The sequence below is a fragment of the Homalodisca vitripennis genome, chromosome 7 (genome assembly GCF_021130785.1).
Source record: "Homalodisca vitripennis isolate AUS2020 chromosome 7, UT_GWSS_2.1, whole genome shotgun sequence".
In the NCBI taxonomy this organism is placed as follows: domain Eukaryota; kingdom Metazoa; phylum Arthropoda; class Insecta; order Hemiptera; family Cicadellidae; genus Homalodisca; species Homalodisca vitripennis.
Window position 1 is genome coordinate 112613868 of NC_060213.1, and position 144179 is coordinate 112758046.

The window sequence follows — 144179 nt, forward strand, 5'->3', positions numbered from 1 at the left end:
GTATGCCATTTCCTTTCAATGTGTATACAAAAATTCACAACTCCATTATTTTTATAGAACCAGAGAAAAACAAAAAGTGTTCTGGAATGCATATAGCATTTACTAAACATTCCGTAACTAACACTTGTTATGCATCTTGGACGGGTTTTGAGATAATAAGTACATGTAAATCTCATAGCAATAAATAAATAATGTTTAAGTTATCACAAAATCTTACTACTTTCCTCCTACTGAACCGGAAGGACTCTTAGCCGTCGTATAATAACAAACATTTTATTGTTTGTTTAGGCTAATTGAAAAGGTAATAAGGCTTACAACTAATGTATTAAGCGTCTGTATAGTAGTCATTAGTATAGTAAAGGATGGTTCCATTAAGGATAGGAATAGGAAATTCGACGCACCTTGTGGAGAGGCGTTAAGCCATTCTTATCCTTGGCGAGAAGGATCTCCCGAGGAACTGGATCTTCAGTCCTCTTCCTCAGCAGGATCGGGATCGGGGAGGATGAGAAATAAGTTTTTTTATGAAAAATGACTTTTATTAATAAAATAATCGTTGGTGACTGCTGCCGTGTGTACGTCCTTGATTGTTCCCTGTAACACAGACGTTTGCAAGAGAATTAATGTTTTCATACTACAAATTGTTTATAAGTGTGCAAAGATTAGTTAACTTCTAGTAAATATCTTTAGGAACTGGAAAACATATGAACTTACTATGATTAATAAGGATAATTGTACCAGGTACTTCTCCCAGAATTCCTCAGATTTTTTTTGTTTCAAGAGGGCGATCTTTTTACTGATTGAAAAGTCCTACACATTCAGTTAGGTTTTAGTAACCCCTTTGGAACACAAATGAATATCAAAGTGACAGGTTCATCACAGAGTCGTTCCAGTTGACCAACATTGGCATAATTAAAAATCTTTTGACTCATCCTGGATTTGTTTTGGGAATTGAGAGGATGAGAAGTAAGTTTTTTTATGAAAAATGACTTTTTTAAATAAAATAATGGTTTATAAAATGAAATAAGAAATAAAACAAATGAAAACTGCTGGTTTCAAAACAGAGAACATTATTTTTTCTAAATTAGCACAAGGTAAAGTTGCGGTTTTCGTAATTTTGTATGATTGGTAAACCATTTAAAAATGTGTAGTTGTATCTATTTAGCTTTTTCAAAAAAGGATACATTTTAAAATTACTTTAACAAGTATATTTAAAAACAAAATAACACTTAGTTTTCATTATTTACGGCGTTAACAGTGACAGTAAAACATGAATGTTTTACGTAATTAAATAAAAGGCACATAGTTTCTTTATTAGTAAGACCTTTGATGTATTAGTAAAAGGAGGCAGAAGGTTCGGGGATAATTTCAAGTAGTTCTGAGATTCGACACTAGGGCTGCGCCACATAACTTTAGTACTTGAGGCTCTCACTCCACAGATGGCAGCTCGATCGCTCACTTTTGCCATACATCAATTTATAGCATTGGATGTTATCTCTTGTGTAACTAATATAATCAACTGTAATATATTGTAATCATTTCATTTGTTTTTTAATTGTGTCATTAAATTATACACAATTGATGAATAAACTAATATATTTATTTGAGTTTTATGTTTGTTTCAGGGGCTCGGATGAACCAATGCCTGAAAGCTTCGAAGTCCTCGGTCATTTGGTGAGCACTGTAGTTTATTTAAATCAGTATGGAATGTTGTGTGTATATTGTTACATATAAAATAATATTTAAATCTTACAACTTACAGTATTTAAATTTCGAAAATTATAATTTATATTCCCATTTGCACTAAATTCCATGTTGTGTACATAAACAGTCAGAAACAATTAGTATAACAGGCTGTTAAACTTTACAGCTCTAAATAAGCACAAATTCCTTATTTTTTGTGTTTTTTAACCATTTTTAATACTAAAGTTAAAAAAAATATTAATATACTTTATACCAAGAAAATTAAAAAACTTTCTTTGCTCAAGTAAAAGCTTTTTACTTGCTTTAACACCGTTTATTACGCTATTGTGTTACTAAGAAATTATTACTGCTCTGTATAACCTCTAGATTAATTAATACTAAAATCTCTACATTTTTTAAATATCCAGTAATGAAAAGGGCTGCTTTTAATTCAACAATACTATTTTTTTACACGTAATACTACAGAATCATGGTCCCGCCAAGTCAACATAACTTATCGGTGACTCTATAATTAAACTTTAAAATAAACAAGATACAAAATTACATTACAGTTTAATAAATTGTGTGTTTTGCTATGTTTATGCGCTCGTGTAAGTACATAGTGTATGGGTTTGTGTGTGTGTTTAGTTAGTTTAGATGTAAGCTGAGTAGTCAGCTCATGTTGTGTTGTGGTAAGCTATTTTTGTACTGCCTCTCTAAAAACCCTGAAGTTTCTCAAGTTTTCAATTTCATCTAGAAGTAAGTTAAAATAATATGGAACATAAAACACGGAGGAACTAAGTAACTGTATGCCCCAGTTATATATTACTAGTGCTCTACAACCATTCACTCTAATTGTTCACTCAATGCATGTTGCTTTTAATATATTTCTTCACATTCGCCTTTTTGTTAGGTCTTACAGCTGCACAATTTACCCTATGTACAAACAATACAAAACGTGTTCTCTCCAAAATAATTATGATTTACCATTGTATATTTTCATTGTTAACGTTTATTATACTGTCATTTAAATTTCACATCTTTTATTTGTATTTTACTTGGTGACGTGGGGTAAAAAGTATCTAAAGGCCGTGCACATGAATATTGGACTTCTAACTGCTATTTTGATTAAATTAGGTCTCTTATACGTGATTTTTATGCATTTGGTGTTTCCTAAATAGGCTTCATCCTGCACCCCCTCTAATTGCACTGCAATGCAATATCAATAGTATTTGCTACTTTGCAATCGCAAAGGTAATATGAGAGCTTAAGAGTAATATTTTTATGTAATGGTGAGTAACATGGAATCGAAACTCTCAGTGTTGTGGTCAAGGCTTAAAGAGGATAGGCTTGTATGTGGTTTTAGACTGCCACACTTGAGATTCAATTTTATTTCACTCTCCCATTTTCTCATCTCATAGGCCTGGCAAAGCTATGGATATAAGGACGGTTATACTGACCTAATTTCGAAGGCCTGAAATGAAAATCGATATCTACACAAACTCTTGATGTTAACAAATATAATACAAGTAAGTGAACCAATAAGAGTAACAATTACCTTGTTTAGACGACTTGATAGTGGACAAGAAGACTGGACATCGATGTACCTACACACTACAGGATGATTTTGTTATGTTTTTTCTCTCTAATGATAAGAAACTGACAAACCTCCCATTTTGCTGTTCTAAAAGGACCAAGCAACTGCATTTAACACTTAGGGAGTCCTAAAAAATCCAACAGTCATCCCCCACAGTAGACTAGAGCTATAGATCTACCTATCCTTGTACCCCAATTTCTCAACATTGTGTTTAGTGATGTGCCGCTCCTTGACATCCATAGGGTTGCCCAGATGTATTTGACACATTGGTTTTGCTGTATCCAGAGTAGTTTCAACTGGGAAGTATAACCCAGAAGAGTCAGAATTGAGAGTTTTTGTTATTACACCTTACACTGTTTGCAGAGATGTTTCCAAGGTTTATGAAAATCGTTCCTTCTAGTGCTGAGATTAATTGGGATGGTGCAATGAGAATGAATGTGGTCGACTATATTGAGCATTGTACGCATTGTACACTCGTATCATAATGAGTGTTAAAAAATGTTTTATGAACAGGCCTCGAATGGTTCTCAAAGGTAACGAGAGAGAAAGCACCTTGGGAAATGATGTTATATTTCTTGAACTCAGGATAGAGCTGCATTTAAGGTGTTAATAAACGGATTAGATGCAAGTTATCCGAGAGAATTCTAGACTGATCTCAAGAAGTTTTGGGACCCAATATTGGGATACAACCATTGGGCTTTAAGTGAAATAAATAAATATTTTGATGAAGCGTCAGTACAATTGAAGCTAACGGCTTAAACATTAATTTTTCCAGAGTTAACAAGGAAGCTGATACGATGGCCAACTTGAAATTATCTGCAATGATTAATGGTTATGTATAATAAAAACTGTATGAAATAAAGTAATAACTATGGGTAGTGGCAAATTTTCTATATAAATGGTTAAAGTAGTAAGTCATAGTGTTACATGTTGTGAATAAATCAGTTACTGACGTGGTGTTTCCTCACAATTCGAGAGTATTATTCATTACCTAAGTCAGCCATCTTTCCTAGAGGTAAACTGTTTAAAACCAACTTCAATTTTTATAAATTAATAATATCTTTCCAGGTGATGGAACACACTAAACATCATAATACTCCACCTGAAACTCAGTCTCGCTTTAGAAACAATCACGAACATTTTATTTCTTTGATGCAAAAAACAGATGAAATTCTAATTTCTGTGTATAGGTATGTCTCATGGACTTTGTCTTGGTCCTGTTTTGTTTCATTCGTGCACTTACGACTTGTCTACGTTTCTACAAGCGGACGATGTGTTATGAACCTGGTACGTTCGAGAGGCCATTGCTGCTATAAACTCAGACCTTAGTAATATCAGAAAATAATCTCTTGACAATGGTTTAAGGCTCAACGTAGACAAATGTTCTCTCCTTCATGTTTGTCCAACATTCTCACAGAGGCCATTGCTGCTATAAACTCAGACCTTAGTAATATCAGAAAATAATCTCTTGACAATGGTTTAAGGCTCAACGTAGACAAATGTTCTCTCCTTCATGTTTGTCCAACATTCTCACAGAGGCCTTGATGGGTAGAGGTGTTGGAATTGCTGACAGTGTATTCTTGGCTAGTGTAACTGAAATAATACGAACTCTCGGCGCTTTGCTTGATAGCAATCTAACATATCCGATTACGCCACTCAAGCTGTCCAATGTGGACTTGACACGCGATATGCTTGGACAGGTACAGAAGTGTGCTGCTCAAATTTTGTATTCTCAACCTCGTGCAGTGGATGGTTTATTTCTTTCTTGGCTATTGCTATCATGCGTAAAGCAGCGCCATATAGCAGAGTGACGTCAACCAATTTTAGTGACTTCGTAGTCCTACTTTTCATATTATTTTCAACCTTTAACAATGGAAGCTGTCCTTAAAATATTAATGTGTTACATATACCACAATCTCTCCTATCACACAAGTAACGTCAGTTCCTGAATGAGAGAATTTTTTTTTAAGAAATCTCAACCCACCATGATTGTTTGCTTAATTTTTAGTGCTTCGGCTCTAAATCAATCAATGACCGTTCACTTGATCCAAAAACTTTTATTTAGCTCATTTTAATTTAAACTTACAATAGAATTGAAATACGGCACTTTTAACGATTTCGCAATGATTTTGCTATTGGATAGTTTGGATAAGATACTTTGCTGTAATACTTAATGTAATATTAGATTAAGTTAGCTACATTTTATAACTTAGTAATTCAACAGAGATTAATAATAATTTTGAGTTCCATAGTTTTTATTGTTCAATTTTATTATATTACATATTTACCTTTTATTCAGTATTTATTTGGACCATGAATTAACTTGAGTTAACTGAAAACAGTAAACGTAATAAGAAATGCTTGTTGATAAAACACACTATTTATTCATAACATTCAGTATAGAATAAGTCAAAGATATCATAAATTAAGAGTATAAGGGCCCTATGAAATTTGTAGTCATTAACGTACCAAAATAGGCTGGGTTTCATTATAAACTCCCACCAGTAGCAATTTGCATAATTGACATTGAGAGTGACGTAATCGCAACTGAATGTTGTGTACAATTATAAAACAGAGTTTTAAAATGATCAATATTGAATTAGTTTTGCTTTCTGTTTATATAAAAGATGTCTTGAACAGAATATTTTCAAAATAAAAATACCGTACTACACAACTTATCCTTTCACAGTTTTTACCCCCAATGTGTAATAGGGTTTGGGATCTTTATGAACTTTTTCTAAACTAGAGCTACAATGTTTCAGTACCGTTTTGCGACGAAGGGGGACGTTTTCTTGCTCAGCATCGGTGTCCTGGCGGCCGTAACACATGGAGCGAGCTTTCCTGTGCTGGCAGTCCTATTCGGCAGAATGGTAGACAGCTTCTTAGTCGCCTTAAAGGTAATGACTTCAAATTCAATTTAACCACGTAAATTTTTTGGGGAGTAAGTATTGTTTCTTACAAAAAAAATTAGAAAAGTTACGATAAAATAATATTTTATATTTGTGAAGCAAAACATCCTTTTATCAATATCCTTATTTTTGTATCAATTTAAATTAAACTACATAATTTATGCCTTATTATTAACCCGACCTAGCTTGATAACCAAGCTCTATGATATACTAATGATTGGGCATTGTTAATTAAATAACGTGCAGCCTGTTAATAGGCTACTAAATAGTTTCTCATATTTGTCAATGCGTTAATAATTGTTTTTAACTTGATGATTCCGCTCGACATAAAATTCTTATTAATTTCCATCAACGAGTACCAAAAAAAATGGCTCAAACCGAATCAAGAGTTGACCGACAATAATAAATGTAAATTAAACATATTTGTATCGATATAATAAACTACACAATTTATGTCCTATTTTTCAACCCGACCTAGTTCGATAACCGAATAGTAGTACTGATAATAATGATCAGACAGTGTTAATTAATATAACAATTTTGCTTCGATACGAAAATTTAATTTCGTGTAGCCTGTTAATAACCTACTAAACAGTTTTTCATATCTGTGGTTACGACAATCATATGTTTTTTTTTCTAATATTTAATAATTCTGCTGAACATAATATTCCTAGCAATTTCCATCAATGGGTACCAGATGAAATGGCTCAAACCGAATAGTCGAGAAACTGTTTACCGACAATAATAAATTTAAAACAAAATTTCAGTTCAGACTTTGTACTAACACGGAATAGAAATCACAACTTATAAATCAATAGAGTGGTTAGTGTTTTGTTAAAAACCTTGCATGCTGTACCATGGTTCATGGGTACGCTGTATTTTAAAACAGTCATACATGGAACCAGAATGTAGGTGGATATAAATATCACCCTGGGGCACTTTAATTTACGGTGGCAACAGGTGGAAGCCCCCTAAATCCCCCACCCACTCTCTCACCCCTCGACACAGAACTGTGTGGTGGAGCCGCGAGAACACTGTTGTGTAATTGGCAGTAGGCGGCTTATCATTAAAGCTCTCTCTTTGATGTTGCGGCTAATTAAATTCATGTGTCTCTCCGGAAAAACCGCATATTAATTACTTCCATCATTGTTAGAGGTTTTCCGTTTATAGTAGTTTTCCACCTGCAGTTTTGTGTATACTCCTGAGCAAATTAACTAATTAAGTAGTCTTTTGGAATAAAATGTTATTTTCTTAATATATTATAAAACAATGTAATTATTACTTGTAGCTCATTTGATTTCCGGAACATACGGAAAAGACATTTTACAACCCCCCCCCCCCTCGGCAAATAAAGGAAAAAACTGGGTCTGTGTCCTGAGCGATAGGCTTCAATAATGCTCAGCCAAATACCATCGTTGGATTTTGTTTCTTGAGGTATGTTGAATGATACATTCACATTTGTTCAATAAGTAAAGTTTCATAACAGTGTTCAAATAATACAAGTTCCTGTGAGCTATGGAGGGTACTACAATGCAATATTGGGCTGAAATCAAACCTTGTCACTGAATTACTTTCCACTCAATTATTTTCTTCATTTAACTCTATAAATAAAAATGTACGCTTGTACTTTACGTATGCTTGAGAGTAAAAATAATAAAGATCTCAAACCACAGGCTGACGTTTTGTACAATTTTTATATCTCAGGACAAGAAGCTGAAACACCTATCATTGTACTGTCCTTAAAGGTCCTTTGCACTTGCTTCCAGAGTGACAGAATATTCAGGATGGTTAAGGCTAGAGGTAGGGACCGCCTGCTGTCGAGATTCCATTAGGAATCCTGACAGGTGTCAGGATTCCTGTTGGGTGTCGGGATTCTTATCGGGCACCTTGGAAGAAGGGGATGCTAGCCCTGTTGCAGCCTCTACAGTCAAAGCTGTTAGTGAACAGCATTCTCTCGTGTCCAGGATATCAAGAGCCTTTAACACTAAGAGAGCTCCACTCACTCCAACGGCCATCCTTCACAGCAGACTAGACTTATCGATCAACTCTTCCACCCCAATACTCTAATTCGACATTTGCTGTTAGTGATGTGCCACCCTTTGGGATCAATAGTGTTGGCAGTGTTCTGACTAACAGAATTTTCCAATTACTGTATCTTGCATCGTTCTTCATATCTTTTCTGGTATTCATATTACACTAAGCAATTTTTATGATACAATATCAATGGTGCTTTAGTTATATGATTGAATATTAAATCACATATTCATTTTCCTGTTGTTAATTGTATGTTAATTTTGATTTGTTGTTTTTTTAATACACAGTATTACACGGTTTAAAACGGTTATAGTACGCCTAAGTTATTAATATGTTATTCTGCAAATTGAGTATGATTAAAGTAGTTTAATGTGGTGAAAACTTTAGTAATTACAAGTATGCATCATGTGCGTGGTGGAAGATGTTTTACTACTTATTTCATCACACCATTTTAAAAGCTTATTACGTTCCTTTATATCGTGAAAAAAATCTAAATGTATTGTACTTATATTTAATAGTTGAGGATTGCTGTACAAAACTTAATTAAAACTGAAATAAACAATGTGTGTTTGATTTTAATTATGAACTTGCCATTTCATCTGGTTGTTTCCGACAGTTAGTAGAGTCAGATGTTCCAAAATTTGAAATGATTTTTTTTAGAAAGAGAGAATACAAGTGCATTTGTGATTCAACTACTGGTTTGTTTTATGAGAAATTAATAGTGAAATAAATATACTGTAATGAATAAATTTTATATGAGAGCTTTCTCTTTCGTCTCCCTACGAGACGAAGTGCCACAAGGCACTATTTGAATGGTATATTTTGTTAAATGACGTGTGTTCTCCTAAAAATTCACCAAAAGCCCAAAGAGTTCAAGGAAGTGATATAAAGAGTGATCTACCCGCAGATTAGTGACAAGTACTTTTGTTTCATGCATGTTACAGGTAAAAGTTTTTCACATAGAACAAGAAACTGAGGAAATCAATCATTGAGCTTATTTATTCCTCTGCTTCCGGAGAAACCGGATATTTAGGATAGATTAGGTTAGATGGAGGGGTTGCTTCCTATCGAAATGCCTTACTTACATTCACCATGAGGGAGGCATTGTATTTCACTCTCGTCGCCTTGGAAGGAGATGGGACTCTGACTGGAACTCTGCTTCAGCCTCTTCCACTCAAAGAAACCAGGAGGCAGTACTTGGGAGATCCACCCACCCCAGTAATCATCCTTCAGAATAAATTAGACCTTTCCCTCTATAAAGTACAGGCAAGAGTAATATTGAATGAATGAATAAATGATTTTATTCCTTCCACAAACAACAAAGTTAATATTGAAAAAAATGAACATTATGGAAATTAACTGGCCACTTTTACAAGTATTGGGGCCAGTATAAACATAAAATAAAATACACTGTTTGTGTCAGAGTCCAGTTTCTTAACGTGCTTCAACAGCCGAGTCGCTCTCTATGGCATCTGTGTCTTAACACACTAGCATTCGGCTTATCAATACACTTCTATACCTTACTCACTAGATAAAAAATGGCTTACAATATAAAACAAAGAAAAATTATGCTTCCACAGTAACAAGTAAAAAATAAAATAAAAAACCCCGGGCAAATATAAAGTACACTGATTGAAAATCATTTTTATTAAGAACATAAACATACTCCTTATTTTATTTAAATTAAAGTTATTGTAAATTAGTGCTAATTTTGAATTTGAAGTTAATCATAAAACCAATTACACTCTTCAAAAGATAGTAAAAAATGTCTTTAGCTTAAAACTGAAAGAATTTTATATTGTTTGCTAACTTTATTTCGTATGGCAATCTATTAAAAAACTTGGGGACCAACATAGGAAAAAGAATGTTTAAATGCAGACTTATTCACTTTAGGAATTCGGAAAATTCTATTTTCTATACTTCTGGTCTCATATGTTAGATCAGTAGTTCCCAAATTGCCACTTCTGAGATAAAAAGCCCTTAATACATTAAAGATAAATAAAATTCTGCAAAGGCGATATTTTTAAGTCGACAAAAAAGTGGAAAAGAACTATCTCTCCTCTGTTTGTACAAAATAATTCTCATAAAATGGTTCTGAACTACTCTTAACTTCTCTATTAAGTACTTATATGTTCCCCCCCCCCCCAGCAAATAATACCGTATTCTATTCTTGAATTAACCAGAGCGAAATATAAAGTTCTTAACAAATCTTGATCGCAAAATCTTTTTTAAATAAAACTTTTTAAAGTTTTTAAAGTTGTAATGTGATTTTCCCTTGTTAATTTCTTGTCAAAAATTACTCCTAAGTATTTAAAATTGGTCTTCTTTTTTAATTATCTTAAAATTACAGTCAATTTCTTCACAATTTAAAGCATGATACTTAAGGTTTTGGTCAAAAATAAAATCATTAAAAGTTAAAATTTACATACTGTGTTTTTTCAACATTTACCTGCATTTTATTTAATGTACACCATTTTTTTAATAATAATAAATCTTCTAAAATTTGATTTTCAGCACTTGCACATTTTTATTTGAATAGAAAAAAAAGCAATATCGTCAGCAAACATTATTGTTCTTATTGTTACTGAATTTTCGAAATAAGTGGTATAATTCTTGAGGCTGACTAGTTCTATAGTATTATCAAACACAACTCATTGTTTGGGCCTTTATCTGATTATTACAGGATTCAGAAAAGCCGAGGACAACAACTGAGGCAGCGGAGCCATTGCTGGAGACAATTCCTAACGAGGCAGACAGTATTTGGACTCAGCTGGGGCTGAGCACTTTCTACCGAGGCAAAGTGAGTCCATAGTTTTAAGCTAAATCTCTTATTTGAAGTCAATTTAAGGCAGGTGTACTGCTTGATTATTTTACAAGGCTCAGACTTATAAAAGAAGATGGAAGTCATAGTGACAAGTCCATTTAGAAAGTCAGTTTACGCTTCAGTTTTTAAGTAACCTTGTAATATATTTTCAAACTCCTCATCCTAAGTCTGAATAATCCATTGGCAATAAAGCATGTAATACACACTCATCTCCATCGAAACAAAATTCCCGGGACCCCTTAATAGGAACATCACAACTTACTTTACTTTAAAAGAGTACCTAGGATTTACTGTCGAAATGAGTATAAAATAGATCAGAGCAGTGAGCGGTAACTGGCCACCAAATAAACCGAACTCTGATGAAATTATTTATAGGTGGCTATCGACACTTTGTGCTCACACTGGGCATAACAATATTGAATATGGTGGGGGGGAATAATTCTTCATTTAAATTGTAAAAAATAATTTAATTTAAAAGTAACTAGCTTGAATGTAAGGGTTGTATCTGTATTTTATTACCATCGATGTAATTTACTTGTGTATTATTATTACCTTGGTCATTATAAAAACTAATAAAAATTAATAACTCTCTTGAAATAAAGTTCTAGGTTCATCTGCATAATGCAATACCTGAAGTTTTAACATGATGCACAATATTTTCTCAACGCAGCTTTACTTTTACTTTTAAGTTATTGGTTATCTTAGGTGATGTAGTTGCTTATTTTCTAAAAAATAAATTTAGTTAGCTTTTGTCCTCCAACTCTTAATTATCCATTTATAATCTACTGATATTTTATTTTTAACTTTACTCAAAGACTCTCTGTGACCCAAATACTACATTTTTAAATACTTTTGTATTATTAAGTACATGGAAAAGAACTGCAGCTGATATTACTATACTTCGGGACGTGAGAACTGTGCAATCGATAGAGGAATTTCCCCCGAGGAGGGAAAATTTATTGTCAGCCGCGCTGGTTTTGGTGTGGGTCGAAACGGGAGGGAGGGTTAGTGAAATTATTTATGTATCCAATGATAAATCATTTCAAAGTTCATATATTTTTAGTTTTACGCACTTATTCAGCGTTAGCCAACAAGATAAACGGATTAAAAGTCGCCATATTTTCGGAAAATCTGTGAAAATATATATTTTATCATTCGGTATTTCATACTTCTTTCCTACTCTTCCATTTTAACCCTCACTAAAAAAATAACGTCACTGACGATTATTTTTACATCAGATAATTCAACCCAAATGGTTTGCATGATGTAGATGCATATCTCATTCAATGATAAGAATTAAAAACATTCACTTTTAGCAATAGATTGTTGAATGGTTTTAGTAAATACTGTAAAAATGAGTTTTCCTCACAGTATAGTTAATGTTTGTTGTACATTTTAGGTTATATACTTTCTACAATTTTGGAGGCGATTTTTATAAACATCTTTTAATGATAGTTATATAAAAACCCCGAGTTGGAACTGTATCTACCAATGATTTCAATTTTTTGTATTTGTATTACACGGAATATAAGCTGTGTCTATAATTAATAAATTCCTTTTTTAATTAATGGTTAAAGAATATTTCAGTGCAATACACAAACTTTTAAAAGGTTAAAAAGAATTATATGACTATTGCAAATATCAAAAGGGGTAATTTAATTACAATAAGTGATGTCTCTAAGAAATTCCCTTTCACTATTATCAGTTAAGATCTTTTCTTTGTCTGTCCACTTTAGCCAACCCTTAGATGAGGCCACAGAGACTGTTGTCGACTGTATGAGCCGGTACTCCATTTACTTCTTCTTCATCGGTTTGGCAGTCTTGGGCGCTGCATTTATACAGGTATGTTACTATTACACTTTTATATGATCAAAATGCACATTTAATTTTGGCTTTAGTAGTAGGCCTAGTAATAATTTACAAATATTCACATAGTAATTATTCACAAAAACTTCTTAGACATTTACTGATTACTATTGCTAGTAGTATGGCCAGTGATATAATTTAATAATAGTATTAAGATACTTAAATCTAGAGTCTAGCAACTTAAATAATTACATAAAATTGAGCCTCCAATTGTGTTTTATTTTAATTTTAATACTATTGACGTGAACCAGAGCTGATAGGTTTTGTATGAATATCCAAATATTGTTGAATATACATGCCGACTAACAGTGATTTTTTTATTTCCATTGTTTGCCCAACCTGTTCAAGAGAACAAAGTTTAGTTTTGTCTTTTGACATCGGTTCGTTCAAACTGAGCCGGACACACCGCTTCTTAATATATGGCTTTCAAATGTGTTATTAATAACCTTGTCAAATATTATTTTTGTCCGTCTCGTGGGCACTATCATCTTGGATAATATGGCATCTAGTAAAGGTGTCCCGCTGGATGAAGGGAGGAAAATATGGAATTAAAAACTGTATTTTTACAGTCTAATAATAATAAAAAAACGGATTCGCTATTATTCACACCCCATTTAACTCTAAAGGACTGCTTTTGTTGCAAACCACTAAGTTATCCATGAAATATACTAATAAATAGTAAATTTTCTACTTAGAAACAAATAAAATACCATCACTCCAGGGGCTGGAAAAATATCTATAATGAACTTGCTTATATTCAGTGTGTCCAGTGTGTCAATCAGTAAGGCTATGGGAGAGGTAGTCTATCAGGTGATTGAGTCTGGTAATACATCAAACCCCTGTGACAACACTGAAGTCAATACACTTACACCCTCTCTGTCGTAGTCACAGAGGGGGAGTGGTTCATATCCATTACAGCATCCACAGTTGGTGATAGTAACAAATACTTAAACAAACGTGAGAGAGAAAACCGTTACCAGAAATTCGCTATTACAACTGGCAATAAATTATATGGTTGCGATCAGTTTTTTGTATTGTGTATATTGTTAGTAAACAATATTAAAACTTGGGACCACGATCTTGATTGACGGAGTACATCATTTAAGATTTAAGATGGCTCATTATCTCGAATATGGAATGGACATCAGCGGTGAATTTAATATCTGAGTCCATCCTGAAAATGATCTTGTAGATCTTCATGAGGGTGTTGGTGTTGAAAATGATTGGCTGAATGTTAGCGAAGGGGCTGGAATATTTCATTTATTTATGAACATCTCTCCGCACGATATTTCAAGAACGAACTAACCTATATACAAGGTTTTCCATAAGGGTTTATTTCTGTATATCTAACACTGAGATCGATAAAGGTCATGCCTTGACGGAGTACATCATTTAAGATTTTTAGATGGCTCAATATCTGGAATATGGAATGGACATCAGCGGCGAATTTAATATCTGAGTCCATCCTGAAAGTGATCTTGTAGATCTTCATGAGGGTGTTGGTGTTGAAAATGATTGGCTGAATGTTAGCGAAGGGGCTGGAATATTTCATTTCTTTATGAACATCTCTTCGCACGATATTTCAAGAACGAACTAACCTATATACAAGGTTTTCCATAAAGGTTTATTTCTGTATATCTAACACTGAGTTCGATAAAGGTCATGCCTTGACGGAGTACATCATTTAAGATTTTTAGATGGCTCAATATCTGGAATATGGAATGGACATCAGCGGCTAATTTAATATATGAGTCCATCCTGAAAGTGATCTTGTAGATCTTCATGAGAGTGTTGGTGTTGAAAATGATTGGCTGAATGTTAGCGAAGGGGCTGGAATATTTCATTTCTTTATGAACATCTCTCCGCACGATATTTCAAGAACGAACTAACCTATATACAAGGTTTTCCATAAAGGTTTGTTTCTGTATATCTAACACTGAGTTCGATAAAGGTCATGCCTTTCCATGAACTGGGCGTTAGCGAACTTGCTTACATTAGACTTATGGGTGGCCATGATGGTAACGAGATAATGAGATAATTGCAGAATAAATAAATTTGTTATCAAATTGAGTACTCTGCATGTGTTACTATATGCTACTCTAACATGTGACATAAGTAGCAAATGTGCCTTTAGAGTTGAAATGTTGTATACAATATTAATAATAATAACAATAATGTTCTTTATAGCGTAAAACAATTACAATACTGCATGGTATGCTGCAACGTAACTTATAAACTACATCATTTTTTCTCAAGGTAATGCAACATACAATGCAATACAATACTTGCACGTATCAAAATCGGGAGTGACGTGAATGTTGTTAATTTCAAAAGTTTTCATCCCAGCGGTGCATCATGTATTCATCAGTCAAGTAAAACGCCTTTGACACAAGAAAGTGCTATAATCGAGTTTTTGAATTCGTTCGTTTCATTGAGTTGTTTGATACCCTCAGGGAGAGTCTATTGATTAGTCCGATTCCAACTTGTGACAGCGTTCGAAAGCTGTCGTTCTGTGCTGTTCGAAAGTTGTCTCTGCCTCTAGTCCCGTATTGGTGAACATCCCTGCTCCATACCAACTCGCATTTAAGTCGACAGATCAAGCTCGAGAATAAAAGAGGCAGGGAAAGGTCAGCAATGCAAGCTCCCTAAAGGCATCTTTGCATGAATCTCTGGGGTTAATTATTGAAAGATTTCTGACGGGTTTCTTTTGAGGTCTGAAAACTCTTTCAAATATAAATTTTTAACAGTTTTCTCCACAATCTCAATCAAGCCTTATGTCAAATTAAGTAAATTTTGAAAGATTTGCGTAGAATATGAATTCCCGATGTAACCTTAGAGTAAACACATTCAATGTGATCGTCCCTGATCAAGATACATTCCAAGAAACTTAATGAATTCTGCTTCTTCTAGAAGGAAACCGTCCACCATCACCGCGAGTCGAAGTTCTTGCTCTTGTTGTTGCCGAAGTTGTTGTTTGATTTTAAACGTTTTATATCAAATTGATTCTGGAGAAATTTCCGATGGATGAATTAAATTCAATGAATGACTCCAACTTCAAGTTCGCTTTTTGATTTTGATATGATGCAGAGTTATTGTTCAGTTATATTATTCAGTTGTATTGAATAATTTGTTCCATTCTGGATCGATGAGTTCAATCTGTTGACGTACATTAAAAAAAGCACTGGTCCTAATATTGATCCCTGTGAGACAACGTAGAGCATTTTGAATTTTCCTGACAAGCCACTCGCAATCTGCATGTACTGCTCTCTGTCTTTCAAATAAGATGAGATCCAATCGTGCGGCACACCCCGAATAACACTTGTCTACAGTGTCCCTTAATTCACACAATCAAAAGCTTTAGAGAGGTCGAAGAATATGCTTAGCATCTGCTCTCGCATCTCTAGGTCCAGGACAACATTGTGAATAAGATTCGTTACGGTATCGATTTTCGATTTGTTTTGTCTGAACTCGAATCAGACAAAACATCAACAAAATATCACAAAAAACATGTTAAAATGTCATATGATTCAAGTCTGTTACACAAAAAATTTAACCAATAATACGTAGCAACGTAAAAGTTTTCGCTAACGCTCTCAACCAAATCTTATGGATTTACATGCACCATGAACGAAATAGATGTGCCTCATATAGAAATGAAGATTCATACACATTTTAAAGCCTATAGGTAAGTTGGATCTAGATATTTTGCGTGGAGAGACAGAAAGATAGGCAAGGAGATACACAGACACACATTTTTCGTCGGCTCAAGAGATAGGTTTCACTATCGCTCAGTCACTTACTATTTTATGGATGAAATCTGTTTGCTACCAGACGATGTGCTGGGAGCTGGCCTGTGAGCGTCAAGTACATCGCCTCAGGGAGAAGTTCTTCTCTCAGATTCTTCGACAGAACATCGCCTGGCACGAGCTCAATGAGGAAGGAAGTCTCACCACCAAACTTTCCGAGTCAGTATTGTACCTGGCATGCTACACAGACGTAGTTACAATGATATATAATAATGCTGATCTGATCACTGCAGCAATGATCAAATCATTATTCAGGTTGAATTTTAAATACCCCGTATATTTTATCCACATTCCTTCAGATATTGACTTCGGACCACCGACCATCATTGTTTAGTACGAAGAAGTTCATTTTTATAAAGGTTACATTTTTTAGGTATTAGTTCTTATTGGTAGACCATTAGTAATTTTTAATATGTCTCAGTTTACACAAGGCGTAAAATAAAAATTAACCAAGAAAGTTTCTTAAATATTACAATAAATGTTAAATTGAAAAATTAGTTTTTTAGGTATACTTCTGATGTTTGTCATTTAAAAATACTCTCAAGATATAAGGCAGTCGTTTTTAGGTAGTATATACCACTATTAAGAGGCCGGAGTCTAGTTTAAACACCAAATTAACTTACTGCATCTTCCTACGTACTACGAGTAACTAAATGACGAGCAGCAGTAAGGGTCTATTTGAAGGAACGTGGAAAAAAATAGTTAGTATTTTAAACTCACCCTGTATGTAGTTTTTGCACTAAATAGGTTTATTACATTGAATTGGATTAAATTGTAGTAGAAGATAGAAACAAGTTCCTAATACACTATCATAAAATCGAATACAACATGATAGTTGATGATAAAAGGTTACTCTATAACCCCATACGGACGGTTAATGTCAGTATACTAACAGCCAATGTTAAGTGTTGAAGATTTTAATTGCATTAAACTAATTCATCACTCCGATTATGTTTTTTCATGTAAAAAGTTGAACAATTTGGATTTTTTCATTATATTCCAGGAGCCAAAGTCAATTTGCATTGTAAAACCACAGAACCTGGTTTTATTGAAATCGATGGAGAAATTTCCCTTGAGAAAGAATCAATTATCGGTTGTTTTGGTGAAGGTCAAAATAGGAAGGTGTCAAAATGGTTAAAAATATGAAATGAGAATTTTTGTCTTGGCTTAATACACTTTCGTACTACGATCCCACCACTCTTAGGTGGTCGGCCGGTAAGTGCAGACCTATTGTTACTTGCATTCTATAGTTCAGTTTTAATAATTATTGTTGTGTAATGTTTTTATTAAGTATATGTTTAATAGTTAGTGAAGTTGACATACAACATGAAATGAAATGAAAAATGACTTTATTAGAGGCGAAGTTTAGGACTATAAAGTCCTCTCTACCACTTAACCTCATAAAAATTAAACTAACATATATATGAATACATTTATAACTAAAACTTAGTCTATTTATTTACACTATATATTAAATGAATCTTAAAATAAAAACAATCATCAATAATTAGTGTAACTATATACAAATTTACAATAATATCGCAAGACACACACTCGCATTCATTCAACTTGCATGCAATTGCCCTAAGTACCGCACACCAAAGCCGCCAACCGCTATACCCCCTGAGCCCCCAGCATCAAGGCCCTGACCTCCGCCCCAAAGCGAGCGCGCTTATCGATGGCTCTGATGTTCACGGGTAAAGCATTCCACAATCGACAGGCAGAAACTGTAAACGATTTGCTAAAGGTAGTTGTTTCGATGAATTGGGATAGATAATAAGGATGTACCCCTCCTTGTACTTCTTTCATTTATTTCAGACATAAATCGAAAGTTGTTTGAAAGATAACTAGGACAATTTGTATTTAAAAGAGCGTGCAACAGAATGAGTGAGTGATAGTCTCGAAGGTCTTTTAATTTTAAGATAGATAATTGATTGAAGTAGGGCGTTACGTGATCATCACGTCTGAGATTGAAAATGAACCTAATGCAAAAGTTCTGAGCACGCTGGAGTCTATTTGAAAGCTCCACAGTCATGTCATTAATGACTATGTCACAGTAGTTGAAGTGAGGCAGTACAAGAGTCTTTATCAGCATTATTTTAACTTGCTGTGGTAGATATGAAGCCAGCCGCTTAAGGCAGTGAACACCGGCAAAGACCCTATTACATGTCAAAGAAGCCTGTTCAGTCCATCTCAAGTGTTTGTCAATAATAAGTCCTAGATTTTATAACATGGTGGTTGTTATTATGGTGGTTGTGACTTATAGGTGTCACAATGCTCTGTTATAATTGATTTATTTTAACCTAGATTATAATTATTTGTTAGGTTTGTTATTTACATGAAGAAGAGATTGTAGATCTCTAAACGTAGTGTTACGGTTTTTGTGTATCACTGAACAATGGCAAAAGTCCGGAAAATCCTTTTTTCCTTCTTTCATATCGGAATGTGATTTAACTATTATTTATAACTCTCACGGTTGAATTTAATTGTATGAAAATTAGATGTATAATCTGAAAAAATATATCGTTTCATATTCTTAACCCTTTTAATACCATCCTATTTCGAGCTCCACCAAAACTAGCTTGAGTTGCAATCGGGTTCTTTCTTTTATAAAACTCCATTATCGATTTCGAGACAAGATGTGTATGCTTATTCTGTTTAAATTCACGAAAAATATTTTTAAATACCACATAGATGGGAAATATTATAATATAGAGTCTGAAGAAACATCAGTGCAAATAGAAAATCAACACACTTCCCTGAAGGATTAATCAAATCATAATTTTACCTGTGATTATAGTAATGGGGAATTCAGCCCTATGAAAGGAGATTGTGATGAATAGAATATAATAAGGTTTATTACTGTGTATTTCAAAAAATTAAACTATTCTATTAAAACGTATTTGACCTTATAAATTATGACATATGCTAACAAAATTATTCGCAATCGACTATATTAAAAAAGTTCTCATAAAAGTTCACGGACTTATCAATAATCTACAAATACTATAACCTAGTATACTACTAGGTTAGTGATAAATCTAACCAAATACTAGGTTAGTGATAAATCTAAAAGATTGTTTCCATGGATGAAGTACTACTGTACGATTATAGTTAGATTATATTGTTGGTGTACTATAAGTCCCAATTCAAAAATGTGATATAATTATCCAGTAAATGACAATTCGTTGGAAAATCGTAATATTTTTTATTGGAAACACCCACATTATGTGATAACTTTGTCGTTGAAACAACACTAGCGTATCACCCACGTTATGCCTCGGCTTTTTTTTTGTTCTGTGTGTCACTGATAAACAACAACAAATATTATCACCACACACACCCGCTTGTTGTGTTTCGTGTTTTGTGTGTCAATGACAAAAAAGCCACTTGTATCACCACTCACTACCTTTCACTATTTGTCGTGTTTCGTACTGTGTGTCACTAATAAAAACACCACTTGTATCACCACTCACGACCTTTCAACGCTTGTTGTGTTTAGTACTAAGAGTCACTGATAACAACACCACTCACGACCTTTCAACGCTTGTTGTGTTTAGTACTAAGAGTCACTGATAACATCACCACTCACGACCTTTCAACGCTTGTTGTGTTTAGTACTAAGAGTCACTGATAACAACACCACTCACGACCTTTCAACGCTTGTTGTGTTTAGTACTAAGAGTCACTGATAACAACACCACTTGTATCACCACTCACGACCCTCCACCGGTTGTTATGTTTCGTACAGTTTGTCCCTGATAAAAACACCACTTGTATCACCACTCACGATCTTCCATCGCTTGTTGTGTTTCGTACTGTGAGTCACTGATAAACAACACCAAGCCTAACACTACTTACGATCTTTCACTATTTGTCGTGTTTTATATTGTGTGTCACTGATAACAACACCAAGCTTGTCACCCACCACTCTCGACCTTTCACCGCTGGTCGTGTTTTGTACTGTGTGTCACAGATAATAAAACCAAGTTTATCAACCACCACTCACGACCTTCCACTGCTTTTTGTGTCTTGTACTGTGTGTCACTGATAACACCACCAAGTTTATCACCCACCACTCACGACCTTCCACTGCTTGTTGTGTCTTATACTGTGTGTCACTTATAAACAACACCAAGCGGGTCACAACTCAAGACCTTTCACTTCATGTTGTGTTTCGTACTGTGTGTCACTGATAACAACACCAAGTTTATCAACCACCACTCACGACCTTCCACGGCTTGTTGTGTCTTGTACTGTGTGTCACTGATAAAAACACCACTTGTATCACCACTCACGATCTTCCATCGCTTGTTGTGTTTCGTACTGTGAGTCACTGATAAACAACACCAAGCCTAACACTACTTACGATCTTTCACTATTTGTCGTGTTTTATATTGTGTGTCACTGATAAACAACACCAACGTTTATCAACCACCACTCACGACCTTCCACGGCTTTGTTGTGTCTTGTACTGTGTGTCACTGATAAAAACACCACTTGTATCACCACTCACGATCTTCCATCGCTTGTTGTGTTTCGTACTGTGAGTCACTGATAACAACACCAAGCCTAACACTACTTACGATCTTTCACTATTTGTCGTGTTTTTATATTGTGTGTCACTGATAACAACACCAAGCTTGTCACCCACCACTCTCGACCTTTCACCGCTGGTCGTGTTTTGTACTGTGTGTCACAGATAATAAAACCAAGTTTATCAACCACCACTCACGACCTTCCACTGCTTTTTGTGTCTTGTACTGTGTGTCACTTATAAACAACACCAAGCGGGTCACAACTCAAGACCTTTCACTTCATGTTGTGTTTCGTAACTGTGTGTCACTGATAACAACACCAAGTTTATCAACCACCACTCACGACCTTCCACGGCTTGTTGTGTCTTGTACTGTGTGTCACTGATAAAAACACCACTTGTATCACCACTCACGATCTTCCATCGCTTGTTGTGTTTCGTACTGTGAGTCACTGATAAACAACACCAAGCCTAACACTACTTACGATCTTTCACTATTTGTCGTGTTTTATATTGTGTGTCACTTATAAACAACACCAAGCGGGTCACAACTCAAGACCTTTCACTTCATGTTGTGTTTCGTACTGTGTGTCACTGATAACAACACCAAGCTTATCACCTACCACTCACGACCTTCCACTGCTTGTTGCGTCTTATACTGTGTGTCACTGATAAACAACACCAAGCCTAACACTACTTACGATCTTTCACTATTTGTCGTGTTTTATATTGTGTGTCACTGATAACAAAACCAAGCTTGTCACCCACCACTCTCGACCTGTCACCTCTGGTCGTGTTTTGTACTGTGTGTCACAGATAATAAAACCAAGTTTATCAACCACCACTCACGACCTTCCACTGCTTTTTGTGTCTTGTACTGTGTGTCACTGATAACACCACCAAGTTTATCACCCACCACTCACGACCTTCCACTGCTTGTTGTGTCTTATACTGTGTGTCACTTATAAACAACACCAAGCGGGTCACAACTCAAGACCTTTCACTTCATGTTGTGTTTCGTACTGTGTGTCACTGATAACAACACCAAGCTTATCACCCACCACTCACGACCTTCCACTGCTTGTTGCGTCTTATACTGTGTGTCACTTATAAACAACACCAAGCGGGTCACAACTCAAGACCTTTCACTTCATGTTGTGTTTCGTACTGTGTGTCACTGATAACAACACCAAGCTTATCACCCACCACTCACGACCTTCCACGGCTTGTTGTGTCTTGTACTGTGTGTCACTGATAAAAACACCACTTGTATCACAAATCACGATCTTCCATCGCTTGCTGTGTTTCGTACTGTGTGTCACTTATGACAACACTATGTGAATCACCACTGAAGACCGTATACCGCTTACTGTGCGTGTATCCAATGCAAATGTTAAGATAGCATTCTCTTAAACAAGTAAACCATACCTTTCAGAAATATTCGTAAATAGAGTGACAACCGAACGTGGTGTCATGTAAGAATAGAGGGATGATCAGATTAGAGAATTTTTCTCGCCATAATTTTCCCCTTCTCTTTTCCTAATTATAATGAGTTCATAACTCTTACAATTCAATTCAAAAAATGTATTATGGCACCATACATATGACAAGGAAAAGATTTGTTCATCTATAATCGCATGATATTCTTTCGTTCTCCATGATAAGACTTATGGAATTATATTTCAACGAGACATTCCTTTATATATGCTTGCCTTTGCAGTTTAAAAACAGTCTCCCGTTGTTTATCTACTTATTGAAATAACCTAATAGTAATATTTACAATAAAATATGTGTTCGCCTTTTGACAGTGATCTGGAGAGAATACGAGAGGGGATTGGCAGCAAGCTCGGCATGGTGACGCAGTACCTGACCACATTTGTGGTGGGAATGGTGGTAGGACTGATCGTCAATTGGCAGCTGACCCTGTGTCTGCTTCCGTTCTCCCCAATTCTAATCGGCTCCACAGCTTTCATGGCGAAGGTCAGTTTTTGTCTGAATTCTAAAGTAATGTTCAAATAGGTTTTATTGGTTGATTACAGTATGGGCTGTAACAATATTACGGGATGGGTTTTAAAATACACATTCTTGTTGAAAAATAGTAAGGCCTTTTCTACGGATTTGTTTGAAAAGTCGACTTCTGATTCCCTTCTCCAAACTTTTCGCATATATTTAAGTTTGCGTAAGGAACACAACAGTACACACAGCTCCAAGGAAGTTCTTGCGTTCTTGAAAATAAATTGGAATACTTCAAATGTTGAACTTTACTAAATAATTGGGTTCTCCTTGCAATGCTTAGCTTCATGAAACCACTAACTCCTTTTTACTTCCTAACAAGTACCGTATTGTGTACAGTGTTAATCCAAATATAAGCCCTGAAAAAACTAATCAAACATATTAGTGTAAGAGGTGCAACAGAACTGCCTTATATGAAATAATGCTATTTCAGTTGTGAATTTATCTGAAAGTCCTAAAGATCGTTAAGAGCAATTATTTCCCTACTTTAAAACTGAGTTGATTTACAAAATAAAAAACAGTGAGCTACGTATTACAGCTGTTAAGTCCAGTAATCAACAAAAGATGTAATAAAATAGTAATAAAAATTTAACTTAATCGAGTTTAGTTAGTAATCGACTCACTTACATTAAAAAATAATAAAACTATGTAGGCCATTCAATTTTTTTATTATTAGGTGGTTTTTTGTTACAATGCATATAAAATTAAAACAAAGTTAAAGTAAAATGTAGATTAATACATGTAATGTACGTCAAAAAATATTCTTTGCAAGTTTTCAAAATGGCAACAATCAGCGATTAATTTGAAATGTAATAATGAAGCGATTATTAATACACAGTTAAATAACATTAACTCGATTAGTGTATTTTAAGTGAGATATAGCGCACAGTTAAACTGTCATTACTCTGTTATTATATGTCGAAGCAAAATGAACTTTTTATTAAATTATTTAAATAAAATTATTCCATATTTTACTATTCAAAAACATTTTACATAAATCATTCCGTTTTAAGTTATTAGTGTTTGAACAGTTAGTATAACCACCGTATTAAACCTGGCATGATATTTTTTTTATTTTTTCACCATTAATTTGTTTCCGCTCTTAATTAAATATAAAATTTTGAAAAATTTGACTCTTATATTTATTTAGTTGAAAGATACGTTTTCGCACAAACAGACATTAAAAAGCAAGATAGGGCTATACTTTATAAGATATGTCCTGACAACTTAAATGGTGAAGTTTGGTACAGTCATTTATGGACACCCTGTATATTATGTAATGCATAGTACTCATTTGTTACCGAATAAACTTAATAAAGTAAATAAGAAAATACTCACATTAAATTCTCATTCCGTCCACTAATACCGTACTGGACTGTAATATTTGAAGAATAAAAAGAAATTGCCTCCCAAAGTAAAAGGTTTTTACTTTGGCAGGAAATCGATCCCTCCCCCACACCCACCCAAACTCACCCCCAATTTGATTACGGTGCCTGACGGTTCTTGTTCCACAAATATGACACTTGATACTCTGGGAAACTGGAAGGAAGCTCCGGTATTTTCCCAAAAGTTTGAACAGATACTTCTAGAAGCTTGTTTCTCATTCTTTATCCGTCCTTTGTTTGTATTGTGACTGGAAGTTAAATTTTCTTCAGTTATTATATTATTTAATATAACACTAGCTATAAAATATAAATTTTCTTACGAATCATATTTTGACCTCCTCATTGGTATAGTCGAATATTCTCTAACCAAGAGGTAGGTAGGTAAAGAAGGTTGCTGCAGTTTATAACAATTTTCAACTTACAGTTTATAGGTAGTTAAAAGATAAAACTAATTTCTTATAGATAATATAAATGACAATTTTATTATTTTTGTTTGATCCTTCTTTTGGTGGCATTTGTTTTCTTATCAGGCGATGTTATTGTTTTGTTTAAATACTTAAAAAATTTTTTTAAATGCGAACACACTAATATGGACTTATTTATAAATGAGTTTAAAAGTATATTAGGGAAGAAAGTACTTTAACAAGTGTCAATTTAAAATTGATTTATAAATTTATAGAAAATAACTTATAAAAGGATGTGTTATATTTTAACATATAATATCTGTTCAAATTGTGTTACTGGCGATGGATGATTTGGATGAAAACCAAGATTTGCCATCGTTATAAGTTACAAAATTATATAACACTTAACAATTCAGATGTTATATATTTTGCAACATATAACTATTTCATATTCTGTAACCATGTAGACATTTGCTGTAAAATAGATTATTTTAGGTATTTTCACTTTTGGAAAATTTAAGTATAAAACAACAATGTAGGTAAAATCAAATGTACTGTAAGACGTCATAATGTGTGTCGCAAATGGTTTAATCACAAAATATGCAACCCATGCATGATAAGTCTGATTTGAAAATGTTATGATGATTTAAACTGAGTAAAATTTAAAATAAATCAAACTAAGATAAGGTTTATGTCAAATATGTTTCCATTGGTGTTTATTTCATGAAGAAATTCAAATACAATCAGGAAAAAATGAAAAATACAACACAACAATTTGAAAATAAAAAAGGAGAAGAACTAGTATAGATAAATCTAAATCTCTAAATCTAGCTCCAGCAACGACTACTTTTAATCAGCAGTCAAAGTCAACATTCAGAGTAAGTATCTTGATCAATCAGTTTAAGTATTACGCCATGAATAAATGAGAAGAAGTCAGATGTCAGATCTTAATATGTCATATTTGATCAAACTGCATTTCAACTCATTTCAGTAATATAGCTAAAGTTACCATTGGTTATGAAAAAAGATACAACTTATATTATATGAGACCTCGTGTTAAATTTCGATAAAACTACGGATTTTTTTAAACTATCAGAAACACTGGCCCATTCTTTTTTTGTTGTGCTTAAAAATCTATATTTTAAAACATGAACATATACAAGCATTGAATACATCCTGAAATTAAAAATAAACATTGTTGAATTTTAAATAATACTGGCCATACAAACATAAACATAAAAAACAGCGTTGAAATTTTATACATTTGCAAGAAAATTCAACTGTCATCAACTTTAGAACATTTTGATACATAGTACAAATAAATATTATAAAAAAGTGTTATAAAGGTAATTTATTCTTCCCACTCGTATTTTTAAGTTTTTTAAGTCGCTGACTCTTTAATTTTAATGTTATCACACAATTACTTTTATTAGCTCAAGATGAATACATATTGGGGATGCTATTAAGTGTGTTTCTTCAGTCATAATATTACCATAATACAAATTTGCAGTTTATCAAAAAGCAATCGAAAATTCACTAGTAGTTTTCAAACGATGCACTGTATGTGATCTCCTTTCAAAGTCCGTAGAAAGTCAAGAGATTTATGTACATTTTAAATAAACATAGAAGGTTATAGTTTAATGAGTTGTTTATGGACAAAATTTAACACAAAATTAATTGTCTACGACTTGTGACAATTTATTTTAAAGCTTGCGAAATGAAATGATATTCTGACCTCCCTTTTTCATGTAACTCTTTTAATGTATATCTTAAGGATTTCTCAAATAATGACTTACGTAGTGTTTTATTATAAAAAATAAGTCACCTTTTTACCCACACGTATAATTTTCCCAAATAAAATTATTTTTCTGGATTCTTCTTAACAAAAAATACGTTTCTCAATACTAAACAGATATTTTTCAAAATTTTAACTTGTTTTATGAAATATTTGACACTTTAAAATAAAATTGCCTTTCAGAACTTAGCAATTAGAGTGTATTATTTCGGTTTAGATTATACGGTTCACTTTCAGAAGTAAAAGATGTGGTTCTAGCACTTTCAAGGAATGTGTAACCAAATTTTCAATACCAAAGACAGAGGAACAAGTCTCCTAAAAGGGGTATCCCTGTTTTTATTTGAAACGTCAAGACGCTTATTTTTGCTGTAATAAACAGTACGTTGTTTAAGCTGGATGAAATCAAATGTTCTAAATAAAGCATTCATTTTTACAATTAACGATCATATTTATTTATGGCTCTTGCTTCACAGTTAGCCACATGGTCTGCGGCCAGAGAGCAGCTCAAGCACGGAGTTGCAGGCAGCATAGCCAAGGAGGTCCTCAACTCTGTTAGGACAATAGCAGCTTTTAATGGAGAACCTCATGCAATTTCCAGGTCATTATAAACAGTTTTATTTATAAGGTAAATTATATAAATAAATTGTAAAACTGATCTAAAACTGCTATTGATTGGCTGTGGCTGGTAAAGGTTGTTAGGGGACTATGATAATGATGGGAGGAGAGGGAAACAAATAAAATGTATCATATGCTAACAGAAAACCTTTAATTATCCCTTAACCCTACAGTGTAATGTCAGCTTAGCGACAAACGTATTCAAACCATTACACTATTGTAAACGCACATTATTATACTCATCCATAGAGAACGATTTTTTACAAATACTAATAAACTGAAAAATGCCTATATTAAAGAGGAGGAGTTAAGGCTGTCAAGCCCTCTCTAACCATAACCTCATATCATATACATGAGATAATTAAATCTAAGGAGAAATTTTAACAGATCATTCTTACAATAAAATGTAAATTTATATAAAAATTGGTTAATTTATACAGAATTAATTGGCAAACATGATAATACAATTCTTAATTAAATTTAAAAAAATAATCTTAACAATGCAAAAGAGAGGATTAAAATTACAAAAAACACATTAAATGGCTTTAATACACTTCCTGATCTCATACACGTCCCAAGCACCCCCACCCACCACTAAATGCGGTCATCGCCACAGGCCCTCCAGTAGCGAGTTCCTGACCCTCGTCCCAAAGCACGCACGACACTCAATACTTAAAATATCATCAGGGAGAACATTGCAAAGGCTACAAATCTGAGTAGTTAACGAACTATTAAAAATTATTTATCTTTGAATTGGAATTGATAGTAAAGTGGCTCCACTTCTTGAAGGTCGTTCACTAATTTCCGAGATAAAATTGAAATGATCGAGCAGATAAATATGAGTTTTAGTTTTAATGATTGACTCTAGAATAGAAGTATTATGGAATTGGCGTAGTTCTTGCTTGAAGTTTCATGAGCGATAACTGATGAAACAACTTGTGTCAAAGAGCTCATGACGTTATTCTGACTAATCAATTAGAGGATGAAATGATGTTGGAGAATTTAAATTATTAACTATTTACTAAGTATGATATTTAACAATTTTTATAGCAATAGCAGAAACAAATTCGCATTAGTTCACAGTGGCTAGAGTTTAGGCGAACTCGGTTAATCTCGGCTGTCTACTACGTAACAGAAGCTAGATTTAGAGGAGAATTTTAATTATCTCTTGGGGTTTTCTCCTTAACTAACTCATCCTGAGTTGACAGTGAGCGACACCAACCCCCTTTTTGAGTGGGAGAATGCATTTATACACAGTATGGGATGTGCCCCTTTCAACGCAGGGAAAACCCCTACGGGCCGTAGGGATCCGCGTGTCTTGCGCCCGTGCTACTTTTACGGGAGCCAGGAGCCAGTCAGGCAACCCTCTTCTCGATTCCCGCGAAGGACAACTTGGACAAACGCAGAAACGGCCTTCCATCTGTCCTCGCTTCGCAGCATTATCTCCACCACGATTTCTACCGAGATATCACCGATGAAGGAGACAAGCGTTCTCTTGTGCTCGGTGAAACGCCTGCACTCGAAGAACGAATGATGAGCTTCATCGTCTTCCTCCAGGCAGTATGCACGCTGAGGGGAACCGATGTACCCCATCCGATGAAGGTACTTCCTAAAGTAGCCGTTCCTCGTCAGGAACTGACAGAGGAGAAGTTAATCTCCCCGTGGCTACGGTTCAACCAAGCATTCAGGTCTATGATGAGACTAAAGGTCCAACGGTTCTTAATACTCCATATACCTTCTAGGAACTTCTCATTCTCTCGTGCGGATTAATTGGGGAAAAGGTACACGATGAACACCGTAACCTTTGTTGACCGCGGACTTGACAACCGCGACTGTTTGGAATCCATACAGCTGCAGTTACCAGTTCGTCAGAGAACCAAGATTGGGTAGTTCTGGTCCGGTAGGGCTTACTGACAATCCCTATTAATTCGGGTCTCAGTTTCGCACATAAGCTGCTTGAGGATGGAGTCGGCAGCTCGGCACCTTTGCAGGTTTCTCTGGAGGAACCTAATCATGATTAGTTTCTGGAGCGGGCTTTCTTGGGATCCTAATGTCCCAGAGCCAGGAGTGTGATCTTTGGATGCCCCAGAAATATCTGTGGACAGAACAGGGACCGGTGTTCCGTGCAGACGGTCCTGTCAGGACCAGAGCAGTATCTGTACCACCGTACTCTACAGCTGGCTCGGCCCTCCTGGAAAAGGTTCAGGTCTTCCTTCTCGTCCATCTGAGCAACAGCTTTCCTCTGTTCGCACTTTTTAGGCACAAACAGGTTAACCTTAATGCCACCATTCTGATCGGGGTAATCCCTTCGAGAACCTCGACCCTTAGCTTAGAGCAATAGTGCGGATAGCACCCCATGTCCCCAACGGACATGTCTGCCATGTTTCAATGTCTTCTGGAGTCTGTCTCAGATCCCGCACAGTCGAGTCAATGACATCCATGGATTCCTCCAAACAGCACAACTCATCGACACATTCCTTTGCTTGACTGCGGCCGCACGCATGTCGAGGATGGCTCCCTTATCTCTTCCACAGTCTCCCTAGCCCGTTCGATGTTTTTCTGGTCAAGAGACACTTGGTACTCACCTCTAGTTGGTGTCGGATGTAGTGTCGTTCTCAACTTATTGCTCTTCGTAAGGAGAGCCACAAGGCAAGAGCTTCGGGAAGTTCCGGTCCTTCCTTCCATTACTTTGTGTTCGAGATCCCAACTGTTCTAGACTAAAGGTGTCCTTGGGTTGGTTTTCCAGTGCATTTTGCGGCAAGGAGTGGCCCCGAATATCCAGGAGCGGGTATACCCTTTTGGACAATACCCCTTACCCCGGCCTCTATTTCCCAGCACTGGATACCTGACATGCCGCGGGTTACTTGTGGAAATGTAGATTCCGATCCCTGCACTAATACCGTACTTCCCGATCAGGTCCCAAAGATACTGGTTCCTAAAGACGCACTAAGAGAACCTATCGGAAGTGCAAGCACACATCAGCCTATGTAACACTATAGGAAGGAACACTCCTGGAGACTCACAGTTCACGCCGATCTCATAGCAGAAAGAAGACATTTAAAACATAAACATAACAGGGTCGAATAAAGAAACTAAAGGAAAGAGAAGAGGTGGAATCGAGCAAAAACATGAAGGAAACTTGACCTCTACAAGCATGAAGGTAAGAGGATTAAGAGAAGGATCTCTCACCCCCTTTTGTGTTGTCATTTACCTCGAGCAGGTGATACTGCGGTTTATTCTAAGCTGGATACCGTACGGCTCGAATTACAGCATAACTTAGTGCTGTCAGTTTGAGTAAGCCTGTGAATAATCATGTGAAGTGAGATTTATAAACCGCACCACCAAGAAAAGTGACATTTATATGTACTGTATTTATATGTGCATTGTAAACATTCCCTTATTTTAAGTATGTATGCATCCATTTGAAGTATTCTGCCCCATTCCCACGGGCCCTTTCGGTGTTACTGCAGCCGAATCTCGATTAATCTGTAACAGCCTAGTGTATATGGACTCAAGATACGTTGAGTCCTCTCACAGACTGTCATTTCTCACTTTATTATCTGGACAGATAAGTTTTAACTCATATTAGATAGCCAAAACTTGGTTATTATTTTCTGGACTGATAAGGTTTAACTCATGTTAGATAGCCAAAACTTGGGTATTATTATCTGGACTGATAAGGTTTAACTAATATAAGATAGCCAAAAGGTGGGTATTATTATCTGGACTGATAAGGTTTAACTCATTTAGATAGCCAAAACTTGGGTATTATTATCTGGACTGATAAGGTTTAACTCATATTAGATAGCCAAAAGGTGGGTATTATTATCTGGACTGATAAGGTTTAACTCATATTAGACAGCCAAAAGTTGGGTATTATTATCTGGACTGATAAGGTTTAACTAATATAAGATAGCCAACATTTGGGTAGATCAGTCCAACTGACCGAGGGTTGTATATACTTATTCAAGAATTACAATTAACAATATTATTTCTCTAAAGATGAAGATTGACGATTGTCTCCATCCTTGCATTGCAGATACGAGGCGGCCCTTGAAGAGAGTAGAAAGGTGGCGATGGCCACCTACTATAAGATTGCCATGTGCCTTACTATCGTCAACTTCTGTAAATACGCCCAGTATGGTGTAGCGCTCTTCGTCAGCTCTCTGTTCATACGAGCAGGCTACTGCACACCCGGCAGCGTGTTCATGGTGAGACTTCTGTTTTTTAGATTTAAATGTCTGTTAGCTCATAAGAAAGTTAGTAGACTCTATACGCCGAGACAAAGGTGAATATCAGGAAGTAAGTGTAATTTGTATATGTAAAATTCTTGCATAAAAATATTTAAACAAGGCCAAGAAATATTAATTATGTCATTAAATTGTATGAGAGATAACACCCCCCCCCCTTATTTTCTCTTGCTATATAGAGAATACCAGTGTAGCCATTTGATTTTATTGTTTTATTAAGTAATTGACAGTTATTACAGCTATGGTAAGGCATTAAAAACAATTAATATTATTCTTCAAGACCGACATCCATAGACATCTATACCAATTGCGTTATAAGACTCCGAACTATTAAAATTGCTGAGTATGTAGTTTCCATTTCGAACCGATCTTCCATCATGAGAATCTTCGTTAGATTTTTATCAATCAACTTATAATGATAATATGCATTAAGATAATTACTTTTACTTGTTTTTATTTGTCTTTTATAACGTGAATATTTTATAAACGTTGTTTTGCACCAGTTTTATCTAAATTTAAACTCTAAATTAAACTGCCCCATTTAGAAATTTAAAGTTGAACATACTATTATTTAAATTTAATCTTTATAATTTTTTAGATTTCATTTACATCTTTGGATTAATGTAAGATTGTTTCATTTTATTTTCTACAATTTTATTGAAGTGTATTTGTCACAAATTGAACCTAACTACACCTTTCACCTTTATGGACTCAGCTCCCACGCATATGTTACGGCCTATGTGAGAACTTGCTCGTGCCATAGTGTAGCAAATGTATAAACTGCATGTGATTGAGATAAACAAATTGGATTTTGACTATGTTAACTTTGCAACAGTGGCGGATTTACCAATAGGCCCACTGGGCCTCTGGGCCCAGTTTTACTGAAACTATGGGCCTCAGGGGACAGGATCTGCATACTGGAAAATTAAAGGAAATTATAATTCCGGACTAGTTCTAATTATTGTTATCTGATATGAAATTTTATGACGTTATTAAGGCGTCAAATAACAATAAAATTTAGTATATGTATTATTTAATTCATTACGTACTGATGATTTTTTCATTGTTTGGTATTGAAATAATGTAATTTATGAATATTCAATTGAACCAAAAGACGATACGATATATTGTTAAAATATTACTTGTGCATGGCCAATCTGAATGAAATCGTATTTCAGGTGTTTCTAAGTGTACTGTCGGGGGCGTTCACGCTGGGGGATGCGTTCCCATATTACACAGCGGTGGGTACGGCACTGGGCGCTGCCTCTACGATATTCAGCGTCATAGAACGAGCCCCTGAGATCGACTCGGCTAGCAGACACGGACTCAAGCCTCACAACGTGGAGGGGAGAATTGTGTTCCATGACGTCAGCTTCAGTTACCCCTCACGAGCCAACAAGCCGGTAAATTGCTTCAGGGGATACAACACTTTATTGGTGTACCATAAATGTTACGTCCGCTCCTAAATGTTCCTCGTTATGTTTTGCTTTCATTTGGTTCGTTCTACTGTTGGATACTAGTGATCGAGTTTTACGTCAAAAACTAATGTATATTTTAACTCTTTACTGCCTTTCAATTAAATATTCAATAGCTATATATGGAGAAATGTTCTGGCCCCCACACTTTTGAAGAATTATACTTTGACCCTATTTTATAAATCCCTAAGATTTGTACACTGTTTCATAACAATCAGTTGTAAGAGTTGACAGTTTTTAAAGACAACCAAGTCAGGTAAAGTTCAATGAAATGAACTCAAAATGCCTTTATTAAAGAGGCGGAGTTAGGGCTATTAAGCCCTCTCTACCACTCAACCTCACATGGTATACAGAAAATTATAATAGTTTAATACAATTATTAAATTATAAACTTGTTCTTTAAATAGAAAAAGAAGTGCTTAACCTATACAAAATTAAATTATCTTAAATTAAAAATCTATATATTTAAATGAATACTTAAAAGACGAATGAAAAACTGTATACTTTTTTTAAGATAAATACAATATAATAATACGATAAGTAAGTTACGATATTTAAGTGCAATATGGTAACTTAAATGTTTAACTCAGTCTCGTTATTTTGAGAGGTATTCCGACAGTATTTCATCATCCAAACGTATTCGTACACTACATTAAAGAATGTTGTCATATACAGAATGAGTCAGAAATATGGTAAAATATTTTAAGACGTGATTGTAGAGCTAAAAATAAGAAAAAAATGTTATATAAAGGTAGGTCCGGAAACGCTCCATTACTGAGTATGGCTGGCGAAAGATTTTGCTTTGTTTTCAGTTCACCTGGTGAAATTAAGTGATTCTGAAAGGTTTTGTTCGTACTTTTTAACTCAAATAAGATGGATTTATAAGGAAAATCACCTGAAAAATCAAATAAAACCACTCTAGAGTTGCTCTGGTGAAAAACAAAATCTTTCGCCAGCCATTACTCAGTAATGAAGCGTTTTTGGACCTACCTTTATATAACATTTTTTTCTTATTTTTAGCTCTACAATCACGTCTTAAAATATTTTACCATATTTCTGACTCACCCTGTATATCAGCTGCTTTGCTTAGTTATAAAAGAACTTACAAAAAATAGAAATACTAATGAAGACTTAGCATATGATACATTCTCTATCAGCTACTTATTGAGTGATAGTCACATGATGGTTGGCCATTCACAACTAAATAATTATTGAGGTTGTTTGTCATCAATATTGGTTTTGAACCTGCATTCCTATTTGCACGTATAGGAATACTAGGCTACATATTTCTCTATGTCCTCAATCAAGCACCGGCATTGCTTGGCTCGATTAAACCTGGGATAGAATAACAGTTCAGTTTTCAGACACACTCGAGGCCGTGGGTCTGATCCACTGGCCAATTCAGTCAGAATGTCGGAGACATAGTTCTTATTATTATACGAAGGATCAACCAAAAGTTCTTTGGAAAATTGAGGGTCCTTCTGTGTGAGACTGGTATCATAGTATTAGACAGTGCCAATCCTCCTCCATTCACAAATGACACTTGGGAAGGGAAAATGTTAATAATATCACAAGGACTAAATATATGCATATTGTATTGTCTTATTATGTCACAAGGCTGCCAAGAGAATATTCAATTAACTTCTAATTATTTTCACGCATCGTTGGGGGTGTGTAAAATAAAACAAAGTAGGAACTTTGGAGGGCCCAATCCCAGCTCAGGACTGATGGGTGCTACAAGGGTTACCAAAGATCCATATAATATAGTGTACCTTCCTGTAAACCCTAGTCCTTTGCCGTATCCTGATAAATGTTCCTCCATAAAAGTGAAGGACGTCACGAAAAATAGAAGATAAATATTATTTACTTGTCACGAAACTGTAACAGTGAAAAAATAAGTAATAATAAGAATTAAATATTTTCAAATAAACAAAACGTTATTTCTTCTTTGGCATCATGGATTCGGAAGTGTAACCTATGGAACCTATTCATATTCATTAAAATTTAGACTTCTTTAACATTTATACAGATGAAAGTATGATAAGAAATTATATTAATGGAAAGCTTAGCATTTGCCACTGTAATTTAAGACTGATCGACCTCATTCTACCCTTGATCTGCTGATTCCCCAGTGACTATCTACAGGCTCGGAGAACTTAACAAACAGAAAAAGACATTCGTGTTGGAAGTGCCGATAAAAATTACAATAATCACAGGAAGGATTTGAACTTGCTCTAGGTCACGTCGGTTCTCTTTGTTGAGGAAAACACTATTGAGTTGTGTTAGTAACTTATATAATATTATTTGTTTTAGAACTTTTATATCGCTCTAATTTATAATTGTAAAATCTAATATATTTATGCCATCACGAAATGTAATATTTATACTCGTATGTTTGTATGCGCTTCTTTGGATTTAATCGGTAATGAACTACAAACAGCTTGCATTGGTATAAATTGTGTCCAGGCGTTGGTTACGTTGTATATAGATTCTTAGAAACTGTATCTTTCTGACATGTCATTCACATAAATATGTAGATATAGTGATTTATAGACGTTGAGGTAATTTGAGTTAGTTTGCAGTTTAGATTAGGAAACGTTAGCTAGATATAGTGATAAAGAGTAGACTTAGGGGCGTAGGCGTTAGTGCTTTCGTTTGTATACAGTAAGACAAAATAAGAGTTTGATAAATTACTGACTATAAATAGTATCGTATCTAGGAATTAATTTTGTGGGGTATTTGAAGGGACAATTATTGGAGTGCCGATATTGAATGAGATTTGGAATTTAAATATACTAGACGTTTCAAAATGTTTAGGAATATTTTTCTATATCACTCTGGGCACCCCAATGAATTACCACTGTGTAATTTACAAACAAATTCATAATAGTAATAAAATGGATAAAAGTTTTAAATATTTGAGAAATTTTTTTCCCTATTGTATGCCAAAGTTGTAAAACCAATTTTTGCAGCCAAAGTATCCAAATTTTAGAATATCATAGTATATTTTCATTAACCAATCCCCATTTTAAACTACCCTACACGTATCTGAAAATAATTCTTTAATGTTCTATTCTAATTCTGGATATTCTACAGTTTGGAACATAACATTTTTACCGTAAGTATTAAGACAAAATTTGCTCCATACAAGTTTTGTTCTTTGTTGCTTATTCTTATAAGATCTCTTGTTACGTAGAGTTACAAGTCATTTTCTTTAAGATGAAAAATAATGAGTTCGGTTTGGAATGGTGTGATTAGCTGAACTTTTTAATTTCCTAAGCTCAAGTTCTTTTAAGACCATCCCGGAAGAAAAAAGAAAAAAGATCTGTGTTTATCCTTTATAAATATTGTAGGAATTTTCCGCATTTCAGAATTTTATCGTTAAAAATATGGTTCTCATAAAAACGGCTGAATGTTTGAAAATATTATATAATTTATAGAAAGTATAACATGTTTTAATGAAAACAATTTTCTTTGCTGATATTGTGGTTGGAAATTACGTTCTATTTGTTTGATTAAAAAATCGTGTAATTTTCTTAAAACACAATTTATACACTCACTTTGGAGAATCATATTCCTTATCTTCAGTCATTTTCCCTTGGCCTGATTATAAAAGTGCCCAAAATGCCTATCATTCCTTGTTGAGTGAAAATTTCTTTGTTTCCTTCTCCGTGGAAGTTATATTAAAAGTCTGATTCAATTAAATTTGAAAACATTAATACAACCTAAAATTTGTATAGATAAAAGGAAGTCTGGCACACACAAAAATCAGCCTTACGGCTCATGCAGCCGTTTCTTTCCGGTAGCCGGGGTTTTGTGCCATAAACTGTCCACAGACTGATTGGATGGTTTATACAATGCTTTATTCAATTGTATAGGAAGTGTAGCCCAAAATTCTGTTGACAACTAGGTGAGCACACTTTAACTAATAAATAGTTCTATTGACTAAAAACATAAGCACGCCGTGGGGATATTTTTATGTACTCTCCCACATTGTACATTCATTTTAGGGTTTCATGTGTAAAATAAACAAAAGCTAATGCTTTGTTTAATGAATACATCGTATAAAAGATTCCAGAACCAGTTGATTACTTATAGCATGAGTCATTAATGTCTGTCAATGTCGTGTATGTTGCTTTTATGAATAAAGACAATAAGTTTATCAAATACAATCGGTATTGACATTATGGTCCTCTTGAGCATGATATGCCAATATCGTTCATTGTGGAATCCATGAATGTTGGATCCAACATTTGTAAACTATTTCTCAATAGAATAGTTTTATGTCTTGGAACGCTATACCAATTAATTATGACTGAATGTTTTACTCTCCTGAATGTAGATACTGAAGCACTTCAATCTAGAGATACCCCCGGGGAAGACTGTGGCACTGGTAGGTTCCAGTGGAACAGGCAAGAGCACCGTGATCGACCTGTTCTTGCGACTGTACGACTGCACTGGGGGAGTGGTGAGTATTGTCATGAAGCCGAATCTCTTAAAATGAAGATACAAATTGTATTTAACTAATTATATCAGTGCATTAATCTAAGGTTCATTTTAAATATAATTATTAGCTTTTAAAATATTAAAGTATTTTCAATTTTTAAAACCTCATCGATAAAATGAGTTGTAAGTTTTATATATATTGAGCCAAACATGTCAATAAATTGTGGAACAGTGGGATAACAGTTTCAGTCCATTTACGGGACAAGTTCTAACTGAATGTTGATTTCTAACTATAATATATCAAATAATTATGTAATTGTCGGAAAACAAATTAATTTATACTTCATAGTATCTCAATTACTACATACACGTTCAATAGATGTAAATGAGCTGTTCTATCTGATAGAAATATTAACACGGATTAAAATTGATCAAATTGATTCCAAGAGTTCGTGTTCTGCAACAAACTGATTTACTGGAGCAGCCCGCACCAAAGTAGACGATGACATTTAATGCGGTGTTGTCACATCGTTGCTGACCACCAGCTGTTCCCGCTATGACGTGGTTATGGTCACTATTGTCTGTTTAATTTACATCTTGTTTGCAAACCAGATAAATTTGCAAATTCAAACGCATTTGTTTATCATCTAAAGATGTTATTTTGTTTATTGCAACAATTAATGTTAAGACAGATCAATAATTTTTAATGTGTGAAAAACTGGTAACAGTGTTGGGCTTGGTTTACAGAGAGGGGTATTGAAACGCAACAGTCGCCAACGGACTATTTTGGTGGGGACTGATCTAGGGGATTTTCATTAAATTATTTATATTTGCACAGTGCATATTTTATTACAAATACGATGCTAGACGATTCTGAACCTGTTTTATCTGAGCAGTCAGATCGGAGTGGCGTTCCAAGAGAGTATTCTTTTCAGCGTTTCTATATGTACAGTACGGATTTTCTTGCAGATAAAGCTTGACGGCAACCCCACCAAGAACCTGAACCTGTCTTGGCTGCGTAGTCAGATTGGAGTGGTCCTCCAGGAGCTTATTCTATTCAGCATTTTTATATGTACAGTACGGATTTTCTTGCAGATAAAGCTTGACGGCAACCCCATCAAGAACATGAACTTATCGTGGCTGCGTAGTCAGATTGGAGTGCTCCTCCAGGAGCTTATTCCATTCAGCATTTCTGTATGTACAGTATGGATTTTCTTGCAGATAAAACTTGACGGCAACCCCATCAAGAACCTGAACCTGTCTTGGCTGCGTACTCAGATCGGAGTGGTCTCCAGAAGCCTATTCTCTTCAGCGTTTCTATATGTACAGTACGGATTTTCTTGTTGATAAAGCTTGACGGCAACCCCATCAAAAACCTGAACCTGTCTTGGCTACGTAGTCAGATCGGAGTGGTCCTCCAGAAGCCTAATCTCTTCAGCGTTTCTATACGTACAATACAGATTTTCTTGCAGATAAAGCTTGACGGCAACCCCATCAAAAACCTGAACCTTTCTTGGCTGCGTACTCAGATCGGAGTAGTCCTCCAGGAGCTTATTCTATTCAGCATTTCTATATGTACAATACACATTTTCTTGCATATAAAGCTTGACGGCAACCCTATAATAATTCCGAACCTGTCTTGGATACGTAGTCAGATTGGAGTGGTCCTCCAAGAGCTTATTCTATTCAGTATTTCTATATGTATTGTACAGTACGGATTTTCTTGCAGATAAAGCTTGAATCCCATCAAGAACCTGAACCTGTCTTGGCTGCATACTCAGATCGGAGTGGTCCTCCAGAAGCCTGTCCTTTTCAGCGTTTCTATATTTGCAGTACATAGCTTACTACAAATAAATCTAGACGGCAACCCAATACCAATTCCGGACCTGTCTTGGCTGCGTAGTCAGATCGGAGTGCTCCTCCAGGAGTTTATTCTCTTCAGCGTGTCTATATGTACAGTACGGATTTTCTTGCAGATAAAGCTTGACGGCAACACCATCAAGAACCTGAACCTGTCTTGGCTGCGTAGTCAGATCGGAGTGCTCCTCCAGGAGTTTATTCTCTTCAGTGTGTCTATATGTACAGTACGGATTTTCTTGCAGATAAAGCTTGACGGCAACCCCATCAAGAACATGAACTTATCGTGGCTGCGTAGTCAGATTGGAGTGCTCCTCCAGGAGCTTATTCCATTCAGCATTTCTGTATGTACAGTATGGATTTTCTTGCAGATAAAACTTGACGGCAACCCCATCAAGAACCTGAACCTGTCTTGGCTGCGTACTCAGATCGGAGTGGTCCTCCAGAAGCCTATTCTCTTCAGCGTTTCTATATGTACAGTACGGATTTTCTTGTTGATAAAGCTTGACGGCAACCCCATCAAAAACCTGAACCTGTCTTGGCTGCGTAGTCAGATCGGAGTGGTCCTCCAGAAGCCTAATCTCTTCAGCGTTTCTATACGTACAATACAGATTTTCTTGCAGATAAAGCTTGACGGCAACCCCATCAAAAACCTGAACCTTTCTTGGCTGCGTACTCAGATCGGAGTAGTCCTCCAGGAGCTTATTCTATTCAGCATTTCTATATGTACAATACACATTTTCTTGCATATAAAGCTTGACGGCAACCCTATAATAAAAAGCTTGACGGCTACCCTATAATAATTCCGAACCTGTCTTGGATACGTAGTCAGATTGGAGTGGTCCTCCAAGAGCTTATTCTATTCAGTATTTCTATATGTATTGTACAGTACGGATTTTCTTGCAGATAAAGCTTGAATCCCATCAAGAACCTGAACCTGTCTTGGCTGCATACTCAGATCGGAGTGGTCCTCCAGGAGCCTGTCCTTTTCAGCGTTTCTATATTTGCAGTACATAGCTTACTACAAATAAATCTAGACGGCAACCCAATACCAATTCCGGACCTGTCTTGGCTGCGTAGTCAGATCGGAGTGCTCCTCCAGGAGTTTATTCTCTTCAGCGTGTCTATATGTACAGTACGGATTTTCTTGCAGATAAAGCTTGACGGCAACACCATCAAGAACCTGAACCTGTCTTGGCTGCGTAGTCAGATCGGAGTGCTCCTCCAGGAGTTTATTCTCTTCAGTGTGTCTATATGTACAGTACGGATTGTCTTGCAGATAAAGCTTGACGGCAACCCCATCAAGAACCTGAACCTGTCTTGGCTGCGTAGTCAGATCGGAGTGCTCCTCCAGGAGTTTATTCTCTTCAGTGTGTCTATATGTACAGTACGGATTGTCTTGCAGATAAAGCTTGACGGCAACCCCATCAAGAACCTGAACCTGTCTTGGCTGCGTACTCAGATCGGAGTGGTTCTCCAGGAGCCTATTCTCTTCAGCGTTTCAATCGCAGAAAACATCCGCTACGGGCGGGAGAACGTATCGCAGCAGGACATCGAGCGTGCCGCTACCATGGCTAGTGCCAGCGGCTTTATCACTAAACTTCCTGAGGTAACGTAATAAGTGTCAAACTTTAATTATTATTCATGAGAAAGAATTCTGACCTTACCAGAAAGTGTCAATGCGAACTAATATGAAGATCATTGATAATTTAGTCACTCTAAGCCTACTCGAAGCTATAACGTGAAATATGCCATGGATAGCACCATAAACATTTTTTTTATTCTTTACTGGACGCTGAAAATGCAATTTATTCTTTTTATTAGTGGCTATTAACAATTAAAATTAGTTAATTGCATCGAAATATGTAAATGCCTTGTGTAAATTCGATTGATGAGTACACAGTACCATTGACCTATCGAAGATAAATCAATATTCTGTTATATTTAAATAATTCTTGAAATATTTCAGTTTTCGTGAATATATATTTTAAATTTAAATTATTTCCAATAAATTCCGCAAATGAATTGTATGATACACAACTGTTGTAGGTTAGTAATTTAATAAGATAACTTAGACATAACGTTTGTCATTACCATGGATTTCTTTGGAGAGCAGTTCAAATATAACAATATAGCTTTAGGTACGTCTCAAGGATATGTTTTACGTCCATTTTTCTTTCTAATTCCAATAAATTGTTTAAATTAATAATGCTATTCATTTCATAATGTTCACTAGGGATACTTCTGTGGATAAGATTTAAAATAATGTCAATCTTGACACGATTCACTATGACCTTGACAAGGTCGATGGTTGTCATAACTGGAAATGACTTGGTGTATAACTCTGCCTAGACACGAAGTTAAGGTTTTAGCCTAACTCATAGTTGAGAAGATTATACAGTAAGATTACTTCAAATACATATTAACAAGACATTAAATAATGGTGTTCATGTTCAAATTATAAGTAATACATGTTTGCATTCTTATTTATCTTTTAAGATTTGAAATAATTTCTTACGAATTATTATTTGATGATATTATTTTAGTCAAATACCCCAATACTACAGTATATGAAACTCGATACATTCCGTTAATAAAAGAAAGGCATTCAAACGATTGAGTAGTTTTAAGTATTTGTAAAGTGTAGTTAATAAGGGGTTGTCTGAAACATTCGCAACTTTTATTTATCAGACAAGAAATTCTAACTTTTACATGTTCTTCTATTGTTCAGCAATTTTTTGCGCCAAAAAACAATAACTCTTTTTAAAGCATATAACACAAAAAATAACATAGGCTTGTTTTTACGGAAAACTTTTCTCAAGTAGGGTAAATATATGTAATAGTACATTGACTTTGATATTTTTATACATTTCATATACAATCAAAATGTCTTAAGTGGACTCTTTTTCTCCTATTATTTTCAAACCAAGTAGAAGGCAGTTTATAACACTGAGCTAAAGATTCAAAATAGAATTTTAATATTTCCTATAAACATAAAAATGTTAATAAATACTCATGTTCTATACATGTTTTAAGTATTTCATACAAACAATACAATGTGTTATTTAAAATTTTTAACATGTCATACTTTAAGTTGTTTTTATAGTATTGGAATGAAATTTTTTGTAGATTACTTGCATTATTAAAAAAAAACAATTTAAAAGAAATATATGCTTTTTATTCTTTAATTGGTTAAAATGTGTTGCGTCCCTCAACCCCATTCAAAATCTTATTTTCCTTTTACCCTTCAGCTATCGTAGTAAATCACCTCCATCCATAACAATCCGTCATTGCTTGAATCAGTGGTTTTAGTCGTCCAGACGTACGAAATATTATATTATTATATAAATATTAAATATATTATATACTATTTACAGAAGTACGACACTCTAGTGGGGGACCGTGGTGCACAGCTCTCGGTCGGTCAAAAGCAGCGGATAGCCATTGCTCGCGCCCTTGTGCGCAACCCCAAGATCTTGCTGCTGGACGAGGCCACCTCCGCGCTCGACTCGCAGACAGAGAGCGTCGTCCAAGAGGCTTTGGAGAAGGCGATGGAAGGAAGAACCACAATCGTCATCGCCCACAGGCTGTCCACCATCAAGAACGCTGACGTCATTTACGTCATGAAGGTTAGATAATGATGCTCCCCAAGATGACCTGTTTTGGAATAATTTTTAAAACAAGTATTTTGAATGGATTGACTACCTAAACTTGTACCGATTATAGGACGGTACAGTTCTCGAGAGCGGAAGCCATGCAGATCTGATGACTCAGCAGGCTTGCTACTTCAAGATGGTCAAGGCCCAGGTGTCGCCCACCAAGGAGGATCTCAATGCTGAAGACAGGTGTGTTATTAATAAGTTGTCTCAGTTTTAAAGCAAAGTCTTCAGATGGTAATATCCATTGTAATTAATTAACTCCATTGGCCGTGTAGTTCTGGTACATGAGTCTGATCTATGTGTAAAAATGCAATCAGGCAGTAAGAATCAGTTTCACTGTGTGCTGTATCTTCAACAGAATTTAATCTTGCAAATGATTTGGCTCTTATTTATGATCATGCAATTTTTTAATGTATTTAAATTACAATTTATAAGAGTATGCATCAGTTAGTTAAATGTGTGCATAATTTTTAACTGTAGAGGTGATATACAATGAATATAGTCAAAAGATGTTCAAATAATCCTGCGTAAATTTGTATTTATTCTGAACTGGTAACATCCATTCTATGCAATTCTTTTGGTGGTTTGGCATATTCTGTATGGTTATTTGTTGTATTGTTTTTGTCAAGTAGATATAACCAGTGGGCTCGAGGTTTCAAATGGCGGATGACTTGCTCCAACTGACAATCCTCCCGATTTGTTTTGACAGTCTGACAAGTGGTTTTGGAAGAACCCTTCTATTAGGAGTTAGCTGTGGAAAGAAATCTGGTGATGGGCGTCATGATATCTGAAAATAACTTCTCGGTTCTTTAATTATAAATGAGTTACAAATCACGTCTTTTATTAAAAAAATCTAAGTTAGTACCGACAGTAAGGTTATAAAATAATTAAACACTGCAATTACTCTTGTTGAACAAAAATGTAGATGCTACCAAAATAGTTGGTTCTGGAAGATTATAGAACTCAACTGCATAGTCCAACCTTCAGCTCCCTTGATCTGGCCGTCTCTGCTCCTTCTACATAAGCGGTGGGTGGGCACTGTGACCCTTTAGCACTTCTCTAGTAAGTTCTCGAACTGAATGTTCTCGAAGCACCAACTATATAAGAAACTGTAGCGACTTAGCGAGTCAGTGGTGTTTTAGACACGAACTTGTGAAGTGACAGAATTAGTGGTAATACTTCTTGATCGTGACAGATAGAATTTAGTTAATTATTACAGTGTTAAAAAGACTAATGTGTAAACAGATAGATACATAGTTAATAGTGGTATTGTGACAGTATAAATTAGTTAGTTTTATTATTATTATTTTATTTAAAGCCAGCCTAGTTTTAAGTTTGTAGATATTATATTTAGATTTATTTATAAGATAAATAAATATTTGGATGTTTCAATATTTGCCGTGTTTCATTTAAGCAAAACGGTAACAATTGGTGTGAGGAGTGGGAATATTATGGCGTATGATGAATATTGCTTATTTTTTAGTTTATAATTTTTGTGAACTTTTAATTATATTTCATGGACTAATGGCAGGCGTAGGCAAAAGACTTTTGGACCTGAAAGTAACAGAGTTTATACGTGAACTGGAGAAACGAGCACTTGAAACGGTGGGAACTAAGTCAGCTATAGAACCAGATCCGGCAGGCGTTGGTTGCATGCAGATGGCATTGATCCAGATGAATTCTTGTTCGAGTATTCCGATGTTGGTAACCTTATGAGTAAATTAGAAGATAAATTCAAAGAAAATAGGAGAATTCTTAATGAAGATAAGATAAATTAGAAGAGGACAAAAACATTTTATAAAGTTAGTTAGAAGCTACAAATAATACGAGAATATTTTGGAAGATAAAATAGATATTTTAGTTAGTAATCTAAATACTAAGGTAACAAATTAGAAGACGGATACACAAATCTAAAAAACAACCTCAGTAACCTAGAAAAGAGGTTCAGACACTTACCTGGACTAAAGGCGTCAGGTATAAAGGCAATAGTGGCAATGTTAACTGAGAGCACGAACAGTTTCTTCATCAATATTTTGGTGAATGGGAAGCCGTAAATAATCCGTATAGACATCGGAGCCACCATGACTATCCTTAACCTTAGCGTTGTACCTGATAAGGGGAAAATTCTACGAAGAAACATCTGCTACCTTTCTAATCGGTGGAGGCTGATTCCTACATTGCGCTTTGGTAACTAATACAGGTTGAGCAGACTTCCTTCAACATGATTAAGGAAAATGCTGTACTCAGAATGGATTCCCTAATCAACTTTGGACACGAACTAAATTCAAAGAAGGTGGTAACTATACGTGAAGAAGGGATTATTCTGCATTCCGGGAAGAACTGTACAGCTCAGTCTCAATTAGTCTCCGATATTAAGATACCAACTAGAAGCCAAACCGTAATAAAAACTGAAGCAGATGAGGAAATCGACGAAGGGCAGAGCGCAATATTAGAGATGAAGAGCGATGATGAAAAACTTGTCCGTGGGTCCTGGTGGCTACAACGTTATTCCTAACTGGCAAAGGGTTTCCTGTACTCGTAATGAAGGTGGATGTCACATTGGAACTAAGATGTCACATTGAGAAAGGAAGTGCATTGGGATGCTGCTCAGCCGTATCATCGGTGGTGCGTCAGGTCCGGTCAACGCAGTCTGAAATAATGCACCTTTCAGAGACGTTGAAAAGAGACTTAATAGCTAAATATCAGGATGCTTTCGAGACATCATATTTTGTTGGTCCTAAAGGGACTACTAACATCTTCCAGCACGTAATAGACACCGGACTCCTGATTTTTAAGTCTCCGGAAGGTCAGGTGGCACGCTGGATAGAACGTCTGCAGGAATATGACTTTGGATCGGTCCATCGTGCGAGAACCAGTCACCGAGCGTCGATGTTCTTTCCCGAAGACGTGATGAAAGACGTCAACACTGCTCGTGCCTAAATGACAAGGAACTCACTCCAAGGAGGACGAATGTTGTAAATGATCAGTGGGGATAACGCTGAAATGTTAAAGGCGCTGGAAGAAAACGCCAAACTAAAATACCTGTGGGCTCTGGTGAGATCATGGAGGGAAGACCAACCTGACAAGAAGTAGCATCAAGGTTACCGAACATCAAGACTTTGTGGGCACAGCGGGACTCGACATTGTAAAAGACAAGGCGGTCTTGAAACGTGCATTAGAGAATGCAGAAGGGAATGAAAGAAACTGAAAATGCAAGTCCTGTTTCCCCGGCAACGAGTTAAAGTGTTGCATTATCAGCATTAAGATAAAACATTCACACTAATTAAGGATACCCCAGTGACATCTCATGATACAAATAAAAATATAATAAGTTAAAATCATTTAGGGTTGTATTACAAGTTACAAAGTAATAAACCCAAAAAGTCTACCGTGTAGAAATCAAATGTCTTTCAAACCTATTCAACTATAATATATTTTAAAGTTTGAAATTTACATTATCTAGATGACTTGACGTTGAAAATGTATTAGTATTACATTTCATCAACAAAATTGTTATAGTTTCAACTTTTTTATTCACAAGTTTTGCAAATCTCTCTTTTGTATCTCTCTTTATTCTTAGTGTCTTGTTTTAATTACTAAATCTTCCACTGATGTAGTAATGAAGCATTAACTCCGAGATTCACTTAAGTATTAGACATTTCTGTTACAGTTTGCTAACTGCCCAGTAAGTACAACAATGCCTAGAGCAGCTTGAGCGTAACCTTATCCGCATGCTTGCTGCTATAGGCCTGTAACTTTCATAACATATTACAGCTTTAGTGACATTCAACTTTTTCATTATACCAGTGGCGTATATAATGTGGCAGGTCAATTAGAATAGCTTGTATAAAAAACCAATATATTTTATAATGTCTTAGAATGGTGTAAGAGATCAGTTTTGATTTGGAATCTGTTTCTTTTTTAAATAATGAAATACAAGCAATGTCATGGGGTAGAGAAATTCCCATTGTAACATAGCATGTTTAACGTTCTGATTAAAGTCATATAGAGTGTTTATTATTGGAACCTTTTCATATAGATTTACATACAAATTTAATGAAAATATTAAATTAAATTTATTGTTGTGAAAGAATTTAAATTTAGAATGTTCTGATATCCATACTACACGGATGAAGGTATACATTGCTTTTATACATTACTTAATTTTTAAGTATAGCTTTAAAACCGCATGCGTTTTTTTTTTTTTAATTACAATCAGAATTTTCATACAAATATATTTAAAATGTATTCAATAAAATTTTCTCAATGGAGCCTGTGTACACTCTAGGATATTCCATATCCCTAGATGAGTCAAGCCCCTCTCCAAAATTAAAACTTTATACGCCACTGGTTTATTTGTAGTCAATTTCTTCCTTTATTAGAACACATTCCATTATATTAAAACTTCACACTGCATTTGAAAGTAACTATTGCATTTGCCTTCGAGGGATAATCTTTATATTATTTTCTAATTGTAGTGGAGCCTTGATAATAAAATAACATGAAATCTCTTTACACTACTTCGTGTTTCTGGAAACAAATTATAAGTGATTACGAAGCTCACGTAAACCTCCATGATTTATTCTAAGGGATCTCTAAATGTTTAAAAGACTTATTTAACGGTCAACACACAGTTAAACCCTTTTACATTAGCTGTTGCGACTAAATGGAACTCTTTTTGTCAAACTATTTTAGTCTCAAACAACTTTTAACACTTGTACAGTATACATAATAAAGCTATACAGCCAAATGCAGGTAGCTCAAAGACAATTCTATTTTAAATAAAATGTTCACTATATAAGTTTCTAATTCACAGTATAAGACGACTATAATAAATATAAAGTAATAGAGTACCCCTTCATAATTTTTTATTTCTGACACACGTTTTGGCATTCCTGCCATGGTTACAGTAACATAACCCCAAAATAAACTATAAAGAAATAAAAATAATAGCACATATGGTGATAAATGTAATAAATATTCGTTGGTAAAGTCTACTTTCAAGATTAATTTCTAAATGTTGTTATTTGTTCAAATTTTGAATCTTTTATATACTGCATTTAACGTATTAACCGTATCCTTTTATAATTTAAATACATGTGTAAATTATTCTTTAAAGTATTTATGCGTTCTCACTTTTTTTAACTCGATAATTTCTATGTTTTTCTCCATAGTTTTATGATTATGACCTGTTTGCAAAATATATTTAGCAAAAGTAGATTTCATACTAGTTGTGTTGTTTGATTTTAAAGCTAATATAAGCTTCCATAAGCTTCTATAATGTTCCTTATACCGTATATTTGAAATTTCTACTTGTCTGGCCTATGTAATGATTTTGAGATTCACCGCAATTAATTTTTTAAACTCCAAAATTGTTGTAGAATCGTTTTATTTTGTATAGCTTTTTATTACTGAGATAAAAACAGTTATTTCTTATTCTATAACTTATGTTGAATGCAGATTTTTGTAAGTTTCCTTGTTTTTTTATTGAGAGTTGTGGTAAAAAGTAGAAAAATGTAATCTGGCTTCCCTGATTTAATTGCAATAAAGACTGAAATATCAAATTAGTTAGTAAACATAATTTCACAGAACTCAATTCTTAAAATGTAAACAATAAATTAATATATCCCACTTTACTACTTGTTTACAAAAAAACATAATTTTGAGACTAAACAGATGTTTTTGTTTATATGGAGGCCAGTCAGCTGTTTATTATTTAGCAGGAGAGCCAACCAATGAAATTTTTATCCCAAAAAGAAACCATTGATGAAATATATTAAAACGTTATGTGAAAGTACCTAGGTAATAATACTTTTTGAGTTAGATATAAATTTTGCACAATCAACATCAGAGAATATTTTGCTGCTTTTGAAAATGAACATTTGTTGTATTTTTTAGAACTAAACTGCAATGCGTAGCAGTTTTGGGAAATAAACTTAAGTTTAAAGTGTATTTAAAAGTGGATTTAGATTTTTTTACATTCCAATACCAGAACTTTATTTATGGAAAAAGGCGACAAAATTAAATATAAGAGTCAAATTTTTTAAATGCCTTTATCAAGTATTTTACTTTAAAAGTAAAATGTTTGTAAAAAGATTATTTACTTTTTAATCATTTAAGGTTGGTTTTTTTATAAAAAGAGGTCAAACATAGATTTAGAAAAAATATGAAATTAAACTTTGTGAACAAATACACTCGAGATATTTGCTTTGTAAATAGTTATCAATGTTCCACTGAAAATATGTACATTCACTATTTTTTTTTTTGGTCCTCTAAATTGTTACTTTGCATCATGAGCCTGAGAAATGAGTTATTCCTTCAACTTCTATTAGAAATCCTATTATCTATCCTCCTGTGTTTTGAACTTCTAACATAAATACATTTTTTCTATCTAATTGTTTGTATAATGATTTAAGGCATACGATGGAAATTTTTAAATGGAGTGTTTTCCTATTTCTTTTTTTTCTTAAGTATATCAATTATTTTTTATAGGCAAGGAAGTTCAGGTTACACGCCTAGAGACAGGGGAGGAGCTGCAGCCGGACCAGTTATACCAACAGCTCCAGTCATAGAGGAGCCCAATAAGGTAATTATTATAATCGTATAACAAATATTAAAATAAACTCAAGTACAGGGTGTGGCAAAAAGGCCTGATGGTTATAAAATGTTAAAAAAACACACAAAAATCAAAAGTTATACGAGATGTATTTATGTAAATTAATAAGAATAACATCAAACCAACTAAATTGATCACTTTAAGATCTAAATATGACGTCCTTTAAATTATGTCCGTCTTTGACCATGCAGTCTTCCGGTCTTGCACTGAAGCTGTCTAATGTTGCAGGAGTAATTTTTGCGACTTTTTGGCTTATGGCCATTTTCAACTCATCCAGTGTGTGGGGCTTGTTTGTGTAAACCCTTCCTTTAAGGACCCCCACAAGAAAAAAATCACAAATTCTAAGGTCTGGAGAGCGAGGTGGCCATGCGATGTTCCCAAAACGCGAAATGAATCGGCCATTAAACTTGCCCCTCAAGAAATTCATCACCTCATTTTGCTGGAACCACATCCTCTTGCGCACTAAATAATTTCTCTGAAGTTCAGAGATCAGGAAGTTATGTAACATCAACAGATAACGTTGCGATGTGCCCCTAATTATTCGACCACGCTTTTTAAAGGAATATAACAAGATGGCACAACTTTATGATACACCACACCACACAGTAACTTTGGGACAGTACAGAGGACGTACATGCAGTTATTGAGGATTTATAGCAGACCAATAACGAAAGTTGTGTTTATTAACATAACAGTAGATGGAAATGTACTTTGTCACTTATCATTAACTTTTTTCATCAGACATCATTGGCTCTGCTAATGCTTTCCACATTGCATAATCATTAGGCTTTAGCTGCTGGACAGTAGCCATTTTATATGGGCGTAAATGCAGATCAAAACGCAATATTCGTCTTAGCGAGCGACCAGACATGCTCAAAGCAGCAGCTTCTTTACAAGCCGGCCGCTGAGGATTGGCTGGCTCTCGCAACTCTTGTTACTTATTCAATATTCTCTGGTGTCCGGACTTAACTTGAACGACAAAGCTTTCTTCAAATTGCCAAACAGAACTGCTATTGTGGCAAAAAGTGTTTGCCACATTATTGTATTTCCCAAGGGCTTGATTTTAATCTTAGTTCTTAAGATTACACGCCTGGTGTCATGACTATCATATAAGTTTTCTGGTTGACATTGTATTGAAACATTGTTGACACAATTAAATTCTTAAAATATTTTTGCCTCGCTCTTGAGAGCCAACTTCAGTCAACACACAAATTGTACCGCCATTCAAATACAACTGCTTATACAAGTGAGTTGAAAGAGACGGAGCTAAAAGCATTGTTGGCTATGGGTTACCAATTATTTACTATTATGACAAATCCGTAATCAATATGACTTCTTTATCGAATGCTGCCAGCTTTTTAATGCTTTCATATAATCTTCTTTGTATCTTTGTTTAAATTTTGTTTCTGACAATGGAAGGATTGTGAAGGAAACATGATTTTTCCGGACATTTGCCATCGTTCAGTGATACAAAAAATCAGTATCTCTTCTTCAGGTAAATTAGTCGTAGGTGGTTAGTCGGCAAATGCAGACATATTGTGACCTGTACTTTGTAGTTTAGTTTGGATAATTAGAGCTGTGTTTAGCTTGTTATTAAGTGCATGTTTTAGAGTTAGTGAAGTTGACACATAACATGGTGGTTGTGATTCCTGACTTACGCGTGTCACAACGCTCTGGTTTGATTTGTTTTATTTTAACCTAGTTTATAATTATGTGTTAGATTAGTTATTTACCTGAAGGATAGATCAGATTGCAGATCTCAAAACGTAGTGTTACTGACTTTTTGTATCACTGAATGATGGCAAATATCCGGAAAAAACCTGTTTCCTTCACTTCTTTGTTAGTTTAATTTTCTTTCTTTATTATTTATATGGTTTCTCTTATATTCTTGGATAGTACTATGGAGATCTTGGTTTAGATATTTATAGCTTGATCCTACGTCACTTCAGATACTTATAGCTTAATTCTACGTCATTGTTTACAATATGATGGATTCGTCAACTGAAAAACTAGCTTGAACAAGAAAAGTTTAAAGTTTTATCCTTAGAAGTTTTGAACACTAGCGGTGTATTTGCAGGAACGAGATGTGGGAGTTTTTACTTTGGTACAACTCAACCGGCCCGAGTGGGGTTGGCTGTTCTTCGGCTTGTTAGCCTGTGTTGTCAACGGAGCAGTGACTCCCATCTACGCCTTCTTTTACGGTGAAGTGTTTGCTGTGAGTATTCAATGAGTTGTAACTTGCCTTTATGAGTAAGCAATATTATTTCAAACAAAACAACTAAATAACTTATTTTTCTTTGTCTGCCTTTTTTACACCAACAGTAGCAAATAAAGTTAAGTGATGTTTTCTGTTGACAGGTTTTCTCACTGCAAGGGGATGAGTTGGTACATACAGCTCTACTGTGGTCTGCAATGTTTGGATTGTTGGCCATAGTTTCCGCCGTCAGTACTTCATCACAGGTACGCAAAATATGATTAAGGGATGTTTCCCTATACTTACAACAGGTTATCATACACAATGTAATACATAATATCCAGTGCCCTCTGGATATAAGCTGATATTTGAATTATACTACTACTACAATTTATCCACCATCCAAAGATTTCAGTATTTCTTTTGGCCATGTAAAATATTATTTGCACAAGGGTAATGCCAGAACAGTATTGCAGAATGCCCAATCACTCCTTTTCACAAATGAGAGTTGTTTGAAAAAAATTGAAGAAAGGTTTACTCATGTGCAGCTATCTACTTTAGGCAAACTAGGTAACCTCGAATTGGTTCTTCACTATAAAAATTTAATTGACTTTACACTGTCTGTTATTGAATGGTGAGCAGTTTATTAAAATAAAATAAATAAAATACATAACTTTAATTAACGTTAATAAGAACTTTAATTTGTTCAAAAATAATTCAAGAAAAACTTGAAAGACTATTCACTCTAACAATATAACAATAGAATAAGACAGCCCAAACCATAGATTTAAGTGCAATAAAATAAATTAGATACACAAGTCCCCTGTGTAGTCTTGGGAATAAAGTTCTTTCTTCTGAAATGGAAAAGACATTTTTTGTATTTATTCATTAATGTTATATTTGAAATTAAATACAAAACAACGAAATATTCCGTTGTACCAGTAAAATTAAAGTCCCATTATGTTTAAAAACATGCCGTGGTAAAATGTTTGTGTTTTTTTAGAATTTTTTTGTGGAGAGGTGGTAACAGGGTATTTTGCCTAGGGCCTCCGACCTTGCTTTAGAGTGTACTTTTTAATTAATTCATAAAACACAAAAGGATTTGTATTTTATCTGCTGCAGACAATTAACATGGAGATGGCTGCAGAGAAGTTGGTGATGCGGATTCGCATGTTGGCCTTCACCAACATTCTGACACAGCCGATGGCTTGGTTCGACTTCAGCAAGAACTCCACCGGCAACCTCCTCACACGTCTGGACCGCGATGCTCCTCTCATCAAAGGGGTCTGAACATTCAATTGCAGTAATTTACATCTCAATTAAGAAGGACATATTAATCTATATTAAAAATGCGCCGTTATTAACTTCAAAATAATTTCTTGATATGTTTTACGTCAAATTTCATCATTAACAGTGAACAATGGAAAAAAGTTAACAACATTGAAAAACAATATTTTTCCAGACAGATGAACTTTCACTACTCTATGAACAATTAAACAAATTGTTGAGTGACAGTTTTATTTTAATGGTATTGTATTTATTTATTAATTTTATATTTGAAATAAAATACAAAACAACGAAATATCATTTATTTGAATTTAGTTAACATAATTATCTAAATTAAGCACTGAATACGTTTCTAAACAGATCAACCATGGATTCATAGCCATTGCTTTAATAATTTTCTCAGAACTCATAAGACAAGCCAATCTAGAGTGAAGTTAAGACTCCAAATGAAATGCAAGTTTTTCACTTGCTGTTCAGAATCAGATCGTTTACTGTTCTAGTACTCCATTTATGTGTTGTTTATCTCCATTCAATTTCTTTAGACTGTGAGGTTTACAGTTTTTCTTTTACAGTCTGTTAGGTCAAAACTTATAATAATTGAATATATAAGATCATTTTAAATTGACTTGAACTGTACTCAAAAAAGTGACTAAAGTTTGAAATAAATTGAGATCAATTTACATGTTTTGCAAGATACTCTCGAAATCATCAGAGCTAAAAATGATGTGAGCTAAAATTATAAACATTTAACCTGCTTCTATGCATACAAAAACAAAAGAACGTAATTGAAAAGAATTATTTTTTACCATTATTATGGTAGTAGCTAGTATAATGGGGAAGGGGTTTACATTATAATAATTTGTTATGTTATTAACTCCACTTATAGGGTTATCTATATATATATATATATATATATATATATATATATATATATATATATATATATATATATATTTGCAAGATACCCTCGAAATCATCAGAGCTAAAAGTGATGTGAGCTAAAATTATAAACATTTAACCTGCTTCTATGCATACAAAAACAAAAGAACGTAATTGAAAAGAATTATTTTTTACCATTATTATGGTAGTAGCTAGTATAATGGGGAAGGGGTTTACATTATGATAATTTGTTATGTTATTAACTCCACTTATAGGGTTATATAGGGTTATCTATATATATATACAGGGTGTCAATTAAGTCTGGAACCTCTTTTTTTAATTTTTGAACCACAATAGAAAGAAATACCAAAGTTCACACATGCTTACTGGTGATAGTAACGCACACATCTGCCCAATTACCGACCGGATAATCCCTTTGGGGGACGGTCCACAAGGAGTCAGACAAAATTCTTAAATAGCAGCATAGGTCAAGTTTGGTATCGAATTAAAGGTCTTACTTAGCAGATTACAATGCCGCAAACCGGACTTCAAAAGGTGGATTCATTCAGTAGTTATAGCTATTTGAATTTTAAAACAATTGAACAATGTAAATTATTAAGTATTACAAGTAAACACCAATTTTTAAGTACCTGTGATCAAAGTAAGTGTTCAAAATGTTCCCCTCCCATCGTATGGCAATGTCCTAGGCGGTTGTAAATATATATATAGCGGTGTATATATATATATATATATATATATATATATATATATATATATATATATAATTTTATTGCAATAAAGAGTTTATGAGATCTCACAAATAAAATACTATATTTAAAAGAAACAAATAATTATTCCAAACAAATCTAGGAAGTTGTCAATAATATTTTATAAGTTAAATATATCCTAAAAAATTCTAAATTTTTCAGCTTGAAATTAAAAATTTATATTTTAAGAAAGCCAAGTGATATTACAAATAAAATTCTTTATGCTTTAAATGTATAACACTCATCATCAGCACAGTTTTTTACCTTTTTTCGCCATTTCAATAGTTTTGTTGTATTAAATTACTTTCACTTTATATTTGCCAATGAACACCTTTCACAGAGTATACAGCCCTCCAGTTCTATGTGATTTAAGGGGTTTAAGGCTTTTTATGATGATGAAGTGAAGGAATGAACTTTTAGTTATATACAAACGAACTGTAATGTTTGGTCCAATTCTAAAGATTGATTTATATTATGGGAGTGATAGATCATTCCAATTTACAACTAAGCTACATGTCTGGCACTTAAATATAAACCGTACTGAATGTTACTTGAGGTGGATGGGAGCGCCAAGAGTGCAGCCAGAACCCCTTCTTAAAGAATGCTCAAGCCCCCTCCTTAAAGAATCCTCAAAACCCTCCCCTGAAGAACAAAAACCTATCAAACAATGAGGCACTGTGATGTGTTCCTGAAAATTACTATTATTATTGAATTATTGGTTGAGCATTAGCGAATTTTATTATTTTTCTGTCTGTTTGCATGATACCTTTAAAACAAGCAAATTCGTTATAGTGCATGACAAATGGCTGAGCACTAGCAAATAGTTTTATATTGGTCCCATGTAAAACCATAATGGCAATGAGAAAATAGCAGAATAAATAAATTTGTAAACAAACAGAGTACAATCAAATAAGATTTTAGCATGTGACATATCAACACAGGTAGCTTATTCATAGAGTAATAATGAAAATAATAGAGTGGAAAGTAAGTGTTAAAAGACGATGACAACATTTTATTTCAGTGCACTCTTGCATTGGGGCGCCCTCCCTAGCTCACAAGAAAAATTTATTATTTAAACACTGCTATGAAACTTAGCTCGAGGGACAAAATGTGAGTGAGAATGAAATGAGGTGTAGACCTAATTTTGCATGTAACCTCAAAAAACCCTGTTATGTAACATGTGGTGTCAGATACTCCTAGCTTGCAAGATAACCCTAGTTCTTAAAATTGTAATTTCCCTGTAGTTGTTTACTATAAGTCTCTTATTCTAGGCAGCAGGCCAGAGGGCGGGTCATGTCATCGGTTCGTTTGTGATGATCAGCCTAGGCACCCTGATAGCCTTCCTGTTCGGCTGGCAGCTGGCGATGCTGCTGGTGTTTACCATGCCGATACTGATAGCCTGCTCCTACCAAGAGGTGGTAGTACTGCGGAGCTCTCAGCTCAGAGACACCAAACTGATGGACAAAGCTGGCAAGGTACTATGGCTCTTCTGAATTTAAAATAATACAAAGTCTAGAGAACTAGACACACCATGAGGTTGGTGAAAGTTTTAAAAGAGCTAGGCAGAGGCGAAGTACTTTTGGAGAAAGAATTGGATTCTTCTGTTATTGCTAACTAGGTTCCATAAAAACCACTTGTAGTTATGTCCTTGATGACTGATTACATATTTTTAACCAACAATTATGACCATTGGATTATCTCATTTATTTCTTACCACATCTACTTGCAATATTATTGTTTGCAACTACTGATGTTTTTTATTCTACTTTCTGAAAACTTGTGGTGTGTTACTTTAATATTTTAATTATAAAATATGTAAATCAATGTTGGAATATATTTCTAATTATGTGTTTAAGTGGATGTAATTTCAGTTTTAGTGCATTTTATACTTTATTTTGTCAATCTATGTAATGATTAGGTGGCATTCCAAAAGTCCAGTTCATCAGTTGGTAAAATATAATTACTTAGAATAACATAGTAAATAACGCATTGAGATAAATGCTATTAAATCCGTATTTAATATGGTCATCAGTTTTTATTATAGCTGCAATGAACAATACGTCTACAAGACAAAATTTCAATGCATTACTAAGATTTTTAATGTGATAGAAGTTTTGAAATTACCAAACCAAACTTTATTGAAAACAAGACACATGAAGAGGTGTCCACAGGAACTCTCCAGCATTGACACTGCTTACCTTTATGCGGCTAACAAAATGTGATCTGACTGGCATAATTTTAATAAAACATGATTGTCCCCACACAGTCCCGTCCTAGCATATGGTCACTTTTACCTGTTGCAAAAACTGAAGAACTTTCAAAGGGAGGACTACACTTTAAAAGTGATGAAGAAATCAGTAACTCCTTGATTTCAACCATTCTTTGCACATGAGCATGGCGTAAACATTAAAATTGTATTTCTTTTCAAGAAGTGTCTCAATGACTATGGCATCATGAGGCAATTTAGGACCACGTTTATTTCTGTGGCCTACTTTATTTTTTTTTATTTCACTGAAATATTCTCTATTTTCTTACGTATACTTGTACTATACTGACTGATTACGTTTTACAAGATAAATTGTAATGTTTTTAGTTGGCATCGGAGTGTGTACAGCATATTCGGACAGTCCAGATTCTGGGCTGTGAAGGAAGATTTGTTAAGCTTTACATGAAATATCTCGCATTGCCATTCCAGTAAGTACAAATAGCATCATCTTTATTCTAAGTATTTTACACTAACATGCTTGGAAATTTCACCACCTAATCTATATACATGTCTGTATTCCACCATCTTCTCATTCCCTTTAATCACTTTCTAACTCCCTTACCCTACTTTTTCTAAAATTCTCACTTTGATCTTCTCCCTCCACTCTCTTTTTATGTAACATTATTGTTGTTATCTACAGTACATTTTCCAGAATATTCTGAGGGTTAGTTTGAAACCACTCGATGAAATCAGCATTGAAAAGGACTGATAGGGAATTGTCCTTCTGGGCGCACAGATCATTACAAAACATTGATCATTGATACAATTTATTAAACTACTTATAAAATATGTAAATAGGTACTGTTGATTAATAACTAATAATTATAATGTAACTAATAATTTAGCACAATTATTAAATAAAAACAAGGTAAACTTAATTAAATTTATAAATCAAAATCCGTTCCTCATAAAAAATAATTCAAAAATGAATTATTAATATCTGCTTATAAAATTTTATAGCTTGCACGTTTCTAATCTATTTAAGTTTCAAAAAAGACTTTTGTTCCAAATCCTTCTCATCCACCACTTTTTTCAAATACAACCTTATCAAATAGCTATTTTAAAAGATAATCAAGAAAAATTTCTCAAATTATAATTTTTTTCATGCTAGGTTATTAAATGTTATTCTTGTACATATGTCTTGTATATATGACAACTTTTCAAATTTTACAAAATGTAAAAGATGAATTTTAAATTTAGATGAAAACTTGTTAGTGCTTTTAAAATCCATGTTTGAGTAATCATTGGCAGATGAAAAGTTGTGCTTTGGACTTGGCTTGTTCAGGGAGGGGAAGAAACAGGCTGTGGTATTTGGTATTATATTCGCTCTCTCCCAAGCCACCATACACTGGATGTTTGCTTGTGCGTTCCGCCTGGGAGCCCATCTTATCAGCGAGGGAGAGACCACTGCTATCGGAGTCTGCAGGTAGGCTATATACGAGTATATTAGAGTCACTGTCAAGATAAATCATCTTCAAGCCTTCTCTTTTGCTATTGGCTGAGCGTTAGCGAAGCCTATCATTTGAGGAGCTGCCAAAATGTATGACTTAAAGTTTGCAAGAGGCTTCATTTCTACATAAGCAATATCTAGTTCATGAAAGTGCACGTCACTCCGTGGGATTTGACTGTGCATTAGCGAAAATCTTTAAATCGTTCTTATGAGCAACCATGACAGCAACGAGAAAATCGTTGAGTAAATCCTTTATAAACAAACTGAGTACAATAATATGACATGTGATATAGTTTAGAATTTCAAGTTATAGTAATTTCAAATAGTAACAATAAAAGACATACAATTTTCAAAATTCTATTCTCTACTTTGGTTCTAAATTATTTATATCACATGAGTCTAATTGGAACACTATTCACAGTATCACCCGAGGCCCAGACCTAGGAATTACCATTGAAGGATATAGCACGTCACTAAGATATCCTCTTGACCCAGTCCTATTTACTAACCTCAGTGTGACTTGTGGGTCTGGATTGCCTTTGCCTCTTGAAATAAACACAGGTTTAAGTGTAGCAGTATTCACGACAAAATTGAGATGTTATCTGGTCGGAAAGGCCTTTACAGTTTGCACAAAGTTCTCAAGACTACTTGAATAAAAGCTTCGCACATACTTGCTAATAATTATTTGTTGATTAATGTTAAATTATTGACATGTTATAAATATAATTGGTGTACACGAAAAATTGCAATGTTCCATTGTGCAAATTAAGAGTTTAATTTTGTGTTACTACTATTTCTTTCAGTGATATATCGTGAAAAAAGCAATAATATTCCAGAATTCTGTAAGCAAGCCACAGAAATTACTATTCAGTTTTTTGTTACTGTTTCCAGGGTGTTCTTCGCCCTAACGTTATGTGCCGCAATGGTTGGCACAGCCTGTGCTTACGTCCAGGACTTCACCCGGGCTAAGCTTGCAGCCTCCAGGATGTTCCAGCTCATTGACAGGAAGTCTGAGATCGACAGCGGTTCTGAAGAGGGAGAGAAGCCAGTAAGATAAAATTGTTTAGTAGCTTCATTTCCTGTTTGTAACTAACCTTCAGGGCATCTTTTGCTCTGAATTTTTTATCCTTACTGTGTACGAATTTACAAGAAGTAATACAAGTATTGTCATAATATTTAAAAGCCACAGAGATATTTTACTACGGCCCTCTGGCCATATACAACACTCAAAAACTACTTTCCTATATACTGACTTTTTAAATGTTCAACATTTAATAAGGTATTTTTAATATTGATAAAGGGCTTTTCAGTGTTCTGATTTTACTATTCTGCCCCTCTGAGCTACAACTTTGTTCAAAATTGTCCATGGTATCTGATGAAAAAGTAGGGTAATTCTGTAATTTTGAACCAATTATTTTCTTTTATTTTAAAATTCCCTTTATTTTGCGATGAATTCATGTTGCGAAAAAATACAGTTTTCGTGTCTTTTTATCATGGACAACTGTATGTGTTTTCCTACAGGTGGGACTGTTTTCTCCCACCATTGTACTACTATAAGTTCAAAGATGTCTGCAGAATTTAAGTTTTTCACCAACAGACTATGGATTACACCATGTTTATTCACGCTGCCGAATTTCAAATTATATTAGCTATCTTGAAAGCTTACCAAGAAGCGAATGACTTGACTTTATATTGCCGACACAATACTTGTACTGGTGGTGGCTATGAACACAAAACAGCACAACCACCACCCTTCCAGAATCAGAACTTGCTTTTTCAATGGGCTACTCCATCCAACCCTATTTTAAACCATTTTTAATTTTGTTCTGTAAGTGCAGATATTCCATTGCCTATAGATTAGCTCTATTTCAAACCGAAAAATTCTTCCAAATTTCTTAAAAGTGTATTAACTGTCATTCACAAACAACTGTAACAAGGTTGTTACTAAATAATTATCAAGACAATTTTCTGAGTACAATATCATAGTATAGTCACAAATAGAAGTTACTTTTATAACATTAAACATCAATGCATTATACTTATATACCAGTTATATACAATACCAAAGACTTTTAATAAGCTAAAACTGTAAGATGGGATATGCCAATATTAAATGTACAATATAAAATAGTAATATACAGTAACTAGCAATAATTACTAAGATGTTATGTTTGCTTCAATAACTGTTCAGGAAATAAAAGGACACGTAGTGTTTGAGCGGGTGAGGTTCAGCTACCCCGCCAGACCCGAGACGATCATACTGAAGAATCTGACATTCTCTGTGAAGCCAGGAGAAACCCTTGCACTAGTCGGAGAGTCAGGCTGCGGCAAGAGCACAGTGGTCGCCCTCATGGAACGTTTCTACGATCCCTTCAGTGGAACGATTGTGAGTAAAAGTAACTGAGGAATTTATGGTATTTTTTTTTAATCCTGAAGGAAAACGATGGTTTGTCCCCGTACTAAGTCCTAAAAAGGACCTTTGCGCCTCCCTTACTTATATTTGTGTCCTCAGAATCTGAAACGCCTACAGAAGCCGATCAGATTTGAGGGCCCCTGTTCTCTGATGTCCTTGGGGCTGAGGAGATATGCTGCCAGGAATCTTTTCCGAATTTTTGATATGGCAGGACAATTTAACCAAATATGCTCCGCTGATTCCTCCTATTCTCCGCATAGTCTACATTCGTCAGTCTGGCTAAGGCCCACCCTCATAAAACGTTTCCTTAGGGGGCCATGTACTGTCAACATCCCTAATATCAGTCTTATATCCTCCTTACACTGATCTAGGAGAAGCTATCCCACAGCCTGGTACAGGCCCCACCATTATGGACTCCACTCTCTTTTTGGCGAGGATGTCTGCTTTTTCATTTCCATGAATGCCCTCATGGGCCGCCATCCAACCGAGTGTTACTCTGTTATTCATAGCCAGCTCTGCCAGAGCATTTTTACATTCCCAGACTTCTTTCAAGTCAAACGAACAGGTATCAAGTGCCTTTAGTGCAGCCTCGCTATTTTTATGAGATATATGGGATATATATAGTCAAATTTTACACTATAATAAAAAAGACAAATAGTGTAACCACTTAATGGTCTAATTTAGTATTGATCGTTCATACCATCAATATGGAACAAGAGTAAGAAACAACCATGTTTTTCCTCAGCAGTCTGATGGTTTGCACATTCTAACAAGCGGTAAATAAACAAAACCTATTCAATTAAATCAGTGTTATAAATTAAACGTTTCAGATAGTAGGTTAATAAATTATGAGTATACACCCAAGATAATGACTTTAAAATGGTATATAATGTTATCAATCCAAGTTTTTTAACCACCTGGTCCAGAATAAAAGTTAAGATAGTAGTTAATTTAATAACAACCTGTTTTCTTATAATTCTGAAATCACACATTCCAAAACAAGTATACTAGTTTCTGAATTATGAATTTTCAAAGTTGCAGTTTGGTTCGAACGCATTGTATTTGTATCCATTGTTATCATCATAGAGACTGGAAATTATTGTTTGTAAATTTCGATTTCTGTGTCAAAAAACATGAATAATCAAGGTAATTTTAATCTAACACCCTTTAGTTTGCTTGCTGGTGTTTGTTTACTGATTAGTTTCAAACTTGGATATGTATACTTTTAATGAGAGGCTAGCTGTCATTGGTCATGTTACAAGTGATTATGAGAGGAAGCCTTTTACTATATCTGTATTTTAATACATAATAGGCTTCCCTATGATCTATGTGTATATGTAAGAGTTTTTTTTTTTTTATTTTATTTTATTTCCAACGGCAATACTAATATAGTATAACAAGTAGTGGATGACTAAATACAATGATCATAACAATTTAGACCAAAATAATAATTTGACATATAACAACAAAAAGTAAATATGTAGTAACAGTAATATACAATCAATAATATATAGACAGCTAACTTTAATGGACAAAGGTAACAAGACAAACAGGAGAGCAACATAGAGACTTTGTATTTGTGACTGTTATATAGGGAGGCAAGCCATTACCTTTATTTTAAATATTTATAATTTATCCTGGAAGAGTCCGCTTCACCTGGAACACAGTTACCAACCCTATGTATTTAAGACCAAGTAGAACAACAAATGAAAGCAATGCAAGAAAAAATGGAAAGTCAAAAAACACCTGGACACATTAACTCCCACTGAGTTTGGAAATATGAATTGCTACAACCTCAGATCGGAAATTACAACAGAGCCCACAGGAGAGTTAGTTAGACAACCTCATACTAAACTGCAGAACGAAGAATTATCTGGGATCATAAAAGCACTAGAAAACACAAGACCTAAAATATCATATCCTGTCAATTCCATTGTAAAGCCTAATGTAGGAAACAAGAAGAGGAAAAACACCTACAGCGTGTCATGCAAAGTAGCAAGAGGTAAAGCTCAACACACAATGAACACAACTGCGGAGCAGAATTGTCTTTCAAACCAAAATGTGGAATTAATACAAACAGGATTAAAGCTTTGTAAACCCCCCCCCATCTACAGCAATACCTAGAGGACACAAACGAATCTGTAGAAGAATTCTTCTCAAAGCATATTGAACACTACAAAATAATAAACACAAAAAATACTTACCCCTTTTGACAAGAACTCTCATGAGAACGATCCCACAAACCAAAACACCAATGAACATGTCGATGGGCAACTCTCCATAGACCATACAAAAAACTCTCCAGAAGAAAATATTTCTTTTTTAGAACAAGGCCAACTAGAAAGAAAATTAAAATAGCAAACAATAACGCCCTCAAGTTACTGCATCAGAACACAAACCTCTTGTCTAACAGAACGAAAAAATCTCCAGAGGCTCTCTCCAAAGAAACCCTTAGTGATCTTCCATCAGAATATAGACCGTCTAAGCAACAAGGTTGACCGTCTAAATCACTGTCTCTCGCCGACTTAAAACCAGATTTCTTGGTTCTTACTGAACACGGTCTTGACAAAACATCCATGGAAAAATGTAAACCTCCTAAATTACACGTTGACAAGCAATTTCAGTAGAAGTCATCATAAAAAAGGGGGTGTTGCCATATTCGCTCAGAAAATCCATGAAAAGCAAAGTGCAAATGGTCAACCTAAAAGGCACCAGCACAGAAACTCACTTGCGAAATGGCAGCAGTGAAAATAAACCTAGGATATGGAATGTGCTTATACCTTTTGGGTGTGTATCGCCCACCAAGTGCCCCCATTAGAAGAAGCTCTAAATCTTCTGTCAGAGGCCATGGAAGAATTTCCTTTGGGTAGTGATGCTGTCCTGCATTTTGGGAGACATCAATGTGGACGGCCTACGTTGTTCAAGAGAATTCCTTGATCTCAACGAGGACACTGGCCATCTTTGACATTAAAAGACCTTAATTTACCAGCGACCAGAATCACTCGAAATACCTCCTCCTCAATCGATATTGTATGTACTAATATTGAACAAGATCTAATAGAGGTTGACATACTGAATACCCATCTTTCTGATCACACAGGCCAACTGTGCACACTCGAAATACCATCAGTCATTGAGCAACAAAATATTGTCTACTGCAGAAAATTCAGTAATGGAAACTTACTGAAGCTCAAACAATTACTTGCAGAGCAAGCATGGGAGGAGGTGTACCAGGCAGTGGGTGTGGAAGAGGCCTACTCAAATTTTCTTAACATTGTGACATCAGCTCTTGACCTCACATGTCCTCATAAGTCTTCAATAGCCAGACCTAAAGACAAACCTGTTGTATATAATGATGAAGCCAACGAGTTAAGAGCAAAATTTATAGAAGCCAACGAACGGTCTCTCTTGTCGGGAGGGACTGAGGACAAAAAAAGAAACAGCAAGAAGAAAAAAGCAGTATGATCTCCATCTTAAAGCAATTAGACGAGAAGCCAATGAAAACCTCATAGCTGAATCTTCAAACAGAAGCAAAGCAATTTGGAGGGTAGTAAACACAGAAAGGGCCTCAAAAAAATAGTTCCAAAAAACTCCTCATGGAAACTTAACACAGCTGAAGACATGGTTGACAATATATCGATCATAGTGGAGCGATTTAACTCTTACTTTATTGATATTGCTGAGGAAACATTGCTGTCTTCAAACCCCTCTCAAAAACCCACGTCTGAGAAGAATACAGTACCATGTGCATACGCCACTTGCTAATCTCCATTAACCACACAAGAAGATGTGGCTAAAATTATAAGATCCACCAGACTCTCATCATCATTTGGAATTGATGAGATTCCCTCTAAAGTGCTGAAGTTCTGTGAACAAGAGCTATGTGGGCCTCTAACACATGTGGTAAATAAGTCAATGACCCAAGGAGTGTTTCCTTCTAAGATGAAAACTACCAAGGTCTACCCCTTACACAAAAAGGGCGATACTGATGACATAAAAAACTTTAGGCCAATATCATTGGTTCCAACCTTTTCTAAGGTGGTGGAAAGAGTGGTAACTGAGTTCACTTATGAACCACCTGCAAATTAAACCAACCTACCTATCAAAGGTCAACATGGGTTCCTTCCAGGAAGATCCACCATTACAGCATTGGTGGAAATGGTGGACTTTATGATAGACGAAATTGACAGCGGAAATACTATCATAAGTACACATCTAGATCTAAGTAAGGCAATTCGACAGTCTTGATCATGATCTTATCATAGCAAAGCTTGAAGACTTCGGAATTACAAGCACTGCACTTGGTTGGTTCACAAGTTACCTCAAAGATCGAACGCAAAACTGTTGAAATAAAAGAAACCACCAAAGGTGTAAATAGAAGTGTGAGATCAACGTTGCAGAAAGTGAAAAGAGGCGTACCCCAGGGCTCAGTACTGGGACCAGTGCTGTTTGCTCTCTTTACGGCGGACCTTCCAGCACAGTTGGACGGCATCAGTCATACTGTAATGTACGCTGATGATACAGTTTTACTCACCAGCAAACAAATCATCTGAGCCCTTAGAAATCTCTGGCTTCATTTCTATCAGTGTAGCCCAAGACTATTGCATAGCGAACGATCTGGTATTCAACGAGGAGAAGACAACTCAACTCATCTTAGGAAAAAAAAAAGCAGAAGTATCCGGCCCACCCAATGTTCAGATTGTGGAATCTACCAAGCACTTGGGAATAATTCTTGACACCTGTCTCTCATGGAATCTGCATATAGACTCTCTGTGCCTTAAACTTGGTTCTGCCATTTTTGCACTTAAAAGAGTGAACTCCGTTCTGTACAGAGAAAGCAGTGAAAATGTCATACCACGCTTTATTCGAATCCCACCTTAGATATGGCATCATACTTTGGGGTGAATCCTCATGCCAAAACATGCAACGTGTTTTTCTAATGCAAAAGCGGGCAATAAGAGCTATGACAGGACTCCCACCTAGAGAAAGCTGCAGGGAAAGATTTCGAGATCTACAGATATTCACTGTTTTCTCCCTGTACATATTTAAGGTTATGCTTTATGCCTCTCAACAGAACCTGACCAGAAATATGGATATCCACAATCACCAAACAAGATTTGCCAGGAACTTCAATATCCCTGCCCACCACGCACTGTACTTACACTAAGAAACCATCCTACGCCGGCGCCAAGCTTCTCAATCTTCTTCCGGCAAGTACCATGGATGTTCCAGCAAGAACCTTTAAGAAATGGCTGCGGAACTGGTTGCTGGAAGATCCAGTCTATAGTATGGAGGAATTCTTTGAACGAGCTCGCGTTCTTAGAGAAGAATGAAATTGACTCTTGTAAAATAACAAAATGTATTTTTTGACGCCATTCTGTTCTCAATGATCACGAATAAAAGCATTCTGTATTCTGTATTCTGTATGTAATCTAGTGATGTGTCTAGCCTTCAGGTAATTTGTCCTTTGGTGGTTGTGAGCAAATAGTTCAGTGGATCTGGTATACCCTGGAATCCTGAAGTCAATTTTGGCTAATAGAGTTGCACAGTCTAAGAATCCATTGACAAGTCGATGGAGAAAGAGTAAATTAGATAGATCAAACCATTATTCCAAAGGACTGTGATCAAGCAACTTCCAACAATCCTCACAAATATTCTCAATATCCCTTCGGACCTTTTGATTTTATTGTGACTATGTAAATAGTATAATATAGCCTTAATTTAATCTGCTGAAAACGGTTGAACTTGTTAATTTTAGTTAACTTAAAAATAATTGCCATTTAACATGTACTACTTACAAAATATACATGAAATAAATAGATTGATTAATTTAAATAGACTTGGTTATTCAGACAAAACTTTTATTGAGGAAATCAACAGTGAATTTAGTGATATTTAGACAGAGTGTTTTATTTAAGGTTTCTCAAATCAATTAATTGTAAAAATTTGACTAGTGTATTCTGAAAGTAAAAATAAAAATACAATTTTTCTGTCTTTACAACTTCACTGCTATTTACAAACAAAATCCATTTTCCAATCACCGTTTTAAAATTTAAAAAGATAATTAAACTGAGTTTACCAAAGTGATTAGTTTATAAAGATTTTTAAAATAATATATAGTAGATTTTTGTATACTTTAAAATATCATCAGCCCCAGTTAACTCCAATCAAGACTCCTCTCTGTGTCTATAGAGAGCTTGAACTTCTAAAATGTTCTTGAATATAAAGTTTTAATGTCTAAGATATAAAGAAAGTTGAAACAGCCTTTAATTTTTTTTCAATTGAGAAAATGAAAATCTTATCCAATCTTAAATGAGAATGAACTAATCTTATCCACTAAAATATATAAAATAAAGATAAGGTGCTTTATCTCACAGTAAAACGTATAGAGGACCAAAAACAATGTAATTTAAGTTGATCAAGTTGGTCCATTTTAGAACGTTTGAGAAAGTTTAGTTTCTCTTGATCATTCCACCGAGTGGTTGATAAACAGTGATGTTCTACATTATACCAACCATCAACTTTAATCTAGCTAGATATGATTACTTACTGGCTTGCTATATTACTTCTAATTTATAATTTAAGTGCAAAATTGTCATTTAAGTGACATGGACAATTCTGAATGTCACTGCTTAGATGATTGATGACATGGATATCAAAAAGATCCACATCCCACATTTGCGCGCATGCCTGGGCTTGGTCACGCAGGAGCCGGCACTATTCAACTGTAGCATCAAGGAGAACATAGCGTTTGGCTTGGAAACAACCAACCTCACCAACGAGACTCTCATGACGAAGGTCATCACGGCAGCTACCATCGCCAAGTGTCATGACTTCATCAGTAAACTTCCCAAGGTCAGTAAATGTCCAGAAGAAAGTTAATATTTCAGTTTATTTACCTGCCACACGTGCAGTTTAAGGTATGTCAAGTGCCATACACCATGTGTCACATAACTGGATTCGCTGAGATTCCATGCAAAATTTAAAATCTAGAGCTCATTTTATTATCGAGATGTCCTCTGGACAAATTGACAGACAGACTAATACAGAAAGAAAATTTTTACATCCCCAATGTAGACAAAAGGGAAGAAATTGTGCTAACCTACAGAGTGATAGGTTTCAATTAAACTCAGCCAGATTCCATGATTGGATACGCACCATCATAGAACTCATTCTTGTTTATGAGGAGATTAAATAGGAGATTAAATGAGGAGATTGCTATGTGTCATCAAAAATTTAACATCTACAACAAACATATCTTGCCATAATTTTTGTTCATTTTTATAGCAGTGTTAAAATAATATAACATCTGAGCTAAGGAAGGCACTCGATCCCAAGAGTGCACCGAAATCAAACTTTGTCACCAACTTTTAATATTGACTTTTCACTCTATTATTTTTTTCATTTTACTCATGAATAATAGTGTCTTATTTTAACTCTCATATGGTTGTACTCAGTTTCTTTATACATTTATTTATTTTGCTATATTCTCGTTGCCATCATCATTACCGTATTTCCTGTATACAAAAGTTTTATGCAAAATTTCAAGTGAATAGATCAGTTCATTTTTGAGATATCGTGCAGACAGACAAACAGAAATGAAATTTTTCAGCCCCTATAGTGGGTTTCACTAATACTCCGCCAATAAGAGATTGATGATTAATACTGTTTACTATCCCTTGAGTTGAGTATCAAGAGCTGATGAGATAGGCCCGCCAGTATTCCTGAAAAGTTCCAAGAGCTGACTATATCAGCTTTTCAAATATTTATTATTACTAAATTTTGACATATGTTACGATGTTACCTCTTTGAGAATACTCAAGTGTAAGAACCTTCACCAATCAGATGATCAGTGAGTGAACTCAATTTGAAAATCACACTAATCTAAAGATTAACTTGACCACCTGTTGTTGATTCAGTTTGGTTTTATATTCAGTACACTTCTCACCATATTACCTGTTACAATTCTATAATTCCATTTGTAACAAACATTTTGTGCGCAAAAGGCCCTTGAAGCTTAAGTGCATAGCAGTAGGCGGCCCCATAGAAGAAGAACAAAAACAAACTTTTTAATTTGTTTCTTTTAACTATTTGTTTAGCTTTAGTCAAAGAAGACATATACATTAAATATGCCAATGCTTGTACATTAACTTTTTTACAAAATCAAATCGTCACATTCAAACTCTTTGTAGAATTGTATGGAGAATTTATTATTGCCTTACACAAATCATCACAATTTGCTACGTTGACTGACCTCGATATTTTTCACTGCACTCAGGACTACGACACAACTGTGGGTGAAGGGGGACAGCAGCTGTCAGGAGGAGAGAAGCAGAGGATTGCAATCGCTCGAGCTATTATTCGAGATCCTAAAATACTCCTGTTGGACGAACCCACGTCTGCCCTGGACTCGGAAAATGAGAAAGTGAGTTACATTATTCATCCCCATATTCTACATAACTGTTCCCCTTTTACAGACCAGCATCAGATCCAATTTTGATTGTAGAAGCACATGCCCGGTTTTCGTTCAAATTGTTAAAGAAATGTTCCTTAGTAAAGAAATTGATCAATAGCCGGACTAGTTTTGGTGGAGATCAAGTGGGAGAGTACAGAATCAAAATGGTTAAAAATATGAAACTATAATTTTTTCTCGGATTATGTTTTTCTAAGCAAAACTAACTGTCAGACTTTGGATAAATGATGAATCAGCGTCAGATAATCATATACAGATCCTTAAAGTGGTGGCTTTCAGATTCTTCATCTTGTTGCCTGATATTGATATAATTATTATTTGAGTCTGACAGTCTGTCTAAAGTGTATCAAGCTAGAAAAATTATAATCTGTAAAAATTAGAGTTTCAAATTTTTAAGATACTTTCCCATTTCAAACTTCTGCTATAACAAGTGTGCCTGTCAATTGATTCTTTCTAAGGAGAGATTCTTCTATTGATTTAAATGATAGTCCAAACTATACTGGTAGTTACTACGGTAAATAGGATTCTAGGAGACTGAGCTAATATAAACGGTAATATGGATTTTATCGAAGTAACAGTGTATTAAAGACTTAACTTTCTGTACATAGATAGTACAAGAAGCACTGGACCGTGCATGTGCTGGCCGAACTTGCATCATCATCGCACACCGCCTGACCACCATCCAGCGTGCCACCACCATCGTAGTGATGCAGCAGGGTAAGGTGGTCGACACTGGCACTCACGCCTACCTTATGCAGCACTGCAAGGTATACCAGGACTTGGTCGCCAAGCAGGCGGATCTCTGCTCGTAACCTCCCGCAATAATTACATTACTGGAACAGTCTAGAGTGCGCCCTCCAGGTAATTGATTATCAATGTGTCTTTTAAAAGAAGTTATATTTTTTCTTACACAACAGGATGATAATAGTTTCTCATTTAAACTATTACTTTTGTACGTGTATTTCGTTTCACTGTTGCTATAGTAAGGAATGACAATTAAATAACATCCCAATGCTCCCAACTTGTACGTAATAACATAAAAGAGTGCTGAAAAATTTACAGTTTGGCAAAAAAAGATTTCTGTGTTCATAAAAATATGAAATTTAATTTTCCTTGCATTGCTGATAGTGTTTTTTTAAATAAAAATGGAAGATAGTTTCAAGTAAATAATACGAGGAATGGTTCTGTAATTATATTTGTAAAAGTGTTTAATTGAAACTGCTTGATGTAATTTTATGTATGAACAACATTTTTTGGAAATAACAGCTAAGAAAATACTGTGGTTTTTTTTAATTTTAGGAATGTTAGCCAAGATTGACCTATTAAGTTTTTTAGGGATAATTAAGGGCAATTAAGGGATAACTTAGGGATTTTTAAGTTGTCATCTAAAAACAAAACCATATTTGTTCAAATTCTGTTTTGATATGTCATATTTTTCATAAAATTATTCCACTATTCTTAGTTTTAGAGCCCCACACTCCCTTGATCACCTGGACTAGTAGATTAAGATACAGATTTTTTATTACTTAATAGATTTTTGTATCAAATATCTTTATTCTATCTCCTGATACTCCTACAAATAGATGTTATAGGAACGGAATTAACGCATTTTAAAGACAATTAATAGATATTAATTGTCTACATGTAGAACCTAACATTGTATTAATATCTAGTGCAGTTTTTATCATGGTTTAATGGTTTTTTTTTTCAGGAATTGTTAGTTAAATGTTAGTTAGTATTTTCCTTTCCTTTTTCCAATTTACTAAATCAAGAGAGACTTGTACATGGTACTGTAAATTACAGCACAACTTCATTTATCCAGATTAATTGAGGCCGGTAGTGATCTGGTTAAATAAAAATCTAGATAGTCTGGAAATACACAAAAAAGCAATAGATTACAGATGGAAAGGAATCTATTTATTACAAAAATATAATCGAAGAGGGACAGCTTATTATTTCCTTTTATGGATATTAATTATAGATACAAAAAATAAAAAACCTCAGTCAGTCACTTGTTTACTTTAGTACTTTGTTTACTAAAGTACACTGCTTCCAAGAAGTATGATCACACAGATGTTTCAAGGCCTTCCTTCATTTTCCTTGACACAAGGTGTCGGACTAACACCAAAAATAACAATCAGTCAGTCATCTAGCTGCGCCTTGCAAAAAGATTAACTCCGGTATATCTTCCGGTTCTTCATTATCAGAATCGTTTTCACTGTCTTCTATTAACATTGAACAACAAGCTGCCGATACAATTTTTATGTCTGTCATCACACAGATGCTATTCTCAGTCTCAAACCAATCATTTACATCCTTAAAATTAACAATTATCAACATCTCATAGGTCTACTACAACTTGTTATAATACTGTATACATTAATCCGAACATCTCAGAATTGTTAATGTAAAAGTTAACACTAGAAATTCAACAAAAAGTAACTCCATTCCGTAAAACCGATCCAGATAAACGAGGTTGTACTGTATTAATACACAACTCGTTTTTCAAATTAAAATATTACTAACACACTTTAAACTATTAGGTTAAACTTAACTTCATTCTGGTAAATTGCACCCATAGATTTTTATTCAAAATGTCCTGACCTAAGGTTTTAAGTGATCAAGGTATGAAGATGGGCATCATGCAAAATGTCCTGACCTAAGGTTTTAAATGATCAAGGTATGAAGATGGCATCAGTTTCCAACTTGATTGGTGCATGCATGGTTTTTATGAATACGCAGTGGAACATTTTTCAATGTCACTATATTTTGAATAGACCTCAATTATTATACAATGTTTTCTGTGCATTTTATGTAAGTTCAAACTATCTTTGAGCAAGGCAAATTAACTGATTCATAATTTTACCTCTTTTGTTTCTACATACAATAAAAATCTTTTAATACCTATTTAAAGCCAATTTGTAGTATCAAAAGATCGAATTAAGAAAATTTTGATTAACAAAAATCAAAATCTATTTAGTAACCAGTGCTCCTCTCTAATTGAAAATTTTTTAAAAAATGATCAGCATATTAAATCAGGCCTATTCACTGAAATATTTTGTCTCTGGCCATTTCATTATTGACAATGCTTAATTATAACAGAACTGTGTATTGTGAAACACAATTTTAAAACTATTTTGTAACATTTGTAAAGATTAACTAATTAAACTCTTCATTTTCAAACACTGTGACCAATTTGAACACCTGTTTAAAACTTCCGAAACAAGATGTTTTGGAAGACCATGCCTTTTTAAGATATATGTCTATCTTTACAGTTAAACGTAGTACAGAATGTGTATGTCAAACTGAGCATAAGTTACACAATATTGTATTCACCAATGTGCTTTCCTTTTAGTCATTAGCATTCCTGTAGTTATAAAATGTTAAGAGGCAGTTTGAAATGAAATTAATATGAGTTTTACCCCAAATGAGCTACATTTTAAATGTGCAGCATTGCTTAATGCTTTTTTATTTTTGCTTGTAGAATTATGGACAATGTCTAATTTTAAAGGTAATAAGCTTCTAAACGTTTTTCTACATATTATAGTCATGTAAAATTTTTTATACACATTGGGTGCGTAGATTTAACATAAGACAACACTCCATTATTCTATGACCACAAATAAGAAAAAAACATGTCATTGAGATTTAGCATTTTTCTTATGGGGCTAATTATCAAGATAGTTATCATTACAGCTGCCTCTTAAGGTACCCTTTGATATGGTTGACAGCTAACTTGTGGGGCTAATTATCAAGATAGTTATCATTACAGCTGCCTCTTAAGGTACCCTTTGATATGGTTGACAGCTAACTTGTGGGGCTAATTATCAAGATAGTTATCATTACAGCTGCCTCTTAAGGTACCCTTTGATATGGTTGACAACTAACTTGTCATAGTCCAATGACTACAAACAAGGTGTTAGAAAAGTTTTAGGATGGCCAAGTCATTTTTTAAAGATTTTACTTGTAAAAAGATGTCCTGAACATTAAAAGACACCCATACTTTTATCCACTACTGACTCTCTCCGAAGTGTCAGATTTGCCAATGGGCAATCTTAAGAGGAAGCATAACTCAAGTTAGCATATAATTTTAAAGCTCTTAAGATTAATTAATATTAAAGAACACTAGGCGAACGCTACTTGACCTATGATTTGATTTAAGATTGTCCAACAACTTCTCATGTACTGTTCATCTAAGGAACTTGCCAGTGTTGCGAGCTAACCTTTAATTCTATAAATTGAACTATTTATTATATTTATTGAACTATTATACAAAAACTACTAAGCCAGCCTGTGAATTTTTAACATTCTTTATATTTAATAAATAGTGTGCAGTCATTTAAAGTGTCGTGCCTGGAATGTTTAAATTGGTCAATTTATGTATATATACAAATTTCAGAGATAAAATTTACATTTATTTTCATACAATAACGAAAAAGTAAGCCACAAATAAACCTTTATATCTAGTTTATGGTCGATTATTGTGAAAATAATCATAAGGGCATTTTCAATGAGGGGATCTGTTAAAGTCCCAGTGGCAAGTGATTAATGCATAAACATTAAATGGAACGAAAATGTAACAGGTACAATAAAATATGGGAGATTTATTATTGTATACATGCTGTTGCCATAAGCAATAACTTATAATAACTGTTATATTATAATTAAATATGAGTAACTCATTACTTAAAACAATGTGTATTATGGTAAGTAAATATCTAATTTATACTGTCTAACCTGTTGTCCCATTTGCCATAGATTATTACAATCAGTATTACTAGACATTTGTATTGAGAATTTCCAGATTTAACATGCTTACGCTTAACTTGCACATACAAAATTGTGAAGCATTTATTCGCTAACTGCACACACATTACAGCATGTCCCACATGTAATTGCACAGCTTTTTTTTACTAATTCCGGCAGTGACTTGTGGGACACACTGTAAATGTTTTGTAAAACATGCTTATTGTACATATTGTATGTATAAGTGTAGAATTTTGTCAATATTTAGCATTTGTAAAGTGTTGTATACTCATGAAAAATAAATTTATATAAATGTACAGGCTTTTATTTTTGAATATTCCCATGCACACCACAGAAAAGACAAAACACAGAAGTCGAGCTAAAACTGGAACTATCATTTAGGCACATCATAAACTAATTCTATTAACCTCAGTAAAACGTCCAAGTTTGTATTTTTTTCGCAAAGAACATTATTAATCTGTATAATAAAAAAAAAAAAAGTTCTGTTCATGTTCTATTTTGTGCACGTTTGATGGGATCCACAGTAGATTAGTATGGTTAAGATATACAATATTATTTCACAAGGGTTTGATTTTAAGCGGTATCGAGATGTTAATGATTTTTAATTTCTCTACTCTAGCAATTTTTAAAGATCATTTTCCGTTTTATTGTTTTTAAGTGGTATACACTGAAAACCAGAGACCTCAACATGTCAAATATACTACCTCAATAGAAAGAAGAATTTTTTTGTGCTTTATAGTGACAGGATATTTTAATTCTCTTAGGACAAAAATATGAGGAAACCCCTCATTGCACTTAATCCTAAATGGACATTTGCGCTGCTTCCAAAGTGACAGAATAATCAAGATGGGTAAGGTTGAGGGGCTACCTCCTATTAAGATCCCATGAGGGGAGATAACGGGAAGTACCTCAGTTATGTCACCTTGGAAGAAGAATAGGCGAGCAATCAGGATGGATAAGGTTGGGGATAGGGGCTACTTTTAACATTAAGAGATCCCCACCCTCTCTAACAGTCATCTTCCACAGTAAACTAGAACTGTCAACCAGCACTCTTGACCTCCCTCCTCCCCCCACCATATCTTGACATTTGCGGTTAATGATGTGCTGCTCCTGATATCCATTGGGTAGCCCAGATTTAAGTGACACAATGGTTTTTGCAGCATACAGTGTAGATTCTACTGGCAGCTGTAAACCAGCCACAAATGAAGCCTCCTTTGGAATAACTGACGGTTACTTAGAATAACTGAAATGTAATGTGTACAGTGAGTACACAATTACTTGTTGCGCAAATAATGTTACAAAATTGCTATAAATATGTTTTTCTTGTCATATGGTTCTTTCTGATTGTTTATTTATAAAAACTGTATAAGTAAAAAAACATTATCGCAATGGAATTTTTACCGCAAATGTCCGTATATACAGACGTTGACATTTCTCAGTAGGTTTTCAAAGATCCACCAAAACGTTGGCACTAAAAGGGTTAAACATTTTGGAGAAAAATTTAAGTTTTGAGTTCATATGGTCATATCTCACAAACTAGGGATTAATATTTCATTATGTAACTATAAGACTGGCTTTAGTGCAAAATCTTTCTTTAGAAAAAAAATGAAATGGAAGTTTGTTTATATTAAATTTGTCTGTATGAGATGCCCGAAGATATTTTTCCACAGAAATATAAAAATGTATTCCCATTTATTCTATTACATAAAATGTATCCACCTTATTGAGAACTAAAAAGAAAAATAAGTTATTCATTAAAATAAAACATGAGATTTTTCTTATAGTAAATATAAGTTCAAATTAGCATCAATACTTACTTGTATTTTTCCTTATTTTCCAAATACACTTCATAGAATTCAACAAGGTTAAATAAAGATTTGTGCCAAACTTGGAATGATCATTTTAATTAAGGTTTGATGTAATTAAACTAAAATAATACAAGTCTACAACGTAAAAGAACACACTGCAAAATACAAAGTAATTAATTACTGTTACTTATTGATAATAGTAGCCCAATCTTGTGGTTCTCTTCTACCACTCTAAATAACTCTGATTAGGTCTGAAACAAAATAACACCTGTTTTATACTACCATCACGATACAATTAGAACTAGAATCAAGTGAGTACACTACTCTACAAACGTACATATAAAACTGTCAATATCAACAACTGGGCGGCCTGTAAACACAAATAATTATGTACTTCTCATAATTATTTGTGTTACGATTCCTGTGGCTTCCAGTAACACTTCACATGAAGTTATGTCAAGCTTTTTCTTGGATACAAAATTCTTTGTGAAAATTGCATCTCTACCACCTTTAATTGAGGTTCTAGAAACAGAATTAGCCAATGTATACACTCCGTTATTAAATGTTATACATTCAAGAATGTTATATCAACCAATGTTTACTTAACAGTATAATATCACCATTTATTTGGTCAATTACAATTTAAAAATTGTTTTACTTTGGCTGTAAATCTTTTGCATTCTAATTTAAAACTTTAAAGTTTGTCACTATACACTAGTCTTTGCCTGTGACACTTGCATGTTTCTACTGTGATATATTCTATTATTATAGGCCATATTAATACTATTTCAATTATTGTCGTTTGAGCAAGATATTGTGTTTTTTTAAGTGTGGAGGCGCAAAGGTTCTTTTAGGACTAAGTGCAGGGCAAACTGTATTTTTCCCTCAGGAGGAAAAAAAACCAAAAAAAAGAATTTGTGTTCCCTAGTAGAATAAAATCAACAAAGACATTTTTTTCCTTATTGAAACTGGCAATAGGCAGCTCCTTAGAAGAAGAAAAAGAAGAAGAAGAAGAAGAGAAGTAGTTCATCCCGAAAAGTTATTGATTCATTGTTGAGGTGTTTGGTGTCCTTAAACTCAGTTGTGTTCAACAATTCACAGCAGTCACTGTCAGTTTACTAAAGGATAAAAGCTTTTAAATGAATTTAGTCAAGATATTACATAACATACCTCCCTAAAAGACGTTCAGTCCGAGATGCGGTGGCAGACGGTCAGTGGTTATGGTGTACTTGGGATGTGCACCACGCATCTTCAGCACCTCCTCCAGAATTTGTTCCTTGGGTTTTGTCTTGTAGACGCACACATAACGATTGACCACGCCTGGGACGTCTCCGAAATGGCGAACATTCAGGTTGAATTTAGGTGCTTCCCTAGAAAAAGTGGATTCCAGAAAATATATTAAACATTCACTATTATTTAGTTATTAAGCTATAATCCATAAAACAATTTCATAAAAAGTAATTACTTCAATACGTTTTAAAATGTAATTTTGAATGCTTTGACATTTAAAAAAATATTTTAGTGGCATATTATGGATGTGGTAGAAAATTTTTTAAGTAATTCTTATGTAACCTTTACTACAAATAAAACAAACAGACACCACCATTGTGATGGAATTTTCAATATTCACAATGTTAATGAGTCATTCTTATCTATGAATACTTCTATTACATCCAAAACCATTTATTGATAACTGGGATAAACAAATGGACATGCAAGAGTTTGATTGAAATTTATCATTTCATACTTGACTATGATCACAAAAAAAATTTAATTAAAATAATTGTACGTATAAACAGTACTGTGTTATAATGTTGGCGTATATTAAAGAGCAATGATATTTATTAATTATACCCAGTTTTATATGTGTCAAAAACAAGTTGTAAATGTAACTTAACCCTGAACAAAGTCCTTTTTTTACACAAACAATTCCTATCAAGGTTCAGAATTTCGTGCTCCATTCCAATTCTGATTTCAATTTCATATCAATTTTTAAATGAGCAAAAATAATGATCCAAGTATCTATGCCTTTAATTGTAGGGAGCTATTTAATTGGGTGCTGTTTACATATCAATAGAGAGCAGTTTATTTGTGGAGTCGCCTGACGATGAAACTTTGGGTTTCGAAAAGGCCTCGTACAAAAAATAAATTTTATTGGAAAAGTGTTATTTCAATAACATTTACTACATTTTTTAAATGTTTTCCAATTGCTCAAAGAGTCTTAAATATCAATAAAGAGTTGATACTTAATCAGAGTGGCCACTCAAATTCTCTTTACCAATTCCCGGTTTTCCCGGTCAAAAAATCCCGATTCTCTAGTCTATTTTAAACCATATAAACAAGTGTAATATTGTATTTAATCCTTACACCGAGTAAAAAGGTGAAGGTTTATCGTCACCAGCTGTATTTACAGGAAATCCCATGAAGCTGTGGTGCTCTAGCGAAATTTATCACTAGCGATATGTGAGAAATTCGATGACGATTCATCGTTAATATCTATTTTAAGCTCCTAGTTTTTAGTAAAAATTGTGTTAGAAATTGGTAATTTGCGTACTGCCAATCAGCATTCATCTGCGAATTGACTTATTTGGATTCAAGATTCAGCTTCCACTCATCACTAGTTTGTAATATTGTGACATCTTAATTTTCCAAGCGTATTTTAAGCACTTGAGTTGGTATCAGAATCGAGTGAAAAGAGCCACAGTATCAAGTATTAGAATGGATCTATCCCTAGTAGTAGTAATTTCCAGGAACATTATAAAAATTTACATGTTTTCCGGGAGCCTAAAATACAAGAATAATCATCGTTGGTAACAACTCTGTTTACAGTTCCGTAAAAGTATCGTAGTTCTGAATACATCCCACTGCCGACCAATATATGAAGAACGCATCAGAAAGTTATCTGCTATAGAAATGAACAAAGTTCAGTTCATTCGTGATCTGTAGAGTAATAGACACCAGTGCAGAATAGTACCTTACATATTTGTCCCCAAAATATTATATTATCAATTGATGGCTCTTAAATATTTTGTGTTTGCCTTTTAAGATAATACACGAATAGAAACACCCCACCACCACAACATGACTACAAATTAAATAAATACAGGAAAGGCTATGTACTTCAAATCGTAATGTGTTCATTAGATTATAGACAAGGACTACAAAACATGACATAAGGCTCCTCATATATGTTGGCCAATTTGGTTTGAACAGTTCAAATATTGTATCAACAATAGTCATGTGTAAGGCAAAGTTGTCTAAATGAATAGTCGTCCAGCCAATGCCACTGTGACGATGAAAACTGACGTGCGTAGTAGATTCAGCCAGCTTGCCATCTGCAGACTGGCACCAATATTAACCTGCGTTTAGACTGGCAAGTAAAGTTGCGAGAGAATTTGTGCAACTACTGTCACATAATGTGGACAAGATAAGCAATTTTATTCGAGAGAACTGTTGCAAGTACTTGCTGTGGGTGTATCGCTTGTTGTTGTGGGGTTCAATACAAAGTCTGTGTACACACGGCAGTGATGTCTCGGAAATGTTTATAACTGAAATTGTAATGACAGACACTATTATCCAGTTCTTGAAAACAACTGTTCGACACTGGTTGTGGTAGCACTCGTGACAGTTATTGCTCCATTTAGACTAGTGGTTATTACTCTCGGACACAACATTTGCCCAACTTTTGGCAGTGTAAACAAACACATAGTTCAGTCGAGGTTTGAATGTGAACATGATATCAAAACACAACACACTTTCTTTGTTTTAACGTATGTAATCTGATGTCAAATTGGAATGTGTGTGTGTGAGGAGCAATCATTCATAGACCAGTAGAGGCTTCGGTCTCATTACGGGCTGCAAGCAGTGGGCAGTGAGCGTTAAGACCGGCAACTTAAAGTTTAAAGTTTGTTTTGCACATATGGAGAACGACACTGGCTACAACAGACATGAGCAACATGGCGGTACCATACAGTGCTGCTGATCCGCCAAAAATTTCAGACATTACATTTTTCTCCTGCCGCACAACCCTCATCTCGTTCTATCATTAACCCTCTCCCGCTCGTATTGTTTCCAGGCACTCACGGTGCTCTTCTAACCTCAATTAATTCGCTCTGCCGGTCGCGCTCGGTCAAAATACGCAGCGCCTCAACTTACACACGTTCTGTCATTATATTAACTATAATTATATATATATATATTAATTATTCTACTATATATTGGTATGAGACCAGGGAGGGGGGAAAACGGACAGCTGGGCGCCGGTGGCGCAGAGTGGTGAAGGTCATTGTGTGGCTCGCCGTCACTGCCACTGCCACTGTGATCACTCCGAACTACATCCTCAATGCCACCAACCACTTCACAAAGCTCTGGTACATCAACTACACTCACTTGAATTGTCGCAATCACTACTAATAAAGAGATCGATTTCACTGTCACGAAGTGTACGACTACAACCCGCCATTGTTTCCGCACAACTAATAATATAAATAGCAAAATAATGGAATAAATCTACTGTAAAAGTAAAGTAAATGGTCTCCTGATAGCAAACAACCCGCAGCAGTACAAAATATTGCTACTCGAGAGCAGCACTTATCGGCCCTAGTGGGTAAAGCAGTGCGTGCCAATCTGTGCCGTTTAAGCTGCAGTGGCTATGTGGTGGCCGTGCCGATTCATGACTTGCGAGCGGGAGAGGGTTAATGTGTATCATGTCAGACCAAACGCCTCCTTCTCGCCTTTACTTGTTGTCGAAAACCCATAATTTTCTTTTCCAAAAGGTGATTATTAGGTCTGGTAAAAATCCAACAGACATTCTGGTGTACCAAAAACACCATCAAACAATGATAATATTCACAAGCCAAACTCAGTATATTTATGGGGTGAACACTGTTTATTTTAGGACTGCGCAATCTATCTAAAAAAAATAGTCTTGTCAAAATACTACTTTCACTCAAGAATAAGAGTTGGACAACTTCGTTTGGAGACGCACTTTAGTGGCTGAATCTTAAACACAAAAATACTGTTTTTATTGCTGCCACTACCGCTTTGCCGCTTACAGCTACTGCTCATATAGTGGCCAAGGCCCACGACGATCGGTTGGCCGAGTTTAATTATTGTCCAATGGATTGTTACGTGTTTGGGGCCTTGCCGTGACACTAAACTTCACTACACTAATGGAGGCAACCAGCATCAGATGGGGCTTGTGAACATTTGTAGATCTTCATTCACAGTTTCACGGACCACATCACGAAAAATACAATACAAAAAAATACAACTATGTAAGGTACTATTCTGCACTGGTGTCTATAACTCTACAGATCACGAGTAAACCAAATCTCAAATTTATCAGAACTCTGATTTAAGGAGGTATCAATTATTTATAGATGTCATAAGTTCTTAGAAACTAAAAAATTCTTTTTGAGAATTTCCCAATCTGTTACAATCCCAGTTTCCCAGTCGGTTGGCCACCCTGTTCACTCTGATCACTTATCATTTAGAGTTTTTGTAATTACAAGAATTTATTCTCAATTTGATTGGCATTTTGAGAATCAATCCACACATACAAATGTTATTTAAAGTCAAAATACTGATATCAGAGTCCATTTAAAAAAATTTAATTAATGAGTAGTAATCAAGACAGGATATCAAGTAACTCTAGTATAAAAAAAATAATGAGCCATCTTTTAATTTCAACCCTTTTTAAGCGTTGCACTGATATATCCACACACAACATTTCCTTGGCAAGCAGTGAATGGAAATATCCACTACTTCGTTTGAAACTAACAAGCGTTGGACGAATTTTATCTGTTAAAACTCATGTATTTCCACCGTGTATATTGAAGTTTTAATTACATAATAGTGAGGTCGCAAGAAAATACGAGAAAAACACCTTTTAGCGAGTGGTAATTTGTGTAATTCCAATCAGCCACTTGTGTCATGTTGAATAGATGCAGCAGACAAGCATTGATGCTTGAATACAAACACAGAAAATACTAACTGAGAGCTAAATATTACAAACAATGTTTTTAATTGGATAATCAATCTACAATTTTACGATGTACGACAGAAACACACTCTACAGATCAGTAATTTGGTTATTACTTCATCAGCTGTCGTCCATGAATCCTTTAATGGTTTGATCAATTCAGTAACATGAAGATTGAAGGGTGGTTTAAACTACAATCGTACAAAGGATTTAAAATTAAAAAAATGTTTAGATTTTTTTTAACTCACTCAATGATCGTCATTTTTTCATCGAACGTGTAGCCATCCTTGTCAAAGAACAAATCTTCATTGAAGCTGCTTCTGAAGGTGTCAAAAATATCTCTGATTCCACTAAGAGACAGAGGTCCAGTGTCATACTCGGTCAGGATTCTGGGCAGTAAAAACACAACATTGAAAATGTATTCCGTCAGAAATTGACAACACATTGTAAATTATGTCCGATCCACAGTTCCTCTTTTGTTGACAGAATGCCCAATGGGAACGAAATACAGTGCATCTTTTGTATTCATTTTAATGTCTCTATGTCAAGAAGAAAAGGAATATATTTCCAATTTGGTAGCGGTAACCTTGCTCTTTCTACAGTATCACAACATTAAAATTTGGTTGGTTAAACCAGTTATAAAACTAATTAACCCTAATACTAGCAAAAACCAATTGTTGACGAATTTAGAGTGCTTTCAAAGTAGCAAACTAGCAAACATCTAAAATCAATATTCATGACTGATGTGCTTAAAGTCTTAAATATGGTATACAAATAATGTTAACCAATAACATGTTATAAATAATTTTTGTAAAGCCTATTAAACCAACAATCAGTTATTTTAATCATATTAGTGATAACACTAATCATTTTCCTATAATTGATGATAGCACATGACATTTGTTTTGATTTCATAGTTAAAATATAAAAATTGTGGTAAATGTAGCTTTCACGTCAATGTGACTGTTGCATACAGCAGAGGGTGCAATATTTTTCAAATGGCTATTCTAAAAATTTAATAACTGTCTTAAAATTTAGAAAAATAAAACCACATTTATCCACTCATGACTGTGACAGCAACATTTCTTAACTTGTATAGTCCTTATTCAGGTACAAGCACACCTATTAACTTTCACAAAACAAGGAATAAATTAATTGAAAACAATAGTCCCAGGTAACTTTCATAATATAGGCAACAATGATTGAAAAATCATCCTGTAAAACAACATTATAGAAAATTTATTGTTGAAGCTTATGTAGAGGAAAATACATTGTGAAATATAAATGGGGGCTGACCAAAAAAGTAAGAAATGTTTTCAAATGAAGGATTAACAAAATGAAAGTAAAAACTTTAAATGTAAGCAACACATTTGAAAGATATATTCTTAGGCTATTTTTCATTGAAATACCCGTTCACATTCAGGCATTTATCGTAGCATGGAATTATTTTTTATTTCATCGAAGTTTACCTATTTCAGGTTTGAAGAAATCTGCCAAATGAGATACTAACCATTGTGATTAACACCAACGTTAAAATTTTGCATCAAAATCAGTGCTGTATTTCAAGCGAGGTCTTCATCGCTGTTTTAAGGTTTTTTTTATACAGGAAAAAAAAATTGCTGTTATAAAACGGTAGTCACTTAGCACTAGATTTGGGCTGTACAGTTGCCTGTGTGGATGTGCATTGTTGTGAAGAAACATAAGTTTTATGCTCGGTTTTACCCGATGCTTGTTTTGTAGCCCAATGCTGTCATAGCTTCTGTAGTGTTTCACAAACCATTTCTGCAATGATTGTAAAGCCTCGTTCATAGAAATTAACCAGAATCACACCCTTAGTGCCCCAGGAAAAATTTGCCAAGATCTTTCAGTACCAATAAGAATTTGTAGACGTTTTCCTGGTTTTTTTAGGAAAATGTGTTTGTAAAATCAGAATGCTTCACCCATGTTTCCTCACCAGTTACAATATGGTTGAGAAGTTCATTACCTTATTCATCAGTCTTCAAGGAAATTCAGCAATGTAGCAAGCCTCTATTTTTGCTGTCTTCTATAATGATTTTTGAAACTCACCAGGCACAAAATTTATGGGAGCCAAACTTCTCTACAATTTCATGAAATATTCTGAAAATTGAGTGATTTTCACAATCACTCAATTGTTTTCAAATCAGTGATTTTCATCAACAAGTCTGCAGTAACCAGACTAGGCTAACTATGATTCTCTTGATTAACATTGGTGTGGCAATTTTTAAAACCAATACACTGCCTCATTCTGCTTTCACTCATTACTCTATTCCCATACATGTCATAAAGTTGGCAATCACTTTCAATCGGTTTACAGTGTTTTGCCAACGTAATCACTGAACACACAAGTGGCGCAATTATCAATTGCAACTGTGTAACAGGTCAAATTACGACATTTGAATATTCGCGGGGAATTGGCAGACTGTGACGTCAGTGAATCGGCAGACTGTGACGTCAGTGAATCACATGTTGTCGGAATTGAGATTTATTTAATTAATAACGAAGAAATATATTAAACTTTATATGGGAAAAGATTTGATTAATTAAAATGAAGTAAACATAACCAAAATTCGTGTTTTACAAAGGTGCTAAATAGAATTACGCAGAAAAGCCAATTGTGGGATAAATGACTTGTATATTGATGACGCCATAAAGCACATGTTGCTAAAAATTTAAATAAAAAGCTTTGAAAAAATAATAAAAAGAAAATAGAAAGACTTAAATTGATTAATTATAGTAAACGTGATAAATTTCGACAATTATAAGAAAAGAATCAAATTATATTTATTCGTGAAGACGCTGATTTGAACGGGAGAGGGGATGAGTATTGTTTTGAATCTGTATCCGTAGTTTTATACGGAGATTCCGTCTTCTCTTCCCAGACTTGAAGCAAGGAGGTTGTGTGGATTCTCCTGAGATAGTAGTGGTGAAATTAATAGGAAACTGTAATATGGTGTATTAGAATTTTAATGAAGGATGCAATATTATGTTAGACTCTTAAATTATCAAAGCAAGGTGAGTGGAATTATATATGTATGGACAGTGTAATATGGAATAAATTAACGTCAAGGTCACTTGGTTTGACTTTTCTTTGAGTATCCCATTTATAAAAAGTGTGATAGGAACTTTATTGGAGTGATATTAAATTTTTTTAACCACTACTCAACCTATTTAAAAACCTGAGATAGACATAGACTTGTTGGTGACAACACCACAGACATTCAAATTTAATAGTAATTTGGTATTAAGTTGGAATAGTATCAGTTAGCTAACACGAAGTAATTTACATCACCAATGAGAGGGAGCACATGTTAAATAGTGATTGGGAGAGGATTGGGACAGCAATTTGTTTATCTGGAAGGTGGCAGAGTTTCAAGCAGTACCAAGGGAACGCAGCTAGCTTTGGGCAGATTTTGAGCAAGATGGCGACCAACACCATCCGGAGCAAAATGGTACAGCAACGTGGGACTGGTAACAAAAAGGCGCACAACTACATGGGGTGTCAACAACACTAAAAAACCGACACACAGCAAATTGACACAACTACGAGGGGCAGATCTCGCGACAAATTGACGCAGTCAACGTAGGGCGATCTTCAGCAAATTGACGCAGCCAACGTGGGGGATCCTTAGCAACGCACATTTAACTAATCAAAGTGAGAAAAGTAGGAGATATACAGACTGCTCGGTACCACAGCTCAATGCGTACTGAGTACGGGAATATTTTCACCCCAAGATGGCACGGCTATAGGCCCGGCCATTGCCAACCGAGACCCAAACGTCCGTTACTTTCTGGACAACCTCCATGTTTTATGTACAATGCATATAAATTGAAAATTCTTTTAAATCTAACGGATCCAAAGGTATGCTCTCTTTGCACAAACAGCATGCATAAGTACATATTTTGAACACATAACTTTTAATTTCATTTAGTGTGATGTATACTTATGGAAACATATACTCAACAAATTTTGATAAACACAGATCATTGAATAAAAGAGAGTATTATTTACTACTCACATGTAACTTCGAGGATATGCTTGACATGGAACTTTATACCTGATAAAGTTCGGCACTCCTCCATCACACAAGTAGACAGGATTTGGCTGGAATAAACGTAAATTAAATAAGCATTACATTTTTATTGATTTATATTTTGTGTATGACGTGTACATTAGTACACAGTATATAATGCGTTAAAACAAAGATGTACGAGTACAAGTTTAAGGCAAACAAATTATTAATACATTTTTTTAGACTTAACTACCTAGTTTTAATATCATTTACCCAATGAAATGTTTACCTTAGTTGTTATTTGATCTAAAAAAAATTCATTTGTTCTAAAACCAATACAATATTGATGAAAACATTTTATTATTTTGTTCCTTCAGTTTAGTAAAGACAATTTTTAATCAATGTTAAATCTGAGTAGAAAATTACTTACTAATTTAAATTTCACATAGTTTTGTAACTATAAAAATATAGTACTTAAGTTTATTTTGACAATAAAATATTCAGAAAGGTCTAGTATTCACAAATATTTTGTTATCATTAAGCATAATGTCAGATCGAAATATTTAATTTTGTAATTAAATGAAGAATGCATCAGAAAGTTATATGCTATGGAACTTGGAAATGCGGTTAATTCGCTATCTTTAGAATAAGTACACCAATTATACACCAAGAATATTATACACCAATATAGAACAGTACCTTCTACAGTTGCACCCTGAATATGAGCACAATTGATGTTATCAATTACTGGCTCCTAAATATATTGTGTCAGACTTTAATATAATGCAAGAAAAGAATCACCCCATCACGACAAAACACAACTACAACGTACACAAACACACAAGAGGCTGTGTTTCGTCACGTGTTCGTTAGATTGTAGTCATGGACTACGAAACAACATGACATAAGGCTCTTTATACATGTTGGACTATTTGGCTTGAACACTTCGAATCGTCCGACTGATCGTCACGTGTTCAGGGAAGTCATTCAGGTAAATAGTTAATCGGAGAACTTACGGGACTTCCAGCCGCCATCCAACCAATCCCGCTCTGACGACTTAACTGACGTGCGTGTTTTATTCGTTCGGCTGGCCGTCCGCTGTCTATAGACTGGCGACAACATAAGTTGCGTTTATACACTGGCAAGTAAAGTTGCAAGAGAATTTGCACAACTACTGTGGCATTATGTGAACAAGATAACCCATTTTACTCACGAGAACTGTAGCAAGTACTTGTACAACTCGCTGCAGTTATATCGCTGATTGTTCCGGGAATCAATACGAAGTCTGTTCACACACGGCTGTAATATATCGGTAATGTTTATAGTTGAAATTTTAATAGTCCACACTGATCTCCAGTTCTTGCAAACAACTCCGACACTGGTTACGGCAGTGCTCGCGAGGGCTCTTGCACTCCTTGAGACACAAATTTTACAGTCGGACACAAAACTTGCAATTTTTTGCCAATGTAAACGTAGTTCATTCGAGGATTGGATGTGACCATGATATCAAAACATAACATCACTTTCTTTGTTTAAACCTATGTAATCTGGTGACCAATTGGAACGTGTGCGAGGAACACCGTCTATGGAATCTTCATAGACCAACCGAGGTCTCAGTCGCGTTACAAGTGGTAAGCGGTGGGCTGTGAGCGCTGTCTCTCATCCGCCGCCAATTCTAGACAATAAATGTTTCTCCTGCCGCTCAGTCCTTAGCTCATTCTGTCATTGCTGTGCAACATGTCGGACGCAAACATGCCTTTCTTGGTGTTATTTGTTATAGCTTACCCACTATTTCCTTCTCCAAAAGATATCTTATCAGACCTGATAAAAATCCAACTGAAATTTTGGTGTACTAAAAAACCAGGTATGTCAAATCGTTCAACATATATTATTCAACGAGCCGACTATTAAGCCTGTTTATAGCCCCACTTCGACGACTGAATAATACTTAAATAGATAAAAGCCGTTTGTATCGTGGTCACCTCCGCTCTGCCGCTTAATGCGTATCGCTCGTTAGTGCCGAAGTCTGGATCAGTCGGCCGATTTTAATTGTCCAATGCATTGTTAAGAGTTTTTTTGGGGTGGGGTGAGGGGACTTGCTGCGGCACACTAGTAGAACTAACCAAGATAAACTCCACTACACTAGTGGAGGCAACCCTCAGATGAAGCTCGAGAACATAAGTTGTCTTGATGAGTTTCACGATCCACGTCACGTATAGTACGATGTTTAGAGATTAATAAACTCGTGATTCAAGAAGCTGTCAAATTATGTCTTGATTTTATAAGTTCTTGGAAAAGAAAAATTTGTATTTGTAATTTTCCCGGTTCTCAGAAAAATTCCTGGCTTATTCCCGGTCGGGTGGCCACCCTGTCAATATATATATTGAGTACTAAATTACTCCAAAAGCCTTTCAAAGGCAATTTCAGTACTTCAAATTTGCTGTAGCTCAGAAATAGAAAAGAGAACAGTCTCTTTCTTCTCCACACCTCAAGGGTCCAGGAGAGTTCTTTTTGACTACCAACTCATATAATCAAACTTCCAAATTTGGATTGATTGATTAATCTAAAAGTTATTTGTTGTCTTTCAATCTTGTCTATCTGTATGTGAGGGGAAATATTGTGACATAAATTCAAACTCCAATCGTTATGAATACAAATCAAGAACAATCACTGAGGAGTTAGTTTTATATTTTCTGTTTCTGAGGTTCTAAATTATCAGTTCCAACTAGTACAAGTCTATTATAATACGAGATAATAATAGTAAGGTTACATGAAGTTAACAGTATATCTAGAAGAGGAAAATAAAAAAGACGCAACATTTTCATAAAATATAGACATTATTGTTTAACTGGACCAGGATATCTACGAGGCATTTTTTTTAAAGTAAGTACCATTTTATTTAATATAAAAAATAAAGTATACTTTTTGTGACAATTTTATTTTTATATGAAACTTTACATTTTTATCTGCATTTCTACATAATTGCCATTAATATTAACACATTTACCATATCTAAAAACAATCTTTTGTATATACTGTCGTCATAGAATATTGTCACCTAATTTAACAGCAACTGCCAGAAGGGACTAAGGGACGGGCTAACTCATTTCGGGTGATCCCCAATGGACTGGGAAAGTACACACCCCTAAGGGATGCATGATGCAAGGGTAGTGTGTCACAATGGAGTCTTTGAGTGTTGGGTGCCTCCCAAGCGTTAATAGCCTTACCTGGTCATACGGGGATCTGACCAGGCGGACTGATTATTTTGCCATTACTTGTGGGACCTTTTATGGAGTCTGAAAACAAAAAACAAAACAAAACCCAACAGAACAAGATCTGGAAGTTGCAGTGGGAAGGTGCATCCTTTGAATATGTCTCTGCCTGTTCATTATAAATTTCAGTTCATTTTTACTTTATCGTTCATTTTCTGCACGAAATCAATGGTGTACCTTGAGGGCTGTCCACTCGGTTTCTCATTATGAACATTCTTTTAGCCATCTTAAAAGCTCTTATCCATTTGAATGCCATTCAATATTTTGTCCATACACTTTTCAATTCTGACACTGAATTTCAATTTCTTTCATGCGTTTAGCACCCAGAAAACAAATAACAGTATGTACTTCACAGTCGGCAGGATTTTCAGTTGACGGTGGCATTTGAAATATGTATTACCACACGTAAAAATGACCGATTTTTGCCATAATTGCGTCTGTGGCTTGCTAACAGATGTAGGTAGACAGTGTGCGAGCCTGAGACATTAATTGCAGCACTACAGCAGAGGAATTTTAATATGGTACTTACTTAAAAAAAACAAACCTTGTAAATTAAATACTGTTGACCTATGTTATTTTTTTTACTCTGATTATTTTGTTCAATCAACTCCAGAAGTTTTAAATCCTATTTTTGCGATCTAAGAAAATTCAAAATAAAACCCTCTCTGACTATAACTTTGGAAGTCTTGCCTAGTGTAAGGATATCCAACAATGCTTAGTAAGGGTAGAAAAATGTGTGCCACATTTTGGTATTATTTTTTGTGTGTTTTTTTTTTTGGTGGTGGTTTTTTTTTGTGTCAGTAAGGACTGACACAAAAAAACCTAAAACTCTCTATGACTCATATCAGTTACTAGTGTTTTTTTAAGGACTGTAACGGTGTAATGGCATCATGTATTTCAGGTGATAATAAAGTCAAACTAAACTAAAACTGATTCCAAGATTGGTTTTATATTGGAAGAACCAGATAACCATGAACCACCACAGGAAACTCGCTCATCAGTGATAATCATTGATTGTTAGACTATAAAATGTTTGCTCTTCACACTTTAGTGGCCAAAACATAAATATTCATTTATCCAAAACTGTCAAAAGCATTTTTAAAGCACGAACAGACTCTTTTTGATGCGTGGTAAAACATTCCTTAGTTATCTATAATTAAACAGGGTTTTTGTTAATCACCCCGATAAAGTTGGACCAGTTTTTAAAATCCAGACTATTGAAGAGATTGCTAATGTGCATGTGCATGCTGCTAATGCGTAATTATCAGCATCAGCACATGCATGGTACACATTTGATCATTACTGATCCAAGAAACCTACAAATCCAATGTACTACTTACTACGACAGCGTTTTTTTTATCTATTTTTTACTGCACTGTCCTCTAGTGCAGCCCAATTGTGATTGGCACATTTTTTCACGTTTTCAGCTTTACCACAACAATAAATTTGTGGTGCTTTGAACAGCATTTGGTGAAGGCCAAATGATGTTTTCTCTTGATCACTCTTTTTTTGTCACATGATCATAGACAAGAGAGACAAGAGACACAACACGTCCCAACTTGCACATGCCTCTACAGCCATTGTGCACTGTGGACTGTTGCTAATGCTATACCTTGATCACTGTACTGTGTCTCAGCATTTTCTGTAGAGCGAAATCGGCAGCCTTATTTTTAGTTTCTGCTATAGAAACACTGAATCTTCGCTCGGTTCCGTTGCGCATTGGGAACCTAATCACAACTGCAATAGAACCGTGGTCATCCCTGTAATAGAAAAATCACATTGAAAATGTTGCATAGTACATTGTTCAAGACACATGTAAAAGTAAATTAAATCAATATATCAATGGTTATTAAAACAAGAATAGTAGATGGTAAACATTTTGTGAGATTTAACATCTTTTTCAATTCTCACTCTGTTTATTTTTCATGAGACAACACTCAATGTAGCAGATAATAAGCCCTAAACACAAAATAATCATATGCCATGATAATAGCAAAGTGACCACTACTCGAACGACTTTAAATACTGCACAATACACAAAACTCACATAGACTATAATTTTGTCCAGCGAGTTTATAATATGTATAGACACCATTACTATAACTATCAACGATTATTCAAAATCATAATTCATTAGAGTTTTATTGTGAAACTGAAACAAGAAGGCTTAAACCTTGAAATGTCAAGAATATTGAAGCCTATGTGCATATATTCTGTAGTTAATACAATAATATGAGTCAGCAGAATGTGTTTGTATCTCCATCAATCTTTTAACACTGTATACTGGTTTTACAGTGTAGGCAGCATTAAGCTCCTTTTTGGGAAATGGAATGTCAAAGGGCATTTTACACTTTTTTTTACTCTAAATATAAAATGGTAAAATACAGCAGTGATGTATCTCTTCAAATCTAAAAAGCCCTGGTTCTGCAACACAATTTCCCAACTCCCACAAACAACCTGCCTCACTCGACAGTAGAGGTGTCACTGAAGAATACAATGCACTTCACTTTAAGAAGCAACTGACAGTGACAACACTACGTTAGGAATGAACTGTACTACGTTCTCTCATATGGAGTGGAAAAGGAATGGGGTTCGTACAAATGCGCTAGCCACAGTGGTTGCTCAGCCTGTAATACTCGGATAAGTTACTGGCTAGAAAGAGTTATCACCAGAGGGAAATGGTCTTCAATGCAATGCAGATGCGTGATAGGTGGGTCTTTGGGACTTAAGTCGCGGCTTTTGTATTGGCTTTATGTCTCCGTGGTCAGACCTTCACTATGGGGCTGTTGTCTGGTGGCCAAAAACAGAGGCCAAGATAGCGATAGCTTATCTGGCTGGCATCCAAAGGATGGCCTGCCTTGCTATCACTGGGGCTTTTCCTAATGCGCCGGATGCAGCTCTAGATTGTTGCCTCAACCTCGCCTCCCTGGACATAGTCATTCGGGCTATGGCCAGGAGGAGTGCCTACTGTCATCAGCAAGCGGGACTTTGGTCGGGCTGCCGCGGTGCGCACTGTAGAATTAGCATCCTGATTCAGGGAAATGCTCTAAACCATAAAAACCATAAACCCTTGATCTCTGATCAGATGCCACAATAATTTTTCTTTGTCAAACTCTTAAGGATTGTGATGCCTCCTAGGGATGATTGGTCGGAGGGAAGGAAACCTCTTCCACCAGCGGAGATTGAATGGTTTACAGACGGCTAAAACAAAAAATGGCACAGGCGGTGGAATCATGGGGGTGAGACCATGTAGGGAGCTGGTGGTCCCTATGGGTCCTTATCCAACCATTTTTCAGGCAGAAGTCGCAGCCATTACAGAGTGTGCTTAGAATTTTCGTCTGCGATATAGGAGTAAGATGATCAATATTTTCACAGATAATCAAGCAGCACTGATGGCACTGGACTCTTGTGTGTTCAATTCCAGGTTTGCCTGGGATTGCTATTAAGTCGTTTATTCCTGATTATGGGACATGGTCACCTTAGGAAGCATCTTTACAGAGCCGGCATCCTTTGGGAGGATCCGCTCTGTAAACTGTGTGATGAACAGGAGGAAACTGCTGAATACCTGCTCTTTGATTGTCCTTGCAATAGCAAAGGAGTGGTATGCCATTTTTAGTAGTTTTAACAAGTGTGGTGAATTTCCCCAAGAGGACCTGATTGGTTATTTTCAGTGGTTTGTACAACTACTGAAACCGTAGACTGGTAGGCCTCATGGTGTGCTTCCAGGGTACACAAAAGGCACTAGAGGCTTAAATGCATAGCAATAAGCCACCCCATAGAAGAAGAAGAAGAAGTTATTGGCATCAAACAAACACCAATAACCTAACCTAGCTTTACTTTCTCACTCTCACAGTACCGGTTTCCACACTGTTGACGGTGACTTAACACTGCTTCTGCAGTTTTAAGTTTGTGATTTGTTTGTGTAAAGCTTAGTTCACTTTTTTCCAAAAAAAGAAACACTGATAACTAAAGTGTTTTTCCTAACTGTAGCATGTCATGGTAACTCAACCAGAAGGTTCAAATTGTAAATTTTGTTGTTTGTTCTTTAAAAGTATTAAATTCAAGCCTAGAAAATGCCTCATGTCAGATTTAAACATTAGATAGTCACCCTCCAACTGATGAACTCTTACAATTACAACCTCTGATTATGTTAGTATTTAGTTTAAAACAGAGTCATAAGGAATTACGCACAATCATATTTGATTGTGTCTAAAAACTGTCACATTGTTGGAACCGAATCTCAGAAAATGGAACTCAACAATTCTGGTATGGAATTAACCTACCACTAAGTTTTAGGCGGTCCTTAAACCCTGTCCTCCAGTGAATTCAGCTCAAGAATTGTCTGGGATTGCTGTTTCCAAGCTGGATCGACTCAACAATCTATCTCTCTGTTTGGTCCTAGGACATACAGGAATTAGAGATAATGAGACCGCTGATGCATTGGCAAATAAGATTCACAGAACCTCAGCCGTTCTGCAAGATATCCAGGAGACTTGTATGTCAGGTAATCAACTCCTGGGCAACGGACAACTATCATGGTTGATGGGCCACCATGCTGGAGCTTAGGATGAGCCTGCTTGTTTTGCTCTCTCCTTCGAGAGAGGATGTCCTAGAGGCATTGTGGCTGGAGGGAGGTGTTTTGCAACAGATAACAAGGCTTGTTACGAGGTATTATCATCTGAGAAAGCACCTTCACAGGATGGGTTTCTTCAATAAAGACCCTTTGTGTAAGATGTGTGGACAAAACTTGGCTGAGCACAAGTTTTTGAATGTGGTGAGCTGGTGGTAAGAGAGCACAGGCCTATGGAACACTGGTCAAAGGATAGGTGATACTTCCCATGGAGCTCATTGGTAAGTTGCAGCAGTACGTCTTGAACAGACTCGAATTACTAAACTTCTCTAATTACACAACGTGAAGCGATAAAAATCCTAGTTTTGGCTAACGTGCTTGTGTTTTTGTGACCGTCCCTTTTGATTTAATGAAGTTTTAGTGCCTAAAAGTAATGAAGTAGGTAGGAACTCAAAGAGGGTTGCAATTTATGAGGGCCGAAAGAGTGATTGGTGCTCAAAAAGGTATTCAGTTTATGTATCAACACTTCAAGATTACTTCCAAGCATTTTCCTGAGCATGTTTAATATACTGTTCTGTATTAAGACCTTCATTAAAATAACAGCTCAGAATCTCAGAGCAGCTAGTGATATCTTTTCTCCTACATCAGAGAAGCTTTACGATTAGTCCTGTGGAGCAAACATCCCCCAAACATCTCGAAACACATCTCCGCAAATGTCAACTGAGGAGTTCCATGTACAGGGGTCCTCACTCTGATACTGGTTGTTTTCACCGGTAGTTCAAGGAATTACTTGGAGACCAGTGTAATTACCTTCCCTACTCTTCGAAATCTATCGCATCAGCTGTGTTCTCTTGCCAAAGGAAATGTTGAAGTGATGGAAACTAGAACTGGTTTAGAAGTAGCACTGGAAGAGCAAAGATTTAAAAGAGATCCTCTAAAGTGTGACTGTAGACAGAGAAATTCCTTCATTCAACCAATCAGCATCACATCAATGGGTGTTAGGCATCTCCATAAGATCTTGGCTCAGCACATCCAAGAGGCAAAGGAGTTCAATTTTCCTCTGTGTTGCTTTGAAGGTGCTCAGCTATTACAGTCTTAATTGGAGTTATCTTATCAGCAGCACAATCAAACGTAAAGACTTTGACAGTGTCATCCACTTTGCTGTTTCCAGTACTTGTGTACCACCATCATTCTTTTTTGAGATGCCCATCATCAAGAACTAGTCGGTTGCAACCATGTCAATGATCAAGTTCAGGTTAATTACACTGTAAACAGCGCACAAATTAAGGTATGCCACATATCTTTTATAGATATTACAAATGTTTAGATTAATTTTTTCTCTCTAAAGATATAATGTAGTAATTACTAATTAGGTGATATAATTTGTAAGGATAACTGTTTCCCACAATATTAGCTAATTTTCCATTTTACATAATATAAGGTATTTATGTTTAGTCAATACAACTAATCTCATAATGAACTTTTTATGCTAATAACACTAACAAATTATTTATAAATGTTTTCTGATTAAAGAGAGCAAAAAGACCACAGACATCAAGTGATTTACATCGACTTAGATTTCTTTAAGTTTTTATTAACTTAAGAAATTTGTCAGGGTAGAAAGAGCAGACTGTCTTTAACCAAATTTGAAGGTTATCTTCTTCTTAACATGGAGGCATTAAAATAACACACACAAATAATAAGATATTTCATATCCACTAGACAATTTGTTGTCAATCTTAGAGATTTAATTTTATGTGTCCAGTCTTCCTAATTGCAACCGCTCAGTGAAAGTACAACCTTTGTTCCTGCAATTTGGCAGCATTGAGCACTTTAACTCTTTACACTCAACTTTTTATTACCCCCCTGCCCTCTCAGCTTATATTTATTTTGTATGTTTATAATTAATTGTCTTGTAAACAATTAATATAAGTATGCACACACTTATATTTAATGATTTAAAATTTGTAATACCTATTTACCATTCCAAGATATAAAAAAAAGAAACTCACACTAAAAAGTTTTGCATTTTACCATGGTGTGATATTTTTTTTTAAATCTGTCTCTCAAAAATAGCCTACAATTACAAAATATAGTTGGTAAAATACCCATTCAGACGAAAAATAATCTTGTGTAGATGGCTTTGGATTCATGCCATGTTTATGATAACACCTAAGAAAGCCTTCATTTCCTCTAAGGAAACATTTTTCCATGTGGGCCAGATGGATTTAGGCCTAAGTGGTCTCTGCTTGTTTATTTTCTCTTCTGCAGAACGATTATTTCAGCAACAATTGCATTTGGTATTTTAAAAGTAAAACACAAGTGAAAAGGTCTGAAATACAATGAATAACACTCCTCAATTCACATTTGGCGAGAGAATCAATAGGGGCAGCCACTTCAGCTCAGTGCAAACTGACTACTTGAACTCTGCAGTGACAACTGTAGCGGAGAAGATGTGTGATCGACGACTGCGCACACCACTGACCAGCCATTTATCTGGCCATCATGGCGGAGATAGGAGGTTGGAAAAAAAGTATAAGTGAAACTGTGAAATTAAAATATCAGATGAGGTTCGACATATGAGTTGTAAGGGTTAAATAGAATCTCTTTGTGATTGACAAAGTGCAACATGAATATGTGCATGGAAATATGTTTATTTGTGCATTTAATTTCTTAATAAAAGTAAGCCTGCTTCTTCCTATCCTTCCGATTCCTGTATTATCTGTTATTAAGAAATAAGAATATACATCAAGGAAATAGTTTCTCTTTACTTACTATTACCTTCATGTATGATAGAAGAAAGAAATATTTAAACATCATCTTCTGTAAGATCTGTGGCTTGCTTCCTCATTATAGGCAACACTGACTACCGTAGCATTTCAGCCTCCGCTGTATTTTTCACGTTAGTACGTTTTTATATTAATTTTTAAATGTCACTACGGATATATTTGATGTTCCTAAATGGGATACTTCAGTCGTTCTGTCCCTTTGACAATGAACTATTACTTGTAATGACTTACTCAAAGTACTCAACGTGGAAGTTAGCGTCCAGTACCAAAGTGGCTCTATCTTCCAGCCGACTGCAGATGGTGAGAGGCCAGACAATCAGGAGTGGTTGCAGCTTTTGCCAAATATCCCAGCTGATCTTGGGTGGAAGATTGCTTGGTAGAGATGCACCTTCTTGGCGTGGACGTTTGGAAGGCGGAGGACCTGTCATCACACATCAGACTGCTGATTTTTTCTTTTAAAGATCATAACATTGCCTTGCAATACATCTAAACTTCTAGAGAGAATAAGCTTTCAGTGTCCGCATGCTCCAAATTGAAGATCTACACTTTTTTTAAAAAAAACTTCATAATAATCATTGTGCTTTTAACAGTCCTAATCCCAAGACTCCATTTTTCAGCCAATAGTCTTCCAGATTCACTATTAGCATTAATTAGCTGGTTGACTTGGGTTTAAAGAAAAAAGTTATCAAGTAACTTTCAAAAATACAAAGATGGACATTGGCGATTATTTTGTGATCTTAACAATATATTATAAGCTTATGCTAAAGTTAATTTTATTCCTTTTTCATTTCATTCCTATGTGGTATCTACTGGAATTTTATCATTTTAAGTGTTATTACACTAGGCATGCCTAAAATATATGTGTGTACGTGCATTTGGCATCAAAATGTACACCGGAGGCAAGTAAGTTGTATGCTTTTTAAATTACAATAAACTTCAATACGAATTTCATGTTTGAATCCCTGGTTTTCAACTCTGTCACGTTTTATTGTAGTCAAATATCAATTTCACTTAATTCTAATCTATTTATCATTTCACAAAATGTATGGATCTGCTGGCCACGTTTGCATATAACTTGCAAAACTGTTTTAAGTTTATTAATTAAAATTACTTAAATTAGTTGGAATACTTCCTAATCTTAGAGACAGTAACTTAAAAGTTCATTCAACCCTGTTTTCTCAATATTAACCTTACAAAGTTATATTTTAAATATTTTTTTTTCCCCCGCAACTTTTCATCTTCAAGTAGTCACAATCAGTTTAATTAATGCTGGGATGATTCATTTTATAGTTTTGGGGATCCTCTCCACAGGGTCTACCAGTACATGTGGGACATTTTCCAACTGCCTGAGTCCAAAATTACACCTGGGCCCACATACCATTTGTACTCTTCTGTGGTCAGGTCATGTAACAACACCAAGGCTACTTACTATCAAGATGACCTATTTTATATTTTATTATTAGTAACAGCAGCCACAGAAGAAAAAGGCAGGAACATTGGGAAGGATAAGAAGATTCTTGTAATGTTTTAACTTAACCCTCCAGCTGGTATGAAACGAATTTTCGTCGCCAAAGGCCCGTCCGATTTGGCAACGACAAATATTCGTCACCAAAGTAGACGTGTACAGTTATTGAAATTTTAGGCAATTAAGGTCATATAAATGATTTTTATTTGATATATTCTGGAACAGCATTAACTATAGTACCGATTTACTGTTCTTACTTCGATTATTGTCTTCTTTGTTTACCGTAAAACATCGTTCTCTATGGACAGCTGACGTGAACGTAGTACGGGTCAACCACATTGTTGTGAAACTATAAACAAGTGCCGGGTTTTGTGTTTGAGGTTACGAATCCAATAGTATTTGTGGAAATTGTATTTTATAGTGTTTTAGTGTTGTTATTATTGTTATTTTAGCTTTCTTAGGTTATAGTTTTAGTATGGGTGAAAACTTTAGAGACCGATAAATCTAGTGACGCTGAGTGAAAAATGAAACTTTGTATATATTGTACATAATGTAAATAAGGTAAGATTAAAATTTATTATTTTATTTTATTTTTGTTTTATCTGTCATACTTATATAAGTAAAAATGCAGTCATGAGATTATTTTTACCCACTAAAAATAATATTTATTTAGAAATCTACGCATTTTTTAAAATAAGTAAATACGCGTGATTTTTCATACAAAGACCTGTAACACATACGTTTTGAGGTAAAAGTTACAATAATTATATATTTTTGGAATCAGGACAAAACTTTGAATAAGTTATATATTTACAGTTTTGATGTAAAGCTTATTGCTAAGCAGTTACACAACGGAATATTTACAAAAATAATGTCCAAAAAAAATGTTTTCTTACATTTTGTAAAAAAAAAAATATGTTTCCATGGAAACAATAAGATATTGTTATTATAATGCTCTCCATATAGTTTTGAACACATTGACATATAATAGTTTATATTTGGACTAACAGTTATGAAATGTGATACATTATAAGAAACGTCTGCGAGGCTGTTAAAATAGAGCCGCCAGTACAGAGTGACACCATTGCCAGTTCTAGGGTTAAATTAGGTAGTTATTTCAGAGTTATGAAAAATCTAATTATGAGCCTCCTTCATCTTACCAATGAGCTTTGGTGGAAATTTTAAGAACAGTTTTTTCCATATAAGTGATAAAAAATTGACTGAAGGGGCAAGACCTGAAGAGAAAGTTGAACAGATGACTGGTTAACCACCCTCTCTAAGCAGTTGCTGGATTCTTCAACAGAAATTGATACTTTCCTTCTTATCTTTGACTGATCTAAGTTTCATTACTGTACCTTAATTTCTTTCTAATAATCCTGTTAGTTATAGAGAAAATACTTGACATCATTGTATTGTTGTAAGCAATTGTTGGAATTAAATTATGTGTTTGGCAGTCTCCTCAGAATGATTTCCACTTGGTCCTTCAGTTAGTTGTGAGTCCTAAAGTGTGCAAGCGTTTCCTGGAAATAGTGTGTTCAGAAATGATAGAAATCGCTTGTTACCAAAGGCACTACTCAGCTTCATCTAGTCCACTTTGTGAACTAAGTACTGGTACCCTAACAAATTGAGTTTCTTAACAAATGCCTGTTAAGGGAAAATCTTCCACGATGACAATGCTTGTCTGTGAACAATCTTTTAATAGCATGGTAAGCAGTTCATTTATTTATGCCACTGGATAGTTCAGGGCCAAGAAAGTGCTTTTTTATCTATTTCTTGCCAATTCATCACAACTTGTTCATCGTCATCAAAACCAGGAACCCAACAAAAAGATGTAACATTATATTTCGCTAAAATGGATAACTTTAAAGCGTCCCCATACTATACTTAACCCTCTAAGTGGCAAGCCCCGTCTGAGACGTATGATTCACGCCGCCGCGAAGTGGCAAGCGCCGTCACAGCCGTCGCTTCACATTTAAGGCCGTTGCTCCGCAACCATCCATTATTTTTAGGCCTAGTTTGAATTATCGTATTCTCCATGAAATTTCCTATACATATCATAATATAGTATAGTGTGTATTCATGTTACTAATGTTTCCTGGCTTAAATGATTCCGACGGTTTTCGTTTGACCTGGCGGCAGACGAGAGAACAGCTGTCTACTCGTCTCGTCACTGTTTTGTTTGGCGACTTTGCGTACTGTTATTGTCAGTATATTATTGTTTATCGCGTTGTTTGTGTTACCGGTAAATGTTTAGGTTATTCGTTCGTTACGGAAAATGTTGGGGTACTTTGGGATTATACCGACTACACCAGTAAGAGGAATACAAACAAATAAATTTATAGAAAAAAAAACATTATAGAACGAAAAAGCAACTATTCAATTACAAACTTACAATCATTATTAATTGTTAATGGGTTTCCTGTGACGCCCAGAAAGCAGCAATATCAAGGATGAGTGAGTCTAGTGGATTTTCGCCTTCAGCAGCAACTGCCGACCGCAACGCATATTTTAGATGTAGGCAACTAGTCATGATATTGTAAAAAACGAATGGCCCCCTCTTCGCTCCTGGGTAAATCCCAAATTCTCATAGTGTCACCCATCACTAATCTATTACACACACAGTAAAACACGGAAGTACAACAAAGCGACGCACTCGAGAGACACTTCGGCACGAAAGTACAAGAGTGCGGCACACCAGCTGAACGGGCGGCGAGAATCTGTAGTCACGTTATCTACTAGATCGCTCGACTTTGACCTCTGTCTGAGGATGGGGAGGGGTTTGCGATAAGACAATTCCTGTTTTATATTTACGAAATATACTGTGCTATGACAAACTAAGCCACTATTATACTATTATACGCCCTACACTACTGGGAGGAAAAGCAAGCCCCTTCTAGTGACTCGGGAGTAAAAAAAACCAGTTTATACAAAGATTTAGTTTTTCCCATCTAACTTTTTTATTCTTGTAATAGAAAAAAAAATGTATAAGAAGTAATTTGTTTAGAATAAAATTGTGTATATTCTGTGAATTTGACATTATTTTGTAGGTCCAGTAGTTTCAAAGTGACGGACAGTAGAACTTAAAAATTATTTTTTCTAAAAAAAATTTTTTACACATCTACAATGATATTAATCTGAAAGTAATGGTAAGGCACCAAATATTATATTTATTCTTATTCTATAGTTCATAAGGAAAACAAAAATATATAATGTTGCTAGGTTATCACTTAGATAATATTTTCTAAAAATAAGTTTAACGATCACAGCAATTTACCCAAGCAGTTCCATATTAGCTCAGGCTGATAGCATAGATTTCAGCCCAGAAAACTGAGTAGTGTTCTGCCAATGTTCTGCCAGGAGCTTTTTTAGGAAAACTATTCACCCTATACGAAATTTGTCTTACCTTTAAAGATTTGATTCCTTCCTAATTTCCTTCTCCAATAGTGTTACTATTGGAGAAATAGTGACAACTATATATATATATATATATATATATATATATATATATATATATATATATATATATATATATAAGTTGTCACTATATAAATACATATATATACTCTGACCTAAAATGCCACACTCCCTCTCAGTTCCTGTATTTCATACATACCCAGGCCATATCACCCGCTAGTTTATCTTAGTGTATATGCCCTCAAATGTCTTTGAGGGATCACCAAGTCATCTGTATGCAGCTACTTCTTCCCCCCATAATACCCACTTCGGAAAAGTATATTATATACCTTCAACTTGTCGGTGTCGGCCATTTTGAAGCTGCATGTAGTCATTCCTGAAACGTGACGGATCATCAAACCTGGAGTACTCTTGGTACTGGCGTTTATTTGCACCTGGTAACAAAAGAAATGTTAACTTAAACAGAGTTAACACATAGTTTACTTTAATTTATTTTTACAGCTAAATTAATCCCAAAATATGTCAATTCTAATCAACATTAGTCTTCACACTCACACCACATCAAAACGTTGCTGACACAATTAGGGTACGTCCAAGATGCACGCTGATAAAAGCAGGTAGACAGAGTCAGATTTCTCGGCGCCGACTCTCTGACTCTGAGCGGTAGGCTGATGTGGCCATTATGTAAGCAGGTTGTCAGCACAGAAAGAGCTTTCACCATAAAGATATCAGTGTACAATGGAACTTACAAGTGAACAGGCTGCAGCTTTATTGCAGCCAAGTTAAAACCTATGAGAAGTGAAATACATCCAATTAATAAATTAAGATCTGTTTACGGGGAGTACAAACACCTATTTCCGCAATTACTTGCCGACGAAAACCCATGTTTTTTGACGGAACTTTACGTTTTGGGATCCTCTGAACCCCAAAAAGTGGTTTTACAAAATGTCTTTTACAACATACGTTGTTTACTAAACATTGAAACTGACTTGAAAAGATCAGCTGATTAACTAACAAACTTCTAATAATTCTAGTAATTGAAGCAACCCTTATGTGGGCACCAGCAAATGAAACTACCTATATCGACCATGGCCTATAAAACACGTTTTAGAACATTGTGGGAAAGTATGTGCCAGTTCTTGGTACCGTTTATTATAATCCGTGATCCTCTTTAAAATAACCTTAATATCTTTAAATCTTCCGCCAACAGGCATCAACGATGTTCCTATTGGAATGTTCTTTAAGGCGCTTATCCCATATCGGAGAATTAAGTTGCAACTTTTGATACTAAATCGTCGATATCCATCGTAAAAAAAACAAACAACACTCAATACACACACGAAAATCACTTTCCGACTAGCAGGTCGTCTGAAACCAGAATGAACAAATCATTCCGGTAAAAATCGGAGTCAGACTACCAGTGCGCAGAAAGTCAGCGCGCAGGTGCAGTGTGGCCACTCCTGCTTAACAACGTGGAATTTTACGCACGCCGACTCGGCGCTGATCGACGCCGATCGCCTGACTCATAAAACCAGCGTGCATCTTGGACGTACCCTTAAATTCTTGAAATATAATAGTTGCCTCACTGTGAAGAGCCAACTTCAGTCAACAGATGTTAAACCTTTTGAAGATGGTTCTCCACAGCAAAGGCGAAATATTTCAAGAATTTTACTGTGTAAGCAATGTTTTGAATCGGTGTGAACTGGAAGACTACACTTAAACTCTTAATTATGAAACCGGCAACGTAAATCTAAGAACTAAGATCTCAGTTATATTACTGATTGTGGATGTCTAAATTTTCGATTCGACACAACTACCATGGTACTCCTTGATCAGTGGCTAAAGCATAATCACTCACTCATCAAAAAATATTATTTACCATATAAGATTTTTAAATTATATGGAAACATCATAATGTATTTCAATACTTTAAAATTTGAATTTCATATCATTATTACACACTGCCTCAGACACAGACAGAGTACAGAAGTCAGTGAAAAGAATTCAAATGTAAGCACATATTTAAATATTTCATTTTAAAATTCTCAAGGGTTCACTGCCACAAACTACACTCAAAATGACCCAATCCAAAAAAATAAAATAAAAAAGGTGACATAAAATATACACACTGAAAAACTTGACAACTGGGAAGTGTTTGGAACTACCATAACTTCAGAATCAAAATAACTCTGTGCAATAACAATTCAAGCGTTTTAAATAACAAACTGAACAGACAAATTTTAAATAAAAGTTTGTCTCATTCTGATATTCAATCAAATCTAAATTTGATGCCTTATTAATTAGAGGAAAATAAATCCTTATTTATTGAGTGATATTTGTTACTAACAACACAACATTTAATCCACCATTATATATTCAACAGTTTACTCATTTATTTTATCAATGTGACTGTGTACCTATTATCTGTTAATTCAAAGAGTTCAATGTCTACATTTAGTTGGTGAGTTTTAAATTAAAAGACAGTTGAAAACTGGTCAGACAGCGACAATGTATTCCGGCTGGGCATTTTAAGGATGCAGCATTCTAAAACGTAACTACAATAAATTAACTTTATAAGGCAACAGTATATGGTAACAGGGAAGGAGAAATTTTTGGAAACTGCTCGTTAATTTCACGACACATTTCCCCAGCTCAGATAGATGGATAATCGAAAATTAATTTCACACCCAAGGTCATGGAGTCATAAAACTGATTCAATTGTAGCAGAACCAGGGCAAGTGAATTATATTTTCTTTCCTGACCTCGTCCCATTCATATTTTTTTCCCCATGTGGTCTCTTTTCAAAATTTTTAATTTGAGATTTCGAAAAATTTTGAATATACAACCATTAATCAGTGCACATTATTTAAAAACCAAGTTGACAGAGTTTTATTTATACTTACCAAATCTTCCAGTAGATTTAGTATTTCGACTAACTGCATTTCTACCTGAAACTAAAATCAAATTTTTACAACAGCAATGAAAATGTTTAAAACAAAAACTATTAGAATATAAAGCATCAATATGCTAGAATGGAGCTAAAGCTTAATCAAGAAAGAATTAAATTCCCTACTAAAAGTTATTTAACAGTATAAGACAAGATGCACAAAAAGATCTATTACATTGGTCTTTCTAGTATTAACCCAGTTCCAAAAACTAGGAGTGGTCTAATTGAAAAGCAAAATATACTATAAAATATTTTATAAAACTCAAAATTGCTAAAAATGCTTGTCTTAACAAAGTAATTAGACACAAGTAGAATAATTTCATGTTTTTATGCTCTCATAAATACTGTCAATGCCTTAAATTTAACAAATCACTATTTTAGAATCTTTTACCAAATATATGAGTGTTATCATTACCTCCTAATCTTTTACTTTCTTGCTTTACATTTCTTTGTTTTACACTCTCTTGATTTTTACTTTCTTGTTTTATACTTTCTTGTTTTGTGTTTTCTGGTTTTATTACTTTTATTACTTGGTTTTCTTCACTGTCTTTTCTATAATTTTCTCTCACTGATTTCCAGAAGTTATGGACCAATTTCTCCTCTTCTTTGAAATGTTCCTGCTCATACTTGTTTATATGGCTGTCATAGTTTTCCCTGAATCAACAAATGTACATTTTATACAGAGTAAACAAATTGTTATGTCATATTAAGTAAACAAATGTGTATGTATACATATTACAAAGCAAGTAATCTTATAAGACTTTAAAAGTAAGAGGGTGGCAGAGTGCCCTATAACGTTGTGTTAGAAAAAATTTGTACTGTCAGGAAAAACCAAAAATGTAAATTGCGATAATACCACTCAATCAATGTCAATGTTATTTATCTCGAACATGTCATATAATTTGTGTTGAGTATAACTAAATATATACATATTATTTGTATATAACATAGCTGTGGTGGAAAGGGATGGGTGGAATATTCACTTTAGCTCCATTTCATCTTCTACTGTGCAGCGTCTAAAATCAGAAAATTGTCACAGACTTGATTCCTGGAATTTGGAGTCCACGTCCGCTTGAAAAGATAGACAAAAGTCAGTCACAAAGACGTTCAAAACAAATTCATTGTTCAACATCAGAGATACTTAGATTAACAAAAAGCTTGGGTCTGGTCTACCCAGCATCCATTCAGTGTTGTGATGGATGTGAAAGTGTCAGATTTCAGACACTGTACTAAACAGAAGGTACTGGTCTACCCAGCATCCATTCAGTGTTGTGATGGATGTGAAAGTGTCAGATTTCAGACACTGTACTAAACAGAAGGTACTGGTCTACCCAGCATCCATTCAGTGTTGTGATGGATGTGAAAGTGTCAGATTTCATGTTCAACATCAGAGATACCTAGATTAACAAAAAGCTCGGGTCTGGTCTACCCAGCATCCATTCAGTGTTGTGATGGATGTGAAAGTGTCAGATTTCATGTTCAACATCAGAGATACCTAGATTAACAAAAAGCTCGGGTCTGGTCTACCCAGCATCCATTCAGTGTTGTGATGGATGTGAAAGTGTCAGATTTCAGACACTGTACTAAACAGAAGGTAAAATGGAGCTAAACTCAACATTGTAACATTATTTCTAATTAGCAAAGTAATCTAATCCTTTATTTATATAAAGAACTACACACTCTGAAAATACAGGTTTATTTTTTTCAAATATTGTACAACAGATTACAACATTTTTTATTTATGTTTTAAAAACATTTTAAAATTCATATGAATTTGTTTTGAGAGATAAATAGTTTGCCACAATTAAGTTCCAAAATAGGAAAAATTTTAAAATTAAATAAAATTTAATTCAAAGAAAGTCCTATATGTTTGCAATTATTATTATTCTTTTAGGGTGTAACAAAAAGGTTGATCAGACTATGCATTTTCAGATTCTATGTGTGACTCTAAGCTAAAAATGAAACATAAATTGTTTTATAATTTCCACTTTTTTTAGCAGCTATACACCATTTTGTTTATTAAAACAATTTTATCTTTGTTGGTTGTCTTTATGATTGTTACAAAACTTGGTAAACATGTCAGAAAGTATTATATTATAAAAAGATGTTTTAAATCAGTTTTAATACCATCAAAATGGTGGCCATTAAATTTTTGTTTTAAGAAATATCTAATAACCCACTCTTTATCAAAATTTTGTAATAAATAAAAAAGTATTTAAATAAAATTTTCTTTTAAAGGATACCTCATTTGTAAAAATTGGTTAAGAGTTAATTATTTTATGGAAGGTTTCGTATTACACATGCAAACAAAATGGCTCATAATTTGACAGTATTTGAACAGCTGTTATTTAAATCAGCTGTTACTGTAATTAAAATAACACTGAAACTGACTACTGAACCATTAAAATCTAATAGATTTAAACACAACCAAATTAACACGTTTGTAAGATCAGTTTTCAATTGGTAACTGTGTTATAGAAAACGTATTATTTTCAAGAGATAACGGACATGCACCTGATGTATGGTCTTGCAAACTGCAACTGTGCTGATGTTCGCCATTTGTGTGCACAAAGATTACCAAATAGAAATTTACCAAATGAGAACACTTTTGTAAGACTTCATGGTCGTCTTAGGGAGACTGGATCATTCACACTCTTGATGCAAGGCTACGGTAGGTCTCAAACCACTAAACATTGGATGTAGAAGAGCGAGTGTTGGAAGCAGTTCAGCAAGACCCAAGAATTGCATATAGCTTCAATACTCACCCCACAACACTCGAAGGATCACCATATACTTCAGGTCCTCCTTTTTCTCTACCAACTAGTGCCAAGGGTTGCGTCTGATGAAGACCACAATGTGGCCTGCTTCCTTCCTTGTCACATTCAGTACATAGTGATTATATTGGATGACACTAATTACTCACCCAACAACACTCGGAGGGATCAGCACATACTTCAGGTCTTCCTTACTCTTTATTAGCTTGTCTCGTAAGTACTGAGGAGTGCGTTTGATGAAGACCACAATATGGTCTGCTTCCTTCTCTGTTGCCTTTGATGCATAGAAACGGTACCCTAGCTTGCGAATCCTGGCAAACCTGTGATACAAATGGGAGTTTATTACAATTTAGTCTCACTAGATATTCATCAAAACTTGATGAGGCTTACCTCAGTCCAAATCAACACATAATCTGGGAATCAATGTATATTTCCAATGCACTATTAAAATCACCCTTGTTTTTTATAAAAACAATAGAGGAATTTCTCCTAAGAAAATACTTAGAATCAGCTTCACTAGCTTGTTCAGGGTTAAAATAGGATATTAACAATTTATAGATGTCTTGGCATTAAAGGAAGATTATGGAATTCATTAGCAGCATGCAAAAGGTTAATTTTAGCCAGTAAAAACAATATATATCCCCCCTTTAATAAGTATGGCCAGTAAAAGATTTAAAATATCCAAAACTAAATTAGAGATAATATTTAAATCAAACTCATGCTAAAAGAGTTCAGGATTAAAATTCATCGATTGGGAAATGTTTTTTAAGAAAAAACTCAAGATTTTGATTCAAGATTATTTTTTAGATTTTACTATCTCTATTTCAGATATATATTGCAATAATACATACCTTAATAGACAACTTTCAAAGTACTGTTATTTCAATATTTTATGCACAATGTTTTAAATGAGGCTTAGGAATGTTGTTTACTATATTTTGTTCATTTGTTAGTTTTTTGTGTATGCTCAACCTTATTTATGTCTTAGTTTAGTCATCAGAAGTAGAGGACATAACCAGTTCTTGAAATGTAGTATTATCAAGATATTGAATATCTCAAATTATTTTCCTGTGTTGTTTTTGCTTGGAAAAACATTTTAAAATCAAATAAATTGGAAATATTTAAAATTTATAAAATTCTATGACACCGTTACATAAAATAGTATAAGATCCATCATACTTTATTAAGATGATTTATATTTTAGTAAAAAAATTAATTATACGTAAATACCTCTCAAATCTTTGGCTAGAAATAACAGTTATAATTGGTGAATTAAAACTTATCATTATAAAGCCACCTAGTGGTAGGTAGCAATTTACTATTACAAAATGTTTAATTGTTCACCAAATATATAACTAAATAACTGTTATTTATTAATATTCTACATGATTTGAATTACAAATATGAATATGAATATATACGAATATCAATTAACATTAGCTGTTATGAGGAGGATTTTAAAATATTCCTCTTATCAACAATTTTAGCATATTATATTTTAAAAAGTCAACACAAATATTTTCAATATTATTATTTTCCACTGACACTACTAACTACTAAAATAGTTGATTCAGTAAGAAGTTCAAGGACAAAAAATATTTCTTCTAGCTCAGTTTAAAAAAGAAAATTTCCCATGTGGCTGTTGTCATTTGAAAATATTAAACTAAATAGAAGAAAATTACTAAAACTGGTTGAACCCATCTCAAGTGTGAACTATATAACTACACTTTCTACAGATATGAACAGCAGTCCTATCTAGCAAACCAACGGTTTCTTTTTTATATCTTTCCCCCTTACGTGTTTAATAATTTTACTTTCGTTCCCATGTAGTAAAAGACAGACTTTAAAGAATTTCGTCAGAGAAAGTAAATGTTAATAGTAAAGTAAAGATGTCTTATTTTACCAGGCGAATTTAGGGCTAAGAAGCCCTCTCTAACACCTGGGGACCAAAAGTTTAAAGGTGACTTCTGAATCACCACCAAAAACCGGGCAGGCGGGGTGCTTGCAAGGACAGGATCGCTCAGAGGTCACCCATCCAAGCAGCAGCCACGCTCGTCATTGCTTGATCTGGTTATCTTGCGAGAACTGATGTACCCACTACACTGCACCATTGGTAAATGTAAATGTATATGTACAAAAATATTCAAATTTTTTGTAGTAACCTGTACAACCATCACTGTGAACTCCAAAACAAAAAATTATAAACTCACATTTGGATTTCTTCACGTTCATCCTTGGTAAAGTCAGTACCAAAAATCAGTTCAGTGTCGCTGTCTTTAGTGAAGAAATCTTCAATGTACTGCAACACTTCCGGCATTGTCGGATACTTTGTCTTCTCAACTTTCCTGAAACATTTACTCAAGTATCACACTTAAATCCAAACATTGCAGTTATGAGTAAATGAACGATTAAACTCTATATTATTCCAAGCAATAAGTTTGGACTACTTTTGTTTTGTCCCTTCTAGTCATTTTAGCATAAAAATGCAGTCAACCTCAGAATAAGGGATAATAAGCTGAACATTTGTATATACCTTCATTTTGGCATACTAACAGTTGTCTCATAAGTCCTGTATAATCTTATGACTGTATCATTAATTATTCAATGTCAAAAGTAAGTAAAAATGGATTTTCACAATTATCTCAATTTATATTGCTGATATCATCTAATATAACAATCTAAAATTTTAGACAAATTTTATTTGATACATTTCTTCATGCGCACAATCATTTGTGAGATAGAGGGCAGTTACCCCCCAGAGCTCAGCCATTTGCACTGTAATGCACGGTCAACATGAAAATATTACCTTGAATTTTCAATAATTTGTATAATTTATCAGTAAATACTGTATTTAACAATGTTTTACATCTTTTCAATATATTTATTTAATAAATCATACTTATGTTGTATAAATAAACATATTAACCCTTTGAAACCCAGGCAACGAAATATTGTCGCCGAGAAAATATGCGAAGATTCCCCGCGGCGACGATGTATCGTCGCCAATGAAGATGCGAGAATCCCCAGGTGTCCCCAGGGGACATAGGGGTCCAAAGGACCAAACTTGTAATTATAGGCCTATAACTATTGTTACAGCAGTGTCAAAGGTGTTGGAGCGGCTAGTTCATAAGCAGTTGGTTTGCTATCTCGAAACCAATAATTTTACTCAGCACTTGTCAATTTGGGTTTCGAGCTGAGCGGTGTACCATTGGCGCAGTCCAGTCCTTCATAAATGATTGCTTTGATGGTTTGGAACTAAAAAAATCTGTCAAGTTCAGATCTTATGACTTATCCAGAGCCTTTGATACTGTAAATCATCATATTCTATTAAATAAACTTAGGTCTTATGGTTTTAGTCAACTTGCTGTCAGTTTTTTTTAACTCATATCTCTCAAATAGGTGTCAATATGTATATTTAAAATGGCTCTATGTCAGAAACTAGGCCTGTTAAGCTAGTGTTCCTCAGGGATCCATTTTAGGACCTACTCTATTTATTTTGTATATAAATGACTTGCCTTTTAATCTCAATGACAATTATGTTAGTACGTATTTGTTTGCTGATGACTTGGGTCTTAAGGTCTGCGCAAAAACGAGGAACGAATGTAATGAGCTACTTAGTGTTAAGACCTCAATTGTAGATGATTGGTGTGCAGCAAATAAGCTCTGTGTAAATGATAAAAAAATTCAAGATTTACATATTACCTTTTCTAATAGGCCTAGTGATAATGAGGACTTAAGTCTTAAGTTTCTTGGCATTTTTATACAATCCAATCTTAAATGGCAAACTCATATTGATTATGTAGCTTCTTCTCGAATTTCCCGAGGTATTTTTTCTTATAAGATCCCCTTAATGGAACAATTTCTGCTAAACACTTGCTTTTTATGTACTAATGCCTATATTCATAGTTTCTTAACATATGGAGTAACTTTGTGGGGCCAATCTCAGATTGCGAATAAACTGTTTGGTGTTACAAAAAAGAGCAGTCAGCTTATATGTAATGTCCAGAGTCGTGAGCACTGTAAACCACTGTTTGTAAAATTAGGTGTATTAACATTGCCGTCTATTTATGTATTAAATGTTTTGTTATATGTCAGAGATAATTTATCATTATTTATTAATCAATGTGATGTTCATAGTTATAGTACTCGTAATAGAAATAATGTAGTTGTACCAAAAATGTAACTTTGCTAGCACTCAAGCCAGTTTTAGATATCAGGGAATCAAATATTACAATGCTTTTGCCCAATCATATCAAGGTAATAAACAGATCAAATTTTAAAAATGTTGTAAAGAAAATGTTAGTAGATTCATGTTTGTACACTGTTGATGAATTTTTAACTGTGATAAGAAGTAAGGATATTTAAAGTAAGCTATAGATTATTTATAATATGACGTTGTTATATACATAGTTTTGTATTCTGACAATAAACCATTTGAATTTGAATTTGAAAGATATTACAAGAAAAATACTATTTAACAAACTGCCACAATCAAAATATATTTCACAAGGTTAATGATTTCCTATTAAATGAAGCTCGTCAATTACATACAATATTTGGATAGCTAAATGCAGACCAGATCTGAATAAGTGTGTATATATTGCTTTTTACTCTTTTTTATTGTTGTACTTGTTTATTATGTATTGTATAAAGTTAACTTTTTAAAAAATCATATATTGTCGATTCGTGTTGTTTGTTAATTGTTATTTATTTATATTATTTGTTACTGATATAATTCAGTATTTAATGTTGCTGTGAATTATTACATAGACGTCTTCTTATGCTGTACATATTTATCTACTGTTAACTCAAATTTGTTAATTTTTATACTTGGTTATGATATTTTCCATTATATGTGCAGACAATTTATTTATTAAATATGACTTAACTACTATATTAAATTGATTAATGAACTAGAAGCATTATGTAATAGCTGCTAAATAGTAATTTATAAATGACGAAGTCTAATGTATCATTGTATGTCTAATGACTAATAAAGTTCTTGATTCTTGATTCTATAATATCGTCGCCATGGTATATGTGTTTAATACATATTTATTTGAAACCGTAAAATACTTATTTTACGAGTATTAATAAATATTTATGAGTATTTTCGTAAAATACAAATTTTTTGTTAGTAATATAGTGTATTTAGAATAACATCTATGCTCAAAAAAATATATTACTCTTTGTTGCTACAGCTGTATTTGTTTACAAAGCGGTCTAATGTTACGTATATTGTCTTTTTGCGTGTGAATTGAGTTAAATGTTGTAATTGAGGACTGTTTTTAGTCACATTTTCTTTAGTTTTAATCTTATAGTAATAATCAGTTTTGTGAACAATGAGTGACAACATTGTAAATCACCCGAGTGAATTGTACAGACAACTGGATGTTGACCTATCAGATGACGATTGGTCTGACGTCTCATCAATTTTCAGTGATGACACTGATGTTGATCCTACCTATAGGCCAACTATCTCGGACTCAGATGACGAAGAAATGCCATTTAGTCAGCTATCTACTTCTCGTGGTAACGCCGCCGCTAGGCCTACTCCGGACAATGACCAACCGGCCTCAGTGAAATCGCGGTTGCAAAATCTTTATCTTTAGAGATATCAATATAATTGTTTTTTGTACATACATAACACTAAATTTAGAAAAATAAAATGTGGGTGCCCATGGTAAACATTTTTCTTATTTTTGAATTAAAAAATCTTAAAATCTATTTTTTTACCTAAAAATCAATAAACATATATTTTAAAGTTATTTTAATGTTGTTAAACAATTGTTTATACTTCAGACTAAACTTTTTCTGTGTACACAATTTAATTCTGGACATTTTGGTGTGTAATACAAGACAATAGCATAAAAAATAGCAAAAATATTAATTTTTTACAAACAGTATGCAATACAGCTGTTTCTGCTCCGGGGATTCTCTGTAGTTCTTAGGTCAAATGGTTTTGGTACGTTTTTCCCACCATCAATATTTTGGTCTGGGGTTCAAAGGGTTAAATGAAATCAAATTAAACACAATTTATAAATTCAAATATTTACAGACTGCAGACAGTTAAAATTTACATTTCTTGTAAAACCTGTACATTTTAAATTTTACATTATTCTTATTGCTTTTTTTTGTTGTAGGATTACTTTGTGCAAATGTGTTTTTTTTTTATTTGTTTGTAGTAGCACTGTATATCAATATTACATATGTCATATATGAGTGCATTAGGAGAAAAAGTGAATTTTTATACCACAAAATGTTATTAATGCAAACCATGAGTGCATGAAACTTTGATTCTTCTTTCAATCTGTAATTTTACATAAAATATCTAAAGGCAAATTTGTTAGTGTTTTTATTTTTATAAATAATGAATGTAATTGAATTTCGTTATCCGAGCAAACTTAGCCTATTTCAATTAAATTTCAATAACTTTGGCTTTTCACTTCTTCATTGTCACAAATATCAATGTTATATATCAAGAATTACCAGATATTAATATTTATTTGAAGTTTATTTTTGATGATGGAAGGATTGTGAAGGAAACAGGATTTTTCCGGACATTTGCTATCATTCAGTGAAACAAAAAATCTGGTGTTACTGATGTTTTGTTTCACTGAACAATGGCAAATGTCCGGAAAAATCCTGGTTCCTTCACGAATATTTAATCATCTCTTGTAGAAGAGTCAGGTAAACCTAAATGAAGTAATACACTTCACAAAGAACTCTGTGAAACAAAATAAAATTGTAAACAACAAACACACTTACTGAAAAATTTCACTGTAGCGGGGATCATCAATTAACATCGGTGGCTGACCTTTGCAGAAGAAACTCACTTTTGCCTGTAACAGGATCGGAAATAAACTCTTACTTATGTTTATATCAAAATCAATAAAGCGAATATAAGGCATGGCATTATTTACTCCCTTTATATATCAGATCATTTACTTTGCTATTTCTACAACAAACAGATGATTCTGGAAGTTTAGATTTGGATGTCATTTGAGTACTTATGAATTCATTTGTATCTTTACAGAGAACAAATGTAAAATTTTAACGTGGTGCGAAAAGAAATTTCATTACAATTACTACAGTAAATTGAAAATTAAAGGATTAACATTTTAGTTATGTAGAGAGCATTATAAAGATCAGCCTACTTTTGAATAATTTCTATCGCCTATCCAACTGTATTTTATCAAAATATTAAAATTTGTTTAACAATTGTACATTTTATAAAAATCTTCAGAGCAGTTTTTTAGAAAATTGTTACGTATGACTATTTACATGGTTGTTTTGGTAATAATTTAATAAAAAGAAAAATGTACAGAAAACCTTTAACTTATGTACAGCTGAATATTTATAACCTAAATCTGTATAGCAAATTTGGCCAAAATTGGTCTGTTCATTAGGTCACATTCAATGCTTAGACTGGTACACAGATACACACAAAAAAAGACATCAAATAAAATCTCTTTTTGACTCGAGATATCCCAAAAGTAAAGTACATTTCCATTGAATAAATACACAAAATTCTCTTATTGACACTCAAATTACATTTTCCTCCACTTTTAAGACAAAGAAAGTGCAAAGAGGTTCATTCAGGTGTTATTGAACATCACTTAAGAAACAATGCCACCTATCTAGCAAAAAATGTAATTTTACAAAGAAAGCTAAATATTCTACTTATTATTTTATAAACAATACATGTACAAAACCGATTATGATTTTTCATTGAAGGAAGAGTTCTTCTTATTGTTAAAAAATTGTTGATGTAAAGGAAATACACAATTATCCAATAATTTTAGATTTATTTCACAAGGACTTTCAACATCAAAGATGCCATCCTTGAGTGTGAAATCAAACAAATTAGGCGCTATTGTATCTTAACCCTTCAACATGGGAATTTTCAGGAGCTAACCTCTAGTCTGCTGTGGGAAAAGTTTCTTAATACTGAACATATAATGAAATGTTTTAGTCAGTTTTTATAATAAAACTGAGTCTAAATAGTACAGAAATGTCTAAAAGTCAGAAATAATGCAACACTCACCCGAAATTGTTCACATTACACGAAACACAAAACAAATCATTTTCACAGATATACCAAGGCCTACAACACCCACAAAACCACTTGTGTGTCATTATTATTTTGCATTTACAGTAAAATATTATTTAGACCAAACCAATAACCTATAGATTTGTTACTGACTGGTAACTTATTACAAAACAATTATTGTTTTATCAGAACTCGTAGAACACAATGTAATCATGGTAATAAACAATAGAACAAACATCTGAGCCATCTGTTTGGTTTCTATAAACAGCTGGAAAAGAAGAAAAGCATTTTCTGTGAAGACAAAAATAAAGGCAATGTCCTCTTTGTAACAATGTAAAATATCGCTGGAAGTAGTTCAAACTGATGCCACTAGATCGCATATGCTTTAAGGTTTGCACTAAACCGTGGTTCACATGGTCGGCCTTGATTGTCAGCCGTGACTGTCTTGTGAAAACACGTTGAAGGATTAAAAGACAATATACAAGAAAGGCGCTAAACCAGAACTTTGTGATACTCCTCATTGAACTTCTTGTGTAATTCACAATGTTTTATTTGGTAAGTTAAGTTTGATAAAAATATGTATTGATCTGATTCGATTGATCGACAACCAGGGTTCCCACTCTAACTAAATAATAAAATTTACAAATTGTTCATGGTTTTGACAACAACAAAAATTAATTTCAGACTCAAAATTTTTTATAAACAACGTTGCCAACCCCTAAACAAATTTAAAAGGAATTATGTGGTGCAGACATGACTTAAGAGCGATTAAACAGTGAAATAATCAAACAATTTCAAAACTTTCTTCAGTTCATTATCAATGTCAACAGTTTGTGCAGGAATGAACAAGTAGGAAACGTAAAAAAATTTTAAATAAATTTTAACAATAAATATATTTTTTAAATATTTTTATGAAAAATGTGAAGTACAGTAAATGAGGTCAGCAGGCTAACTACATATATAAGCCTGTAAAAAATATTTAACACTTAGGAGTGCTAAACCTGTAATTTTATGTAACAGCGAAACTTTTGAAGAATGCTAATCCCGTAGTTTTACATGGTTGTCATTTCAATTGGTATTATATTTACATTGTCCGTATTTAAACCGGTTTTGCCTACTCTACAACGTTATTTGGGTTTTTAGTAACACAATTCACCGCTAGAAAGCGTCAGATGTATTGAATGAGCTTGATGACAAAGCAACTTCGGTCGCTTTGTTTACGTTTGTTGCAGCCGGCAGTCGATGTCACAATGGCTTCTCGCAGCTTGCACGACGTTGCGATCAGTGATGTATTAGATGAAGATAGTTTTGTGGGTGTTAATAGTATTTTTGACGATTCTGACATCAATCCTGATTTCATGGAAGAAGATGAACTAGCAACCAGCGAGATGGAAAATCCACACGACCGAACAGTAATGGCAGCAGTGGAACTCAGCTCAGCCGACTTTCCACGGGTAAACACTATCTGGAAAAAATTCCAGTGCCACCAGGGAAGACCAAAATGCAAAGGATGTGCAAGGTTTGCTCAGAAAAGGGTTCCAGAGAGTGTGGAAAGGCCAAAAGGATAGACACTTGTTGTTGGTGTTGTGAGTGTAAAATCCCACTGTGCAAAAACATATGTTTTAAGGTGTACCACACAAAAAAAAACTACAAGACATAAGAACATGATTTGTATTATTCAAAGGACAATTTATATTTGTAAATGGGTCATTGTAAATAATTGTATATATGCTTAGTTTAGTTTGTTAGATAAAAAAAACTGTATCAAAAAAAATTTTTTTTTTTTTTTTTTTTTTTTCAAAAAATATATTTTTCAAAAACATTTTTTATGTGCAGTTTAAAAAAAAAACACTAACAATCTCACGTTACAAGAAAGAAGAAAGTAAGCTGAATTAAGGCATGTAAGTATTTTTCTTATACCTTAAATACTTTTTTTTTTTACATAAATTTTTGAAAACCACCAAAAACGCCCAGCATTCTATAGAGTTACATGTTATTTAGGGCCAGCACTCAAAGTGTTAAGGACAATTATTACTCTGGATTAAATTAACCTACAAGTTAACAATCTGCACATAATATCATACAAAACATATAAAGGATTGGAGATATAGAAGGTATCCTTATCATTGATTGATTATATAAAAAAATGAAGAGGGATTGTCAAGCATAATGAATGTGGTGGTGATAATAGATGTACCGTAACCTACAAGTTAACAATCTGCACATAATATCATACAATACATATAAAGGATTGGAGATATAGAAGGTATCCTTATCATTGATTGATTATATAAAAAAATGAAGAGGGATTGTCAAGCGTAATGAATGTGGTAGTGATAATAGATGTAAGGTAGGGGGCCCAAATATTGCCCATGTTCCTAATATCGCCCACTGCAGTAACTTGCTGGTTAGTGCTGTGATCTACCCATAAACATTTGAACTACTAACTAGCCGTCAGCTGGAGTAATCTGTAAAAGTTTGGCAAGGTTAGCGTGTCTCAGTTTTATGTTGTGATTTTTCAAAGATATTCGCCTAAAGTGAGTTAAAAACCCATGTTAGTATTAGTATAAAATTAAGAGTTAAGGTAATTACAAAATGTTACTGATCCTATTCAAAAACTTCGGAAACAGCTTTGGTTTAAGTAATATTTTTATCCATTTTATTTTGCGTGTTTGGCTGCAGTGGCCGCCATGTTTTTTGAGGAGTTGTTCCTAATATCGCCCACCGCAGTGTTCCTATTATCGCCCACTAGGCGATATTGGGAACACATTTTTTAAACATTTCGTTCTTTGTTTTTCAGATGGCGCATAGGAAAACATGGGATAAATTAAAGATGAAGGAGGCAGTAATTTCAGTGAAAAATAAAGAAATGGGTTTGCTAAAAGCCTCTAAAATATTTATGGTTCCTAGATCGACACTAAAAGATTACATGAAAAAAAGTGAAGACGAACTAGAAAAGCTTCTTTTAGTTCCATTGGGGTGAAAACCTGTCTTGCCGACTGAAATGGAGGATGAGCTTGTAGAGTATTGTCTAAAAATGGAAAGGTCTTTTTATGGGCTCACAGCAAAAGATATCAAAAGAATGGCCTTCCAACTAGCTATACGAAACAATATTGCCCACCCTTTTTCGCAGGAAACAAAAAGTGCAGGAAGGAAATGGCTACGGCTGTTTTTTTAAACGCCATCCTGAGTTGTCATTACGGAAACCACAACCCTTGTCCTTGGCCAGAATAAAAGGATTTTCACCTGAAAATGTGAAAAAGTTTTATGATATTCTCAAGCCAGAACTAGAGCGCGTTAATTTCTCACCAACTCGGGTATTTAACGTCGACGAGACTGGTGTAACAAGTGTACAGCACAAGAGCATGCGAGTTGTATCTTTAAAGGGGAAAAGAGAAGTTCATAAACTGTCATCTGCCGAAAGAGGTCGCCTCATAACCATTGTTGCTTGTATGTCAGCATCAGGAAACTTTGTTCCTCCAATGCTGGTGTTCCCACGGAAGAGAATGAAGCCTGAACTGATGGATGGAGCTCCTCCTGGCAGTATTGCTGCTTGTCATATTTCAGGTTGGATACAGACAGATTTGTTTACTAAATGGTTTACACATGTCATTTCTTACGTGAAACCAACTAAAGATGATCCAGAGGTGTTGATTCTTGATGGCCAAACAACTCACACTCGCAATTTAGACTTGATCGATCTAGCTCGTGAAAATGGCGTCTCATTGGTGTGCCTCCCTCCTCATTCTTCAGACCACATGCAACCTCTGGATAAAACGTTTATGAAGAGCTTCAAGACTTACTACGCTCAGGAAATTGAGAACTGGCTGGTAAACCATCCATTTAGAGCCATTACGGTATTTCAAATAGGTGAGCTTGTTGGAAAAGCCTATGAAAAGTCGGCTACATTATCAATTGCCACAAAAGGGTTTGCAGCTACAGGGACTTTGCCATTTAATCCTAACATTTTCACCGATGAAGATTTCCTCCATCACCAACAAAACACTAGAATGGAAGAAGAAGTCCAAGAAATACAGACACCTCAACAAAAATCGCCAAGCTCAATCACAGTTTCCCCTACAGACATCAATCCTGTACCGTCTCTTTCTCTTCCAACAACATCGAATTCCAGGGCTGGATCAGCAGCTGTTGTCAGTGCTTCCCCCTTTAAAAATGCACTACTTGGGTCTATAGACAGGACAACGAAAGGTAAACGGCAGTTGACTTATGACTCAAGCAAGTCTCAGGCAAAGAAGAAGAAGAGAAACAGAAAAAAAGGGATGCCGTCTCCTGGCTCAACTGATGACGACGAAGACCCACCCTATGTGTCAACGGATGACAGTGACAGTAGTTATGGTGATGGTGATGGTGCTCAATGTGGACTTTGTGATGGTTTTTACTCAAGTGACAAAAATGGTGAGACTTGGTTAAAATGTAAGAAATGTTTCCTATGGTTTCATGAAGCTTGTGACAAAAGAAAGTCTAAAAAACAAAAGTTTTATGTTTGTCAAGATTGTAGCCAGTAACTTTTTGCACAACAAATCACATAATTTTTGTACTACTATGATTAAAATTCTTTTTCAAACAATTTTTAAATGTTTCTACTAATTTTCCAATACTATTCCCATATGCGATATTAGGAACACATGCTGGGCGATATTAGGAACACTTTTTTTAAGTTAAAACATTCAGACTTGTCTTATATTTTTTTTTTTAATGTGAAACTGTGTTTTAGAAATATAAGTTACGTTATAAGGTAATTGAATACCTACTTTACGTATTTTCAACAATTATTTGAACAAAATGACCCATAATTAACCGTTAACTTAAATTTTCCCTTAAGTGGGCGATATTTGGGCCCCCTACCATAACCTACAAGTTAACAATCTGCACATAATATCATACAAAACATATAAAGGATTGGAGATATAGAAGGATCCTTATCATTGATTGATTATATAAAAAAATGAAGAGGGATTGTCAAGCATAATGAATGTGGTGGTGATAATAGATGTAACCTACAACTTAACAATCTGCACATAATATCATACAAAACATAAAGGATTGGAGATATAGAAGGTATCCTTATCATTGATTGATTATATAAAAAAATGAAGAGGGATTGTCATGCATAATGAATGTGGTGGTGATAATAGATGTAACCTACAAGTTAACAATCTGCACATAATATCATACAAAACATATAAAGGATTGGAGATATAGAAGATATCCTTATCATTGATTGATTATATAAAAAAATGAAGAGGGATTGTCAAGCATAATGAATGTGGTGGTGATAATAGATGTAACCTACAAGTTAACAATCTGCACATATCATACAAAACATAAAGGATTGGAGATATAGAAGGTATCCTTATCATTGATTGATTATATAAAAACATGAAGAGGGATTGTCAAGCATAATGAATGTGGTGGTGATAATAGATGTAACCTACAAGTTAACAATCTGCACATATCATACAAAACATATAAAGGATTGGAGATATAGAAGATATCCTTATCATTGATTGATTATATAAAAAAAATGAAGAGGGATTGTCAAGCATAATGAATGTGGTGGTGATAATAGATGTAACCTACAAGTTAACAATCTGCACATATCATACAAAACATATAAAGGATTGGAGGTATAGAAGGTATCCTTATCATTGATTGATTATATAAAAAAAATGAAGAGGGATTGTCAAGCATAATGAATGTGGTGGTGATAATAGATGTAACCTACAAGTTAACAATCTGCACATAATATCATACAATACATATAAAGGATTGGAGGTATCCTTATCATTGATTGATTATATAAAAAAAATGAAGAGGGATTGTCAAGCATAATGAATGTGGTGGTGATAATAGATGTAACCTACAAGTTAACAATCTGCACATAATATCATACAATACATATAATTAAAGGATTGGAGTATAGAAGGTATCCTTATCATTGATTGATTATATAAAAAAATGAAGAGGGATTGTCAAGCATAATGAATGTGGTGGTGATAATAGATGTAACCTACAAGTTAACAATCTGCACATAATATCATACAATACATATAAAGGATTGGAGGTATAGAAGGTATCCTTATCATTGATTGATTATATAAAAAAATGAAGAGGGATTGTCAAGCATAATAATTGTGGTGGTGATAATAGATGTAACCTACAAGAAGAGTTATCTATAGCCTACAAGGGGGATAAGTTGAGGCAGGACCTTTGCTGATTGACAATAGTGCTTTATGTTTGAGGTAGGCTGTAAGTGTTTCATATTGTTTTATACGAATGTCACATACACATATATTTCGTAGTTTTACCAGCTAATTTTGTAAAATTAAATACGGTATTATGTTATTCATTTGTTATAATTTTAGAAGAAAATCAAACAAATACTGTAGGTATTCTTTATGAAAAGTTATTTGTCTGGATCACAGTTTTCTGATGATCCCAACCTGTAGAAAAAGAAAACAAACTTAGAAATGTTGGAAATAAATCTCTGAAAAATCTGACTCAATAGTGAAAATTGTGGAAATGTTCTGCAGGCACATTATTTTCTATGTATCTTTATTTGGCTATAAGGAGAAAATAAGTTAACTTTTACTGATAGAACAGCATTTTTTTAAACCTTATAAAAAAGGGTGTTTAAAATACTATATTAACATTATTCTAGCTCTACTAAACTATCATGATACTTGTAAATTTAAACCACAAGGTCTACTGTACAGGAATGTGGCCGAGCTCAGGTAGTCTCACACCAATGCACATGCAGACCTCGCACAGACACAAGTGCAGGAGATGATGGGCAGTGAGAAAGACTTACATGAGCTGGAAACATCTCTCTTACCAGTCCACTTTTCCTCCCTCACTTGTCTCTTTTGTTTTTTTTTCACCATCCATAAAATCTCGCAGAGCAGTACCAGTCGAACTTCCCAGTTTATCCCCTACATTGCATACTAATTTTTAACATGCCATAGTAACTATCCACAGTCTACTATGACCATCTGATGACATGACGCGACATAATGGCAGAGATAATGTACACAGATTTATCGATATTTATGAACAAAATTCACAGCTTAATTATGGTCTCACGGTTTTCAAGATCGTGTTGGGAGTAACAGTCCTCGACCTCATTCAATTTAAAGTTTGCAGAGTCCAAGTTCTGCTTCCGCCATACACGGACAACCATTCCAGGTTCTCTTAATAGTGCCCATCCATTTTGATTAAAAACAACACATTAAAAAAAATTGTTCTCACCTTGACTTTGGAAGAAAAGCTGTCCCAACTTAGAATACAGGAAGTTTGCATTCTGCCGCCGCAAGGTTTTTCTGATCACTACCATCTGCCACGGGTCTCAGACAATATAATACCGTTCCAACATATTCTGCTGGTCGCTCTGCAGTGACAATACAAACACAATATATTTAAATACGATTCACAGTATGATATAATTAATAATTCACTTATAAACAAAAGTAATATAACTACATTTGAACAAATTATTAAAACTGAATTATAAAATAAAAAGCATTTTCATCCCTTCACAAATTTTCTAGTTAACCATTAAATGCTTATAAACTAGTTTTTGCAAACATTTGTCTGCAATGCACAAAACCTCATATTGTTCCCTTGTTTTCTTTGTTCCCATAGCACACATATGTTCCGTTGTCAGTTTACCGAAGTTCCCCTTAAGGAATGACATCACAAGTATCTGAAGCTTGCTCTTGTAACTGTTGCTCTGTTCTGTAACTCCGCTGAACAACACAAAATCTTTGAGAATTCTTATGGAGGTCGGACTGCCCTTAAGGATGGATGAAAAACAAGTAGAACTGAGGGGAGACATTGCTAGCATAAAATAAAGCAACTAATCAGAACTTCTACTACAGCGAATAATGATGTATTTGAAGTTTAGTAGTGTCACTAATTTGTGTGCAACTTCACCAATTTCTAGAATATAATCTGTTTAAAGAATTAGAAAGAGGTATATGAATAACAAAGTTGTTATTTACGCAAAAATTTTTTTTAATTGCATATTACTACTAACATAAAATTCAAGGAGCTTTCTTATATTTAAAGAAAATACAATGTCCTTTTAACACAATGGATGGCCCTGGAAGCAGCCCTTGTAACGGCTCTGCCAGGATGCTATATCCCATTGTATAATACTGTCTTTAATTGAACTTAGCTTCGTTATTGTTAGAATAGGCTAACACCATCTAGTTTTTAATATTGCTTTCAACACATGGATGATTATGTGATGTCGCCATCTGTAAAGGGAAAGGCTGAAGTTGAAATGCTTCTTTAGCTGATTTTATCTGCCAACTCATTTCCAGATCTTCCACCATGACCTGGCACCCAAACGAAGGTTAACCCTGGAACTGGTAAACGCCCGATATTGGGTTTTTTAATCGCATCCTAGACGGCAGCGCCCGTTATCGGGCATTTTAATATGTCTTTTATTTCTAAATATTACGTACTTAAAAAACACGATCAAAGAGTATCGGTATTGATACCAATCGAAAGAGGAAGGTTCAATTTACGTAAATAATACACTAATAAATAATTTTATCGTTTTTGTTACACGTCCATACGTTTTATAATCTCTGAACTGTTTGTTTACATTCTCCCACGTACCGCGCTAATTGCGCACGCAGCGATGAGTCAACTGGTTCATTCAGCTATTGTTATTTTGTCAGCTGCATGGTGTTCTATCTGGTTTATTGTTTGTTTGAGTTCGTTGTAATGATGGTTGTGCATATGACACAATACTAGTAAATTTTTTGTGCGTGTTTACGTAATGGATCGTATTTTCCGCGATCGTTTCAAGTTACATTCGACATGACTAGTTGAACATGAAATAGGCAACAATGAGGATTCCGATTTAAACATTAAATCAGAACATAATCAAAAAAATATATAATAAAAAAATAAAAATATAGAAAATTTATATGAACTAATTTATATGTAACTATTAGTTACAAGATTGTAACAAATCCAAGTGAACTTTGAAGTTCTTACTTTTGTTGGTAAGTAGCACTTTCGAATGTCAGTGTATGATTTTTGTATCGTTTACCACAGGTAAAAATAAATACCTTATAAACTACGGGTTGCTTTATTTTTACTCAGAATTAAATGCTCTTTCTTTTTTATATTTTGGATTTTGCATATCACTAACAACAATAATTTTACAAATCAAAAACTTTGAACTAACTTTTCTTTTTTTCTAAAATAATATTTTTTCATGAAGAGGTAGAGTAAGGATATTTTTTTGTTTTAATTATATTATGTGAAAAATGTTTCCTTGAACAAAGCTGAATACAAAAATATATAATATGACATAGGTAGGTACTTTATAGTAAACATGTAATAATAAAATAAATATAAGGCAATGTATGAAGTACTAAAAACACTCCGCCACTGAGAGAAATATGACCGCCAATTCCAGGGTTAAAGGTTAGATGACTACCCCTTCAGATTAAAGGGAGCTCCAAATATCCCGAACAAAAATGTTCTTCAAGAAAATGATACCCTGTAAGGCAATAAAGGACAATAAATGTAGAAAGCGTTACGATCTGTGTAATCATTGCGAAGGGCCATGCTAATCTACTCTATATCAGTTCCAATTAAAGTGTAGGCCTTTATGTACTCCCAAAGCAAGTACAAAAATCTTGTAATAGAAAACTAGATAAACCACAGCATTTAACAGACTTTTCGATAATTATTTACTATATCCACTTCACACTTTTTGCTAAAATTTCAACTTTAAGAAAATAAATGTATAGGATACTAACACAATGGATATAAAAGATAGCAAAGCCTAAATAATAACAGAAATTACAACAGAAACGCACTTGGCCAACAATGTTTGAACTTTTAACACTAATGGTCAGGGGCATTTTCAGTGTAGCTTTTTAGTGGAAAGGGGCACTCACATGATCTGAGCTCAAATTTAGATACTATTCGAGGATGTTTTTCTTTATTTGCCAGCAGTGTGGGCTTCGGTGGCGCCTTTCACCCGCACTGGGGCATTTCAGTTCAGCCTTTCTCACATGATTTGGGCTCGAATTTAGCTTGTTAAAGAGAAAACCCTGATTCCCCACAGTCCCCTAGATTGTTCGAATATTTGAAATATAGTCTTCCTAACCTAATTTCTAAACTAAAATTTCAAAAATCGATGGTCAGGGGCGTTCCTTTGTAATTTCTGTTATTATTTAGGCTTTTGTATCTATTGTACTAGTATCCTATACATTTATTTTCTTACGTAAAGTTGGAATTGTGACAGAAATTTTTAAGTGGCTAAAGTAAATAAGGTACTTTGGGATTATACCGACCACACCAGTATGAAGAACACAAACTTTTTTCAATGAACCTATAACGTTATAAAACGATGTAGTTGAGTAACAGAACTAACATTCCATCAATCAAAAAGCATTTCCAGGTATTGTGATCGGTATAGTTGTCACTGTTATCTTATCTTTTCTCGAGAATCCTGATTACGGCAGGCCCGCGCGGCATCACATGATTATTTAAGTTTTTTGCACAGTACATAATTTGCCTTTCCATTACAATTCAATTTATATTTCTGATCAGCCCCTCTAGAATTTGATATTTACTGATAGGTACTATCTCGAGGGAATGTATTCCTTTCATTGACATCAGCGTGGTGCTGCCGAAGCCCGCGCTGAAGGCCAGAGGCACTCACATTTTGAGTGTGATCAAAAATAAAAACAAGTTTTTGTGTTTTTTTCAACGAAGAGTTTTAGTTTTTGTTTGGTAATGTTTGTTTTTGTTGAATTTTTAATTTTTGTGTTTGGAGAAATGTAGGGGTAAAACACGGAAGTACAACAAAGCGACGCATCAGCTGAACAGGTGGTGTGACTCTGCAATCACTTTATCTACTAGACCGCTCGACTTTGACCTCTGTCTGAGGATGGGGAGGGGTTTGCGATAAGACAATTCCTGTTTTATATTGACGAAATATTGTTCTACGCTAATCTAGTAATCAGTAGAAGCAAAATGTCAAATAACGATTCATGTCTGGGTGTGGTCGGTATAATGCCAAAGTATCGTAAATAATTATTGATTTTTCAATTCAAAGAGAAAGAGTCAGAATTACATAAGCCTATGAAAATAGTATCTCCACTAATGCTAGGTCTACAACTATCAACCAACATGCTACTGTTACCATCAGGGTTAGGGTACGAAGTGGACCCGGTTTTTTATATCGAAATTGGCAAACGATATTACTCAATCATAACCATCGATATAATCAATTAATACTGATTAATTATTTTTAAAAATTAACTTAGATAATCCATATCCAACAGCTGTAAACACTTTCGAATAATACACGTAGGGTAATATTTCAATTTTACATAAGTGAAATTCAATTTTTTTATTATTAAAAATGAAAGTCAATTTTAGAAAACTACACGACATTGCTTTGAAGGATGATAAGACATGTTTCTTCTCGTGGCTTCAACATGTTGTACTCGTACAAAAAAAACCCCTTAGGTGAAATTTGTGGGAAAGAAACGACTGTAACTCTGAGAGGATCAAATATGGTAGTCTTCAGTTTTCTTAATTTTGGTTATAATAATTTGTTTGAACACTGTAAATATTAGGTAGGGTACTATAAGCGGACCCGGTTTTTTTTATCGAAGAATGTAACCATCGATACATAATATTCGCATCTCAAATCCTAGACTATCAATCAATATAAAAGTATCTATAGCCCTCAATAACAATCATAAACGTTTTAACATTAAAGTGTGAATTTAATATTTACAGTAGCCAAACAAATTATTATAACCATAATTAGGAAAACTGAAAACGACCATATTTGTTCTTCTCACAGTTACAGTTGTTTCTTTCCCACAAATTTCACATAATGGGGTTTTTCGGTACGAATCCAACATGAAGCCACGAAAAACACGTGTTAACACATGTCTTAAAAACATCATCTTTCAAAGAAATGTCGTTTATTTTTCTAAAATTGACTGCCATGTTTAATAACCAAATTTTACTTATGTAAAATTAAAATATTACCTTACATGTATAATTTTAAAGTGTTTACAGCTGTTGATATAGATTATTTAAGTTAATTATTCAAAATAATTAATCAGTATCGATTGGTTATGATTAAGTAATATCGTTTGCCAATTTCGATATACAAAAAAAACCGGTCCGCTTGTCGTACCCAACCCTAAATATTTAATTCATATTTTAATTTAAAACATACGATTGTTATTGATGACTATAGATACTTTTATATCGATTGATAGTCTAGGATTTGAGATGGGAATATTAGGTATCGATGATTACATTCTTCAATATAAAAAACCGGGTCCGCTTATCGTACCCTACCCCATCAGAACCAGGCCTACTGACTCATGAGGTACTACTTACCCGTGTTTCAGATTTTAAAGAGTGTAGAGTAATTTGTTTTCCACTAGTAAGTTGTCTTTGAAAATCTGAGTGCCTTTTACTGTTGACATGGGTTTTCAGGGCAAATACCCCTGCTACAGAAATGTCTATGTTTTTATTACAAAAGGAACAAAACCCCTCATATATATCTTTCCCTTTCCTCAGCCACAAATTCCAACCATGGGTCGCCGCCCAATTATCTTGAAATCGGTACTTGCCCGGCATTTTTTAAAAAGATTCACACTTAACAGACTTGAAAATAAGCTTTTCAACAGCGCACAACTTGGTTAACAAAACACTAACAAAACAAAACCAACAAATATCAACATGTTATAAAGTTGGTTCCTATTTATATAAAAAAAAAAAAAAAAAAACAAAAAAAAAAACAAAAAAAAAAACCAACACCGTGAAGCGTCACTTTGTCGTCCAGACCGTGAAGTTATCGTCTCTTTGTGCATAAATGTTGCAGTTCTCAGGCAGAAGGCGCTTCCAATAATTAAAAATAATCTATAAAATTAAGTATTAAAAAGCAATCGTTCTCAAAATATACATCGTTTTTCGTATATAAAACTTGCACAAAGGTGTCCTGTTAGTTGTATAATAAAACAAAATTGACCTTAGAGGATCTATCGTTTAAAGTAAATGCACATTAGGCGTGCGTTCACGGTTAAAATCACTCCTGAGACAACATATCCAAACATATGCCCGCAATGAAAATTTGTACTGAGAACAATTTTACAAATCCCGGGGAGGTCCAATCATGTACTTTGTACTTTTATTTTTTTTTTAACAGTGCACTTAGAAGAAGGCATAGCTAACGCTGAGGCTTAAATGAAATTAAAAAAAAAAAAAATTTTACATTCTTCACAATCGATTTCCTTTCGAATATTTCTGGCAATATACCACATATGTAGTACAATATATTTTCTCTATATTAAGATGTTTGCATTACACTTACTGAGTAACAGATTTAATTAAATTATCCAGTTTTCTCAACTTCTTCCTATTAATTAATGCACAGGTTCATAGAAACTTATTACAGTATCTCGGATATTGCTGTCAAACCCCCAGAAATTACTGCCCATAGGAGCACGTACAATATTTCTAAACAAACTTATCTGATGTCCCACTGGAATTACTTTACATTGGGGTTATTGTTATTTCTACCTCTGGCTCGTACATGAAAATATATATATATATATATATATATATATATATATATATATATATATATATATATATATATATAAAACAATTCCAATTGGTTCTGAGAAAACATGTAGGTTAAAGTATAACGGAACTTAAGATCTTCTAATAATCTAGTCTGAGACAAATTTATCACATTGACACTGTTTATGAATTCTAATGCAAATGCTTTACTTCCATGTTTAAAGATGAATACATTTTTTTTGCTTTAAAGTGCTAAGATAATTAATGTAATTGACGAGGAGATTTGTGTCAAAATTAACATTTTCTAATTTAATTGGTTTCTTCAAACCTCTCCTTTTGAAACCCTACCATTGAATAGGTAGTAAAACTTCTATCTATTGTCCTAATAAAACTGATTGCTGGTTGAAAACCAACAAATGCTAGAGCAAGTTTGCTTAGAAAAAGGGTAGCGTTTGTGTTGCTAATTTTACGTTCATTTTTCGGTTTCTATTAAATACATGCTTATCTGAAAGTTTATTTTCGAATCGAAACCTTCTTCATTTTGACGATTGTTTATGATTGTTCAATAATTGTTTATAATAACATCAATTTTTAGGTGTATATTATAATAAAATACAATGAGCTATATTTTTTGTAGCTATACTGACTTAATGACGATGGCTAGTTTACGGTTCTATCATCTTATCCTTCTTAAGTGGGGCGTTAGGAAAATCATTTTCTTCCACAGCACATTTTGAAGCTGACGCAGTTGGTTCATTAATCTGTAAATGTTTTACATCAATGAAGACATAAAACATGTTTATATTGTTATTATATATAAAAATATATAATAAAATAAAAATATACACCACATATTATATATATATATATATATATATATATATATATATATATATATATATATATATATATAATACACTTAAGAACACTGATGTTAACACCTTCTTATGACTACCATGACAACTTCTACAATGTACAACGAAATTTTCGTTATTAAATATCTTAGTAATTATTGTAAACAAAAATCACTTTGAACTAAGATAATAAAATATTAATGCGAAACTGTATATTTAATCATGCTTTTATTATCAATTGTATGGAAGAATTAATTCAATCTCTTGACGCAACCCAGTATCATTTCCACTGCTCGGCACTCGCCCGTTTGCTCTATCCCCTGTCCTGCCCACTATTACTCAGCGACTAACCTCAAAAGAAAACGCAAGCTCCCTGGATACGTCTATGGCTGCATTAGTTTGTTCAATTCATATTTTACGATTGTGTATGCCAACATACAAAAATTTAATACAGTTATATAATAGTTAAGTAGATGCAGTGTAAACAAAATGGTGCGAGCGCGGCAGACCCACACAGCCGATAAAAACAGAGACGAGGAGATGCTTGTCTCACTCCCCACCACTGGAGAGGGCCCCTCCTGCGCGTGGATGCTCAGATATTAATTGTTTCTGCGCAGGTTTCTTTGCAATCGGTTTATCTTTAGTTTTAGTTGAACTCTATATTTACTCTACCCCTAGTCTCATACCTATGAATTTTTTTGGTCTCAAGACGCATTTAAACATACAAAATAATGTGGTTTCCATGGATAAAGTGAGTTAGCATTTTTTTTATACATAAATCATTGGACTGTAAAATATGTTATGGCACTTCATAACGCCCATCCTGTTAAGGATCATGGTTATAATGCTTGAAATGGTTTAATATATTTTAAATTATATGTTTAGAAAATTCAGGCGATTAATCATTTTTGCTATGTATGTGGAAAGAAATGGCTTGATTAGTTTAATTATAAATTAGAAGCTTAATATTTGGAAATTGTTCCTTACACAAAAGACAACGTAACTGTATGTGACCAGTTCCAACAGAGAATCTAGATATTGGGGTAAATAAGGCTGGTCGATAGGTCTAGTGTACTTTGAATGATAACTGTTAGAATGGGTGGAGTTCGCTTGATGTTAAAGGCTGTTTTGAGGGAGTATGGCTTTCCTCTGCCCGCATTGACGAAGAGGCTGGAACAGACCTAGCCATTCTTTCTTCTGAGGTGACATGATTGAAATATTTCCCGTTATCCTTCTTTTAATGGGATCTCAACAGGGGGCAGCCTTACTGATCTCTACCCCCAGGCTTGCCGATTCTGAATATCCTGTCACTCTGGAATCAATGTTAAGTTCCCTTTGGAATAAGTGCAATGAGAGGGTTATTATTTTTTTTTGTTCTAAATGAACCAAATAAAAAACTTCCTTTTCGGCATCGGATACTAACCTGATGAAGGCGTTGATAATTTTGTAATCATAAATACTGAAAGAGCGATGCTTTCAGTATTTGGGTGTCCATTCTTCATAGATGAAAATTTTTCTTTGAATATTTAAAGACAACTCTAAAAAATACAATTCCACTCAAATAAACAAAGCACTTTTTAGAAATTGTCCATTAAATTAATTTTTGAAATCGTAGAGATTTTTGGATAATCAAATATTACAAAATGTTCCCCATACAATTTTTTATAGGCTGTTTTAGAGTATAACAGAAAAAAATAACTAACTGTTTGAAGGTCAAAGCTTTACTATTAACAATAAGAAAAAAGGCATTTACACTTTAGTTTTAACTTTGAAATAATTTTTTTAATAAAAAAAAGTCATTTGAGAAAGGTGCATTCCCACATGAGCCTTCCACGTTTTAGTTGTTTGTGTGAAAACAGACGACGCGTTGTTTTGTTTTTACTTTCTCTCGAGCCTTCAATGAAGTGTCGAAGTGTCAGTTGCTGCCGCGTGCTGTTGTCTTTTGTTGTCTTACTAGTTGTATGTTAATAACATTAAAATATAATGTATTATTTTTCGTACATGTTGTTATTTCTTATGGTATTTCTAGATTTTTCCGAAGAACAACAACATGTTAATTGGTTTGAAAATTTGCCAGCAGTTGCGATGGATTACAAAGTTCATATAGATCCTGGTAAAGAAGATTGCTACTTTCAATATGTGAATCCTGGTGCTACGTTCTACGTTAGTTTTCAGGTTAATAAAACTTCTATCTTACTTTCTATAAGGTATTGGTCAATTTATAGTATATAGTTTGCATGAGCATATTAACTTGCCCTTTTATATAACCTCAACATACATAACCTCAAATATTAATATATTAGCCCAATTTGATGGAGTTTACAACATTATTCGGTAATTGTTTACGTGTCAGCTAGTCACAATATTTGTTATATTTTTCAAAAGTACAGTTCTTAAAAATGAAATTAAAAACCACAAATAACAATTACATTTCTGAAAGATTCTAATCTCGTAAAAAGCACTAGTAGGCCTAGTTGAACGGGCTAAGAAAAATGCCTCCGGCCATCATTGCGGGGTTCAAGAATCAAGAATATTTTATTGCCATCCCACACAAACGATGCATTGACAAAGTCATAGAGTTTAAAATATGTCCTTAAAACATATATAATATACAATATACAAATAAAAACACATACACAAACCTTAACATAGCCTACATGGTACAGTTATATCCTTAATGCTGAGCATACATGCATGAACTACATGAAAATCCTATTACTTATATTGTAAAGATACATTTCTTCGATAGAATAGAATGCATTTTGCTTCAACCATTTAGACACAGCTATTTTAAAATTATTACATGAAATTTCCCTAACTTCTAATGGGTTCTTTGGGGCTGGTGAAAAACATCCCTCGAGATAATACCCATCAGTAAATACAAGATTCCAGAAGACTGATCACTAATGTTTACTAAATATACTGACCTATCCATGTACTAAACGTGTCTCAATCAACAAAAAACATTGTATCCTCAAACAACGGCCACCACATTTGTAAAATGACTTGTCCAACTCAAAACAGAATGTCATTCTAACACATTAAAATAAACACTTTTTTTGTATATAGCTCCAAAAATAGGTGCAGCCTAAGAAGGAGGTATGTATCATAGTTTAGTAGACTATGTCTAGAATGTGTATGCAAGGTTTTAACAAAATCAGCTTATACATCTTTTAGCTACGCGACCATCCATAGGTTTTCTTCATATTGGCCTTAATATATAAACCTAAAAAATAGCTGTTCAGATTGGTAATTATAAAAATACAAAGTATAGATTTTGTTTTGTATGTGTTCTATTTGTCTTAAAATTATAAAATTAATGTAGTTTTGTACAAAGGAATGTTTTAGGAACTAGGTTAGGAGTAGTTCATGAACTAGATTAGGATTTGTATCAGAGGATTAGTTCTTTCTATGGGTAATTTCACACTGCTAAAAAACTTGATAGAGTAACCACTACACATATTGTTCGTAGTTAAAACACAGTTGTAGAATATTAATATCATACAAACACTACACAACTCGAATACAAAATGGTTATTGGTGATGGCAAAATACAAAGAACAATGTCTATCTGAAATGTACAACACAGCAAAATCCGACAAATCGCGAAATAAGAAAACATTTAATAACGAGATATGCAAATACAATGCATAGCCTATTGACAAACAAGACAGAGAGCGCAGAAGAAAATCGACAATCAAACTTCATCATGGAAGTAGAAACTGTTACAAAAATGATGGAAAATAGGAAAAGTACAGACAAACTTATATTATCCTCATATATATTTGTTAGCCCTACTCTGACCTGTAACATTACTTGTAATTTTATGGTATGAATATTGGTATCCCAATTATCCCCTCCACCAATGCCTACCCCTCCATATATTGTTATCTCCCCCACCTAGGAACCCTGATTCCCCTCTTTCCCCAAGATTGATGGACAATTTGGGATGTAATCTAAAATTTCAAACATATTATCAGTTATTGTGCAATTATGGATTGTGATTGACTAAAAATTCTTTCTGGATATAAAAACATACCATTTTAAGAAATAAATAAAAGTGGTTTTAGATCATTGTCGCTAACGTGGCTAATAATTGGTCATTCCATTTAAAATCAACCAATTAAAAGTTAATTTTGGACCTTTACTCCTCAGATTTTGATGATTTTTGCTGATGTATACTTTGGTAGCAAAATATTTTTGAAATAGGACCCATTATGTCTAATTCTGAAATTTTGCATACATGTAGTCAATTGTAGTGTAAATAACATATATGTATTTTTTAATTAGAGGGGATGTACTTTGGGTTTTTTCAAAAACAGTTTTTAAGTTTCAAACAAATTCAAAATATACAAAACATAGTCATGTGGTATATCAAATTAAGGAGCATTTCAAATTGAAAGGAATGCCACCAATTTCAGCTCTCTTTAGCTTTAATAGATTTTTAGCTACATAAAAACAAATACTGAGACGGCCAAAAACTGATTTTTTTATGGGTCAATCAATAATCAAAAGGCAGAAAAATTTAAAATTTTGCATTTAAAACAGTCTTAGTAGGTACAACTTCCAAACAAAAATCATAAAAATCTGAGAGATCAAGGTCCAGACCACTGGTTGTTTTAACATGAAATGACCTTAATTTAAACATTATCCTATTATTCAGACTAATATTCTATTTTTTTCTATACTTTTATCATATTTTGAGTTGATCATTAACTTATTTATCAATATCAATATTTTTGTGAGTGCCATCTGGGCTGCAGGATCATCAACATTTCTGATTATCTAAATTACCAAACAATAACGAACCAAAATGATGAACCGAATTACGTTATAGGTATTTCACATTATGGTATAGTTCAGCTATGTTTTTGTATCTAAAAAGTCAAACATCTCAGGTAATTACTGAAAGTTTACTAAACTGTTTTAAAAAGTAATGGATTTGATGATAATTACTTGAAAGAAAATTTTGTTTCATTTGCAAGTGATAGTGCTGATGTCATACTGAGACAAAAATCAGGTGTAACTGAAAGATTGCTTGAGATGTACCCAGATATTATTCTCTGGCATTGCATTAATCATAGACTAGAGCTAGCCTTAAGTGATGCAGATGATGAAGTTGGGGCCATAAATGATTTTCAATGGTTACTTTGCCATTTACAATCACTTTGAGAAGGCAAAGACAGACAAGAACAGAAGCTCTACTGAAATATCTATGTATTGTGGCCTATCAAGGCAATTATCCTCATCACCTTCACCATTATCATCAAAATGTTTACTACTTAGTCCAGTCATGATTCAACATCAGTAAGCACCTCTTAAAACTGTAAACAACAATATGATTCTTTTTTATCTGATAAAAAGTACTGAAAACTGATTAGTGGCCAAGTGACAAATCAGTACAATATGAAGGAGAAGAAATTAAAAATCTGTAAAAGGTTTAAGCTCAACAAAACTAAAATAAAAAACTGTTTTTGAGATTATATCGAGGCCAATTCACCTTCAAGGGTACCAAAAGATCTCATCCCGTTGTTGAACTGCACTAAACTGATTCCATGTGGTTCGTCATAATGTGAACGAGGTTTTAGTCTCATGAACCAGATAATGACTGACTTGCGATCTAGACTCTTAACCAGACATGTTTCAAGTCTTATGTTTATAAAACCACATGGACCAAGTACTGTATAAATGAGTGGAATGTGGAACCGTACAGGTTGAACAACTGTATGTGAACAACTGGTTGAGGAGACACGGCAGAAAATTCATATGTTTAGTTTTGTAAATTTGGTAAACTTAATTTCTTACTATTCAACATTTCCTTGTGTGTACTTTCATGATTATATTCTTAAAATTATTGATAATCACTTTCCTTTGTGAAATGTTAAACACCACTTTTTGTCCCTATGTTATATACATTGTCATGTTTCATTCATGTAAATAAGCCTTGTTTGTTATATTTGTGCAGTTTAATTTTACAACAAAGAAGGGTTCCGTTTTTATCTCCAAAACGTTTAAATTAGGCTATGTTGTCTTCCTTTCTCATAATTATGAGCAAAAAAGTATCAATTCCAGAACTTAACTATTGATTACACAAAGGGCTATACATTTTAAAATATGCAGATTACAGACTTGTAACCTGTAATTAAAAAAAAACACAAAGAATATTTCACATGTAAAAAGTTAAGGAAAGTACGTTCTGGCACTGCTAATTTTGCCCTAAAACCACTGGTAATAATAAAACTATTAGGGACATTTACATTCAATTTACAGTAATTACTTTGTTTTGAATGGTCACTAAAAATATTTAAACATTACGTTGTATTGTAACAAACCATTAGTTGTGAGTTAAGAAATGCACTGAATCCATAACTATACCAATTGCTATATATATAACTTTATATATTGTTTGTTTGAGTTAGTTTTGACTGGCTTGTACTTGTGAAGGTGCTACGAGGAGGTGATGGCATGGCAGGGTTTGCGGTGAGACATCCCAATGGCCAGATCGTTCACCCATACCAGTGGCGGGCACACTCTGACTACCAGGACCACCAGTCCACCGGTGGCTACTACAGTGTGTGTATCGACAATCAGTTCTCACGTTTTGCTGACAAACTGGTCAATCTATATATTTCCGTTTTAAGGTAAGAACAAACAATACATCTAAACTAATTGTAATTTTTCTTCCAAGTTGTGGAAAAGGAATGAAAAGTTCTTTATTTTAATATCAAAAGTTAGGGTCAAATGGCCTTTTCTTTCACTTAACCTGCATTATAACAAAAATAAAAAAAGTAATATTGTGCTATTAACCAAAACTAGCTTTTAATGTCTATTAACAACTGAAAACTAAATTTGCAAAACAAACAATACACTTAAAAATTATTTTCCATGTAACTATTAAATACACAACACAATTCCTCACACATGCAAATATCCATCAATAGTACAGCCTAGGGCGCATGGGACATATCAGTAAGAGTTTATTAAGACTTGTCATAAACTGCAGTCCTATGATGATCAATGGAAGGTATACAAGGCAGAGTGAGCACTTCTTGAACGAATGAATGAACGTTTATTGTCATATTATATCTTACAAGATCCAGCTGTGTTGGTGAAACAGATGACATAGTCAGAAATTGAACAATAATAAATATTGTCACTGCTACATAATATAACTTAATATGATACAATATTACACATTAAACACCATTAATAAACTACACATAAAAGTTTTACGAAGATGTCAGACATTAATAGAGTAAACAATGAAATTTGTCAAATTTTGACATCAGTAATAATACTGCTAAATATATTTAAATGTATACATCGAACAATTCCCTTTCCTCGGTCCCATTGTTAATAGTAATCAATTTAACAATAACAAGATTCCAGCTAAAATAATTCGCTAACAAATGAACAAGCTCTAATATAAATAAAATTATTAAAATTTTCAGCTATGAATAAATTAACTATAAACTAAGTAACAGTATTAAAACTTTTGTCAAACATTTATTTCGTAAAACATTGGTGAGTTAAATAACGTTAAAATTGTAGCATACCATAATGTAAACAATCATTCATTAAAACAATTAACAAATAAAACAAAAAAAATTAGTTAATCCGGTTGTTTAGCAAATCCTGTCCATTACCACATATCTTAATAGTGGATTCTGCCTCACATCATGTAACAATTTAAATGTTTCCAGAGTTGTGGTGCACTGTGACAGAATTTCAAGAACATAAAATTTTACTGTTTTATCTATTAATATGGATGGTTATTTTATTTGAATTGTAGCGAAATCAAGTTTGTTGGAGAATCTACTAGAAAGCTGAATATTTTATTAAGCTTTGTTGTATTAAATAATACAACAATTAAATAAAATGGTTCATCGGTGTTGTTTAATGTCTCGTACGAATGTTAAATTAAATTATATTAATTTTTGAGGTTTTAGAATAAAACAGATTTTTTTTAACCAGGATTTGAAATGTACAATTATGTTTTCATTCTTTATAACTTTCATCTTATTTTTTCTACTGTAAAAATAAGATTGTATTGTTTACATATGAGAATAAATTATCAGAAATTTCAAATCATAAAATTTCGTAGATTAAATCACTGATATAAATAAGAAATAAAAGAGGGCTCATCAGATACTGATACCAATGTCCCACCAAGACTGATATATTACATTGTTTACAATTATTACTATAGCCTGCTTACAAACTATTTCATTATCTCTAATGCTTATTTAATTTGTATGATGAATGATTTACATTTATAAGCTCGAGATAGATAACAGAACACACCAGCAGTTTTCTATGACTGTTCACTTCATAGAAATATAAACAGTCTGTCACCACCAGTTGAATAAACAAATACTTTATTTCATTCTAGTGTTTTGGAATGAAATAGCATAATTTGCAACTAGTCAACTAGTAGTATTAATCATCTTGGCTATATAATATATATATATGATTATAATATAAATAAATAAATAAATATATATATGGTGACAGACTGTTTATATTTCTATGAAGTGAACAGTCATATATGATTATCATATAAATATATAAATAAATAAATATATATATATATATATATATATACAGGGTGTCCCAAGCAAACTTCTATAGCGGATAGTACACATCATTTCAAACAAAAAATGTCATATAAACATACATTGAGAAATGTCTCATTTAGCCAATAGCCACCATTTCGTATATTTTTATAAAGAAATTATTACCTCTAAAACTAGTTAAGCTAAAGAGACCAAATTTGGTACATAGGTTTCAATAGATAAGAGAAAAATTAAAAAAAACAATTATGATATTTTCTTTAATATTAACAAAGTGGCATCTGTTTAAAATGTTTATAGTCAAACAACAAAAAGACCAGTATAGTTATAAAACATTTAAAAATTTCATTACAATTCCAATGGTACTCTTTTGAATGAAATCCGTCAACGCATAAGCGAGTACGACCACTTTAAAGATACGGTACGCTTGCAAAAGCTGGGAGTGCTAAACATGTCATAGTTGTTGCTCCTACAAGGTTTAGAGATAGTAATTGTTAAAAAATACAAATGGCGGCTAGCAGCTAAACTAGACATTTATCAACCTATGTTTAAATGACATTTATTCTTTAAAATGATGCATACTATCACCTACAGAAGTTTGTGACGCCTTTTTATGAATACAATGTATATATATATATATATATATATACATTTACTATATATATATACATATGATTCAGTTATTTTGTATTTGACCATATCTGTCACATATGCGTTTAAATAACCCAACTAACATATGATCGAAAGACTAAATACCTGTCAAACGAATTTTATTTACATTAAATTTGTATAAATGGCAATAGCCTTAATTAATTTCAATAGACATTGGATCGGGTAGGGTACGTATTATATTATACATATTATATAAATTGTACATATTATACACAATATATGTACATCTACCGTGTTGTGTATTTTATACACACTGTACCACTAAACGTGTTATAATTTTTGAAAGTGTTGTAATTTTATAAATGTTACACTCGGAAACAACATGAAATTCTAAGAGTGTACTTCCCTCTACCCTCTGTCATTAACATCGCATGCTGCTCTAGTAACTCTGCATTTTTCATTAATCAGTCGGTCTCTGTTTGACTGCAATCTTGTGATTTTTTAAGTCCAGGTGTAATTAGAACAGTTCCACTACTTTTCAACAACCTAGATAGATTGTTAACTTTACTTTTGATTTTTTTACTTGAAGAAGAAAAACAGGTTTTGAATTGTGATTTTTGTAATTCCTAGTGTCGGCATATTTATTCTGTTTACTTTAAGCCTGGTACTTCTGTTGCAGATATGACCAATGGGACCAGTACACAAAAGGAGAGATGACGGAGCTCAATGTTAGCGTTGAGAATTTCACAGTAAGTTTACTCTGAAACAAATACACAAAATTGGTTGTCTTTCGTTAACCACTTGAATCGCGGTTGTCATAACATAACAACAACAAAAATACATTGTTCTTGTAAAACTTGTACAACCATTTACATAGTCAAGAACACAGCATAACGTGCTGTCGATAGGTCTATTCCTAGATACATATTTGCTAATATAACATTATTAAATATTTAAGAAATAAAACTAAAAATATTTACAAGTAACTACAGAATTAATACAAGTAGCCTAATCAACCAATCTTGTCATATCAATTTATAAAAGCAATTAAAAACCTTTTTTGTCAGGTGAAAATATAGAAACTTATTAAACTTAAAATGTAATAAAAAATTATATAGTACATTATTATTGATGAAAAACAGTAGGCTATATGTAATACAAAAACAAAAAAACATTACAAATACAAGTGAATAATCTGTTATAAAAAAATGGATTGATGTGTGATAAATACTCAAAAATACACATACAATACAGTGAAATTAATACAAAATTTAATTAGTCTTTCCGACTCAGTCAAAAGAAGTTTGTAGATTTTTGTGACTACAGTAATATTGTTAATTTATTTCTCATGGGATTTACATGTATTCGTTATCTTGAAAACCTTTTGAGATATAAATCAGAGTGTTAATAACAAAAATAGTAAGAAAATAAACATTTTAGTAACTTTACTTTTTCTCTAGGTCCATAAATAATGGATTTACGAATTTGTTGAAGTTGCGAAATTGAACGGCCACCAAAATGGAGTGAAATTACATAGCAAGTTTCAGCTTGTTTGAGCTTTTTTGGGACAGTAATCATTTCCACAAACTATGTTTTATAGCACAGATATATATATATATATATATATATATATATATATATATATATATATATATATGTGTGTATATAAACTTCAGAATGGGGGTTGATTTTGGGCCTTTGGAGTCATCTTTAATGAAGTAACACAGAAATTTTCTGTCATTTTTACCATGAGGACAATTGTAACAGACTGATTTTGTATACAAAATCCACCTAAAGCCTACATTTGCCACAAAAAATTATCTAATCTATAAAATGTTGTTACTGTTAGCTCATAATAGTATTTATTTTTGAACACAATCTCAGGATATTGTCTAATGATATAAACAAGTTTATTATAGACTATTAAACATACGCCAGTATGGCTAGTCATGGTTTTACTTAGTCTATAATTTTGTATATTGATATTTATTATAATTGTGAATATTAAAATCTGATTGCAGTAAATTTTCCTGTCGGCAATTTTTAAAATTGTAGTGGTAGTGTCATCTGCATTAATCAATGTGATAGCTTGCACTGAATTGGGCAGATCATTTATATAAATTAATAAGAAGAATAAGAGATGACCAAGCACAGAGCCCTTAGGGAAACAACATTCAAAAATATTGTCTTTTAACCATGATCCATACCTTTTGTTTTTGATTAAATTTAATTAGTTGGATTAAAAAAAAATTTGAAAAACATTTTTTACTTGACCATAAATTAAAATTTCAAATAGTTTTTTTTTTGCACATTGCAATGGATATTGGGCAGTAATTATGTGGTTGATCTCTTTTCCTTTTTTTTTTTTTAAATTTCATCAATTTTGAAGTTTTACAAATTTTCTGGAAAGATTCCTTCATTGAGGAATTTTTCAATGTGAATGGAATAGGATGGAGCATAATATGGTTTAGAATGTTGAAAACATCACAAGTGTTTGAGTTTCTCAGCTTGTTACTGTCTAGGAGTATATAACTTTGTGGATCTTTTCCTATCAAAAATACAGGGTTCAATATTATATTTCTCAACTGGCACTTAAAGTCTGATTGAAAAACTGATGATTTACTCTTTGACCGATACAAGCATGTGTCTATTGCAGTCAGCGATAATGACGGTGGAACGGAACATCAACGAGATGCTGCAACATCAGAACCACCTGCGGGGTACTGAAGCCAGAGACTACAACCTGATCTCAGATAACAACAACTACGTGCTCAACTGGTCTCTGGTTCAGATCATGGTGATAGTTGGCACCACTGTGCTGCAGGTGCACTTTGTCCGACGACTCTTCGAGGTTAAGCCCGGCAAGCCGCGTGTGTAGACCACGTAAGATTTGGCACATACTCGCAAAAAATAGTACTCACTTGGAAATCCTGATTTCTTTGTAACTTCTGTGATCATAACACAGTACTCAAGTACTGTTATGATTCAAGTTGGATTTAAAATCCGAAGTACTTTGTCATTTGAATTGATTTGATCAGCAGTTATAGTTATATGAGAATATAAAATGATTATGGATACAACGATGTACGTAATTAAACATGCATTTTTATTTGCCAGTTTTGTAATGTTAAAACCACAGAAAAAAAAACCATGTCTACTTATTGAACAGATAGAACTAAAATATTGTATTCAATACTTAAAGAAAACACTGTGAAATGTCAACATGTTGTGTTGACTGTAAAATAATGTACATAATATATTTTATGTATTTTTGCGCAATACGGTAGATATTTTCTATGCCTAAAGGCTGATATTAGACGGTAAAACGCAAAAAGATGTCCACCATCCCACCATTGAATAGTCATGACTTGCGGAAGTGGCTTGTTTGTTTTCGATAGTTCTTTGGAACTCAGAAAAAGACTTGAATCTCATTGTTATTGATAGGTTGTAAAAATTGTTTGTTGGACCATAATATTTGTAGGTTGTTGGGATAATTTTAGTTGTATATTACACTGTATTAGTGTTTGTAATTGTTGGAGAACCGTGATAATAGTGTTTTCAAGTTTTGGATATCATTATAAAGTGCAATTTATCTTAGTTTCTTTTTTACTGTCTATACTTTTTAAGTGTCTTGGTTGCATTACAAAACAAAACACCAGCTTCTCTGGGAATGATGTTACAATCACAGGGTATCATTTTTGTTTATTGTGTAGTTTGTTAAGTTTTAGTTTTTCATAATAAGTGTAGAGATAAAATTACAGTTTTCATTTTCACTTCATATTATTTTTAACTTTGAAGACTGTACTAATATTAAACCAGTGCCAGACAGTAACAGAACCATTGTTATAGTGGCTTTACACTTAATTAAAATTCACTTTAAACTTAAAACTTAAAATTCCTAAATTTATAAAGTCTTAGGTGGCCACGCTTTCTTTGTTAAACATACAATAAATAAAAATCCTCCTTTGTTTTAAATCAAGTTTTAAAACTGTACATGTTTGTAAGTTTTAGACTTATTTTGATTTCTCAGGTGAAAATCTAGTAGATTTACTATTTGTGGAATGTGGAAAATGTTAGTCCCATAATATTTTAATCATGGTCAATCACATTGTCTAATTACAAACAACACAGTTTATACTGCTGTTTTGTCATGTAACATTTTATTTTTCTCCCTAAATGTATTTCTAAACAATTTATTAATGTTTACATTCCACATTTCCCTCCATTCCATTTTCATATTTTTTCTTTCATTATTCTTGTAATTGAAATCAAATTCCAAGTGATTGAACCATGTATAAAAGGTACACTTGTTTTTATCAATAATTTTGTTTTTAATCTGTCCTGCTTTTTTACTACGCAGTTGGCAGTAAAATGTAATAGTTATGTTTTTATTTATTTGAATAGTAACTCAAGTAAATTTTAAGTATTTTTTCTAATTTTGGTGTAATTTATTAATATTTTTAAATATCTTGTGTGAAAACAAGAGTTCTGATGCTTTTTGATGTTATAATGTCGTAGGTTAATACATTTTCTAGCCTCGTGCTTCCAGATCTATAACTGATCATGAATACCGTGGATGAACAGCAGAATTGTTAAATAACAAAATAATGTTAGAATTTATTGAACTGTGACATGCCAAAGTTCTGCAAGTTCCCCTCCCACCTGTCCACACTAACCGTCAGTGTTCCATTCTCTGGCATACAATGCGTACTAGACATTGTAAAACATTCATTGTATGTTAAAGTAAACCTATGCTTCCAACACTGTAATGAATGACTGGAAACATACCTGCAGTAGGAATTGGTATCAGCACCAACAAAATATTGGTTGGATACTTTCTGAACCAGTAGGGAAAGATTGCAATCTAATCGAAAATTTCTAAATATATGTACTTTGGTCTGTTTTGATGTGTTCCTTAGAATCAGTGGACTCTGAAAGGAAATTTTCAAAGTAAACCTGCTGATTTTCCTATACATTAGCAATAATCCTTGGCTTTCAGACCTACATTTCAAAATATTGCAATGATTGGATTTATCCCAAAAAGTCTATTTTTTAATTCTAAATCGACTCAGTATATAGGATGTATACATTGGTATAGAAAGATTGTTGTGTATCGTTTATAGTGTAATGTATTGACTGTGAAAAATATTGTGTAAATCATT

The 144179-nt window shown here is 34.0% G+C and overlaps 4 protein-coding genes across 6 annotated transcripts in view; 3 read left to right on the forward strand and 1 right to left on the reverse strand.

Moving 5' to 3' along the window:
- Positions 1-1628: 1628 nt before the first annotated feature.
- LOC124366846 (ABC multidrug transporter MDR2-like) lies at positions 1629-11032 on the forward strand. The gene is made up of 3 exons (XM_046823446.1): positions 1629-1671; positions 6040-6174; positions 10904-11032. The coding sequence occupies exons 1-3, from the start codon at positions 1639-1641 to the stop codon at positions 11030-11032; spliced, it is 297 nt and encodes a 98-aa protein (XP_046679402.1). The 5' UTR covers positions 1629-1638.
- A 1754-nt stretch (positions 11033-12786) lies between these two features.
- Positions 12787-74560, forward strand: LOC124366212 (phosphatidylcholine translocator ABCB4-like). Of its 2 annotated transcripts, XM_046822587.1 has the most exons (24): positions 12787-12886; positions 16742-16875; positions 23062-23233; positions 27324-27448; positions 31505-31676; positions 32894-33118; positions 37533-37658; positions 40899-41102; positions 42871-43122; positions 43220-43338; positions 46823-46837; positions 49645-49738; positions 51846-51983; positions 52127-52228; positions 53085-53246; positions 56167-56370; positions 57489-57589; positions 58447-58587; positions 59503-59659; positions 60803-60997; positions 67661-67879; positions 69303-69449; positions 70106-72106; positions 72162-74560. In XM_046822587.1, the coding sequence occupies exons 1-23, from the start codon at positions 12821-12823 to the stop codon at positions 70307-70309; spliced, it is 3474 nt and encodes a 1157-aa protein (XP_046678543.1). In that variant the 5' UTR covers positions 12787-12820; the 3' UTR covers positions 70310-72106; positions 72162-74560. The 2 variants fall into 2 exon arrangements, with proteins under 2 accessions (XP_046678543.1, XP_046678545.1); XM_046822589.1 differs by lacking the exon at positions 46823-46837.
- Positions 74561-76152: 1592 nt separating this feature from the next.
- LOC124366213 lies at positions 76153-114199 on the reverse strand. Of its 2 annotated transcripts, none has more exons than XM_046822591.1 (12): positions 114086-114199; positions 109528-109662; positions 107467-107637; positions 104959-105197; positions 104500-104544; positions 101926-102030; positions 96949-97138; positions 90971-91118; positions 86093-86178; positions 82304-82444; positions 77243-77442; positions 76153-76323 (listed from the first exon to the last, which is right to left on the reverse strand). In XM_046822591.1, exons 1-11 carry the CDS (start codon positions 114121-114123, stop codon positions 77247-77249), a joined length of 1494 nt encoding a protein of 497 aa, XP_046678547.1. In that variant the 5' UTR covers positions 114124-114199; the 3' UTR covers positions 76153-76323; positions 77243-77246. The 2 variants fall into 2 exon arrangements, with proteins under 2 accessions (XP_046678547.1, XP_046678546.1); XM_046822590.1 differs by having other exon boundaries at positions 104500-104550.
- A 17479-nt stretch (positions 114200-131678) lies between these two features.
- The window catches only part of LOC124366214 (transmembrane emp24 domain-containing protein 6-like), a 13376-nt gene continuing 875 nt past the window's right edge, over positions 131679-144179 (forward strand). The window contains exons 1-4 of the mRNA XM_046822592.1: positions 131679-132007; positions 136277-136473; positions 139697-139766; positions 141674-144179. The exon at positions 141674-144179 is cut by the window's right edge and continues 875 nt beyond it. Of these exons, the coding sequence (XP_046678548.1) occupies positions 131816-132007; positions 136277-136473; positions 139697-139766; positions 141674-141895 (681 nt within the window). The 5' untranslated portion in view covers positions 131679-131815 and the 3' untranslated portion in view covers positions 141896-144179. The remainder of the gene's footprint in view (positions 132008-136276; positions 136474-139696; positions 139767-141673) is intronic.

Coding starts and splice junctions, on each gene's coding strand:
- LOC124366846 (XM_046823446.1), top strand. CDS start 1,639: ATGCCTGAAAGCTTCGAAGTCCTCGGTCATTTG. Junction 1,672..6,039: donor TCGAAGTCCTCGGTCATTTG/GTGAGCACTGTA, acceptor ACAATGTTTCAG/TACCGTTTTGCGACGAAGGG. Junction 6,175..10,903: donor GCTTCTTAGTCGCCTTAAAG/GTAATGACTTCA, acceptor TGATTATTACAG/GATTCAGAAAAGCCGAGGAC.
- LOC124366213 (XM_046822590.1), bottom strand. CDS start 114,123: ATGTTAATTGATGATCCCCGCTACAGTGAAATTTTTCA. Junction 97,139..101,925: donor CCGACACCGACAAGTTGAAG/GTATATAATATA, acceptor GTGTGATGACAG/GTCCTCCGCCTTCCAAACGT. Junction 77,443..82,303: donor GAAAAAATGACGATCATTGA/GTGAGTTAAAAA, acceptor CACTTTTTCTAG/GGAAGCACCTAAATTCAACC.
- LOC124366212 (XM_046822587.1), top strand. CDS start 12,821: ATGAGCCGGTACTCCATTTACTTCTTCTTCATCGGTTTGGCAGTCTTG. Junction 41,103..42,870: donor TTATCACTAAACTTCCTGAG/GTAACGTAATAA, acceptor TACTATTTACAG/AAGTACGACACTCTAGTGGG. Junction 67,880..69,302: donor TCATCAGTAAACTTCCCAAG/GTCAGTAAATGT, acceptor CACTGCACTCAG/GACTACGACACAACTGTGGG.